At 46.2% G+C, this 144179-nt stretch overlaps 4 protein-coding genes across 9 annotated transcripts in view; 1 reads left to right on the forward strand and 3 right to left on the reverse strand.

Moving 5' to 3' along the window:
* The window catches only part of ATP12A (ATPase H+/K+ transporting non-gastric alpha2 subunit), a gene marked incomplete at both ends in the record, with an annotated part of 17793 nt that extends 12379 nt beyond the window's left edge, over positions 1-5414 (reverse strand). Inside the window, 5 exons of the mRNA XM_082070410.1 lie at positions 18-131; positions 704-907; positions 1792-1851; positions 3306-3452; positions 5406-5414. Of these exons, the coding sequence (XP_081926536.1) occupies positions 18-131; positions 704-907; positions 1792-1851; positions 3306-3452; positions 5406-5414 (534 nt within the window). The remainder of the gene's footprint in view (positions 1-17; positions 132-703; positions 908-1791; positions 1852-3305; positions 3453-5405) is intronic.
* Positions 5415-26739: 21325 nt separating this feature from the next.
* SCN3B (sodium voltage-gated channel beta subunit 3) lies at positions 26740-34604 on the forward strand. Of its 3 annotated transcripts, none has more exons than XM_082070167.1 (8): positions 26740-27075; positions 28639-28802; positions 30234-30459; positions 31306-31444; positions 32017-32113; positions 32329-32964; positions 33047-33196; positions 33861-34604. In XM_082070167.1, the coding sequence occupies exons 1-5, from the start codon at positions 27021-27023 to the stop codon at positions 32078-32080; spliced, it is 648 nt and encodes a 215-aa protein (XP_081926293.1). In that variant the 5' UTR covers positions 26740-27020; the 3' UTR covers positions 32081-32113; positions 32329-32964; positions 33047-33196; positions 33861-34604. The 3 variants fall into 3 exon arrangements, with proteins under 3 accessions (XP_081926293.1, XP_081926295.1, XP_081926294.1); XM_082070169.1 differs by having other exon boundaries at positions 33050-33196; XM_082070168.1 differs by having other exon boundaries at positions 32329-33136.
* A 25-nt stretch (positions 34605-34629) lies between these two features.
* GRAMD1B (GRAM domain containing 1B) lies at positions 34630-91665 on the reverse strand. 4 transcript variants are annotated; one of them, XM_082070164.1, is made up of 20 exons: positions 91545-91665; positions 69357-69567; positions 62159-62179; positions 54848-54932; positions 53876-53979; positions 53624-53719; positions 53411-53491; positions 50906-51021; positions 50272-50428; positions 49453-49642; positions 48927-49070; positions 48597-48715; positions 47291-47433; positions 46787-46890; positions 46191-46394; positions 45919-46009; positions 44176-44283; positions 41092-41209; positions 40296-40414; positions 34630-40206 (listed from the first exon to the last, which is right to left on the reverse strand). In XM_082070164.1, the coding sequence occupies exons 1-19, from the start codon at positions 91565-91567 to the stop codon at positions 40325-40327; spliced, it is 2205 nt and encodes a 734-aa protein (XP_081926290.1). In that variant the 5' UTR covers positions 91568-91665; the 3' UTR covers positions 34630-40206; positions 40296-40324. The 4 variants fall into 4 exon arrangements, with proteins under 4 accessions (XP_081926290.1, XP_081926289.1, XP_081926291.1 ...); XM_082070163.1 differs by having other exon boundaries at positions 34630-40414; XM_082070166.1 differs by lacking the exons at positions 34630-40206; positions 40296-40414; positions 41092-41209 and adding an exon at positions 42480-42523.
* Positions 91666-107725: 16060 nt separating this feature from the next.
* Positions 107726-115761, reverse strand: LOC309448682 (uncharacterized protein; the record flags this gene model as incomplete). Its single annotated transcript, XM_082070411.1, has 3 exons — positions 107726-107780; positions 108377-108454; positions 115400-115761. The coding sequence occupies 3 exons, from the start codon at positions 115759-115761 to the stop codon at positions 107726-107728; spliced, it is 495 nt and encodes a 164-aa protein (XP_081926537.1).
* Between the last annotated feature and the right edge of the window lie 28418 nt (positions 115762-144179).

The following is a 144179-nucleotide window of genomic DNA, read 5'->3' on the forward strand; positions in this document are numbered from 1 at the left end:
GCATTGGTTGTTCTCACCTGTGGAATCATTTTACTGAAGCTGGCCATGATGTTTGTGCTTTTAGCTTCTTGATAGTAAGCGAAGATACCAGTGAGGATGACAACCAGTGCCAGGACTACACCAAGGTAGAGCTAATCAGCAGAAGACATAATACAGTTAATTTAAAACACATGTTCAGCAATTCCCTGCTATAATAAATCATAGTTCTGTTTTGTTTCAGGAGACTCTTAGAATGAGACATTGGTCAGGTTAAAAGACAGCTTAAGAAAAGAACTTTAAAGTTTTGCCTTGCTAATGATCACATAAGGCTTTTTGAGTATGAAAAGGGCTTTTAATAACAAGTTTCCCATCTCTCTAAAAGTTTTTTCTGATACAAACCCGAACAAACTGTATTCATAGCAAAGTGTGACTTACAAGGGATTCGGAGTCAAAGACTCCAGAGTCCTTTGTGGACTTCAGTGTTGCCCTTATGAGTACTCAAGAATTATGATTATGGGCAGTGGTTATAAAACCTTTGGACAGGCACTCTTGGACAGAAGCGGTATGTCAGCTATGTGAACCTTTATCAGAAATGTTCCATAGTAGAGGGAAAGTCTTGGAAGAATAAAAGGCCTCCTTGTAGTTACTGAATAACTGTGAAGTAGTATTTAAATTACTTAGATTGTCAAAGGGTCAAATACCATGTGGTTATGCAAATACTTACATTGTCAAAGGGTGATTCAGCTCCCTGGGCCAACTGAATGCCAAATGAAACCCAGGAGCAGACAGCTCCGATCCATAAGAGGATGGAAAACCCTCCCACCATCTGCTTGAGGAACTTAACGATTTCAGGCGTGGATTTGGGAGGAGTGAGCGCGTTAGGACCATCGCGAGCCAGAATCTCTGCTGCTCTCGCACTGGAGAGACCCTGCAAAAATAAATGATACGTTTAAAATGAGGTCTCAGAAAACAGATTTTTGTCTCAACTCAGAACAAAATTTGCATGCTGCTTTTTTCCTGGAACGTTTGTGTCACAGATCGGCTGCAGTAAGCTACATCTTTGATTTCCAAACTTTCTGCTTTCTGGGTAGCTACTATTAGTTATCTGCTGTGAAGAAACAGATGTTTCTCTACTGGAGCATTGACTTTGGGGCCGTGTCCATTAGGAGTTCTCGTTCTGTCAGTTGTCTGTCAAGTATATCTGCTCTAAGTGTTTGGGAAGCTGGGGAAAAACAGATAGCAGTTCTTTTGCTGCTATTTCTGCATTTCCACCAGGACATGTGTAGTTCATGGGTTCCTTGAAATTCTTGTCTGTACTCTGGCCACGTGTCAGTGCTTTGATATTCGAATGTTAGGTGTCAAAGGGAGTCAAGGGTATAATTTCTCAAATCTAGTGTTTCTTTCAAGATAAAATCATTTCCAGTGCTCTCTTTTGCTACAGATGGTTACAGACACTGCAAGTGAAAAATGAACTGTAGCAAAATCAAAATACCAGATAAAAACTTGAGAAAAAGCTGAGGTCCTGGTGCAGACTTTGAGGTCATGTTTTGTGCAGGGATTTTGATTTCAAAGCAGTACATCAGACTTGAGAGAAACTCTAAATCCAGGTTGGTGCTGCACGTTGATTTACTGGTTTAGGCTTTACTGGGAGTTAGTGCATTGTGCTTTTTCATGCACGCGTACACACATCCATGTATGGATGAGTCTGTTGATTTGGATGTTTTCCTCCTGCTTCTAGGGAGCTTTGGCTAAACCAGAAAAAAGTCAGGCAGCCGATTCAGGCAGTTTCTTAATGATACCCTATGCACTCACTTTGCTGATGTTTGTACCGTACTTTTCCTCCAGGTCTGAAGGGCTGAGTTGATGGTCATCCTGGATTCCAAAAGAAAGAGAAAATGATAGTGAGCAGGATTTCAGACTGTTGGAAATGTTGTTTCAGGATCTGGAGAATATTTAAGCTGCTTGGATCTGGGACCCGTTGCTCGTGTGACATCCCACTTTCATGGATAGACAATATGCAATTGCATATTGATAAGCAAAATATCTTCCGCTGGAAGATGGTATTTTCTTTTGATTTTTAGAGTGCTTTTGTAAATAGCTCCCTCCTCCAGCAAATCTGTCACAAGAACAGGATGGTGTTCTCATGTTAATACTGTTTGCCACAAATGTCTGTGCTTCTTTTAGATAAATAGTTCTTTCCATGCTATGGACTCAAGCATTCAGTACCATAGGCAAGATGCAGACAGAAGAAAGGGTGTGGTGTCAGAATATGTGTGACAACAACCTGCACTTGATTGACAAGGCAGGGTATGTGAAATTATCCACCACAGTCTTGTAGAAAGAAGCAGCAGGTTCAAACCACAGTTTAAAAGGGTGTGGGAGAGGAAATCTCCAAGCTCTTCTCCTTTCTTTCCCTGCAGTGACACCTCTGTGGTATCATTGACCTAATTATGTCTTGTGCCAAACTGAGATTTAGAAGCCAAGAATTTGAGAGACCTCACAGTTGTTTTCACAGAATGATTCATTGGTACTTGGATGAGCCAATTAACTTGTCTCTGCTTTGGTTTCTCTTTAGAAACATGAGAGTAAAGTTACATCCCCTGCTGGCAAAGATGAGATATATCGAGAATTATTTAGCCGGTACTGAGCACAGCTTGGAAACATGATGGGTAAACTGGTGGCTGATTTGGGGGGTTCCTTACCTTTGAAACACCATCTAGCCCATAAGTAGCCCCTCCTTTGAGTTGCTCTCAAAGCAATTCAGAAAAGAGGTCAGTATAATTACCTTCGTTTTTCAGATTGGGAAACTGAAACGTATAGAGAGGAAGCAACTTGTCCAAGATCAGCCAGCAGGTCAGTAGCAAACCAGAAATAAAATACAGGTTTCTCAAGCTTAGTGCGCTGTCCTTGAACTACAGCGCAGGTTAGGGTAAACCCCCTGTGCTTAAAGCTGAGACGTGCCTTTAGATCTACCAGAAATCTCCGGAGCAAAATGTTGTGCTTCCACCTTTCCCTCTGTTTCCTGGCTCACTACGCAAGTGGCAGTTCAGAGGAAATACTGATGACAGTTATTCCATCTGGGGAATAACTCTTCTTTGGGGAGGCAAGCTTCTGTACCGTAAGTGGCATATTCAGACCAGAATCATTCTTCCCTTATAGATAGTAATCCTGCACAACTCTTTCCTGGCACACTTGAGGAGCATGAGGAAGCAAATCCTTCCCTGTGTCAGGATTTGCAGTGCAGCGTGTGTGTTAAACTGGTGCTGCGTTGGCTTTTCAGCCCCTGTCCTGCCAGGTGGAATGGGAGCTTGGTTAGCAACACTCACCAGGTCCAGCTCTTTCTTAAGGTCTTCTGTCTTCTTTTTTTTCTTGTTGCCTTTCAAGTCTTTGTACTTCTCGTCTTTATCTCCAGTGTCTGTTTTTTCTATATCTTTGGTCCCATAGATCTCAACCGAGTAAACATCAGATTTTTTCTGTAAAAGAAACAAGTTTTTGGCATTGCTGTGAAGATCTGCTGGGACTTGAAGGAAGCAGTAAAAATTACCACAAACAGGTTAAACTCTGACAAATCTACTTGCTTAAAACAAGCTACAAATTGCTACTGTGTCTTTCTCCTGGCAACTTAAAGTGCCCGTTCCTGTCTTATCCTGAGATCTCTCCAGCATGTGTTACAGCAGTCATGGTCAGGTCTTCAAAAGATGCACATTATAGTCATTCTTGTAGAGATGTGCAACACTTTTAGGAGTTTATGGTCTAACACACAGTGTAGGAATAGTGCCCCAGGATCTCAGCGCTGCTAGTGAAAACCATTAATTCACTTATCAGCTCCAAGGAACAGATTGGTGTAAAAGCAAAACATATTTTAAAGGGGAGGGAGAAAGTATTCGTTGAGAACTTGCCTGTTCATAGAGCTTTTTAGATATATGACTTAAATGTTTACTTTTCTTTTTTAATGAAAATTAACATTTACACCTTTATATTTACACCTTTACGCTCAATCATGTATCGAGAAATGGAGGCAAACACCATACTGGCAGCCAAGGAGAACAATTCTGTTTCTTTTCAGCTGGAGCTCAGAGCTGATGGGGAGTTAGAAAACTCCCGATTCATTTTTGCCCATCTAGTACCAAGTACAGGAAACTGTTAACCTAGAGAAGCTGCCAAACCTCTGACAATATGGGCTTTTTACTGATAACTTGGGGGGGAAGCTGTTTCCTAACTTCAAGTTAATACTGTAGTCTGAAGGGCAAACTTCCTGTGTTGTTAATTTACCAGCTTCTATAATCACAACGTTCCAGATCCTAATTATCTTGTAAACTACATGCCATGCCTTGGTAGGACTATTGGTTGACCCCATTTCAGAGGCTTCCTGACAGATTAACTGTCAGAGTTTCATGAGAGTCGCACTGGATCTTATCTGATGGTGAGCTTTGCTAGCAAGACAGAGCAGCTTGCAGGCTGCTTGTCTGTCTGTCTGTCTGTCTTAATGAGCCCACATATACTCTGCAGGACATTTGTCAGTGTTTGGACTCCTGCAGAGGTAATATTTCAGATGAGATGAGAGTAGACAGCTTAATTGCATACAGACTAAACCAGAGAGCTCAAGGAATGGAAACAACAAGGAGAAAAAAAGAAAAAGAAAGATTGGGACATCTTAGTACTTAATAATAATCTGAACTCAAAAGTGGCGTCTTATCCTCAGATGCCCTTTAATTAGATGTATATTGACGTCTTGACATTGCATCTTGAGGAAGGGAAAAGCTAAGAGTTCGGGAGTTAAAAGCCTGAAATCATTTTCCTAAAGCACTTGAGTTTGCTTGGCGATAGATATCCCAAATAAAGGGCATGTCTTTTACAAGAAGTTCTGTTTTTTCTGCCTTGCCAGAGATGCACTATTTGATTTATCTGTTGGGATTTTTCCTTTATCTTCCTTCTCCTCCTCTTCTCTTTATCCCACCCAAAAATCTGTTTAGCTTTTCAAATCACCATAAAGTAGAAGGAGCACGACAGAAAGAAAACAGCTACTATTGTGAGAACTTAGCAGACGGAGGAGAATAATAAAGAAAACTAGTGGAGTTAGTAAAATCTATTCATCATTTCTATGCATGGTCTGTGTTTAATCTGCAGATTTTCATAAAATCTCAGATTTTGGCATTTGCAAAAGGGATAGTGTTCATGAAACTATGAAACTAGCCAGTCCTAGAATTCTTCCCTTTCCAATCTGATCTCTTTACTTTTTAGAATGGAAGATACATACCCATCTAGACTGAAAATTGCAGTTGTTACACTGGATCCCCAACAGTATCTAGTATTAGTTCTGTTTTACACTTAGCTCATATTCATAACATATGAAAACTTAAATTAATGCTTGTTCTTAAGAAGCAACACCTATGCAGTAGCAGCAATTCCATGAACAGTGCACTCACCTTTACCATCTTGGTGAGTTTATTCCTTTCCCGATGGAGCGAAACAGCCAAGCTAAAGTCTCTGGATGAAAAGCACAAGCCCAAAGGGAGGATGAAGTGGCTCAGAGCAGTTGTGGCTGTTGGAGTGCAAAAGCTCACAGAGGTTGTGGTTCCCTCTGAGCCGGCAAGCAGTCGTTAGCTGGAATCGCGCTTGCTCCTGGGCATCCTTCAGGCAGAATGGCTTCGAGAAAGAGCACTGTTCGCTAGTGCTTTATAAATCAGCATCTTGTGCTGCCACTCCACCCCTCCCCTTCCAGGTCCAGCCCATCTTCTGTTTCACCTGTAGTAGGTGGAAAAATACCACAGTAATGGGCATGTGGGTTTCAGGTCAGATAGTTTCTAATTATTCCTTTGTAGGGTTTGCTCACAACCAGGGAACAGGTGTATTATTCATCTTGCTAGAAGCAAAGAGTTTCCTTCAGACACTTTCCAGCACCGGACTCCCCTTACGATTTTGAGCTCTACAGTGGGGTAAAGGAGGTCTGTGCACATTTTGTCTTGCCTGTTCACATGATGTTCTGTCTGACTGCCTGGGGTCCCTATAAGTCAGATCCCTGCCCTGTTTAGGTACAATGAGGGGTTCAGTGCAGTGGTGCTCCTTCAAGCTTCTTACCTTGGACTTCACTTCTAATTCTTGCTTTGCATTTGTTGTGTTTTTAACCTACATGCATAGGTGAAAAAAGCATTTCTCAGTGCATTTTCAGCAAGAGCACTTACTTGAATGGCTTATTTAAATTGTTTGTCTTGTGCCAATTACAGGCTTCCATAAAGGATTTATAATGAGATTTATGACACTTGTGATACCTGGCATATCTTATCCCTTAAAAGTAAAGTTAACTTCTTCACCTGTGAAATTTAACTAATGAAAAGCTAAGCCAAATATGGCAAAATATTTTCTGTAACATTGGGGGCAGACTGTCCTTCATCTGTCTGACAGAACTGGGCTCATTGGGCAGCATAGCACTTCAGCAACTGGTCTTTTACATTATATAATTCATCAGCTTCAAATTGCATCATTCGAGATGCTGTGAGGTGCCACGGTGACTCAAGTCGTGGTGAGAGATACAGCACATTAATGGAGATAACTAATATTGGCCATTTCATGCCAAATGTATAAACTGCCAGTGTGGGGAACACGACTAAGAAACACCAATTACTTCCACAGAGGGCTGAATAAATTTGCGTTCAAATCACAGCCAGGTTTCCAGTGATTCGAGTGTCATACCTCCTTAAATGAACCCTACATTGAAAAGCAAAGCTGTTTCCACTTCTCCGTTTATGTGCATTGGTCTTTTTCCATGGCATTCTTTAATCTTAGAATGTTACGCAAGATACAGAAGTGTATCTGGAAAGGTTTCGTGTTTGGTTTCTGCTGTTTGTTGTAGTGAGAACTGGATTGTGTCCCGGGGCTTGAATATAAACCTTTTCATATGTATATAAGTCTTAGAGATTTCACAACGTGTGCTATATGAAAGAGCAGTAATATATTGACTGTACCCCATGAATCTGCTTGTGTCTTGTGTTACCCACCACCTGAGATTGTCTTCCCTATTGCTGGAAAAGATACTAGAGCAAGACTATCAAGAGGTACAGAATGTTTTCTGGGTCATTTGGGCTGGTTTTGCGTTTGCCTTCCATAAATCATGAACGCTTTTGCCTGGGGACAGATGTTTGAATGCAAATTAGAAAAGTGTTTGGCAACAAAGTACCCCGTGCACCCCGGTTGACATGCAATATTTACACTGACACATCTGTCTCCTTAAGGGTATGTTTTCTAACAAATTAATTAAACTAGGAAAGCCTTATAAACAGTACCATAGCTTAATAATATTTACAAAGTATTGAGCCACGTTTGCTGCTGACAGAAGATGTGCATGGAGCTGCCCAGCTCAAAATGCGACATTGATGTTTAAAAGTTCCGTGGCAGAAATGTCATTAATTTTGTCCACTGAAGGGATCGCTTCCCTGTGAGTTACAAAGTAAAAATGAAAAACAGTGTAAAAAGACAATTCTCTTGTTCCCTGTGAACCAGCACACCGGACAGTGTAATAATCCCACTGGTGGTAAGAATTACTCTTATCGATAGTAGTCACTTGGCACTGATGATCTTGTGTTTTGTCATTTGACCCTGCTGAAAAGGCACCAGAACTCGAGTCCACATGAGAAACTGAGCTGCAGCTCTGGACGAGTGTTTGTACACCACAGAATGCTGCCAGCGAGGCACTTGTGCCTTGGTTTGGCAAGACACGGCACATATGGAGAGGAATATCCTTGGGTCTGCGCCAGAGAGCTGTAATCGTCACCTGCGCTTCCAGTGTGGCTCAACATCATACCTGAGCGCTGCTTAGAAGGTAAAAGAAACAGGGATTGTTCTGATTTCTAAATACCAGACTAGAAAAATAATGTGTCCCCTCTAAGTTATTATGCTTCACCAGAATTAAGACATATTTTGATGCTACTTGAAGTTCCTGTGTCTGAATGCAAGTCCTGTAACGACAACCAGGGGAAAGCTTTGCCGTTGTTTAACACACAGAGACCACATTTCTCACTTCATTCAGGTTGTAAAGCAAAGGTGTAAATGTTTGTAAGGGAGTCGTGGAGTAAGGAGAACGTAACACATCTGCCTGCAATTCGCCCATTGGGCTTTGCTGTATTATTTATATGCCTGCTGTCTTGTACGAAGCAGGGCTGGCACTAGCACAAACAGCAGCGCACAGCTTTAGGAATACCTGAAAATGCAGGAATGTGGGTGGTAGATCTACACGTAACTTTGCTTCTCCGAGGCACAGTGCGAGCTCGCTGCCTTTCCGCGGGGAGAGCAGCAGAGGGAGCGCAGCAGCCTCTGTGCTCAGTGCTTTCCTCCAGCATTCAGTGCTTCCTCACCAGCAAAAATAAGATTTCATTGTGTGCTTGTCTTGGTGTCCTAGCACAGGCCTGTCTCCCCTGACACACAAGTGTTTTGTTTTTTCCTTCGAGGCCAAGGGTAAAAGAAAAGCTGGACTTAAGGTGATAGTTTTGTGGTGCTGAAATCATCTCTCAGAGGTGGGGTAGAACAGCTGAGCTAGGCATGTACTAGCAGGTATGTACGTGAGCTGTATGATTTCCTTGTCCTTTAAATCGCCTTTAAAACAAGCCAGCTGTCTCCGGTCGCAGGCAACCTGTTAGTGAAGGCAAGTAGAAGGGGCTGAGAATATATTCTGTGTCCGTGCAGGCTCACAGCCCACAAGTGATGAACCAAGGGCTTGTACAGAGCTCTCAGGAGCCAAATCCAAACAAAAGCTGAGGTGGTATTTTGACACCGGTAATTGAGGCATCGGTTGTAAACCACTCCTTGTGTGAGTGCCCGCAGCATTCATCTGCCTGTGATCAGGGAACTGCACGGTCTGTTTCACATGGTACTGTACAGAGTTCATGCAGAGGTATATTTCTGTGCTTTTTACTCATTTTCCTTTCTTGTAAATCAGGGACGAGTAGGAAATTATGGGGAGTAACAGGCTTAATTCCCAGCTTCTAAGATGGCATTTTAAATGCTGAACTGTAGTGTTCCTCACCATGAATACCATGCTGACTCGATATCCTTAGGGACTTGGCATGGTCACCACAGCTTGAGTCTGTTTCGGTGAAAGTTATGTCTCAATTTTACAAAGAGTTTTGACCTACCCGTACCCTTTTGAAGCTAATATACTGCTGAGGTGAGTTAACAAAGAGTTAACACAGATGAAATGTATTGTTTCGTATATATAATTCAACATATAATTTATTTCTTCACATCATCTGAAGAAGAGCTAGTTAGGCATGGGGAAAGTGAGTGGTCTTTTCATCTCTAGTCCTTGTTTACAGAGTTTCTACTTACATTTCTGCAACAATACAGTCATTTACACTCCGTTATTAATACTGCTCATTCAAAACATTTTCACATTGGTCATCAAGAAGCCATGAACTAAAACTTGCACATTTCTTGTGAAGGGGGATATTACTTAGGAGGAATCTTATCTTGAAATTTTCTGTCTCTGAGGAAGAAACCAGCAGCCACAAGCACGACACGGTATCTAGGACTTTCTTGTTCTTTTTGATACATTATATACCTGCTTCCTGGTGCTACTGATACTCATATTGAATGTGGCATAAAAACATTAAGGAAAATTGATTTTCCTCATTGCAACTTCTGAGGGCCATGCAAAGGTACAGTCAGAACTGGAAGCTGGTGTGGAAACCCAGTATAACGTTTTTCTTTAAATGTGCTGAGATTTCCAACATTCCATTTGCAGTCATAAATGATTTATAGGAATTTGTAAATTCTAGTCTTCCTTTCAAACAACTCCTGTCTTGGTGCTTTCATCATTCTCAGGCAAAACAAAACATTTTTTCCTTTAAAATGTTATCTGATGTGCTGGTTAATGTAGTTTGCAGTCTGAATCTGCTCCTCTGGAACAGCACAGCCGGGCAGGTGCACAGACAAGTTGTCTCTTCAGGATGGAGACACGTTGGAAAAGGGAGTTCAAACAGCAATGCAAGTATGGGCCTCTGTGTAGCTAAAGCTGCAAGGAGAACATGGGTAGTAATGCAGGGGTATATTTACCCCAAAGCACCTATGCCAATGTAGATGAGGGAGCGTTGGGCCAGACTCACTTGTAAAATACATGGCATGTGTGTTTTGAAGTGTGTTTTTCCTTATTTGTCAAAAGTCTTTTTGAATAGGCAAGAATTATTTCCTAATTTCACGGGGAACCAAAGTAAGTGTTATTTGGCAAAGATGCTCCTTTGCTTAGCAAATTTTGGTCTTATGCCTTTTGGGTTGTTTTTTAAATGATGGAAAACGGGTCATTGCACTAATGTGACTGCACGAGTAATTGACAGCTGATACAGCAGGACTAGATGTTGACCAGCAAGATAATTCTCATTGGAAGGTGGCTGATGTGCCACAGCCAGATGTTTACTGTCTGGATGACCTCTATTGGAAAGTGATTAAAAATGAGTCGGTTGGTTGAATGTGGGTCATTCAGCCAGATGATCCTTCTTTCACCCTGCGATGTCCCTGCCTCGCTGCCGTGTCACCCGGGAGCTCGGCGAGCTGCGAGGGGCAGTTTGCGAGCGCAGGAGCGGCGAGTGTTTCAGCTGAGAATGCCAAGATGCTGGCTCACAGCTTGCAACAGCTGCCAGCGCGGCCAGGCGGGATCTCCAGTCACAGCTTGCAAAGCCGAAGGCTGAGACTGACAAAGCGATGGCTCACGGTTTCCAAGAGCTGACAACCATTGCTGTGACACAGATCGACCTCTGCTAGCCCGGCTGGAACACTTCCAGCAGATCTGCAGGAGGGAGGCCAAGTTTAAATGGCCAATAGTTGAAAAGGATATTGAAAACTTGAGTGGCTTAGTGGCAGAGAAGAGTAAACCATGTTTAAAAATGACTGGGTTTAAGCTATTTTTTCATTTTGCCTTTGCACTTTTGCATTCCTAGAGAAGTAGGTGGACTTTGTAGAGCTGCTACCAGAGCAAGCGAGGTTGTAGGCATCTGCTGAAGCATAGAATGCTGTGTCCCCTTCTTTCTTTTTTCTTTACATGTGATATCATTGCAGTAGAATTCTGTTGGGCACTTTAAAGGTGAGGAAGGAGAGCATTCTCTACTCAATTTATCATACCTTTTGAGATATTTCAGATAATCTGTATGTATTTCGTTTTTCATTTGTGTTTCCTTCTGAAACTCTGTCCTCTAGTAATAATGGTCATATTTGTGTTCTTGAGCAAAATGCAGAGAAGGCTTCTGGGGTGAGAGAAAATAGTCTCGAAATAGTTCAGAGTGTTACACAACTGGGATGTTTGAGCCATGATATGAAGTTGCAAACAGCATTTTAGCTGTGGAATTTGAAAATCACATGGGTTTGTACGGAGCCCAGAGCAGTGTGAAATCTTATCCATACAGACATTGCTCTCGACCTTGTACAGAAAATACTTAAGGTCAAGAAAAACTTGTTTCATATTTGTCAAAGCAACACGAAGGGGCTTGGCCTGGTGTCTGTGCCCTTAGCAGAACCTCTGCTTTGGTCCCAGCCTTTGCACTGGTAACTCGGTGTCTCGCTCAGGCTCACACAGCTGGGCTGAGATGAGCAATTTGAAAGGTAAAACGCAGAACTAGAGAAAGTGCTGGTGCTGCAACATAGAGTCTTTGTGTAACGAATTCACAGTGCCGATCCTCACCAGTTTCTAAAAGCCCGGCTCTGCACCGCTGACATGAGTTACACAGAAAATAACGATGAAAAACCACCGCTGCCACGTAGCTCCGCGCAGAGGAGGTTTTACACACTGCAGTCTGTGCGTGCGGAGCGGTGACCGTGAGGGATCAATGGCCGTGAAGAGGAAGGAACCTTTGCACCCTCTTGAGATCCTTCCACGCAGCTGCCACGAGCTTTCTGCCTGCACCGAGGCCGCCACCGCCCCGTCCGCCAGCGCCGAGCGTGTCCCTGGACGTGGGCAGAGTTTCATCCTGAACTGTCAGCCCTGGGACAGTTAATGCTGTAGGAAAGTCCAGCCTTACCTTTGACCTACCTTCCTCTTGGGAAAATGCCCTTGACTTTGATTCACCCTGGATATTGTTTGACTGCTGCTGAGAACCAGTCCAACCACTCATTTGATGCAAATTAGAATAAAGTCAGTTAAGTAAGAAATATAGGAAGATATAGGATTGGGGCTTGGCTAGCAATCAATTCAGTGGTTTTCACAGTCTGTTTGACTTTGGAAATGGCTCAGGATAGCGTGGTTAATGTTTTGAAAAGCTGTTCTATCCACAAACAATGCAAAGTTTTGTTAGATGCAAGATGTACATAAGTGTTTTGTAGGCTTGTTTTAGCGAAGCATTAGTATTTAACTGTTCTGAAATGTTAGCTGGGTTAGAAAATGTCAGCTGAGTTTCGATTTTTCCCTGTAGCTCTTTCCTAAGTTGTGTCTGTGTTATCTGTTTTTATCGTGTTGAGCTTGAGGAAGGTTGCAGAACTGGGCCGTTTTAGTATCACACATAAAGGCATTTGTAAAATGCCTCTCGTTAGTGAGTAGTAACACCTCTGTGTCAAGGTTGGGGTTTTTTCATCAGTAGATGTAATAATAATTGGCAAAGGAGGTCAGGAGCATCATCTCCACTTTACAGATGGAGAAACTGAGTCACAGAGAAGCAGCAACTTGTACAAGAGCAACCAGCAAATGTGGGGTATCGAGCATCGTGTCAGCTTTTCCGACTGCCGCCTCGGGCAATGATGGAACTCGCAGCATTGTTGTGTGAAGCGGTGCAGAGGGGACCACTGTTTGCTGGGGACATCAGGGCTTTACAGCTGCTGCTCCCCACAATCCCGTGTAGCTCATCCGCAGAGCTGCCCGTGCAGCAAAGTGTCGGCGTGCGGAGTGTTGACCCCGAGCTTGGTGCTGCAGAACTCAATCCCGAGGTGTTGTGATACTCGTATTCCGGGCCGGTGCGAGGGAGATGGGGTGTCGTAGCACAACTAAACCCTGCAGCATGGCGGAGGAGCTCGGAAGCAGCATAATCACTTCAGTGTGCTCCTGTTAATAAGCTCTGCTGTATCACGGCGGTAATTGGTACTTGTATAGCACTTTGCAAATAGAAAAGCAAATGATAAATAGGTTGGCTTCCAGCCTGCCTCTGTAGCTTGCCCTCTCAGCTAACTGCACGCTTAGGTACTTCAGATGAATGTAAAATAAAGGATTGAATCAAATACCTATTTTACAGTTTGGTTCTGACCAGGTGGGCTTATTCCTCTTCAAATGTGTAGATGGGCTGTGGAACCATTTGAGCTTAGAAAACTGTTAGTAGAGGAATAGGCAGCATATTGGGATGTTGATTCCACAAGGTGCCCTAAAAGCCATGGGAACAACCATGCTCCTGGTTTGCTTAATTTATTGTGAGCCACTGTGCGATGAATTCACAGCCCTCAGCGCAATAATGCTGACTTGACTTGAGAAGTTTGCATCCTCCTTGGTGTCGCTGTGAATTCACGTTTGGAAATGTGCGTAGCTTAGTTCCTGGCTTAGGGTTTTACTGGACACCGGCCGTGTGCTGTTGAGCCGTAGTAAACTCCGTCTTTCTCTTCTTATGTAATTGTTTTAAATTGTAGTGCGATTTGGGCAGGCAGCACAGTGCACGCAGATAATGCATTCGGCATGACTAGAAAAGTTCCAAAATGTGTCTTATTTCTATCTGCTATGGAAACTGTAATAATGGCAAATTAAAATACATGAGTTAGTATTTTCTTCCTTCGCAGTGAAGTCAGATACTGTGATATTTCACATGCACATAATAATGCTTTCTTTTTAGCTGTTTCAGAACCCTGAACATTTACGGTACTTGGCAAATGAGGCTTTGTACTCACGGCGTGTAGGGGTTTAGGCTGCTGCATCATGTGGAAATAGATTATTACTCTTTAACACGAGGTATTCTAAAATGAATGATTTCAGGAAATTCTGAGCATCCATTGAAGAGAGCAGCTCTTTATCAGGTTATTGCACAAAATAGGCATTGCATTCAAATATTATGTCTTGCATTATCATCCTAAAGTATATTTTTCAGCTGCTGAACTGATACTACCAAATGAGTGTCATTTGATCACAAAGCGAATTCATGTGAACCCAAACATCAGAAAGGAAGAATTATATGCTATGCTAGTAGGAAACAGACTAAAATACAATAATAAAACAGTTTTTCAAAGGCCACCGAAGTTCAGAAAGGGAAAACAGCATCATAAAGAAAATCAGTCTTTATAAATTACCAGTCCTGTGTGAATTGCCTTGTACTCTGAAAAGTTGTTGTGTGTTTTTCTTCTCACTGGGATGATTAATGGACTGATTCTGCCAAAGGTAGCGTGGTTAAGCAAAACGTAAGCACTAAAAATGAAAGCTTAGTATTTTTGCAGCTGCTCGTTGTGAAATTGGTTCTCTAAGGAAGAGGCAGAAATTAGAACACTTGCAAGGAAAGCTGGACCAGTGAAATGAAGCAGCTCAGTATTGATCCATCAGAGGAAACAGATTGCTCGGAATTGCATGTCTGCCTTGGGCATGTGAGCGCTGTGGCCATGCAAAGTCTGTTACATGGACAGAGATCGTTTTGCAGGCGTGGTAAGCATGAATATCTTTTTATGTGCATTTTTCCTTTAAGAAAAAACTGGCTGTAATACCAGCATATTGGGCAGGAGAGGGAGCCTTCACTTTTTAATGTCACAGCATTGGTTGTGATTAATTCCTTTGGTTTCGTGAGAGTGAGGGGTGTCGTTGCATTAGAAAGCGTGTTTATGGAGATAATCCATTTATCAGGCCAGGAGCACATTCTCTCTCTACTAAACAACAAATTAGTTCTTTCCTCACTGAAAGAATAAGGGATCTCCTAACCCAGAGGAACAGGGGATGGCGTGGCATGAAGCTGGCGAGATCAGAAATAGAAGAAGAAGAAGCAGGAGATGAAAAATGCATGTATTGAAGAATGGCTGCAAAATACTGCAGCAGCTCATCCATCAAGGGAATTTGGCCTTGCCTCACTCTAATCTAAATTGAATCTAATTTAGATTCCAAGGAAGGGATGGGAATCCTTTCCTGAACCAAAACAAGCCTTGCCACCTCCTACCTTTTCATTACTCATTGCTTAATTTGTTTGGGTTTGTTATGTAGGACATTCAGGAAGAATAGCTTAAAGCTGTGTGCGCCTGTGCTAAATCAGATGTTCTAATCACTGCTTTACCGTACGTTGGGTTGATTTTTGATGAGGTTACAGCACCCAGAGATGGTAATGCACCTTTGCCCGAGGCCCCCAGAACTGAGGTGTGAAATCTTTCTGTTCTGAATTACTTGCAGTGCTGCTTGGCTTCATCTGGGGGAGCCCACGACAGCCGCGGCCTCCAGCAGTTGCTCTGGTTTTCATTCTAAAAATCAGCTCTGCTCATGCCTACATACATCAATCAAAACCATCCTGGAGGAAGGGACTGGAAGATGGTTGATTTCATTTTTGAGCTCTCATGCTTGCTGGCCTACTTTCTGTTCTTGCATTGTAAGTTAATAAACAGCAAAACTTGGCCTCCTGGTCTGTGCGTGTCCAGGAAGACAGAACAGCATATTCCTTCCCTGAGGCTTGTCAGGACCCCAGAGGTTCAGACTGTATGGCAGCAAACAGCCTTTAGTCAGTACTCATTTGCTGGTATTTTGCCATATTTTTTCTGCGGCTCTTTCCTGAGGAGCGAGAGGAGATGAGATTTGGGCACTGATTCCAGTAGAGGTTTCTGTACCGTGGGGCACGCCAGGACGCTGCCTTGGAGCATGTCCCAAACTATCGCACCACCTCATCATTTTCTAAATCCCTGCCTGATTGATCGGCACGTGCTCCTCAGTATCTCAGCTCCCTCACTCCTGGAAACCCATCCCAGTTCTGGGGTGTTTGCCCCTCCATGAATACTCTGCTGCCTTACAGAAACCTCCTGTGATCCTGCAGGGGTGTGTGCTCTGCTCACTGTCTCAGCGCCATAAATCTTGTCCTGCCTACACATGTCGTTTCCCTACAACTAGTTTGTCTCCTGGTGATTCTGAACAAGCCCAGATCCGAACGGAACGGTGGGTTGAGTAGGTTGTTACGGTTCAAGGGTAAAGAGGTTAGTTCCAAGTTCAGGACATGGACAAAACCTGCCTGCAAGCAGTGAGACAGCACTGCTTTGGGGAACGGGAGAACTGAATGTGATTTGTGCATCTGAAGGCCTAACTGACAGAGGATTTTCTGCTGTCTATCTTAATGCTTATCAGGACTGTGCGGCCTGTTTTAGGATTGTTTGTTGGTCGTACTTGCTGGCCTCCTGATGGAAAGTATTCCAAGCCACGTGAGACAGGTGGGTGATAAAATGCTTAGTAGCAACCAGCTGGTAACGGGAGAAAGGTCTGTGGGAATGCTGCTTCCTTCCCGCTTCCGAGAACGGCACCGAAAAACAAGGACCTCTGTTCCATATGAACTGCTCTCCAGACCGCTCCAGGCAAGGGCTGGGAAGCTTTCTTCTGATTGCGGTAGGAAATTCCAGTCGAAACCAAGGCTGGGTTGGCCTCATTAGAGCAGGACACAGGCAGCAAAACATCTGCTTTCCCAAGATTCCTTTCTTGTTGCTGAGGTGAGTATTGGGCTCTGCTGTTTCGTGCATCCAGCCGCTTTCCTTGATCCGGTCGTTGTGCCGTCTCTGCGCCCTGGTTCGGTGATGCCTTGTGCTCTGAGTTTTCTCTTGCAAGTTTCCTCATGGTTGCTGCTCAGCACTTTGGTGCAGTTTGGCACATACATATCTGATGATACTACCGTGTTATTGCGTTTGGAGCTGAAAAGAATTTGCAGTTTGGTGTCCAGGGAGATTTTTCAGGAAAGTAGAGACACCCCATGAAATAGTTGGTGGAACTGAAACTGATGTTTTTCAAATCCTTATTACATTGGGGGATTCAGTGTAAATTCTTATTATGCTTTTAACATACCATGGGGTTTTTAATAGTTTTTAAATAGCTGAAAATAAGCAATTAACAACTGACAGCCTTAACATGCATCTGATGAGCTTTTCTGCCCGCTTTCCATTGCTAAGCCTGAGTTCTGCTCAGGTAGGCTGGACCAGAGAGGGTTGCTGTCTGAGAGCTGTTTGTATGGGCTCTTCAGACCAAAAGCTCTTTATTTTCTGTGATAGTGTTTCCATGTGACTAGGAGATGCTTAAGCAGATCCCTTTGGTGATAATGCCAATACTCTGATCAAAACTAGAAGAAGTCAAGCTCCTTCTCGCAGCGGGGCATTGTCTGTGTTGCGTTTTCCAAATGCAATCAGAAGACTTCAAGCTTCCAAGCCACTATTTTGGCTTTGAGACTAAAATAACACCCAGGAAAATCTATATACTCTGGAAATGTTCCTGACTGCATTAGATCTTCCTTATCAATCTAAGCCTGCGTTTGGAATTGTGCCGTGGATTCCCAGGCTTGCGTTCAGTGTTGCTCCATTTCATGCCTGTTTTGAGTGTGAGGCTTGGAATTGTCAAGCTGGCTGACGACTGTTTTTACTGGAAAACAGTAAATTAGCAGAACATTGTGTTAGTTTATACAGAACTGTAGCTATTTGCATACTCACTAATTTGCAAAAAGGACCTTATACTGTGCTGCTGCAATGTCTGCCCTAATTGTGAAATTATCTAGGTTAAGAGGATGCTACTACTAGCAGCAGACAAAGGCTTTTAGTACTTTAAAGGACTAAAGCGCTCCCTGTTTGTGTGAAAACCCATGTGTTCCCAGAGCAGGATACAAGATGGGGAAAATAAGAGACTGGAAAGCTTTGCCTAGAAAGGGAAATGAGGTGAGAAGGCTTTGCTGAGCAAGATGCACAAAGGACGGAGGAGCACTGATATATTTGTTGCTGAACAAGCCTGTGTGTGGTCATGGGACAGCAATGAAGGTATGGGGGTCAGTGGTGGGGTGGAGGCTCCGTAACCTGGTCGTTAAAACAGGAAACAGGAAGGTCAGAGCCCTCACCTCAACCCAGATTTAATCTTGGCTGTGAACAAATCCCTTCACCTTGATCTACCTCTGTTTCCACTCTTCCTTGTGGGAGGGAGGATTTGACATCTCATGGGTTCAGATGTTAAGATTTTATTAGTTTATGGAGAGATATGTATCCAGTACCAACTGCAATCAGAAGTAGGTGCAGCATTGACCCTACTTGTCTATATTGTCTTTCAAATTCTACATTTACGGACCCCGCAGTCATTGGGAAAAGAAAATCACACTTAATACTCTCTTACAGTTTAGGAGCACTCTGGCACTTTAGAGAAAGCACATTTCTTTCTAAATTGAAATAGGCTTCCAGCTTTTGTTGGGGATGTGCTCAGAAACAGCCTCGTGCTTATTCCTTCAGTATGTCTTTTATGTCCTTTATTTCTACATTTCTTAGAGAAACAACATGTGTTGATATATATTTATGTGGTGTTGCTTGTGAATGCTGGCAAAGGGTGGCATTGCCTGTGGTATGTGAGAAAGAGACTATTTATAGAACAGCTCGTTTGTTAGGAAGTGTCATTCCTTGTATGATTTACATCAGGATGATGTGGGAGGAGGAAAGACCAGTGTCAAAGAACAGGGAGTTGCCCTCGGGAGTGAGCAGTTCAGCCCCACGAGCACCTTGCACCGTGTCCAGGAGCACAGGGGACTGCACAGAGCAGCCCCAGCCAGGGCATGGGGACAGAACCCTTGCCAGGCAAAGGAAGGACGTGCAGGTGCAGCTGAGAACGTCTGTCAGGGCTCTGGTTTATAGCGCACAGCTTGGGGTTTAATGTAATGAAATTTCTGGCATGATGCTTATGTATTTTACAGAACAAGTTAATTTTGTCTCTCCCCCAAAGGCTTTGTTCAAAAACACTTCGGACAAAAAGCAGACGCCCCATCATCGTTCGCTCACCACGCACTGCTGGTTCGGAGTGCTCTTTGCATTCCTTAGCCTCCCAGCTATCGTTCTGCTAATAATACAGACTTGCCTATAGACAGTCTTGATAATATAAAATGTCTTGGGGTTTTAGAATGAAAACTGTACTTCCAAAAATGTTTTTAATCAAGGATTGTTTACATTGCGTGACAAAAGTATTAACTAGCTGCTGTAATGTCCTGTGAGCATCCCGAGTGCATGAATGATCAGAATTTAGTACCTCATGTACTGTGAGGGGCTGGTGGCCACATGTGGTGCCGCTGGGATGGAAATGATGGTGCCACTGCTCAGTGGGTCACATCAGGAGCCTTTCACCTCATTCTTACCTCATTTGTGACTATGTGGATGGCTTCCTACATAACCACTTCTATATAGAGGGATATATCTGTGTCTCTTTAAGTGGAATATGTGTTTCTTTAAGTGGAGTATATGTGTATAGTGTTTTCTCTCTGATAAAATCAACGTCACTCCTTATCAAATATTAGTTGTCATCACTGGATAATTGTACTTGGACAAGGATCCTATGATGCTGCATGCAAATATGAAAGAACAAGCGATTATTGTCCAAGTGGTTTCCTGTTTTGATTATATAAATGTATTCATAAGAATAACAAAAAGGAAAATGTTATGTAAGTAGTAGATAAACTTAATTCTCTTCAGAACAGCAAGCTTCTCTCTCAAGTATGAGTAATAACAAATAACCCCCCTCCTTTTTTTTAATAGGAAGTGGTACTCCTAATAATGATCTTCTGGAAGCATTGTGCTGACGTTCTGTATTTCTGCATGTGTAAGAGTGATCAGTGTACATCACCAGTGTCCCTTGTCCTTGACTTAAACAGCCTCATCTCCAGCGCTGCAAGGAAACTGTTCCTGTTTGCAAAGTAAGTACCATCCAAAAAGTTGGGTTTGGTTTCGTATTGAGGCTGGGCAGGTAATAATGGCACCTGATCATTAGGACCAAGGACTTTCTTGACTTGATCCTTACTTTGCTGGCAGTTGACGCTAGTTTTTAGTCCTTGCCAGAACGCTGACCTAGTTTCAGCTGACCTTGGAATGAGCCACCTCTGTGACCTTCAAGCAATTACATGACTCAGGTGGCTGGCTGTCCTGTCTGCGGAGCTGAGGGTGCTCTCGTCGTGCTCCATTCAAGGGCTGCTGGTGGAACTGAATTGTTCCCCTTGCCTTCCAGCTCCTCTGATCTCACAGACATTTTTAAAAATTATTTTATTTATCTTAAAGAAGTGGCTGATATCTGCCAGGAACACACTGAGATCTGTACCTGATATCAGCAGTTACAGATTCATTCTTAGAGCACCAGGTTTTTTAATTATAGCCAAAGCCAGCATTTTATATAGTCTGTAATGACTCACTGTAATTGGTTACCTCATGCAATACAGTCTATTTTTGTGTAGTGTCCTTTCTGCTTAATGTAAACCACCTGATCTTTAGAGGCTCCGTGGAGCAAAGAGTAATTTAATTGCCCAGCAGTGAGAGGTGACAAGGGCAGGTAAGGCTTGCAAGTAATGGTACAGGAGTTGGCGAGGCACAAGAAAAGCAGAATGACAGAGAGAGTGAGGATTCCTGTGGGGAAGCAGGAGGAGCGATGGAGAGGAGGAAGGCGAGGAAAGGATGTGGAGCGGAGCAGAGTTGGTGCTGTGTGCCAGGGTTTAGGCTGGAATTTCCGCATCCCTCTTGCTTTTATCCTGTCACAGAAATCTAATTCTGAAGTCATACCAAGATCGTGCATCACTTAAGTCCTTTGTGGCCAAATGCTTTTAGAATTCAACGGGCGCCAACAGAAGAGCTCTTCTGTTGCAGGATTTCATGGCTTTGCTACATCAAGAACTCCAGATGGTTGGGGTGAAAGAGCAGTATTTGCACTTGCATGCAAAATGTTAATTATTGCAGCTGATTCCGTTACCATGTGTGACCTGAATGTAGGTTTGCACCCCCATGGCAAGTGGCTGCAGTGAGAAATACGAGGAGAGCACAGGCGCAGCCACGCGGTTCCGCAGCTCCAGCATGGTGTGTGTTGCCTGAGAAGCGTCTCTGTGCGGAGGAGCTCGGCTTCTCCGGGGCGATGCCGAGGGCACAGCGCTATCTGCCGGGTCTGCGCAACAGTGCCGGCGCTCCCCAGGCTTGCACAGCGCCAGGCGCAGCAACGCACGCTTGCGTACGTACTTGCACATACGTGTTCTCTCTCCCCTGCCCCCCGCTAGAGATTTCTCTGTGTAATCTCTCCTTTCCTGTTCAGTATTTGGCCTCTGGATGGAAACCTGCGATAACTCTGAATTTGTGTGTGTTTGCTTGTGTTTTGTTTTGTTCTTCTGATTGTTTCTTTGTTTAAAGTTAACAAAACAACTACTAAAAGTGAGCAAACTGTAGCAGAATACCAAGCCAGAAGGTGCCTGTTCAGACACTGAAGTGCTAGCAAGGAATTCCTTTTGAAAATGGTGGCTTTGAAGAAGAAGGTGACGTTTTACAGACTCAAAGCTCTGTGTAAATTCCACTATATTACGCAGCCCCTTTGAATTTGACTGGGGTGATGTTCCTCATTGTCAGGAAGACAAAAGACCTTTCAGTTCTGTCATTTTGAATCTGGAAAAGCTGTTTCTCCTTCCTCTTGTGTGAGTCTAATGTATTATATATGTGCTTGATGTTTTAGATGACAGACAATGATGATTGTGCTATGAGGGGAAAGCTAGATGGAAGCTCTAGAACATAGCCAAAGACAAAACGAGTTTCTCTTTCCAGCCGAGGTAAGACAGTAACACTTGCTGAACAAGCTTTTCTTTACAAAAATGCATTCTCTGCATGGTGCTAAAATAATGGATGCGTTTCTGTGTTTTACTAGCAGTAAGAATTCAGAAATTAAGTGAGTAATGTGAATGAGTCTGTGGCAGTATGACACGCTAATGGATTTTCATCCACTGCTAAAGTGAATGAGCTGAGGAGAGGCCTAAAAGCGTACCTGTGAAAGTGCCACCTCGTTAGGCTGCAGATTGGTGAAGCAGCACTGGAGTTACAGCACACACAGGCTTGTCCATGCGCTTGTGCATTATTGGCATTGAGTCCCAGGAATCAATACCCCAAAAGTACCTGGACCAACACCAGGGCTTAGAATTTCCAGGATGTATACAGTGACACACCTCTAAATACGGCCTGTATTAAAGGTCTGAAAAAAAGTGTTTGTTTAGCTGCTGACCACAAAGTCTCACCCGTGTGCAGAATGTAGCTCGGTGCGTTTCTTGGACACAGAGGGGAGAATTTTCAGTGCAACCTTCAGAGCGCACCTGCTGCTCAAAGAGATCCAGGTCCCCTGCGTGTGCGTGGGCTTCGGCTCCTGCCAGCGAGCGAGTCTGACGAGGTGTTGCCGGACAGGGAGCAGTAACGGCTTACAACAGCTCAGGCCGTCTCTTTGCCAGGGCACTTAATTCTTGTTCACAGAGAGGAGGACTCTCTAATATCCAGTCCTCCTCATTCCTGAAAACAAAACAATTCTCAGAGCCGAGGATAAACAGAGGCATGTTGAGCAGCCTGTGTTTTCTCTGGGAGATAAGGATGGCAAGGGGAGTGTCCGTAGTGACAGCAGGAGGGGAGAGCAGCCAGCGTTAAGGGGTCAGAATATTGCCCACGCAGACCGAAGGCCTTGGGAATCAGTTGGCCTCTTCGCAGGCCCGAAGGGAGCTGAGCCAAACTTGGGTAGCAGCAGTAAATCAAGAAATACACAGTCTGTATGTAGTGAAAAGAGGTTCTGCAGCATGGATGTGACAGAAAACAGCAATTATTGAGTGTGGAGCAGAGCTTTCAGGAATCACAGGGTATGTGCAGGGGGCAGTAGATGTGGCAAACAACGATGCAATGCGGCTATTTGTATAGGGGTAGCATGTAAGAACAGTGCAAACTAGTCCCCACCACTGGGAACTGTGCATCAGCTGAAAATGTAGGTTACAGGTGTGAAGAGTATAGCTGGAGTTGGCTGTAGCGCATACGATGGGCTGTTGGCAGGTACATGGAGAATGCATTTTAAACCTTGAGTGTGAAAAAGAAAAAACTGAATGAGCTCTTATAACCCACCATGCACCCTGTAAAGGCAACTAGGAAGTCTTCCCTTGCTACAGATTTCTGTAGAATGGTTTTTAAAGTGTGTGGGAAGGATGCCTGGATCCATTAAATCCAACATTTTTAAATGATGATACATCATCCTGTGTGACATGTCTGCAAAGCGTTACTGGTTTCATACCGGGCAGAGGCTGCTCTTTAAAGCAGCAGTGAGCACGTGTAAAGGCTGCTCTCTCCCTTTTGCTGCCTGTTCTTCCAGCACTTGTGCATTAGGGGGTTGCTCCGCTGTTGTTCGGTTGTTGCACAGCTCTGGTGGCCTTGGGATGGTTGTTGGTCCAGCTGTGGGGCTGCGTGGCTCCTGACAGCCAGGAGGGGCTGTGCAAGGAACAAGCTTTGCTGGTGTTCAGCTGCACGATAGCGGGGACGTTGGTGGTGAAGCGAGCTGATGTGATTGCGGATGGCAGAGGAGGCTGCCACAGGGGGCCAGACACCCAGCTTTTGTGTTCCCACCCCTATCACCCAGCTCGGGGACCATCCAAGTGAGGGATCAGCGGGGGGCAGGGTGCTGACGTTATTTTTATCTCCTCGTCTTGTTGAGCCTGTGCAAAAGTGCCAGCCGTTTTTTCTTTTTTTGCCTTTTTTTTTTTCTGCGAAGCATTAACTGGGTGGGTTGCCATAGCAACCCCCGCATGATAAGTTGGGCTGCTTCTTGCAGCATTCAAGATTTCTCGCTCTCAACATTCAGTTCCCTTCACCGTTTCCCCTGGGGTGCCAAAATGGCCGAGAGCTTTGCAGCGTGGGGCACCCTGCGCCCCAGGGCTTGTGTCTGTCCCGCCACAGGCAGGAGGGCTGGGTCAGGGCGAGAAGGAGCCGCTGTGCATCCGTGCGTTGGATGGGGTTTGATGAAGATGTGCTTTGCATACCAGAGCTGAAATCGAAACAGGCTTCCCATGTGGAATCCTGTTGATGTGCAGATTTTCCTGAACAGGGCTGGGCAGCGTTTGTTGCCTGTTCGAAACAGGCACACAGAGGCACTGGAGTAGTTCCCAGCTAAGCCCAGGTCATAGCAAGAATGAGATTAGCTTTTTATTCTAAAAACATAACAGTTTCTGGCAGTTTAATAAACTGGACTGACTACACTTATTTATTTCAAATCACCTTTGTTTTGTCTGTAGCACATGAAGCATGTCCTAGGTGAAGAGCAAACTTCTCCAGAGCTGGGGGAGAGGGTGTGATCTCCATTTGCTTCCCTGGCCTGTGGCTTTTTGCGTTACAATCCACCCAAATCCAAGCTCAGTTTCACCAGAGATTTTCTTCACCTCTGGATCCAGTTTCCCTTCTTTAAATAGCAGCTAGAAGACTGGTCTAGCATGAAGTGCTTGAGGTCTGTACACGAGCGATTCTGAGGCACGACTCATTACTTTTTTAGGATGTTTGTTTGTCAGTGTAATTTAAATGGGTTGGCAGGGTAGTTCTGGAGTGCCTGGGGTTAGAGGAGAAAAGGGTTTGTTTCTACCAGGGCTGTGCTGGGAAGGGAGTGGGAAGGACGAAGGGTCAGCCAGCAACTGCCAACAGAGGTAGAGCTGCTGCCTCCTCTTAATCCTCTCAGCCCCTCGCTCTCCTCCCTGGCATATTCCCTCCATAATAGATGTAATTAGAGCAGCCGTAGCACAAACAGCGCAGCTCTGCTCATCCGTGCTCTGTGTTCTCTGGCAGCGCGCTTGGCTTCCTGAGAAGAGATGTGATTTCCACTGTTCTTCATTAAACAGGTGGTTGCCAAATGAGAGAGCCAGGGACATTGTCCAGTAATTCCTGTGTCTATAAAAAACCCACCCGCAGCGCTCATCTGCCGTGCACAGGCTGGATTGTTCCAGAAGAGTTAGGAGCAAATCCCGTGGCTTAGCCTGCCCTTCCTTTTGTTGAGTTGTGATTATAGCAAGGGGCAATGAGAAAAGTGCAAAAGGCTTCATGTCCTTCCATCATCTCTGGGTATCGCGGCTGCCATTTTGTCTTCCTGTGGAGAAAAGTCAGATTTTATGATTTGGTTACTGTAATATTTCAGGGCTTCAGAGGTCACAGAGTAATTGTCCAGTCAGTAAAGTGAGGCAGAACAGGGAATTGGGAAGATATCCTTAGCTAGGAATTACTTGGACTTGTCACAGCAGGGGCTGTAAAGGGTGACGTGGAGGGACTTGCTCCGTGTGTGGTTATTGGCAGATGCTGGATGCAGCTCGCTGGTACAAACGGGATCTGATGATGTCTAGGAAAAACGCTGGCTGGCTGTCTCCTGTGCCTGCTTTGCCTAAGCAGCGTGGGGACCAGCCTGCGTGTGAGCGCCCTTAGCAGCGAGCCCGCGGTGCCGGGAGGCTGCAGAGCTGTGGGGGTGACCAGCACTGGCCGTGGGGTGACCAGCACTGGCTGTGGGGTGACCAGCACTGGCTCTGGGGTGACCAGCACCAGCCATGGGGTGCCCAGCACCAGCCATGGGGTGCCCAGCACCAGCCGTGGGGTGCCCAGCACCGGCCATGGGGTGCCCAGCACCAGCCATGGGGTGACCAGCACTGGCCGTGGGGTGCCCAGCACCAGCCATGGGGTGCCCAGCACCGGCCGTGGGGTGCCCAGCACCAGCCATGGGGTGCCCAGCACCAGCCATGGGGTGCCCAGCACCGGCCGTGGGGTGCCCAGCACCGGCCGTGGGGTGACCAGCACCAGCCGTGGGGTGCCCAGCACCGGCCGTGGGGTGCCCAGCACCAGCCATGGGGTGCCCAGCACCAGCCATGGGGTGCCCAGCACCGGCCGTGGGGTGCCCAGCACCGGCCGTGGGGTGACCAGCACCAGCCATGGGGTGACCAGCACTGGCCGTGGGGTAACCAGCGCCAGCCATGGGGTAACCGGCACCAGCCATGGGGTGCCCAGCCGGACGCCGTGTGCAGCCAAAGGGCCAGGAGCTGATGCTTTCGGATGGCTGCGAATTTCCCTGTTTGGGTGGGTCTCGCCGTCTGCGCTCTGAGGTTTGGCATTGCAGGTTGCTCACGTGTTGTTCTCTGATGGGGTTGGTCAGGTTTAATTCAATAGATTGTGCTGTTTATTGAGCTGCCGTCGGAGCAGATGCTTTAAAAAGAGAAAGCGCATTTAACAAGCACTTCATTTCTCCCTCTCTGTCCACTGTGACCTTCAAAGTTGGAGAAGCCCTTCAGGGCACGGTGGCCCCAGTCCAAGAAGAGAAAGCCCAGCCTGCTGCTGGCATTAAACTCCCGGGAATCAGACTGAACATGAGAGAGGATTTCCCAGTATTTCCAGCTGTGACCTTCAGAGCTGTGCAAATGGGAGTATTAAACTCATTAGAGGTGGAGGCCTGTCTGTGACCTCGCACGGATAACTCCCCCCTGCTCTCCCCCCTGGGCTTCATTTTGCAGGCTGGACGGACGGTGCTCACACCCCTCTCCGGCTCCGCCAGGTCCGTGCGGCCGGGAATGCCCGAGGGCTGACCCGAAGGAGCCGGGACAGCCGAGCCCCGACCCCTTGGCGGCTGCCGGGAGGAGCCCGGGGGAGGGCGCAGGGAGGCGGCCGCGCATGCCCGCCGTGGGCCGGGCCCCCCGCCCGGGCTGGGCCGGGCTCCGCGCACCCGGGAAGCTGCGCCCCCGCGCAGCGATGCGCGCTCCCCCCGGCCGGGCCGGAGAACAAAGGGCCGCCGGCTGCCGCCCCCCAGCCCCGGGCTGAGCCACCTGCTGCTCCGCGCCCGGTGCCCGGCGGAGCCGGCGGCCGCGCCCGGGGGAGCGCGGAGCGGAGCGGGCGCTGTCCGGGCCCTGTCCGTGGTGCTGCCGCCCTCCCCGCAGCCCAGCCCAGCCCTTGTGGATCCCGGGCACCGTCCGCTCCCACCCAGCCCCGGCTGCCGCCCACCCTCGGCTCCTTCTCGCCGGCAGATCCAGCCCAGCGAGCGCGGAGCAGCCCGAGGCATCCTGTTGCGCCGGGTCCACGCAGCGAGGAGGGGAGCAGCAGCGTCTTCCGAAAAAGCCGCTTTCTAGGTTGGGATTCGCTCCTGGCTCAGAACAATGGCTGCACTGCCAAGGCTGGTTTGCGTGTCTTCAGTCGTGTTGGTGGTCTGGGGTAGGTGCTTCCATTCCGTGTTGTCTCCGGTCAGGTTCTCAGCCAAATCTGGTGCTTGCCTCTTGTAGGAGAGGTGCTTCTGTAAAGCACCGCTTTCCCTTAACACTGCCATGAAGACCAGCCTTTGAAGTGGCTTTTTTGTTCACAAGAAGAGAAAGGAAATGACATGCATGCAGAGTTAGTATGAATGTAATGGAGTTAATATGGGCAGAGAAAATACATTACGGCTAAGTAGACTTAAGGCACAAAGCATGTGCTTTAAAATATGCACACAAGTTCTTTACTGTTTCCTGTTTGCTATTGTTTTGAAATTTGCAATGTAATTTAACGTTTGGTTGCCTCAGGGAGGATGTGCAAACCGTTCAGCAGTGCATGTTAGTGCCAGTTTTACGTGGAGTCTGTACAAAGTGAAGTAAATCATTTTATTGCGATTATTACAGGTTTTGTTCTGCAACTAAGAAATGGTCAGTTAGTTTTTCCAATACAGCTACCTTCGATCTGCATGTATACCTACAGCTCTGTGTGTGGGTGCAAATCTGCATGTACATATCTAGTTTAACTGGAATAAAGCGTGATACAGTAGCTTCTTCCTTATTTCTCCCAGAAAGCTGATGTTACCCATGGAGCTGGTAGTACGGGAGGGTTGGAATCTGACTATTTCCAGGATAGGTCCCAGGATAATACAGTGCTTGAGAGAATGGGTTAATGGTATTTCAGATGCTGGGGAGGAGGGAGCAGCCAGCGAAGTCAGCATCTTCAGTGAGCTGAACTCTAGGCTTTGGAGACCGGTTTGGACAGACAGAACCCAGTATTGTTTAGCCCAGGGGACAAGTGTCAGCAGGGATTTAGTCTGAGATATCGTGCTGAAGCATTCCTTTTTTTATCAAGTATGTCGCTTCACAGCAAATGATTTTTGTCTTGTTTGGGAGAGCAAAATTTTATAGTTGGCAGTGTTGGCACAGATTGAGTCAGAAGCGTTTTGAACGGGAATTCATGTAAAATGAATAACTCCTCCTGCTGATAATTTACTCGAGTCCAAGCCCCTTGCTTCCCAGTACTGCTTATGAAACCTAGAAACAGGAAGGGTGGTGAATCCTCCCCGTCGGGATTGAACACGTTGCCACATGAAAACATCCAGGCCTTTGAACTTAGCACAAGCGCGAGCTGTCCCTGCACGCCTCAGTCTGGGCTCCTCTCCACCCGCCTGGAATTGCTGCTGGAAGAGGAGCATGCTCAGCATGCACGGGAGAGGAGCAACAATGCCTCTGAAGTGGCATTAATTAGACGGGGAAAAATTAACGTTGTGGCAAAGCAGATGCTGTAGAGGTGAATCTGCATGAAGTGATCACCCTCTGTTAATTATTATGAATTATTTATGTCTCAGTGAAGGAAGCTTGGTAAAACGTAACATTTGAGGCTTATCTGTTGTCAGAGGGTGCTACTAATGAACCAATGATTTTCCATTGGGGATGGTGTGATCATAAATGCTGAGATGTGGATAACTGATGTCTCTCTGATTTCGTCTTGCACTTCTCTGTCTTCTCTGCTGCTCCTTCTCCCCAGCTGGTTTTTGTTGTGCGGTATGTGTTGAAGTTCCATCCGAGACAGAGGCTGTCCAAGGCAAGTCCATGAAGCTACTCTGCATCTCCTGCATGAAGAGGGAAGAGGTGACAGCCAGCACAATGGTGGAATGGTTCTACAGGCCAGAGGGCGGAAAAGATGAACCTGTATGTATGTTTGGTAGCTGAGCCCTTGTTTTCGTAGGTCTTACTGTGAAACACGGTCCAGTGAACCCACGTGGGAGAAACCAGAAGGTACCTAGGAGAGTGTAAGGTTGTCACACAGCGGGATCCCAAAAAAGACTGTGTAAGGGAAGGAGAGTTTGGCTCTAAGTTGCAGATCTTCATGATTTTGTAGCATTTTCACCCAGAGGTTCCACAGCACCAATTCTGAGCAGTAGTTAAAGTGTCGTTTCCTTGCTTAGCTGATTTCCACACATGAACCGGTGGCAGGAAAAGCTAGAATGTACTGTCGAGTTCAAACATTTGGGGTTGTACGTACATGAATGTCAGTTCCCAGTTCCATTCCTTGAATACAGGAAGTCTAGAATGGAAGGGAAACAGAAGTATGGAGTGACACCTGGTACCCTTGACTAAGTCTCCCTTCTTTTGACATTTCGAAATCCCAGAGCTGTGTTTTGGAGGTTAAATTGGGCTCTGATAAATCTGCAGGACAGGATTTACTTCTTTTAGCCTCAGGGAAAGCAGCGGTGTGTCCTGACTGTGAGTTGGTTTGGATACCTGTCAGGAAAAGGTAAAATTCATTTTCAGACTGAATCAAAACAAGAATCATACAGATGAGGGACAACTGGACTTCAGGAAAGAATGGTAAAATGGGGAATAAGGTAACAGCTGAGTGCACGTTTCTTTTTGGCTGTTTTACATGGGTGTGAGGCATTAGATCAGTGGTTGCATTTCTTCGCAATTGAGCAGGGCCAGGCAAGATGACAAATATTCTCCTACTGTCTGAAAACTGAAGGGACGGGGCTAAGGAGTGAGCTGGGAATTCACTTTCAGTGACACGGGTGATACATTTGCCAGTGGCAGCCAAAGAATGTTAACGGAACTGAGCTGGGGTGGCAGTTCAATGTTGGGGACTGTGGTCAGCCAGCAGTCTGCAAGAGATCAGGTCTGTGAAAGCCACCCAAGCTCTGTTCTGACGTACCATATTCGCACTGACATATTTATCCTGCAACACTTCCCTTCCAGCTGAATATCCCAATACTGAAAACCACTGTTTGTCTTCGCTCTATTTATTCTGTGGTTCCTTGTTAAGATGATTTTCGTGCAGTGACCGACGGGCAGGCAGACTGACTGCGGGATCCTGGCTTTCAGTTCCACTGCTGATCTTTCATGTCATCATCCACGTGTCTCTGTTATTCTGTGCTTTAGTTTTTCTATGTCTGTGATGGAGATAATTCCGTTTTCTGTCTTTCGTATAGTAGTCTGAGGTTTTGAGGTAAAGGATGATAGACTATGAGTAGCTGCTGTTACTAAGGAAGCCATAGCCCAGAACATACATGAGTGTAGCCAGGGGATGATGTTGTCTGAGATATGTATCGGTGATTAATCAGAATGCCCCTTCACATTTCCTCACAGATCTACGAGTACAGGAAAACGAACCATGAATTTCAAAGCCGCTTCAGCGGTCGGATACAGTGGAATGGGAGTAAAGACATGCAGGATGTATCCATCACTGTGTTAAACGTGACCTTGAACGATTCGGGTATCTACACCTGTAACATCACCCGGGAGTTTGAGTTCGAGATCCACCGACCGCTCTTCACAAGCTCCAGACGGATCCACCTCACGGTGGTGGAGGAGGGTACGAGGACCGGCAGAAAGTGTGTTGTGCTTTTTAGGCGCAGAGTGGTTGTGTGAATGTTGGAGGGTGTGATGAGCTTGGCAGGCTGCAACAACAGCTGGGAGCAGCTGGGCACGCACCAGAATCAGAGGTTTCCAGTTTCTCTGCTCAGAATGCTCACTTCTCCCCTGGCGACTCTGGGTGCTGCAGCACAGCCTTTGCCAGGGTTGCCACAGCTTCTGCTTCCACCCCCTCCCTCTCATTCTCCATTTTGGTATCAGTCTCGTGCTTCCACCCTCTCCCAATCCGTCCTTCCCTTTGCAGTGCTCCCAAGTCGTTCTGCTCCTCTTGCTTTTGCTCAGTTCAGTGCTGAAATCCTGGCTTGTTAGAAATCAGGGGGAATTGTGCTGTTCTCTTTGGAGAGGGACAAGAGCTTTTAGCCCTCATCTTTTTCTGCTGTCTTCCCTTCTCCACAAGCATCTCTGTGTTTTGGTCTCTGTCAAATCACTGGTGGCATAATACAGTCGAGTAAAACCAGCGAGTAGGATGCACAAAGGAAACAGTGAGGATGAGTTAGGCTAACGGTGAGCAATCTGTGTGAATGTGTGGGCGGCAGAGAACACAAGACACATGCAAGACTGAGCATGTTTGATCCCGCTGGAAACACGCAGTGGGATCGCTCCTGGCATCTTCTGTTGGCAGCCTCACCTGTTCATCTTTTCCCCCGTTACAGTGTAGTGGCACTGGGTATCTCTGGCAAGGTGGATTAGGAAGGGTGACATGAGGGTGGAAAGTGTCAGTGGAGCTGCTCTGCTCCCATAGCTGCGTGTTGTAAATGATCAGAGATTATATCATTTTTCTTAACAGCTGGAGAAGACTTCACCTCAGTCATCTCTGAAATTATGATGTATATTCTGCTGGTCTTCCTCACCTTGTGGCTGCTGATAGAAATGGTCTATTGCTACAGGAAAGTCTCTAAGGCAGAGGAGGCTGCACAGGAAAATGCGTAAGTGTGAAATCTCTCCAGATGCAAGTTGTTCTCCATGGGTTCTTCAGATATTTCAGTCCAGATCAGACTGCAAGAAGGCTGAGCTTTGCTATTGCACGTTTCTTGTGATGTTTGGTATATCTGGAAACATCCTGACGTTTAGGAGCACAAAAGAGACAGTGCACTTGCCAGGTAGGGAGGGTGGCTGCAGTGCGTGGGGTTCCAAAGCGGCCCAGTTGGAACTGGGCAGAGCTGAAGGGCTGTTTCTAGAAGTGCAGCTGACGCAGCAGAGATGTTCCCATTTCTATACTGGCCCACTCCTATCTTTGTACGTACTTGGCTTGGATAAGGGTGCTTTTTGCACATGATGAGAGGGCTGTACGCGTAGGATTGTACAGTAGGGAAGACTCAGTGTCTGCTTCTGACTACGCCAAGGAGCATTTCCTACTGCGAGCGTCTTCTACAGGTGATATTTGTCACCTTAGAGCTACTGACAGGCATTCAGCATCTCTGTAAAGGTGAATGGACCCAAACTGTTTTCTTCACTGTAGCACTTGAGGTCATGGTTTCCTCCTTCCCTCCAACTACAGGACAGACTATCTTGCGATTCCATCAGAAAACAAGGAAAACTGTGCCGTGCCTGTGGAGGAATAACAGAGAGGAGTCAGCGCAACGAACGGCACCAAGGTAGGTGACGAGGCAACCCTCGATCACGGCTTTCTTGTGCCAGCCTTTCAGCCTTCCTGCAGTGGGCCACGCCTGCTAGGAAGGACTTTGTGCAGAAGACCAAAATCTAGATATTTTGAAGTCTTGTTCACGTCCTGTCAGTTATCATGCTCATGAATTCTCACTTCGGTAAGGTCAGATGGCTTGCGGTCCAAGAGGAATTCTCTCACTTGCAGGGGCTCTGAAGACAGGACTGTGTCTCGCCAGCCGGGTTTGAGGGGGAGCTCTGCGCCGTCAGGAGGAAATATGGGAAATGTAAATTCTCTTCTGTTTGCCTTGGACTCTGTACAGCCTTGACTTTGGCCTCATGACTCCATTGTGAGCCGCCAGCCCGTTTGCTGAAGGACTCTTCTTTTGAAGCACGCGGAGCAAAGGGCGCAGGGGTGTGGGCAGCACGGCTCCTTCCCAGGTGTCAGTCCCACCACCACATTAATGGCTTTGTAAATGTTAAGTGTCATTTCTTAGCTGCTGTCACTGCCACCTTTATTTGCTAAATACGCTACTTCTCCATTGCAGAGGTAAAGGGTGTGTATGTCATGGTTCTCCAACCTGCAGGACCAAGAATGAGGTCATCTTACGATGATGTACCACCATGTGTTACAGCCCAAGCAATCTTATCAGTGTTAAAACAGGAAGAATTTAATTAATTACTTGTTGCTCTGGACTTTGCACTGCCTATGCACAGGCAGAGTAGGATAAGGGCTGTAATGCATTAGAATGATTGATAATATATGGTAGGATGAGCCCCTGTGCCATGTTCGCGCTTGTTTCTGAAGGAGGGAACTCAGAATATAGATCCTGAGCAGTATGATGTGAGTATAAGAATCCCCTGGACTCATCCCTTTCCTTTAGCAAGTGTCAAAACTCTTAGTTCCTTCCGTTTGCCTTGCATAGCAGGTTCACTCCTCACGTAGACAGAGACACAGTGATAGGAATAACCTGCGGAGCCACGTTCTGCGACAACAGGCGAGCCAGTGGGACAAGGTATGCGGCTCACCTATTTCTGGGGAAACCCCAAAAGGAAGGGCAGGCAAAATAAACAGGGTGCGTATCCCTCCCAGGAGGGACAGCTTTGTAAAATGGTTGTACTTCTCCTAACGGTGATTGTCTTGTCATGCTATAGTGTGGCACCACCTAGAGGAACACACAGAAAAAGCTCACTTTTGCCTACTTAATCATAATTGTTTCTTGTGATAATTAGTCAGTGGTTTGAACAGTTAGCACTCGTCGTAAATGATCCACTGCTGCACAAGAATCACACTGTAAATTCAGTGTTTCCTACCCAAACTTACCTTTTCAATCTTAGTGCATTAAGCAAAGTAAAAACAATTCTCTGGCCTCAAATACAGATCAGTTGAGCTCAACTAGGATTGCAAGGAGAAAGAAGGGCAGAAACATTGGCCGGGGTGGAACTGTATCTTAAGACAAAATGGGGAAAGGTTTGGCTTTCTTCATACAGCAGACGTGGTTGCATCCTTACTGCAATGGAGCCTGCACTGCTTGCGAGAGTTGACAGATTTTGCTACACTGACCGCTTCTAAATAGTTACCAAGTGCTTGTGTATCAAGGCATGCTTCCCACCGGTGGAATTCCCTCTGCTTTGTTCTGCTGCTTTTTATGTGTTGCTAAAATCATAGATATTACTCCATTTGTAAGTCAGGCCCAGGCCAGATTTCTAACTGGCAGTTGTTCAAAATCCCTTTTTTAGAGTGGGTGTCCCTGCACTAAACCACGACAATGCAGCCTCCTCGGCAGGATCGCGCTCGAGTCCAGAGCCAAGTTTGGCAACTCGAGCGGATTTTCCAGATGAAGCAGATTTGTAATCTGGGCACCGGTTCCTTAAAACTTCCCAAACAGGGAAAAAGCAGCTCCTCTTTTAATTCAACTGGGTGTCTTTGCTTTCCCGAGGCCAACTTGCCCGGCCTCGGTGCAATTTTGTGCATAATCCTAAATCTAAACCCACAGCAACAGTGGAGGGACTAATTGTAACTCCAGATTTTCTGTCACTGACCATGGCATTGACACCCACAGTGATTTTCAGGTGAGGTCACATAACCTCTCTCCCACTCTGACTCTGCCCCTCGGTCCCTATGAAGCGTTGATAACCCTCTGGTGTCGTGATGTTAAGTCAGAAAAAGGAGTAAACTAAGAACTTCTGGAGAGCTACCTCAGGTGGTAGAGAAGGGCCATCCTCTAGTCCCGCACCTTCCGCTATCTGACTCGCATCTCTTCGAGATGCTTTTTTTTGGACCTATCTTTCACCTTTCCGGTTCCTGCAGATGTGAGTATTGCCCTGTGTTGGTCTAGGCAGGAGAAATGGTTTGGATGGTGTTAAAGGCAGGTTGTGTCCTGGAAGAGATGGTTCTGGTTGGTCTCTGAAAAGACTCTGTATTTGGAAACGGACAGAAGAGACTTTAGAATAGGCAGGATAATAAAAAGAACAAAGCACTCACGAGTCGCGCTGTCTGTTTGATAGATTTTCTTTTTTTAATTTATACCGTACTTCCATTGTACTAGCTACTTTACATTACGTTTCGGCTGCATAGCCTTTACAATTCCTAGGTTCTAGCAGGTAAGTCTCATTATCATTTAATCACATTTTGCGCACAGCGCAAAGTTGATGACAGTTAGACAACTCCTAAAACAAAAGCACAGTTCCTCCCCCTCCCCATCGTCCCAGAGTTCACGTCTGCGCCTTGGCCAGCAGCCCCGGCCGCCCGGGCTCGGGGTGACGGCCCCAAGGGAGCGCTCGCCTGCGGGTGATTGTACAACCCACTCCCGTTCCTCGCCGACGTGAGGAGATCCGCGTTAATCCGCAGTTACGCACAGCAGTTGGGGTTGGAGGCTCCAGGGCCTCGGGTGGGGAGAAGACGCTCCAGGTTTTTAGCAGCTTTATCCAGCCCTGGAGCCGCGTGACGGGAGATGAACGGCGTGAGGATGGAAACGTCCCCGAGGTGCCACAGCCACGTCGTGACGTGAACGGATCTGCTGCTCCTCCCTCCCTGCTGAGCTCGTCCAGGAGCCAGGTTAGTGCTTCCGAATCTGCTAAGGGCTATTGCAAGGGTGGTGGGCTTGCGAAAACGGGAACACCGTGCGTGTGGCACAGGTAACAGCCGCTCTCCCAAATCCCAGTGCCGCCGGGGCAGTTTGGGCCAAAACTGAGACACCAGGCTCTGGAACCTGAGCTGCACGTTGGTTTTATTCCCTAACTGTTCTTGGAGTTTGGGTAGGGGAAGGTGGCCATTTAACATTAGCAATGGAATTGGCCTAAATGAGTGAGGTAACAGAAACGGCCAGAGGAGTTCACCTCCCCGAGCCATGTGCAAATATAACTCCTTCAGCAGAAGGAAGTCCTTTTCCCTACTGAAAAAAAATAAAACCACATTCACTTAAAGAGCATACAGACTGCGGCAAGGAAAGGCAAGCAGGGCAGCACCAGGTCAGTCCGTCCACGACAAAGGGAATGATTGTCTGGCAGCAAAGGTGTGAGCGGGAGGGAAAAGCCACAGCAAGCACTGCAGAACACGGGGGAGAGGGGGCACGGCCCAGCGTGGACCCGCGCTCGGAGATAAGCCCATGCTGTCTGGCTAGATCGGGAAATAATCGGCAGTCGATCAAGACACTAGATTATTTGGCCAGTGTGCACATCTAGAAAAATAAAGGTATTATGGCACAGAGAGACCGGTGCTGTGGAGACTGCAAAGCACAGAGATCAGAGCATGCCAGGCAGGGGAGCGGGCAGGGATCGGCACAGCCGCCTCTCGGAAACTACACCGACACAGATCTTCTGGGAGCCACTTACCTCGGGTGCTTTGGTTTAAGAGTCTCTATTTTGAGTATTGTTTTTAGCAAGCCCCTGCTGTATAGTGTAACTAGTGCTGAGACTGTCTGAAAAGACTAAGCCGGGCTCCATGTGACTGCGCCGTGGAACGTCCCCGCACAGCAAACCTGGAGAGATCCAGGCAGACACATCTCTCTGGAGTTTGGCAGGTAGTGCAGAAAGCGGGTCTGTCGAGAGGGGGGACGGTGGCAGCCGCCTTGACAAACGTGACAGAATTGCCTCCCCTGAGCCGGGCACTATTGTGTTGAAGCGTTTGTTACTGACTCTGCTTTTCTGCGTGCTGCCCCACCGCTGAACTAGGAAGTGGTGTAAATGAAGCCGAGGGAAAGAGGAGTCCCAAATGTTTTCTCCCTCCTGGTAGCACAGAAAGACCTCACTGGCCAGGACTGAACTGCTGCTCCACTAATCCCTGTTGTGCAGCTGATTCCACAGTGCTGGACTTTTTAGGGTTGATCTCCAGCACTGTGTCCGCCGAGCGCTGGGTGGTGTGAAAGGTGCAGGCTGCCCTCTCTGTCTGTCTCCTCTAGTTACGGGCTGTAGGATCCCCAAAAAATGATGTCTGAGATGGCAAAGCTACCAGGAAAGGGACAGGGATGGTCTATGTCAGCTGCATAATTGAAATGCATTTGGAGAGATCAAAGTGGTGTGAATTTTTTCTCTTCTCCCAAAGTCAGGGAGACAGAATGGATTTATACAGAAGTTAGTAGCACTTAATTAATATCAGTTTTCTGACTGAAGCGTGCCTTGGATTATCGCTTAATTACTGAGCACCCAGAAAGCACGGCTGTCTGCTTAATTCATAGCTAAGCTCCTATTCTTCCCATTGCAGGTACCTTTGTTAAGTGGAATGAAATAACCTGTGTCTTTTTGGTCCTTTGCAGACTTTACGCGCAGGTGCTGCTCTAGATACGCTTGGTATCTACTTTATGAACGCATGATTGCACAGCAGTTATCCAGGTCTCAGACTCCCTTTGAGCTCAGCCCAGATGCCACAGCCCAAATGCCTCTCTTAGGGTAAGCATTAGCAGACAACGTATTTGTCAGAAGCCAGTTGGTATCAAGCTGGGATTAATGAGGATGTTGTTCTCCCCTGTGAACAGGTGAGACACACAGACTGGTAAATCAGAGCCTTCCGTCCCTTCTCCCAATAGGAAGCATCTTACTTGGCAAGAATTAGGCTACAGCTGTTGGCATTAGTTTGCACAGACCAAGGTTTTGTTTCAGCCCTCACCGTTAGTGCCATTGGGGGTTTTGCCTTAAGGCCTTGCCTTTTTCACTTTTAGTAATGCTGTGATATATTAGGAGGCGATGAAAGACTGTGAATCCTATCCAAAGAAAGTAAATAACTAGGAATCTGAGAAAAGAAAGCTCAGGCCTCAAGGAGAAACGTTCCGCTGCCTGAAGGGCACTGCATGGACAAGGTTCTGTATGGTGACCACCACCCTTCGGCTCTTTATCGAGGGATTTAACGTAGCTGTGTGTCAGTATGTACGTCAAACACGTTAAACCCAATTTAAAGTAATGTGTGGGCAGAACGAATATTCGTGTTTGTGATTGTTCTAGCTGCCTCTGCGTTGCTTCACATTAATTTAACTAAGCTTGCGCAATTCTGTCTCTAGGGCCAAGCCCAAGGAAGCCGCGTCAGTGGGAGCATCTCGAATCTAACGCGACGGCGGTCGGGAGGAACGCTGCAGAGAAAAGACTGATGCACGGATGAGCTATTGGATTTCTTGTCTCCGGAACTAGCAAGAGAATGTGAAATTGGTAAGAACCCAGCTCTGAACACCACCATTTCTTTTTGACCCTCCTGGACAGCTGCGTTTCTCTGCATTTCGATGGGTTGCATTTTTCTATGTACAAAATCCTCCTGGCAAGGAGGCTGAGACCCCACATTGCAGGTTTCCCTCTCCAGATGTAGCCTTTTTGTTTTCTAGCACGGCCAAGGTGGCAAGCACAGGGATTCCTCTCTGTCATCTTTCTTGGTGCTTCGATTTAAATTCTAGAAAAGGGGAAGATGGGCAGCAGGAGATTTTGATGTGCTTAGTAACTGTGCAAGTGGCTGATGGGGAAATAAGACTCTTGGCCAGTGGGACAAGTCCCAGTTGGGGAATAGATGTATATCTATATATAGAGAGATATATATATGTATAGATATAGATATGGGGCCCTCCTGTCCCAAGAGGAGCCGCAGAATTGCCCTTCCCAGGCATAAGCACCTCAGTGTCATTGTACAGTAGCTATTTCAGCAGCCTCCCTGGAAACAAGTCAGGGAGCAGTACAGTAGTCAGCAGCATTAAATTAAATAAATAATCATAAATACTCACACTCTGTAGTTGCCAAGGTGTGTTTTTTCCCAATTTTACCTTGCTTTCACATTCTTAAATGTCTTTTTGATAACCTGCCTTCATCCACACTCCTTCACATGCGAGACATGTTGCATTTAGCACTTGGTCACAAAAATTTGCAGGCAGGTTGGGACAAATCAGCGGGTTACTTCTACGTATGCCACTTTTTCCTAATTGGAATGCACACATGGGAGCTTGGGAGGGTTTTCCTTAGACTCCGCTGTGTCACCCAGCTGTGCAGAGGAGGGTCTCTGGTACGGAGATACTAAGCCCAGTTACTCACCCTCCTGTCCCGTTTTTCAGTGCCTAAGGAGTTAAGAGACAACGGACGAGCTGCAACTGCACCGTGTGCGCAAGGGGATGTGCAGCTGGCTCCCTCCCGCTGTTCAGAAGGTGGAAAAGGTGGCGCTGAACAACGTGGAGACTGAAGGCCTCACATCACCTAATCTGCCTGGCGGGGTAAGATGAAAAAGCATTTATTAAACTTTGAAATGAGCACCCTGTGTCCCGGGCAGTCGCAGTGGTGTTTGGTACACGGCACAGTGCAGCCTCCCTGCCCCTCTCTGTCACTTGGCTGTTAATGGGAGTCTGGAATTCTCCCCAGAACAAGTAAAAATGCATATTTTATTTTTAATGCAGCTCTACCACTTGCCTTGCTTACCAAGCAATTATTTCACTATCAAACCTATGAGGATAGCAGGCAGAGGCCTCACACGGTGGCCACCCCTCCAGGTGTAGCCTACCACCCACTGACAGGCCCTTTCTTCTTTTCTTTTTTGGTCCCCATGGCCCTTCTTAACCTCTCCTGGGTTTCTGGAGGCCTTGTTGCTATACGGATGCAGTCATGTTAGCCCAGGGAAGGAATTTGTTTCTTTCTCCCTAATGTTTTCCCACAGATTGAGACAGGTAAGGGCTCGGTGGTACGAGCAAAATGGTCTCGCAGACCAGGGGCAGGAGGGAAATGTTTTTAGCATAGTAGTGGGAGCAGTTGCTAATCAATACTAATTTGGGTTTCCTTTTAATTGGAGTACTCCCTCTCTAGTGGGAAGTAGCGCAGGTAGTAGCCCTTTTCAGCACCGATGCAGATCGTCAGCACAAGGATGGCTTAATGGCAGGGGCCCAAGCACACAGAAGCAGAGGAGTACAGAAAGTGTAAAGGGGACACTGTCAAAGGATGGAAAGGCGCTTCCTGCAGCGTGGCTCTCCTCCAGCCATGCACCTTGTAGGCAGATACTCCCCTCCCCACCATCTCCTTGGCTATTAATGCAGTATCAATAACAGGAGGTGGCGAAGTAGTGTTTGGAGAAAGCGTTTCAGCTCATTCACGTTCTGTGCTGTGCCCTCTGTGCCCAGTCTGGCCGGCACGGCACCAAATGGTATTTCTGCTCCAAGAAGTCCAGGAGGTGAGTGCCAGTGAGAGCTGCTCTCTGCAGACCTACGGCAATCCTTCCGGAGGCCTCCTCTGCAGATGCGGGATAGTTCTGTACGGGATTGACGGCCATCGCCAAAACCTCTCAGCCCTGAAGCCAGCAAGGTAAGCGAGTTGACAGTGTCCCCTTTGAATGTGTAGATAAATAGAGTCAATCAGGGACCTTCATGCGCAGGGGGGGGTGGGCACTCACTGTGATGCTTCCCTTTGAAACAACAAAAACTAAACAGACAGACAGACAAACAGCCAGGAATATTACAGAAGAGTGGTGCACGGGCCCAGGGGAGCACACTCAGCCCCTGGGCGCACCTCAGCGCCGGGAGAGCACAGCCCTCCCGCTCACGCACACACCGCGCTGCCACCGGGACGCTCCATTCCAGCCAGTGTTGGAGGTCACTCCTTCCTCTCAATACGTAGGCTTTTTTTTTCCTCTTAAAATCTGTATATAATATATATATTTAGATTCTGTATATATATATATATTCTGTATATATATATTTATATATCCTATTTACACATATTGCACACCGTCCTCTGGCCTCCTGCATTCCTGCCTGTTAGTGGAAACGTTTCCGTTTCTCCTCTGGATCTGACCCGAAGTCCCGGGACCCGATGCCATTCTGAAGATTTATTAGTGAATCCTTCATCTGCAAGACAAGAAATTTCTCCGCTGTGATGCCACCGAGAGGTGAGAGCGCTTCGGGACTTCCTGCCCCATACTGCCTCCTCTTCCCATGGGAAGTATCAATACCATAACCATCTGTTTTTCGGGAGCAGTGCGTCAGGGCTGGGATGCACAAAGGGGGGCTGAGCAGACAGGAGCCCGTGTGAGACTGTTGTCCAAGATAACAGAGGAGGGGTGAGCAGCTCCCTCTGTAGGGGAGCGCAGCTTTCATTTATGAACTCTCTTCTAATTAGCTGGTGTACACCCGGCTCTTTAGGCAGTGGATATCAAAATCCCTTGCTTTGTGCTGTTAAGGAGCCACGTGAGCTACATACGAATCTAGGGTTGAGGTAAAATGTCAGTTTTCCAGACTGGGATGCCAGAGACTAGATATAAGGTGTGCTAATATAATGGTTTGGGCCCTGCAGAATTCTCTCCTTGATATGCGTGGAGCCCTAAGAGGTGACAGAGAAGCTGCAGTATCCAGAACACAGCCCTGGGGACCTGCTGCCCACTGCTGCGTCAGAAGATGGATCTACAGGGACGCAGCGCCGGGGACACACCTGCCGACTACAGAGGAACCAGGTAAGGGTTGCGAGCGGGCGGCTGGAGGACACGGTGACCCTCCGGTCACAGAACTCACTGGCCGTGCGGTCTCACCTGGTCTAGAAGCATCACCGAGGATTTGATGATCTCACGCCATTTTTGTAGCTCTGAGTCATGATACTTCTGCTGAGATTCTAGTAACTGGGCCCATTCTGTCTGAGACTGGGGTAACCTGTCAGGCAGAACACGAGCAAGAGTCAATCCAGACAAAGTGGATTGTGGGGGGGGCATGTAGATTGTATCAGTTTATGTCTAATCTTTTCATTTGGGGGGAGGGGGGGGGCAGGTTTTCTTGAGCAAAAGTGCATTGAAAGGCACTTATTGTTTCCCTAAATGTTACTTTGTCTTAACAACAGTAATTAATTAATAGCAAAGATGTGCCTTTTGCATAAGTTGTTGCGATGTGGGTGGAGCCAAAAGGCCAGAGGGGAACGTGTGGACAGAGGGCCGTGCACTCTCAGTGCTTGGGAGACGTGTTTGTTGAAAGATGGCACCATGGCATTGATGGGGAATAATGTCACGCAATGTAATGTTGGGGACAGGCAGCCATGGACAGTTTCTTTATTACGACTAATAGCAGCACTTTCTTTGTATTTACAGGTATCAAGCCCCTCCCTTCAGGCCCAATTAGTCCTCCAGAACAGGAGCTGAGTGGAGCAGAATCAGGGCCGATGGAAGCACTAAAGGCACTAACCAGAGGATCACCAGGACTGGCTGCCGGAGCTGCCCCCCAGGGCCTCGGGCAGCGGCCCCTGGGGAGCCTGGTGCTTGGTGGTGCTTGGCTGGGCCGGGCCAGGGACAAATCCCAGTCCAGAAAAGCGACATCAGGAGCGCAGCGACGAGGATGGATGAGGCAGTTAGCACGGCAGCCCACGCTGCCTGCTTCTCCTGAGAGGTGTGAGTCTTTTCTACTTCTTTAGACTCTGCTACTTTCTAAGTTATCTAGATGTCTTTAATAGTTTCTAAGACAACTAAAAGTCTTTACCACTTTGTCTTCTGCTTACCTCTTTGGGCTCTTCTGGTTTCTAAGTTAGCTCAGTATCTTCAATAGTTTCCAACATAGCTAAACGTCTTTACTAATTTATTTTGTCTTCTTACTTCTTTGGGTTCTTCTGGTTTCTAACACAGCTCAATCCCTCCTCTCAGGCTACAGTAAGGACTTTCAAAGTCTCCCTTCTTAGGTAAGTTTCTTCCTGGTAATGTACTAAGTAGTCTTAACTTGTTCCCCTCTTACCTCTCAGGAGAAACGGCCAGAGTGGGCTGCCATGCTCTCTGCCGTGCTAACTGCCCTGTGGATGCTCTTATCGCTGCGCTCCTGATGTCGCTTTTCCTGACTGGGATTTGTCCCTGGCTGGCCCAGCCAAGCACCACCAAGCACCAGGCTCCCCCGGGGCCGCTGCCCGAGGCCCTGGGTGGCAGCTCCAGCAGCCAGTCCCGTGATCCTCCCGTTAGTGCTTCCACCTGCCTTGCTCAGCTGCCTCCAGACCTGGCCATGAAACACAGACATGTTCATTAAGCATGACAGTAAAAATACCAACAGTTTTAAAACACTGCCCCACTTCCCCATGGTTAATCATCTTAGTCTCTAATAAAAAACACTCTATTACTAATAAAGATTGCTTTCCTTGTCTAAGTGAACTACACACAGAGCCCATCAGTCTCAGTAGAACCGCATCTAATAATAAATGCCTTTGCCCCCTCACCCAGCAGATGGTCCATTCTATGTCCACAGCAATCAGGGCTGCAATGCAATTAAGTTACCTGCACGGGAGGGGGTCGTGTGATAAAGCCACCCATGTAATTATTTCCTATACTTAAAAGACTACATTGTAGTGGTTCAAATAAATAAGAGTGCCAAAGGAAAATAAAGCAGGCAAAAACACTTAATGTATCTATCAATGGGAAAGCAGCAGGGTTATTAGGGGAAAAATAATAATTTCCTTCCCTAATGAAGAGAAATGTTAATGCCCATAACATGAGACACATGCAAAACAAATCATCACGGCAGTAGCGTATTTCTAATATTTCTATGAATGCTCACAAGTCAAACCTAACTCAGCAAGGGAACAACTGTGACTGCACAACGTTACAGCCAGAAAAGGGACAAAAACCAGCAAAGTGGACATGCAGTGTTCTCAACCTCTGAAAATGGAGGAGACACTATTCAGGCAGGATACCCAACACTGACGTACGTAAAGCGTTCACCTAAAAATGCCAGGAGGAGTTCGAAACACAAAGTTTCTGGCTAGCATTATAAACAACTTGGGACATCAGGTAAGCACTGTAAAAGTGGATCGATCTATCTATATCTATCTATCTATCTATCTATCTATCTATCTATCTATCTATCTATCTATCTATCTCTACCAAAGGCACTCACAAGTTCTGCCTGTGACCCCAGACAAGGTCGGGGAGTCCAGATAATAAACGACAATAAATTCAATCTGGTTTGATGCTGTCCGTGTGCTTTCTGCAAAAAAGGGAAATGCTGCCATACAACCCAGAGCGCTACGTGTCTCAGCACCTACCAGGTGGGCACTCTACTGAAATCAGATATCCAAAAAGCCTTGGACAAGGTTCCACACTACCAATTATTCAAGAAACAAAGTCAATCTGCAATTACACTTCACTGCTTACCATCTGATACTGCCAGGGAGTGCTTAGGTCGTTAAGCAGCACCCTGTGTGATCCTAGTGACCTCTCTCTTCCTCCCACACTCTTAACGAGGTGCTGATTTCTGGACTGACACCTTTCAAAACACTTACCTAACAGCTCATGTGTGCCCCAATTCTCCTCTGAGGACAAAGGGTTTGTTCTTAGACACTGCTTTTCATACAGTTATCACAGGAGAGGTGACAACCTTGGCCCAAGACTGGGAAACACTAGTTTGTCCAGCATCCTCCATCACACGGGGTGCTGGGAAGCAGCAGAGGGTGCCTCAACTCGCTGTCTCCTGTTGCAGCTGTTAGTGGTTTCAGATCTGGAAATGCTGATGACCCCACAGCTGCAGCTCCCTGCGCTTCACGTATTTTACACAAAAAGGAAGCAACCTACAATCCCGCCCAGGGCTTCGCTGTTCTGAGAAAGGCTGTAGCATCCATAGGAAACGTGCATAAAGACAAAGCAATGCGACAGTACCTCTCCTGTAGCCGCAAGCCCTGCCACGCCGTGAGCGTCTGCGTCGTGTATTCCAACATCCAGAGTTTGTAGAACAGCATCATATTGAGAATGACCAGCAGCACCAGACTGGAAATAAAGACAACAGTCCCTGTACAAGGAGGACTTCACAGCCCACAGTGCCAGGCACGGCTGGGAAAGGCCGAGGCTTTGGGGACTGGGCCCAGGTCCACGCTCTGCGTGAGCGGCAAGTTAATCTGAGTAAGAAAAACCCAAAACTTCACCTCATGGGCAAAATGTGTGAGCACGGAGGGCGGACAGACAGAAAGACAGGGATGACAGATCAGACAGAACAGGATGGATGAGGGGATGTGCTGAATGCAGAGAAAGGGAGGGAAACAGGAGTGTAAAGAGGTAAAAGGAGAGACAGTACCTGAAACAGATCCTAATGGGAGCAGGGAAGAGAAAAGACGGAGCAGCTGCAGGTTAGAAACAGACTGACACAGAGCAGGAGAGAGCACAGGAGGCTCATAGTGCAGAAGATATATGGGGGCAGGAGGGACGTAAAGAACAGCGGGAAGAGAGGCGAGGAGGACAGACAATAACCGTGTGCCTGCATTAGCGGAGAAATCCGCTCAGCAGAAGATGAGCCGTGTGTGGCTCCTGTGGACAAGCCCAAAGCGCCCGTGCGGGGCCCCACCTGCCGGACACGTAACCGCACGTTACAGGCCGCGCGCATCCACGCCACGCGTGGGCGTTTCTGCTCCTGCGTCAGCCGCACGGGAACAGATCCCAAAATAACCTGCTCGTGCCTGTCTCTGAACAGCGCAGCTGCTCTGCTGGAAGAATGGCCCACTATCACCCAGCGCAGGCAGGCAGACGGCAACCGGCCAGAAGAGCGTCCTGAAAGCATTATGGAGGGCTCTGACCACTCTAAGCTAACCTACCAGCCTGTCCTACAGCTTTTTTGTGCCTTCCTACACAAAGTTTAAATCAGCTCTCGCCTGTCTAGATGCAGAAGATAACACAAGGCCGTCTTCTCATCATTCCACTGCTTCCCATTTCCGAATCACTGCAGCGACTGGCTGGGCTGCTGCTGCAAACCGCTGCAGCCTTCACCCCCACTGGCAAAAGGAAACGCAGAAAGGAGCTGAATTTGAAAAGCAACCTCATTCTACAAATCTCAGCGTCTTTCCAGCTCACTGAAAGGTAACCAGCAGACTCCTCCCATACACTGAGCGCTGTTGCGATAGCACAGTAACTCCTAGAGAGCTCTGCATGGTCATCTTTCATGACAACTAGTTTATCAGCAGATTACATTAATTGACTTATTTTAAATTAAATTTAAAAAAAACAGTTTCCAGATGTCACTGAAAATCTCTAAATGGAGTTGCTGAAATAAAGAAGATTCTTTCTACCTGTTGTTTTCTGTGTAAGTATTTAGTCCCCTTCCCTGCTTGCTACTATCAATGTTGCCTGTGTCCCAGACAGTGCAGCTGGCCTGATAAGATCCAGAACCTACAGAGACAGACAGTGGCCAGCCAAGTACTGGCACAATGTGGGACCAAGCCAGGCAAAACAGCTGATGGGGCGTTTCGGGGAAGTTTTAATTCATTCTTTTCTGCCTGTCATTGCTCTTCTCTGTGCTTGTGCAAAGTTTGAGTCCAGAGGGGAATATGAGAGAGAAAAACGCGGCACAGGGGAGAGCACAGAACTCGAGAGACACCAAAGGATCGAAGTGAAGGGAAGCAAAAAATCACTTACACAAAACTGATGACAAGGAGCAGCTTGGAGACGCTCTGCAGGTGGAAGCCGCCGGGGCTCTCCTCAGGGACGTGCCGTGTCTGAGTGGAACCTGAGGAAACAGCTGCATTTAGGCTAAGAAATGCCGTCCCTTTTCCGTCTGCCCACCCCTCCATCTCACACCACCATAGCGCATCCTCCCGCACCAGCAGGCCCTGGCCCCTCGTCCCGTCCCACAAGTAAAGCTCGTTTTCCTCGGCAGGTACCCGGCGCGGGGCTCTGCAGTTCCTCACCGGCCACGTGCTTGATTCGATGCGCAACCTCCTCATCCGTGGGGGTGGTGACGGGGCTCAGCACCTCCTCCAAGTGCGGCACCCGCAGATGGGCATGGGCCCGTTTCCTCCGGCGCACGGTCGATTGCTTGCTCACCTTCTCTTTGGGAGATTGTCTGTGGACCTCAGCCAGGTACGTACTCTCGGTTTTGGTCAGTTCACTCTCTGCAGGGACAGTGAGGGAAAGCCAGCAATGCAGTGGCCTTGCTGAGACTGGAGCTCTCTAACGGCCCAGCTGCTGGGCCCGAGACGTGGGCAGGGTCTGAGAGGCCCACGCCAGGGAACACACTACACATCCCTTACACGTTTTGCCCAACTCTGCCCCCACACTGCCCGTGTTCCCGCCAGAGAGCAGGATTTGATGACTGCATTAATTCCAGGGAGTGCTCCCACCCTGTGGAAATCAGTCTGGCTGGCCCCTTGTGTTACACAAGCCGCTCCAGGTCTGATCCGCAGCAGGAATCGCGCTGCCCTGCTCGCAGGGAGCCAAGTGTGAGCGGCAGAAGCTGCCCCTGCTTGTGGGTCGTTACCGCAGCTCCAGTCACTGCCACTCTTACCCAAATGACGGAAATAATCTTCTAGGCCACTCCAAAAATTCTTCTCGATGAAGGATTTCACCAGCCCCCAAGGCTGCTTCCTGTAACGTAACTCTGTGGAAACCCTACATGAAGAAAGGAAAGTCATTCTCCCAATTTTGCTTCCTGGAGGTGAGGTCAGTTCACAACCCTTGGTCAATGTAAATACGAAAAATAATCACACGCACTGTTATTTCTGGAACGGTCTCAACCCTTCGCGTTTCTCGAGGAAAAGCATTGCACGAAAAGTCCTTCCAAAGGCCACGGCAGGAAGGTCTCATGGGAGGACTCCTGAGACCTTCAGCCATGTGGCAGGTGGACATTCCCATTACTTATCCCAGTCTAACACAGAAGCCTATAGCTTCACCTGGTACCAAATCCTTCCGCAATCCTCCCCAACCCCTTCTAACACACAAACCAGCAGAACTCCCACCCAAAGATGACTTCTGGTCATCAGTAAAGCTCTTTACCCCGCAAGACGTGTACCTGAGTCGGCTTTTGTTTCTGGCAACGCGAGTCAACGTGTAGCGGTTAATGGTGTAGAAATAGTCATGGTAGGGGACGTCGTGAGTTAGCACCTCTGCATCTATGACATAGCACTCGCTTTCTTGGCTGGCTTTGTACATTGTCTGCATAAAAGACACCATGCAAGGCACCTATTAGTCTGGTTAGAACACGGCTTTGATAGATTGGCACCTTCCTAGAGCACTTCACAAAACCAGCTCTGCCACAAACAAGAGACCCATCTCTGCAATTTTAATGTGAACAGCTCACATTTACGGGAAGGGACGCTCAAGGAAACCAAGTGTTTCACTCAGATGTTCCCTAAGGACATCTATCAAAAGGGGCATTCAGTTCGAGCAGCTCAGCCTCCAACATTTGGTATCAGCGGCACAGTTACGTACGCTGCCATGTGAGGAGCAGCTCCTTAGGCCCTCTGCAAGTCCCACCTCTTCTCACTAAACTGGTGTCCGGCTTGTCAGGGAGCAACGTGATCTAAAACCAGAGGTGGCTCTGCTTTGAGCAGAGGTCCTTTATAGCGTAAACTATTCTGCGATTCTAAACACCATAAAAACATGTCCATCACTTCTTTTAAGTGCTTCTGCTCTGCTTCTTTCTTTGCCCCAGAACAAACCTCACAAAGGGGACACTCCCTGAAATGCGATGCTCAGACACCCCCTTTTCCAGGCTCCCTCTCAGGATTTCCTCAGGCTCGCTCTCAGTGTTTTACCTTTGGCCACTTGAACTTATCTCTGGACACGAAAGGAGCTGTTTTCTGCCTCTCCAGCCGCAGCCACGATCAGACACAGCCAGTCCGGCTCTTCCCAGTGCACTGCAGGTGCTCCCCCCTTTTTTACCTTTCCAAACAGATCATCTAATTGTCCTCACCAGTAATAAAAAAGCCTGGACAGCCCTGGGTAGAGCCGTGAGAAGGACTCACCGGACCGTATCTTGTGCCCTGCTCTAGAACAACATCTGCTGGGCTGACTGCAGCTCGAAAAACACCAGTATGGGTGACAAAAGACTTGTTAAAATGTGCTGGCTTGCTTACACACTCATCTGCTTCTGCTGGAAAATGTATGGTCCTTTCCTTGCAAGGCAATCCAGTGCGAGTGCAAGGTTAGCTATTCACACTTGCAGTGATACTGGGCAGCAAGTTAATACAAGAAAAACGTGTAAAGGCAAATGGATCTGGAGAATGAAAACATGCAAAGCAGCACGGCCAAGATGAGAAAACAAACCACAGATCTATTTCTACAAAGCATTACACCCCTCCTCCCCTTTCACATACCTGCGTCTCAGTGACGGTGGCAGTTTTGGGGGCCAGAGGGTTAGTGAGGGTAATGGTATACAAGATCACTCTGGTCTGATTGCCATTTTCTTCCTTCTTCCAGGGATGAAAAATAATATCTGAGAGGACAAAACAATATTCCATTCAAGTAAGTGGAGAGGGATGTCGGGTCAGTTCCCCAGGGAAAGGCGCAGCCGTCTCGCCAAGCGCAGGACAGCGTTTCCCTCCCCGTGGAGAGCGCGGCTGCGGCAGCGCCGGCGCCCGGCCGCGTGTGAACGCTCTGCCGCACTAACTGCGCGCTCTCCCCAGGCTCCGCCAGCAGCAGCTCACCAGAGAACCGGCGCTGCTCCATGAAGTCCCTCTGGAACTGGGAGTCCGTGAAAAGCAAGTCGTACAGCTTGTCCACGCTGAAGTTGAACACTTCGTTCACGTACTGACGGCCGTTCAGATCCTCGTAAAAGGCCTGGACTTCCCCTGCGAGGACAGAGGCCCGCAAGCCCCGGTCACGATCCTCCGCGCCAATGTCAGAGGCTGCGCTTTCACAGTACCACGACCTTAATATTTTACTTTGTGAAGAAGGAACCCAAAGAAGATACCTCTAACCCTTTTCCTCCACTGATCCCAGGACAATAGTTGAAACATCCAAAGGGGTAATGAACTACATGGGTTATTTTAGGGACATCCTTCCAAACACCCGCCACATTCACCTTCTGCAGCCCAGGATGGGAATTCTTCGCATCTTCTGAACTCTTAGGGTCCGGAAAAGGAATTGTGTATTTGTCACTCCAGCCCCTCGCTGGAAAGGACAGGAGAAGGCTGGAAACAACACTGACAAGAACAACCCTTCCCCACGCACCTTCATCATGGGTCTCTGACGAGTCACTGAGCTCAGTGGGGATGTCTTCGTTGTCATTGAAGTCTAGGGAAGGGGAGTTCACGGGGCCGATGATCTCAATCTTCTCTCCCATTATATTTGCAATGCCAAGGTCTTTTTCCACAGGACTCTCCGCCACTGCTTCCTCCTCTTCTGGTAGAACTCCATCAAACTGCAGCCAGGAGAGAGCGCAATGAGGGCAGAACAGCACCTGGACATTAAGGGTTATTTCTGAAAACTCTACGTCTGCAGGCTCATCTTCCTATCTTTGAACATTTGGCCTCAACATGTCTGGAAACGTATTCTTTAAATACTGGAGAGAGAAGGAGGGTTTCCACCTCCTCTCAAAGAACCACACACAGTTCAAGCTCGGGACATCCACAAGGCTTTTTGTTTGTTCAGACAAGCACACAAACACTGGTTTTGCCCCCAAGCAAGCCCAACCCAGCTAGGAAAATGTGAGGTGATATCTAAACAAGGTCTGCGGGCACGCACTGTTTCCTAGGGAATAACTGAGGGCAGAGGAGAAATTACAACCCTTTTATCTCCAAAACTTTTCCTCTGAGGGTACAGAGAAGTAAATGCTCTTGCTGCTGAGAGGCCCAGCTTACCGGCTCTCAGGCCAGGCACGCTTTGCTCACTTGTCCTTGGCCAAATGCCACGCTCACAGATATCACTGACCTGTGTCAGCTGCGCTGGAAGAGGAGCCGCAGGGTGAAGTTACCTGGTACGTTCGAGGGGTCCCGGCTGGATCCCAGGAACAGGGTCACTGCTCCCCAGCAGGGGAGGAAGAACACTCACCGAGGCCGGCGCTTCGCTGCTCCCCGTGGACGTCAGGGTGCTGGCCGTGACGGATTTCTTGGGCAGCTGAGGGCTGGCGTCCGGCTTGGCCTCCATGCTGCTCTTGGAGGAGCTGTCGTTGACTTCGTTCTCTTCCACGGGGATTTCTTCACAGTAGCTGAGACGCCACAGAGAACACAGGTTTTTAGGTTTACCCCTCTCAGTACAGCTACAACTGGACACACAGAGCAAGTCAGAATACTTGTACGAAGTCTCCAGTCTGAGCGGAAGCACAAGGGGCTCAGTGCAGGGAAGGTCAAGCCCAAACTTTTCCATTTTTTATCCACAGACTCACAAGCATCTGCACTTTCTGACCATGTAACACACTGACTGGCCTTGTGACCACGGTGCTTTGGCATTTACAGAACTGGTCATCTAGCTAAGCAAGTAGACAGGCAGGCATTTCAATCCCTCCCGAGCTCCGTGAGGAAATGCTGTGCTTTCAGCTTTTTAGCCATCACACATTTAAGGACAAACATTCGGCCAGAGCCCAGAATCTCTCACCAGGGACAAAGAGCAGTTTGAGGTATGTGATATATCAGGACTCCTGCTCTCTATTCTTCATCACAGGCAGATTTTACTCCTCCTCACTCACCCCATAGTGTTGAAGTCATCATCGGGAGGCACGTAGTCTTCATCATCGCTAGTCAGACCCAGCTCGTTCCCGTAACACTGGTGGACAAAGTGCCAGAGCTCCTTTGGACACAGAGGCTAGAAGAGGGAAGAGAGAATAGCACACATTTTCACCTGAGAATACCAAAATACAATGAATTTGGGAACTATCCCTGTCAGCTGCCTTCGAGATTGTTTTATGGAGTAAAACAACTAGTTTTGCATATATTTTACTTACTCTTTTAAAGAGACATATTTGATTTTGTAAGGAAAGCACACAGTAGGGAGGTTTCTGGGGAAAAAAATGCTTCCATTGAACTTCGAACATTAAGAAACTTAAGTTTCAGTCCATGTCAAAAAACTATGGTATATTTTTTTCCCATAGCAAGATAAAGAAATCTAATTTTAATGTGCTTAATTTCAAGAAGGTCTAAACTCATAACTTCGTTTTGAAGAAAACTGGTTGAGGTTTTAAAGCCTCATTTTTAGACTCCAAGCAACAGATTAAAGGAGATTTGAAATATGAAGATTGGTCAAAATGGACAATGCAACTGTGAGAATGAATTGTATTTACTTACAAAAGAAACAGACAAACAAAATGTGTAAGTTCTAGAATTAACAAGTTCTAGAATTAACAAGTTCTAGAATTAACAAGTTCTAGCAGTACGATGCCCTTTGGCCACAGAAGCCTTTGCTGTCAGCCCAGGTTCTGCCCTAAAATCTCACTTGTTATTTCTCCATGCCACAATCTCATGTTATTTATGACTATTAGAAAGCCAACATGAGGCTACACATAGAGCAGGACACAAAATGAGATTTCCTGCTCCAACGCTGTGCAAGTACTAATATAAGCAGTAAATCTGCATTTCCCTTCACACGTGTTTTCCCGGCCTCTTCTGCTGTGCCTCCATTTACTGTCTCCTACTACACCAAATCCCAACGCCTTAGGAGGTTTTTTCCCCTCCAAGTTTGTTTAAATTAAAGCTGCCTAAAGAATTACAGCTGCGGGGAAAATGATCTAAAACAGCAACAGAGAAAAACATTTCCTGTTGCAGTTTAAAAATCAAAAGGAGTTTGTCTCACCAGAAACTGTTGTGAAAAGCTTGTATACACTCCCAGCTAGTAAGAGAAAATCAATTATCAAGGCTGTTCACAAAAGCCTGGGTTTTCAGGGATGCAGGTCAGTTGATCACCGTATGACTGCGTTCTGAGGTTCATAAGAAATGGGGCAGGAGAGCCTGTGATTTAAATATGTGGTACAGGGATGAACGGGGATTGATTTTACCCCTAACAAATTTATGACCACTGACAAAGATTTATTGGTAATGAGGGAAAACAAATCTAGCGAATGTTTTCTGAGTTGCTGGTTTGAATTTCTTCCCATAGTCACTGCATGGGATAAGGCAGGAAAGTTTTAATCCAGCTCCCCAGAGCAGCCATCAGAAGTGTGGGGAATAAAAGCTCTAATGAGAAACTTTTATCCAGAAAAATGTCTAATTCTGTTACACCTTCTTCCCACAAGCACTTTAATTCACATATCAGGAAAACCGGGCCAGGCTTTCTCCCTCTCTCCTGCCAAGCATGGATCCTACATTCGGAACAGGAGCTCTGGAAGGGTTTCCTGCCTTTATCACTGCACGTCTCACTTCCCATCTGCTTTGACCTTGAAACCAAAGGCACTGAATTTTGTCAGGAGCTTCAAAAGGCTGATCAAATTACAGCATATGGTAGCAACACAAGCTGCCCAATGCAAAGCGATCCTTTTACATACTAAATACTACCCTGAGCTTCAGGACGGGGTATTCTGGGTGCTCCATTACTTAAGCCTTCCAGTACGGTATGAACTCAAGCCAGAACATCTCGAAATGCCAGTGGCACTGTAAGATCAGTCCATGAGTCCCAGTCCCTCAGTGGGGCCAGAAATACTCAATGGGCTGTGGAACAGATACTCAGATCAAATAGAAGATATATGGGGCCTCTGCCATAGCAGGTGCATGTTGCTGCTTCATTTTAAAATCCAATGCACTGAGCCCCTACCCAGTGCACCCCACACTCACCATTGGTCTCGTTCGGTTTCGGGATGCCCGGAGCATCTATTATATACGCTCTTTTGCTGCCCTGTCTTGAACTCTACGCTTCTGAAGCACAGACTTGCTAAGAGCTCTGCCTGTGCAGTGAGCTATTTCTGTTGCATTCTTCTGGGCGATTTCACTTGAATTATGGACCTCGAAAACACACCTTCCTGAGACAAACACTTCCACACCTCAGCAGAGGCAAAGCAGCATCTACTGTGTGTGCAGGACACAGACAGAACTCTGTGCAAAAAGAGAGAATTGCACCTGCGGTTACACACCTGCTCTGCCTGAACACGTGTGCTCACAGTGCCCGCATCTTTTTGTGCACACGCATTAGTCACAGGTGTTACGCTTCTGTATACTCATCACCCCCCTTCCGTCCCACCCCAAGAGGGAGGCGCTGGTCTCTGTACCTTGTCCAGGAGAGCATTCTGCCAGAGTCTGAACATCATCATGTACGTCCTGTCTCGAGCCCCAAAGGAAGTAAAAAAGTGCTAAATGGGAAGAGACAGATAGAGAGAAAAATCAGTTCAGAAAAAGGGCAAAAATCTTGCAACACACTTATGTTCCCCTGCCCCTTACAGCCATAATGAGTGACCCCAGAGGCGGAGGCTTCAAGGCTGTACCTTTTCAGTGTCAGTGCAAACTTGGATGGCATTAGGAATGAGCCGTGCTGTTTTTTCCTTGGTCATGGAGCAGATATCCTTCAAGCGAACTGTCAGCTACAGTCAGAGCCATGCAGAAAGGGGGAGGGGAGAAAGAACACAGGTAAAGAGAGACACTGATGAGAAAGACCATGGAAAGAGTGCTCTTAAAGCAATGTCAGCAAATATGCTGACACAAAACACATGCTCAATGCAGCAGTGTGACAGCCTTACCAGTGTCTCCCAACGGAAGATGTTGCTGTAAAAGCAGATCCAGTTTTCAGAGAGGTAGAGGCGGCCCTGCAGGAGAATGTCTCTTTGTAGCGCACATGAGTAATCTGTGGGTGGACAACAGATGGTAATTTAGGAGCACAGAAACCAGAGGACAGGACAACCTAAACGTGAGGATAGGAAGCAGCATGGAGACAAAGCTACTTGACACAGCCCTGCAGAAAGCCCAAGGCAGAGCCAAAGGAACTGAGCTGCACTGCTGCGCTGTCCACTCGGTCATGAGTCCTCCCTCGGGCCAGCCACAGACAACTCCCTACCCACTGATGATCTTGCCCTACCAGCTGGTCATTCTGTAGCATCCTATGAACTATATCCAGATTCTATTCTGCCTCTTCCTTTTCACCTTGTAGTGTAATTGTTCACGTCTCTCTCAGTTTACGCATCCTAAATAATTTCTATTCCTCTGCTAAGATGTGCATTTTTCAGCAGTATGAGATCACCAGTTACATAAGGTAGAAGAGCAGATGCCATGCGCTAGGCAGGCACTAATCAGCTGCAAGGCCAGAGCATAAATGGGTATGGGAAGGGCAGCCATGCGTGACCAGCAAGCACTGAGCATGTTAGAAAAAGGGAAGTTCAGCGGTACATACGTTGAGAAATGCAACTCTGACCAAACGAGGAAAGAGCTCAAACACTAACAGGCTGTCAGGTTTGGGGGAGCACTGTGGAAGAAAACATGCTCCTCAAACGATGAGGGAACACGGCTGTAGCTGATACACATCAGCATTACTCTCACTGAAGCAAAATGAATGAAACCCATTAGAAATGGTAAGGAGGGGTTCCAACTATGCACAAGAAAGACACAATGGGCTTGGTGGCAATATCTTCAAAGAAGATCAAGCTGTATGTTGGGGGATTTCCTCCCCAAACCATGGGCCAGCACAAGAGAGCAGCGCAGCAAGGGGCTGACCTTACCTACGATGAGGCGCTCCGTGTCAGGAAGCTGCTTGAAGAGTTTCCTGAAATCTTCATTCCGTTGTTTGTATGTTGGACTCAACACCTGCAAATAACAGAGTGCCTGTTAAAGAGAGGGCGGGCATGAGAGCGGAGAAATGAGTGGGGAAACAGGAATACCTCCATAAGGAGAAGGGGGATCAGATGCACTAACAAAGCATGAGGCTAGGAGCTCCCATCACAGCAGACACACAGACGGGAGGATTGGGGATTTAGTGCATTAAGTGAGAAGAAGAGGAGAACCCGATTTGGAAGAGCAAGTACAGAGCAGAAGGGCTACACCCACATCTGCTAGGGAGCAAAACGGAACTATGGCTGCGGGAGAAACCCCTTCCTGCAATCCCAGACTGCACACGGTGTGACACGCGCTCTGTTCGCAATGCATCAGTCCGCTGCCAGCCCCCGGCGCTCGCTGCGACCGTGCAGCAACAGCAGAATACAGGCGGCAGCCCGGCCGAGGAACGCGGATGGTCGCTGCCACCAGGAGCTCGGGAGCGGAGCAGTCAGCCCCTTCCTCCGGCACTCCTGGAGCACACAGCTATGCGCTGGAGCCCTGAGAACACCTCTGAGGGGCTCAGAACAGGCTCAACCATGTTCTGCCCTTACTCTGCAGACACCAGGTCTCACGGAAGTGTCAGAGAAAACGCTGCTCTTGGCTGGAGAGAGACCAGAAGATACATAAGGTGACTCTGTCCATGTCAGAGCAGCTCCTCTGCACCATGCGGACAGCCGCTCACCACAGCCAGAACACCTTTTGAAGGCAGAGTTGACCGAAATAGAGGGAGATACAAATTCAGGAGGGCTGTATCTCACATCTATCTATCGTGTTCTTTCTCCCATAAATGCAGGAAGGTAAAGCAACCACAGGTACAAACTCTTCCCTCCTTATCTCCATTTTCTCTCAACAGCCCTCTCCTATCTCTTCCAACTGTGCACTGTAGATGTCCCAAAGCACAAACGCGCACACCGCAGGGCCTTCCAGCAAGGGCCCCAAAAACCAAACTGATTACAGACAGTAGCTTCTGTTTGAGAAGTGGTGATGGTGGGGTTGCAGGGGTGGGAGGAATATGAAGATTACTTAGCATTAGCCTTACAAAATTGTCAAATGCTGTCAAATCAAAGAAGGACACACAGACACCATCACCTCTTCAAAAGCATTCTCTCTTCCTCACACCAATTCAATGAACTAGAAACAACATTTTTTAACATCAACTCACATACTTGCTCCAGTCCTGTGGGCCCAAAGGAAAGTATCTTACTTCTAAATAAAACGTGCTAACCAGCAGATGACAGAAGTATGAATTTTACTTACCAAAGTTCTAGCCTGAACATCTGACAAAGATTTTGGCCAGAGATGGGCTCCAGCAGAGCCCAACCCCAGTATTTCCTGGGACAAGCAGACAGGATGGGAAAGGAGGGGGGAAGAGAGATCACAGTCAGCTCTGAGCTTTGGGTTCAATGCATCACAGCAACCCAGCTGAGCCCTGCAATCCTCACGTGGAGAGCTGCTCCCCTCCCTTCCCGCAGTAAGGGGTGTTCTGACCTGTCTAAAACCTGCACTACAAGAGACGCTTCTGCTTAGCACCAGAACTTCTGTGACAGGGACAAACTGTCCAGTATAGAGACACTCACAGCTGGAATTTCATCTGATCCACAGCTGACATTTCCTTGCGATAAGTCGAGAAGCCCCTCCAGGTCCCACAGCAGACATGGCAGCTCTTGATCCAGCACCAGATCCCAGAGAGCCCCGCACTCCAGCAAGGAATCCATAGCGCTCCCCCAGCACCTGCACGGCTCCCCGGGATCTCGATCAAACTCTGCTTTTCCTGGTCCTGCTGTCACCGCTTCTTGTTTAGATTCAAAGCCGAAAGAGACACAGCAGCTTGGCAGAAGTTTACATGCCTTTCCCTACTTTCCTGCTCACATTCAGTTCATCTGCCCCGGTGGACTCTGTAGATCTGAGAGAGGATTTGTCATCCAAAGGACTTTGAAAAAGTGGCTCATTAGGGGGAGCGTGCTGGTGGGCAACCTTCGTGCTCTTCGGCTCCAGTCTCACCAGCTTCTTGCTGTGGGCACCAGCCCTTGAAGCAGCACAGCAGAAGTGCCCACAGCCTGAGCAGCCCCAGACAGGTCTGTGCAAAGTGTGTGCAAAGTATGTGCAACTCCCGAGCGAGGCCAATGCCCAGCACGGCCAGACCAGCAACCCAAACAGCTCCGACCGCCAGGACCCCGCCGGATCAGCTGGAATTCACAGATCTAGCCGCGCTTCCCAGGACGGTAAACAGCTCAGACTCCAGCTGCTTTTTTTTTCCCCTCTGAAACCAGAAAAGCAGTTATTTCTTCAGTGCCTGCCCCAGGCTCTCCTCTCTAGCCCCTCTCTGCTTTGAAAGGCAGCTTCGGTCTCTGTTAACGTTCCTCATGGAAGGAGCAGGCGGGGAAGATACCAAAATGACTCGCACAAGCTTTAAGTTACGGAGCCGGGTAATTCTGCCGGCCAATGCCCTGCAGTAACCCGGGCTCAGCCCTGCCTCCCAGCAGATGTTTCCTGTAATGGAAAGTTGCTGGACAGAGTGTGTTGGGGGAGGCGCGAGGGGAGTAAGGAGAGACCAATCTAAAGAATACAGCTAGGAGAAATCAGCCGTGCAAAACCCATACAGCTAGAAACCTTAAGGGCTCTGCTACTCCTGTGTGTATCTCTGAGCCCCCCTCAAAAGCACTGGGCTTTCTAGGTTTCATTCATTACTCGTGTCACTTGGAAATGAAGGGCAAGGGCTCCTGCAAATGAACTCCCTGCACAGATGCACCCCACAAGCCCTGTTAGAAGGAAGCGGTACATCCACCTGCCACCCCGACGCAAGGGGACAATAAACAAGATTTATTGAGCCTGGGAAGCGCCAAGAATTAGGATTACACACCTGCAAGGTACCTGCATTGCTTTACTGAATGGCCCTCTTTGCTGGAAACTGCTTATGGGATTAATTAAAAAAAGGCAGACAAACAAACAAAAATCAGCAGGATGCTTCCGTCTACAGCCGCCACCTCCCTTTGCAGGACAGATAGAAGAGCTGACCTGGAGGTGGAGACAGCAAATATTAACTCTACTGCAAACACGGGGAGCCGGGACGGGATGGCACTGCAAAGGGTGGGGAGAACGGGGACAAAGGGGTGACTCCCCGAGGTTCAGATCTCCCTGTTAATTCACAAACAAGTCCTCTGACAGGAAACGTAAAGCAACTGTTGCTGGGGGGTGGGACAGGACATGGATGTCTGACAAGACCAGAACTGAGAACGGTATAGTCTTGTACACCACACGGCACAGAAAACGCGTGAGAAGAGATTGCAAGAGGCAGAGAGAGAAGGGAAAATCTCATCCAATTTGCACGACTGATGGACTTGCTCGTAACTCTTTAGGAAAGATTTACGCTGCTTCTGGATACAACAGGAAAACTACTGGAAAAGAACAGAATACATTCCCTGCTTGTGTGAGAGAGTTTAGAGCCCACTGACAGCAGGACTGCTATGCTGATTAATGCCAAGACAAAACTGGCCACCTGTCCCGCAGCATTTCTTCCAAATCCAGTCTGGTCTCCCAGGTTTTCTTCTTTATTTTTTCTCCTTTTAAAAGTGAACAAACAGCAGGAGTAGCAGCTTCAAAGTAATCACTGGCCATTTGGGGTAGAAAGCGGATTTGAGTTCATTATCACACGAGCTTGCACCAAAAGGTCACTTTAATGTAGTGCCTCTTCACCACAGTGCCTGGGCCAGACCTGGTAACGCACGCACCTAAAACCATGGAAAACCTGAAGGGAATTGCCTATGAAAAATACAAGGTCTACAAGACTGGCAGAATAAAACAGGCTCGTTTCTTATGGTGCTCAGTCGCTTGACATCGTTCTTAAGAAGCTGCAAGCGCTGAGCAGCATCCCAGCCCAGCACGGACCCTCCGCCACCTCCCGGCTCCTGGAACACAGGCTGCAGCTTCCCCAGAGGAAAACCCAGGGCTACCTACTTGTGTTTAAATGGATTGACTTTGAGACCAGGCTGAAAGCTGCCCCGTGTGCACAGCGTCTGTTTGCAGAACCGCAGGTGCAGGGCTCCTGTCCCGCTCCGCGTAATCCGCAGGGCAGACTTTGCTCTCCCAAAGATAAGTGGGTACAACTGTGCTCCTGATTATCTTTTCAGCTTAGTAGGATGCCAAATGTTTCTCGTAGTATTTAAGAACACCTGAAAGAGACAATTAGTGCCTTTTCACTGTGATTTTTCCCCACTAACCGCTCTGGGGCTATCCTGTACAGAAGGGAAGAGGGGTGGCTCACATAGTTATAGAAGAAATTCAAGCACAGTTGCAAAAGAGAAGACAGGTGCAAAGAATCTGTGCAGATACAAACCTCACCTCTTCCCTGTGTCAACTGTACTTGTTCTAACTTTACAAGATCATCTTGTATTCTTTTCTGGGAGTATGTTCTGCAGATTTGCCTGGTGTCCACCAGCACAGGGACTACAGGAGGCGATTTACAGAAGCAAGCCTTGCTATGGAGTGGCAGCTGCGGAAAATCGGAGATGTAGAACCTAATGTAGGAACGGTCAGGGAAGCATAAGGGTCAATGGTGCAACTGAGAAAGGAACAGGCAGAAAACCATGGCAGAGTTGGGAGGCTCCGAGCCCCAGGTGTACACTGACCTCCAGACACAACAACCGCGAGCTCCTCCGTGCTCGGAAACGGGGCCCTTCACCCAAAGCCCAGAGGACAAAGGAGGGAGCTGTCACCCTTGGCAGCAAAATATCTCCAGTTCGTCTCAATTTTAATGACGTCTGCTGGGTGACAAATTCCTTCTACCAACTTGTGGAGTTCGTGCCGCTCCCTCAGCAAATGCGACCTTGTCCTTCGCGTCATCGGGGAAGCGAAACACAAATTTCCTACCTCTCTAAGCACATCAGGTCTAGAGAGTAAGTCACATCTGCTTCAGTAAATAAAATTACAGAGAAGATTTGTTTCTGAGGTCTATTCTTTAAAAAAAATAATCAATTAATAATTTCAAGACGCAGGCACACAACTGGAAAGCGGACACATACTAACTGCATCGCGATGTCTAAGCATAGACGGGTGGGGCCTAAACCACAGCAGATGGACAAACTGAGTTTCACGCCATAACATTCATTCTAAACCAGAGTCTCCATGTCTGCAGTTCCTTGCTAAAGACATGAGAAACACCTCCAGGACTCGGGCAGCCCCGTGATGATCTGCTCTTCCACCACGAGGACGTGAACAAAGAGCGAACCCTCGAAGGTTGGGTATATTTATTCTCAAACCGGTGTTCTTTTCTAAATCTCACGGTGCACCCGGACCACTTTGCATTTGTCCTCCGGAAAGCAAAGCAGAATAAGAACACCAAGACCAAGCAAGGGCAGGTCTGCCAAACCGATCCGTGACCTTGGTTCACCCCTTTTCTCCCACTTCTCAATCTGCTGGGGATGTCAATCCCAAAAAGCACTGGTAGGGGTCAAAAGGAAAACACACAAGGCAAGCGAAGTTGGTAGCATCTTAAGGAAAAAGTAGAGAAAAAGGAATCCGGGAGAGGGAAAAAGAAGGATTCCAACTGGCAAAGAGGGATACAGTGCTACAAGGACAAAAAGACCAGTTAAAAGCAGCAAAACCTGAAGCAATCTGAAGTTAGTGACATTTTGACCAGTGATGCTCTAGGGATCTTTGAGGACCGTATGGTCTTTGAGGCAAGGGCTGCATTTTTGGTTTGTGTTTGTACAGTGCCTGGCACCCGGGGCTGCCAAACAGACACAAAGAACAATGTGGAGGGTGTTTGCTCTAAGCACAGTGAAGCTTACGCAAAATGAAAGTGGGGAAAGTGAGTAAATGGTAGGGGTGGAGACGGAGCCTCCACAGACTCATTTCTACAGCTGCTCTCAGTGGGGAAAGAAATAGAAGAATCAGAATGGTCCAAATCCTGCCTGGAAGGAGTTGGCAAAGAAGGGAAACTATTATCAAGGAGATGCGTTAGCAAATTTTTAATGGTAGCAGTAGTGCCACGTAGGATTGACCGCCTTCCTGGAGTCTGCGGCCCAGCTCTATTTCCACGTTGCTGCTTTTATCTGGCCAGAATGTCTCTACTAACTTGAACACGGTTTTGTTTTGCTCTCTAAAGGAAAAAATGGGGGGGGGGGAAACCACAAAAAATGCAGCCAGTGCTTACTCTCCGGATGTACTGTCTCTCATGCTGAAAATATATGAAGGAAAAACAAGAGAACAGAAAGATAAGATAGAAAGGACATGAAAACACGAGAGACCCACAGAAGCAGACCACGGCAAAGCATCATGCAGCAGGGTATGGATCTCAGCAGCTACGGGCAGAAGCAGCTCTTGTGTAATAGCAAAAGTCACCTATAGCCGTGGCCAAAGATTTCATTTCTGCAGCAGCCTGGCTGAGTCTGTGCATCTGCCCAAACCGCCTCACCCCACGTTCCCTTATCTGCCGCTTCTCCGCCAGTTTGGCCTGTCACGGTTTATACTTCGTTCTTAACGCCATTGCCTCTGCTTCTCTCTGGTTCTGAGATCATGCCTTTGCTGTCCTTGCTACTATCCTGGTGCTGATTATACACAGCAAGTAAATAAGTCTGTGTCTAGTGACTTTGCCAAATCTGACCGCACTGTATCAGCCAAAATCACTGGTTCTAATGTCTTGGGCTGCGGGAAGCTGGGAACTGTTGCTGGACACGGAACGGCTGCTGCGTTTGCCTACACAAGCATCGTATGCTGTTATCTATGACACTTCAGAGCGCTCGAGGGGTGGGGGTTCAACCGTGCAAAGGTGACACCAGTTGTGGGAATTCGCACACCGCCAGCCTTGTACCCAAAACACCGCCACTCGTGCTTGCAGAACGAAAACAGGATTGGGGCAGAAGCAAAAGGTGATTTGTGTTTCTGTGAGGTCGACAGAAAACGATTCCTCTCCTGCCCCACACCACCCGCAGAGATGCAAAGGGTTTGCACAGCGGCAGCTCTGCCTGTCACCACATCCAGACCAGCTCTGCTGGGAAACGGGAAGGTGCGGGATGTGGAGGTCACCAGCGGACAAAGCTGTGCGCTCTGGCGTCCTTCCCCTCAGGTGTCAGTCCTCCTTTGCCAGGTCCCAGCCATTTCCATCTCCTCTTTTCGGAAATGGTCGGTCCGCCCCAGTGCCACTGCAAAGCCCCCTGCACCTTCCCCCCACCCAGGCACCCACCCAGGCACCCAGGGACAAGAGAAACAGCAGTACTTACATTATACCAACTCTGGCTTTTCTGTAAGGACAAAATAAAAGAGAAGCATTAGTTAGCACAGAGATCTTAGGATCAAAAAGCAAGCTGGACAGAGAAACGAGGCCCAATCTGGTTTGTATAATTAGTGAAGTGAAAGTGGGATTAAACAGAAGATTTCAATGTATTTCATAGCGTGGTCTGACACAGTTATTTCCAGGTACAGGAACAAAGAATAAATCCAGAAGCACGAGTCCGTAACAGGAAACGATTCAGGCTAACGTGTGCATGTCCACATGCACGCACACACGCACACACGCGCATGCTGTAATCGTTTTTGCAGAACAGCAGCGCCTGCCAGCAACGGAGGAGCTGATCGCAATCACTGCCAGCCATTCCCTGCAGAGGCTCCACTCTTCACGTCTGCTGGGTAGGCTGCAAAAATCACATCGTGTTGAATGGGCACTGCGCAAATAAGCCCTCGAAGAACCACCGGGAGGCAGGGACACGATTTTACTCACAAATGCCATCAGGCAAAACTTGCGAGTGTTTGAAATTTTAAAAGGGAGACACATACAGAGACGGGAAAACTGCTGAAGAAAATCAGAATTTCGCATCATCTGCGCATGTGATTTTTTTGTCCTGATCACGGCGTTTCAGATGGTTTGAGAGGACAGGCCGCACGTCACGCTGGAGCATGTGAAAAAGCCAGCTCAGCTTGGAAAGTCACCCGTGGCAATTTCCAGCGGGAGGCGAGATTTACCCGCACAGAGAGAGGAAGAAATAACCTCCGCTCTCCCGCTCCGGTCAGACGGGCTTTCCAATGTCAGCACGCTGAGCAGATCTGACGGAACGCCCAGGTATCCCCCGGTTCAGGGGGATTTACCGCAGGGCAATGGAGGCGGGGGACACTGTAGCCCTTCCCCACTAAGGGGGGTTGGCTACAGGGCATGTTGCCAGGCCCGTGTGTGTCAGCAGCCGCACAACCATGCCTGTTCCTGTCTCCCACCAGCAACAGCATGTCGACATGACACTCGGGGGAGTCTAACGACAAGGACAAGGAGCAATATGTCACTGCATTTCTTTCATGGAAGTCATCTTGCTTCTGACCTTGGACTGGGAGTATTTTTCACAGCTTTGTAGCCACTCTGGAACATGAAGAACAACATACTGTTCTCTGACTTGGAACAGAGCCTGCGGAAGTGTCACTCGCAGAGTTAAGTTCATATGCACAGCAACGCAGAAACTACCTGCCCTGGGATAGCCCACGACAGGACCCACCATGTACAGGATGTTTACCATAGGAAAGTAAGTGCAAAATGTTAATGAGATCAGATTGGACCAGAGATTTCTGTGAAGACATGGGGTTGCTTACACTGTTCTTCCCCTAGACCTCCTTGCTTGCAGGTTCCTACGTTCCCTATATACTACACCAGTAAACAACCTTACTGGAATCTGCACCTCATTTATGGAGCAAACCTTCCTGAAGGGTCCCTTGCAACTTTGGGCATTTCTGCCAGTTTCGCTGCACTGGTCCCTGATCAAAAAACCCATAGTAACACAGTATATGCCACAGGCCAAAGTACCAAAGTTTGACATTAAAAAGAGGAGCATCCCTAAGGCTTTCCCCAAGTCTTGGGGAAATTATATGAACCGAAGAACTGAATACATAGTATGGCTCATCAGCTAAGCAGAGGAATTTCCTCTTACTTCCTACACTTTTCCATACTTGGCCATATCCTCCATTCATAAAGCGTCTGGTTGAAGTCACCCTTCTCTGCAAGTAGGACACGGAAAAGGCCTTATGCAATTCAGCCTATACTAAAAAAAAATCGTGGGACTTAATCTTAATCCACGTACACACCACCTTGTCCTCAGGAGCACAGCGTCTAAGATGGAGTGATTTTCCTGCAGATTTGTTTTGCCACCTGTCTGCCTTAATGAGCAAAAGGCACAACTCGGAAATTCCTGGGGAAAAAAATCATAATCAAACTATAATTGGCATAGATGAAACAGAGGCACTCCTGTCGCTGTGTCTAATAAATCAGGGTGCACGTGTTGTGCTGTCAGTACGCTGCAACAGCAGTCCAGTCCATTCCATTCCATTCCATTCCATTCCATTCCATTCCATTCCATTCCATTCCATTCCCTTCCCCTGTGCTGCGTTAATTGCAGTAACTCTTTTTCCGCCTCACACTTGAATTGCTGCAAACCGCGGCTCCTCTGTGCGGGGGCTCCGCAGCCCGTAAGCTCTTCCACACAATTACACTGACATCCAAGCCTCATCATTTGCCTCGACCAAGTGTTCTAAATATGAGGAGATTCATTCCCCGTGACCCTTGTTTTGCACGTAGAACAGACTAGAGGAATTCCAAAGAGAAGGCAGACTCAGTCCTTAAATCTATCTGCAATTCTATTTACCTTTTTTAACTCGCTGAGAGTTAGAATAGAGGGGGATGTGAATTGTGAAAATCAAGAGACAGTATAATAGAGGGGAAAAAGAAAGAAAACATAAAAACATATTCTTACTTTGAGCAGGTTAAGTCTGTCATACTGGAAAAAGAAACCATAAGCATTAGAACTGAAAAGAGAGAATAAATAGGTAACAGAGGAAGGGAGTTGCACACAGAGTGGAAAAGATGCCACTGATTTGCAGAGACGATGCTAGAGGAGCAGATACCAGAGTTCATAGTTACATGGTGGCTGTAACCAGGAAGAACTTAGGAGAACTTGAGGAAGACAAAAAATGGTGTATTTTCTCTGAGCCTTTAATTAATACAGTGTTGCCTCTAAATCTTGATGGGTCAATGATCTCATTTTTGCATATCCTGCTATGGAAGATTACAGCTTGACAGTGCAGATGGGAAGCGGTGGATCACACGTAAGTTCAGCCTGCGAACTTGATGCCAACAGAAGTTGCCACCTTTTAGCATCACTGGGAGCAGGATCACAACTCACTCCTACATACGGCTGCTTCGAGGGGAACAGAAGCGCTTTTACCAAGTGAATTACATGCCACAGAGCTCTAGAAGTTTACCCATGTCCATTTTACAACTGGGGAAACAGAGGCACAGAACCAAGGTGAGGGCAGAGCTCAGAATGGATTCCAGAGCCCTTTCTCCTGACCTGTGTACTTTCAAAAGCTGTGATATTCACCTGGCTTCTGTATGTCCATGGCCAAATAACTCAAAGAAATCCCTCACCCCAGTCCAAAATGACCAGGATTTCATGACCTACTACCTGAAGGGGGGGTTACACCACTCAACGGAGGGTAAATGAGAAGACACAGCCAAACTCTTCTCATAATCGCACACTGAAAGGACAAGGTGCAACAGTCAGAAGCTGCAGTAAGGGAAATTCTATTTGGATAGAAGGAAAAAGCCTGTTCACAACAAGAGTGGTTAAGCACTGGAGCAGGGCCCTGCCAGGGCTGGGGGATCTCCGGTCTTGGAGGTTTGCAAATTGTGACTGGCCAAGACTTTAGAGCAGCCTGACCTAAGCACATCAGTCCTGCTTTGAGCACGGGCTTGGACTAGAGACCTTCTGAGATCTCTTCCAACTTAAGCTGTTCTACAGTCTCCAGGGCCTACATCAAAATCAATGTTCTACCCTAACCTGGTATTTATCTTCAGCATTCATTATTAGCTACAAACATTGGGAAGACTCTGAAGGATTTGCAATGGAGAGGAAATTACTTTTATCCTTGGGCAAGAGCAAAAGAGTTACAAATATGTATTTCCTTGTTGCCTGAGAGCAAAACGTGGGGTTTTGCTGAGTTCAGAAAGCTGTTCCAGAAGCAGCTGTGTTTGCCAGTAAAAGCCTAAGGCTGATGCAGGCCTGTAGGGGGTTTGGTCCATGCCACAGTGCTGGACAGCGTGGAAAAGCAAGCTCCAGAAAAGATCTCCTACAGATGTCACCCAGTGCTTAAAAACTCCTCGTGAAGCGCTCCCTCTGATGGCAACACTGCAGCACGACAACACAACAGACAAAAGAGGGCAAGGGACTCCAAGCAGATCTGTCAGCAATTGTACAGACACAGCATCAAACTCATGGGCTCAAGCTGTTTCATTTCATTAGTGAGACAGGTCAGAAAAATCTGGCCATTCTTCTTGCAGAAGGCAAGTGGGGAGAGGAGAAGAGGCTGGGAAAGGAGACTTAGATTTTTAAGTTCTTTGTTCCTAACCTCTGTCTTGAATTCATACCATCATCATCTGCGTGGGGAGAACCAGGGGGCTTATCATGCCTGAGATTCCTCACGTGTACCAGGGAAAGCCACCCTGTGGAGCACAGCAAAGAGACGGAGCGTCACACTGCTTGCAGCTCAGCCCGTGCACAGCCCGTGGGCTCTGGCACAGGCTGGCAGGTGTGCCCGCCATCCCCTTCCCTCTGCGCATCAGCTCCCTCGCACCGGAACGCGAGTCTGCTTCCCTCGTTCCTCTAACTGTCTTGAAATTGTTGCTTTTTTCTCTCAGAAATGCAAGGGGCTGGCTGCAAGCACATCGCAGTCCCGCTCTGAACGCAGTTTACGTGCATCGCTCTCTGCCGGTGCTCCTCTCCATCGCTCGGGCAAAGCGCCTCCAGCCTCCCACAGCCTATCGCAACCTGTCTGACCCACGCACCTCCATCACCAGCAATCCTTTCAGACTCTCTGCTACTCCAGACCGGCATTTTCCATAGAACTTCTTTCACACCTCACCTGAGACTTCAGTCCCACAGCCCTTCTTTCTAGTTATCCAGGCTACGGTCACCAAGCACAAGACAATCTGTCTCAAACAAACACATAGGGAAGCTTCCAGCAGACAGCAGCAATCGTGGAAGGTCCGGCTGGTTACAAGAGGCATTATGACCGTAGACGTAACTGCTCTCTGAGAACTTGCCTGGAAGGAAATCTAAGACATCAGCTGGGGAAAGGCCAAGGCGTTGACTTCGTGGATTATGAAGCCATCCAAGCCATTCTGGTTTTAACTTTACTAGTATACATGTGGAAATGCCAACAGCCTGGCACTTTGTCCAATAAGCATCCCATCTGCATTTCTGATTTTTACACTCTTCTCGGGGGAGCACAGAGATGGGAGATGGAACCTCCGAGGAGTTTATCTCCAATCCAAGCACCCACAGAGGGATCTTCTACTTAGTACCTTTCAGAGCGAGCCCATGAATTCTCACAATTCATTTGGGACAGGTCTGTTCTAATAAGTTCAAGCTGGGTTCATTTGAAATCACTGATCTTTAATATTTACATCACACAGGAAAGCGTGCAGGGGCAGTAGCTGAGATCACTGGCCACAAAACTATTATTCATCATCAAAAGCAGGGACGACATGAAGGAGACCAACTCTTGCTTCTGAAAGGCATACAGTAAGAGGAGAGGAGAGAGAAGGGATTATGGTATTGTTCAGCCTACCAAAGCCAGCAGATGTCTGGCAAAGACAGCAGCTCACTCCAAGGGAGAGGGAAAGCAAACCTTAAAACAAAGGCTAAAATTAGTTGGCAGTAATTGAAGGAGTGTGATGAACAGCCCAGTTCTCACACCATGTGAGCAAATATTAATAAGATCCCAGTGATATAAGTGAAACCAGCTTCTCAGCTACAGGCATTGGGCTGAGCTCTCGCTGGCATTCTCGCAGGCGCACCAGGAGAATGCCTTGCTGGGGGCACCGCTCAGCGCCACGGGGAGGGTTTCTGAGCGATGAGACAACGCTACAGTGGGGACAGGAGAGAAAAAAGAAGGCTTACTTTGGAGAGGCGCTTGTGTGACTTAATCGGAGAGAAAGCATGCAGGAATGAAAAGAGAGAAATTAAGGAAAGAAGAAAAATCACCTCGCAAATCAAGAGAAGGAAAACCCACAAACCCAATAGAAAGCATTATATCCCCCCTTTTCTTATGAAAAGCACCATGAATTAAAGTCAAGCTTTAGCAGTCACTGTGTTGGTAAAAATCGCGCTCCCGTGGCCTTAAATCACAGTGCTTTACGGGCCAGGGCAGGGCGACTCATCTCTGTAATTCCCCCTTACCAAGGATGCTGTTCCCCTGACGGTGTCCCCAGTGTGGCTATGAACAGTGTGCCCGTGGCTCTCTTTTGGGGTGTTTGTAGGTTACTGTGTGCACAGGAAGCACATCTGACCTCAAGGGCAACCTCAGAACTGACGGGTCTCAAATGATTCATCTGGAAAAAACCCTTCGCCCTCTCTTTAGAACTCACATACACCATCCCCCTTGATGGCGAGATAGCAGTTCAGCCCAGTGACCGTGGGCCAGTGAGCCCTGTTTCCTCCACTGACAGTGATGACAAGGGGAGAGGATGAAGACTTCTTGTATGCATGACACAATCCAGCGGTAAGTCAAACAAAGATCTAACAACTCATTTCGCACAAGCCATCAGAGTTATGCCTGTGACACTGTGAAGTTATTCTGGCTGAAATATTTCACTTCAAAAATCTGGAAACACACAAGTGCTCCAGACAGCTAATTGTCATATAATGTGCCAGTGACATCAGGGTTATAATCAAAGGTTATGTTTGGCTCCCAAGGCCCTTGTGTCTGTTTCACCAGGTCCCACTGCTCACAGAAAATCAAGATTCCCCAAACCTGAAACCCTCTTCAGTACAGCAAAGGCCAATAGTGTTTCTAATACAATCAAAAGACACAATACCTTTCTAGGGAAAGTATCATCTACCCTGGCCAAGGTTTGCAATGAATTTGCCAGACAGTCATAATACTGCACTGACAGGAGGTATTTTGAAGAGCATTAGCAAACTGATCCTGTGGCAACCTGAAGCTCACCTCAATGCAGGGCTCGGACAGGACCGGAGGACTGCACGGGCCCCTCACCGCCCGTCTCCTTTGTTCCAAGACCCTTTAGGATCCAGATGATAAGAAGTATTTGCACCTCCTGCCTTTCAAGGTCTTTCTCAAAACCACAGAGCCCCCCAGGGAAACAGGGGGGCAAACAAACTGCAAACATAAATCATCACGGAACTGCACTACAAGCCATCAGCAACCCATGGACGTGGGTGATGGAGAAGGTAACAGAGATGTGCAGAAGGCTGACCCAGGCAAATGGCTCCCAGTTAGGAGAATTTTCAGAAGTATGATGGGGGAAGAAGGCAGAAAGTTAGCCAGAGGAAAAAAAGTGCAAGGCAAAGCCAGTGCACTGCATTAGAGAGTTCAGAACTGAGGACGTGTGCACATCTTGACCAAAGTCATTTGCTCGCTCCTCACCTTGGAATTCTTGGCCCCGCTGCGGCCTGACTGAGAGGAACAGCTACGCTGTACACCCTGCTCCGGCGTGGAAGGGGATTTGTCCGACGAGTGGTCTGAGCCTTTTTCCACCATGGCGTCTCCCTGGGAGTCCTGCGGTGTCGGGGAGCGGGAGCGTTTGCGCAGGATCGGGGAGCAGGCAGGCGTGCTGCGGTTGGAGTTACTGGCAGTACTGCAGAAAGGAGGAAAGAGTGGGGTTAATCATCTTCAGCTCAAACAGAAAACAACTGCACCCATGCCCTGAGGTGGAGCATTACCCGCAGATTTCTCCACTAGCACAGCAGACAAATCTGGCTTCCTGAAGCAACGCACCCGCTGTCACACTTGGGACTTAGGTCCCCAGTAAAATGAGGCTGTAAACAGTTATCACTTTCCAGCGGCAGAGGTGACTACAACAGCCTGCCAGTGCCTTTCCCCACCCACTCTTCAATTCAGCTGACCACAGACGAACGCCTGCAAGAATGAACTCATTCTCTCCTGTAGGCTCTGAGACTTTAAAATGATGAGCTGAGCTTAGAAAACCTGAACGTGCCCTCAAGAATGAGGGAGCTGTCAGTACGTTCTCGATACAGTCCCACCGTGTCCCTCCTTTATTTTATTTCAGCAAGTGTAACTATTCTCAGCAGGATGCACAAAAAGGGAATCGTGTCTTTATGAAACACTCCATTAAAGAACATCAAAAAGGATGGGGCATGGGGAGGGGACTCGCGATGACAGACAATGCAGTCATGATTTCCTGCATCAAATCATCCTTTCCCACAGCAGCTAGAGCTGGGCATGAAGATGTTTTGCTAGAACATAAAAGCTTTCATGATTTCTTTTTTTAAAGTTTCATAATGGGAAAAAGCAAGACCTTTCAGAGTTCTACAGAAATTATGAAACATTTAGGGGAAGGGAACTTCTCATCTCAAACCTTCAGCAAATGCCCTAACACCTTAAACCAGAAAACCATTTACATACATATTTACGCAGAACAGGAAAACTCAGATTTCCTCACTGTTCCTTCTCTTTTGATGCCTCTTCTTCCTGCCAGACTCCAAAATACCACACACTACATCCATTTTTCCCTACGTAACTCATTTCCTTCTGCAGTCAAACCTATTTATGACCAGCACAAACATCTTTGGGGCCTTCCCAGCCAGTTCAAGTCTGGAAGCTGGGCTGATCCCAGGACTAACTGTGCCAACTCTGCCATGCTGAGCCGTTACGGTGCCCTATAGAAAACAGACCACATCTGAGCACCAGCAGAGCGGGCAATAGAAAAAAGGTGAGGGAATTACAACTGTAAGGGATTGAATTAAAGAAGCTGGTACAATCAAACTCTTAAGGGTTATAATTTAAGCCCAATTACATATAAACTGAAGTTTGTTTCTCACAATGTGACGTACAGCGAGGAAGTTAAAATGGATCATTTCCTTTCTGAAAATCTAGAAAAGCTGAATATATGTCTGAGGTTTCATTAATTCTCAGATAAAAATCATATCCACCCCTTATCTCTGAAGATATCAGAAGCATTTTACAGATGTTAGTTAGTGGGTATGGGTAGATAATCTAATACACTCCTCCAGTAGTTACCAGGTTTAGTTTGGTTTAGTGCTGGCTGAACTGCTCTCATAAATTATCATCTATTTGCTCACTGCTTGTGTTAATGCACAAATGATGACACTTTACCTAAACAATTTGCACAAAGTTGCTTATGCAAACAATAACAGAATCACATTTCATACTCATACACACTTGCGATTGGCAAGTAACACGGCACTTGGCAGAAAACCCTTTTAGAAGATATTTTCAATAATATAGTGTGGAAATTCATACGGGTAACAAGCAGGCTAGAGCAAATGGGTCTGCAAAATGTTCTGTATACAAGAAGAAAGATGGATTAAATTACAGGCTCCACTCTGTTCCGTATTTCTACTTAATAGACTGAGAACCATATAGATAGAGAATAAGAAAATGCTGCTTGTTCAAGTGCCACCCAAGTCAGCTCCCGTGCATCAGCAATGCTTCCAGAGATGGAAATGGGCTGAACTGCCATTCCTCTGGTTACGAACTCTCAATTCTGGGGCTGTATGGCTCCGGCAATGTTATTTGTTATCTGGCATTACATCAAATTTCCTAAATCTTGCCCCCGAGCAGGCTTGATTCAACACAACCTGGTTTATTTGAGAGGTCCCCAGAAATACAAGGCAAGAATTTGAAGCGAATGTTCCTGAATCACATACCAATACACTAAACTTGTCTGAACAGATGTACTAATTTTTCTTCTACTGCTCTACGAAACCGGAGTTTATCAGGCACAACCTCCTCCTCATTTTCTGTTCGTATGAGTTCATACTCACGAGTTTCACCCTGAGTTTCAGCTTCAAGCAACTCTATAAAGACCAAGTCAAATTCAGCCAAGGTTCTGCCCGCTTTCAGGTTACAGTTAGGAAGGAGCACGGAGTTTTTACTGCTTCTAATGTAAAGCACGAAATAACCAGTTCAAAACCAGGGTACAGCTGCACCATTTTTCAGATGAAACTTGCTAAGAAGTTCAGCAGAGAGCTGATCAAAATCAGGAGGTCTGAACCCACCTCATACTACCTGATGGCTGGGCAATACTGACTATTTCTCACACGAAAGACTCCAGAGGTGTGCAAGCAATGAAGGACACGAGGAGTCTGTACATTCAGCCTTTCACGTCCAGCACAGCACGATGGGCACAAACCCCACCGGCCGCAGCTCCGTCCCGCTCGCCTCCCCCTGCCCTGAGCGCCTCCAAACTCCTCAAGTTTGAACCCGACCCAAGGCACAGCCATGACGAACGCTCTCTGCAGTTGCCATAGCGACCGAGGCCTGCAATTGAACCGGGAATCAACGCCTGAAATGCCAAAACGGCTTGACCCACTTTGAAAAAAAATAATAGTAATAAATAATGCTTTAGAGACCTAATTGACCAGAGCACATTCAGGGCCTCACACAGCCCTGCAGTGTGGCCTTTAGCAGTTACAACAGATGAACACAGGGACAGAACACAAACAAGCCCACCTAAGCAGCAGCCCCTCGCTCCCAGGTGAAACGCTGCACCGATATGTGAAAGCACACAAGGCATAGCATGTCTTCTTGGTTTATGTTCCTCCTGTGCCTAAGAGAAACACCTCGTCTTATGATTGGAACTGTGGTAAAAATAACACGGCTAGGAAGAGGCCAAACTCTGCTCAGGACAGGCCTCGATACCTGCAGCAGCATGGAGAAGAACTGAGCTTTTCTTTAGGTGATGGAAAAATGCACAGCCTGCTCCCACCCTGCCCCGGACACTCCACAAAGCAGGGACACAAGGCAAGATGCACAAAGGCCAAACTTCCTCTTCCGACGGAGTATTTCCTCTAAAGATCTGGACCAGCCGGTGAACTGAGACCTCAGCAAGCAGTACCTTCTGGGGAAGGTGACAGTCTGTACCCCACCAGCTAAGCCTGCAACTCTCACAGCTATAAAGGAACCCTGAGGACTCCATGCAATGGAGAACTCAACAAGAAGCCTGATTTTGCTCAAGTCTGTTAAATAAACTCTGCATGAATGACATTCAGGCAGTCCTGAATTGACAGGAGAGGCTGTCCATCCTACGAGATCTTCTGAAACAACCACTCCGCCAGCCACTACAACACAGCCATCCCCGGGCTTCAGACGAGCACCCTGCAACAGTTCTTTCTCAAACCACACGTGCCCTAGCAGCCAGCAGCCATCCTGCACTGTCACAGCACCGTCACAGCACCGTCACAGCACCCGCGGCCACACTGCACAGCAGCGGCTTGTTCCCCGCGTGGCTAGTGACATGCACAGATTAAGAATACACACAGTAAATCCATTTGAATCTGCCGGTTGCAGGATATGAACTAGAATTTAGCCAGAGTAATCACTATGTTACCAAGAGTACCAAAGGATCTGTAACAAGCAGACAAGCTCATCTAAACAAGCGGCAATTTCAGGCACAGGATGCTCCCTACCTTGGTGGTGATCACCAGCTTCTCAGCAGAAACACAGCAATGACACCATTTCCTGCAGTGTATTTCTAAACCCTTTGGACTTTCTCAAGGAAGTCCTGATCTGGAAAGCTAACGGGCAGCCTCCACGTGCACCAGAGTTCTCACAGGAACTCTTTACAAGGATGTATCTGCTAAGTTGCTCACATCTCCCTGCAGCCTGTAGCACCCACCTGATAGTGAGCTCTTCAAGGCCCAGAACTGGGGTTACCAACAGCATTGAAATGCTGGGCTAAATTCTGAGAAGTGCTGAGCACTATGTCCCCAAACCAGCAAAGAGCTTAAGCAGATATTTAACTCTGTCTATAGACCCACTGAAGTCTATGGGCTGTGCAAACAAAGTCAAGCCCGTGCTGACACACTTTTCTAAACAAAAATGGAGGAGATCCTCAAGCATTAAACAAAACTCTTCTGATAAAGTCCTCAAAAGAGCAAAGAAAGCTACAAGGTCAAGAAGGCACCTCAAGCCTGGCTGGAGAACAAGAAGAGTTAATTCTCATCAGAAACAGCTAGTAATGGGGCTAATTAGACACCTGCAAAGATACTTTTCTGTGATACAGTCTGACATCAGTGGAAAAAGCTGAGATTCAGAAACCCATTATGCAGTCTACCAAACGGCAGGCAGATGGTAACAACTTTTGGTCATCACCAACCTACACCCACTTCAGATTGATAATCCAAGAATGAAAACCTCCACATATTGTCGAGCAATTGCCTGGGCCTGCCATTGCTCTACAGGCAATAACAAAATATTGGACTTCTATTGAATCACCCAGTAATAGAGACAAAAAAGAAAGCACTGAATTAAAAAGCAATGACACCTGCAGAGCTGTACAGAAAGCGAGCAATGTTTCATGACAATTGTTTGAAAAAGACTAACAAGAATAATACACTTTCTGCATGTTTTTTTAAATAACTAGTTTTTACCAGAAAAGTCCATCCTTGTCAAAGATTGCTCTGACTATTTTGACATTTCGCAGAATGGCATCCTCCTCCTATGACATTCAATAGCATGCTTACATATGCATGAGATAAAATTAATGCAATTATTATGCTTCAGGGGATTAGCAAATCAGTGCAAGCGTTAGGAAGGAATTCGCCTTCTGCCCACATACAGCACTGCAAGGTTGGTGAAATGTATTATTAACAATGTCATTGTCTTTCTCTGAATCATCTGATACTGGTTACCACTAGAGACAGACTATCAACTCTGATGGACAAATGGTCTGATTATCTTACAGGACCCCCCCCTGCGCCGCGTTTGAACCGATCCCTCCACCGCTCCCTTCCCACTTGGAGTTAGTGCAAAAATCCCAAGAAAAAGTTGGAAAATGTTTTCAAAATACAAGACAGATCTCAGTAATACTGTCCAATAACGCAACGGCCGTAATTTAGAAAGAATCGTTACTCTGCAGAGAACCAACACGTGCTATAAATCATACACTAAAGCACTCCATCACTAACTAATATAATTCCATTTGCTCTGAAGGAAGACAAAGCACACGGAACAAAGTGTGATGGGTAACACAAAGAAATCTGGAAAGCAATAAAGGGGAAATAATGCAAAATAAGAATTTCACATCCCTCTGAAGCTGAGGCCACATCTGCTTCAGCCCCAGCACGGTCACCTGCAGGACTCGGCCTATGGCTGCGCTTCCAAGGACCAACAGATACGGGCTTTCTTTTCTCTCCTCCTCACCACACTGTCAATGGCTTTTTAATAGCAAGAATTGCAACATCTGACACTGTCTTCAAAACCTCAGAGCCAGGAACTTGAGACAGAACAGAGCTTGGAAGTCTTGTTTAAAAAATAAATAGAACAATGGACACCGTTAAGCCATCTCTGATGTGAAGTCTGGAAACCTGACAGCTCAAAGAATAAAAACTAAAATGAAAATAAATCCGAGCATCTTTACTTTAAACCTCGTTATTTCCAAGCTAACATCAAAATCTTACAATGGTCTGGAGACACAATGTTGCTGTCATACGTCTAACCCATGTGCATCATGTCAAGGGAGAGGGAGAAAAATGCAATCTAGCACTAAATAGCTAGTGATAAAGGTCTGTGCCCATGCTGGGATGCAGACATAGGTGTGACACAACTAGATTACGTGGAGGAGAGCACACGCATTCTTCCTGCCCATCTCCTGCTCTACCTTCAGCAAGGCTACGAGCAGGCCAGGACTTTACCCCCAGCACAGGTCGCATCCCCCTGAACGCATCCCGAGGTTTTAGAAACCACAGATTAAACGCCGAGATTAAACACCACATCTTATCAGCGGCAAAGCGGGGGTTGGACAGGGATATTGTGCATCTCAGGAGCAGAAGACAAAGCCAGAGCTTTACATCTTCCCACTCACTCCTGCTGCTCACCAGCATCAGCTTTCAGAAGTTAATGGAAGATGCTGAGATCTTCAAAGCTGGGATTCACATCAATTTCTTTTGCTCACCTCTTGATATTCCATCCCTTTACCATTCTGAACACAATAACGCAATGATTTCACGTCCCCTCACCCTGATATCCTCCAGGCAATCTCTCTCCTTGGCTCTGACCATGCAGTGCACTGTCCAGATCAAAGTTAAAAATAGAGAGGGCTGAGGGCTGCAGCTGACAGTGGGGAGAGCCAGACACCCTCAGTGCACCCGTCACACACAGTTCTTTGTCCCGAGGACCTGGGTCAGGCTTGTCCCCTCCCATGGCACATTGTCTCTGGCCTTACCCCGTTTCCAGTGGCACGGGCAGCTGGGGGCGCCCCTTGGCAGAACACTGGGCACCCACAGTTATTGCACTGATGTAAAACACGACTCTGAGATTCAGCTTGAAGTTTCCTTCCATCCTATGGAGCCAAAGTCACAAGCTCCATCCTAAATTTTCAGAGTTCTCCTGCAGATGCGTGTGACTTAATGAAGCAAGGAAACAGGAATAAACCCTCTTTACTGGACCGGGGATTTCCGTGATGGACAGGACAATGCTAGTCACCGGTAATCTAAGAAAAAGCAATTTTTTAGTAAATGGAGATTCAGCAGATTCTCATTGCCTATGAAAACGCAGGGTGCAAGGAGCCCTCATTTTCTCCTGCTCTCCCCTGCCGAAAAAACCCTGCATGCATAGACTCTGGAGGAGAGCCTGAAAAATAAAGAGGCACAAACCCAATTCCGCCTCTCCCCATCACTGCAAATATATAAAAATATACGAACACAGAGAGGAACGCAAAGCACAACCAAGACATCAGTGTGCACGCTCCAAGCCTTTCGAAGAGCGAGGGAGCACATGGGCAAACAAATACACCATATTTCTGCAGCAGCTCCAGCTGCCCCCTGTGACGCATCGCCAGTTCATCAAACTTCAACCCCGCTCCGACTCGCTCGTGTACCCAGATGTTACACAGCAATAACTGCCCCTTCGGGGCTGGGGGATGGGGGAGACAGCAGGCGTAAAGGGAAAAGGAGGAGGGGTGAGGGGAAGGACAGCTGAAAAAAACAATCAGATTTGCTCATCGGTTGTTTCGAACAATTGAAAAGGCTGCTTTAGCAATTCCTCTGCAGGAGAGGTTGGGCGCGTGCATGGGGGAGAACAAGGCAAAAAGGAATCGGGCTGGGGAAGGGAAAAGAAACGAAGCATCTCTGCAACATGATGTCACGCTGTCTGCTTTCAAGTCCCCCAAACAGAAAGGAGCAGCAGCAGCAGCAACCAACATGGACTCCAGATTTAATCTGCCTTGAAAGCGTGTGTCTCAGGCGGTAGTTTGCTCGTCAAACCTGAGCTGGGCACAGCACACACAGCCCTTTGGCTCCGTCGTTCACATGCACAGATGCATACATGCACGCATTCGGAGACTGCACATAGACACACCGAGGGGAGAGGAGGAGATCTGCAGAAGGAACAGGAGAGTAACACTAACCTGGTAGCCATTAGGGACCGGAGTGCAGCACGGAGCGGCTAGGAATTCATTCATTCATGCACTTGTGTGTGGTGGGGGAGAGCGAGGGTGGGCCAGCGGTGAGGTGGGAGGGTACTCACCTCCTGCACCATCTCAGAGCCCTGGGGCTCCCCAGGGGCACCCAGAGCCCCTGTCTCAGCTGCCTCGCATGCTGCTGGGGCTCCTGCCGCGGCTCAGCCTCTGCGCTCCCCCCGCCCGCTCTGTGTGGTTCCGATGGAGCGGCGGCTCCCCCGGCTGCGGGGCTCCAGCCACACGCGCACACGGGCACACGCGTGCGCAGGCAGGCGGCCCGTGGGCTGCGCTTTACATAACGCAACCCCTAATGCCTTCGGGATCCGCCGCTGCGGGGGAGCAGGGGGAGGGGGAGCCCCTGCCGTTTTTCCCAAGGTCCCCCGATTACGTCTGTCACTTTGACATGAAGTTGGGCAGAGGCTGCAAGTTAAGATCCTACAGGTTGGAAAAATCATACTCGTCCTCCCTGTGTACACACCAGACCGTTCACACAGGTGGGAGAAAGTTTAGAAACCTGTGAGTGTGTCAATGCATGAACAGTCAGGAAAATGAAACCCTAATTAACTGGTAAAGTGGATTATCTAAACTGAATTAAACACTGTGCGAACACACTCATTCAGAATTAAGGTGACCTCAGCTCAATTTAGCTTACTTCATCTAGCAAGCTAATTTGTTGCCATTTTTCATGTCTATCCGTGTGTAAACGGGCCTGGGATTTTTAAAGAAATGTGATCAAGCAAAGTTTACAACTCTACCGTGTATTAGTACAGGGTGTTTCTGTATCCCTACATGCCCACTCACGGACATCTTGATGCCAGAATGAGAGGGGTTTCAGACCCTCTCAAAGGCCACAGTACAATATAAATAACACAGGCTGAAGGATGAAAAAGAAATGAGCAAAAGAATCAACTCGCTTGCATTTTTCCTTCCAGGATATGAAATCAAACCTTGTCTGTACAAGGAAATAGTGTAGAACCAATCTGGCCCCGTCTCCTGCACTAACACGCTTGATTTGAAGCACAAGTGCTGGCGATCTACAAAGAGTACCGAACAAAATGGATCCATTACACAATCACAAGGGCTGACAACAGTATTTGTCACTTCACCCAGTAACATCTGACTTTGTGCTTTCAGCCTGCAAGTCCCCATAAGGATGGAGCTTTCTGCCTATGTGGAAACACACTGTTTCCAACAGAAGTTGGAAAGCTCAGTAACAACTGGCAATGAAGAGTTAGGGCCGAATCCCACACCATCCTGTCCTTACACACGCTGACCTTCTGCCAACGCAGAATACACTATGAATTTTGCAATGCCTTCTTCTCAAGACTTTAATCTTCAATGCGTTGCACCATGTTTCAGTGTCTATGGGTAAACCCGTTGTGTTTTACAACTGCAGTAGTCTTGTGGTCCTCACCAAAAGCACCGAAGCATTTCTCCAACACAAACCTAAGCATGAAAAAGAATACAGCACAATCTCATTCTCCAGTCAGCAAAACCAAGGTGAGAGCAGAGCCACTATAATTTGCACCTTGACTTTTCATTTTCACATATGACCATAGAATGTTCAAATGCTTACAGAAGTTCATGAAGAGGTGAATTTACAGCGCATTTAAAGCTAATGGCACAAAACATACAAACTCTCCTACTCCCTGTCTCCAGTGCAATGGTCCTTTGGTGCTTTTTTCTTATGGCTTTCAAAGATTTATGAAAATAGGCAGAAGCGTGACTCTCAGCCTCTACACATTTTGGTATGTTTTGTCTGAATGACTATTCAGGTTTGAACAAGGTATTATTGTGCAACAGTCAGGAAAGTCACACAGAGCCAAAGGCTCTGATGAAATTCAGTAGAAGGGGTACTTCACATCTGGAAACATGGAGAACACGCAAATGCTCAAAGCAGGTCATAAAGTGGTAGGATAGATTCAATATATGAGACCCAAGCACTCTTCTGACTGTCAGGAGAGAAGATGAATCAAACCAAAGCTCTGCTTCCAACAGCACTATAAAAGTAGCAGTAAAAATGGAAGGCTGAGAGAAAAGCTTCTTAGGCTGTATGGGAGGGAGTGCGGAAGGCAAAGCTACAGGCAATTTGAAAAATCAGGCAACACCTCAAACGCTTTACAAACTTTATCAGATCTTCAAAATTCAACCCAGAACTCTCAGAAGGACAAATACTCTTCTTAGATTTCAGGGTCTCTGGAGCACCATTCATGTCACTATGAAGACAGCTTGTTTCATGGTGATAATAGTGCACTGAGGATTCTTCAGGGGTCTTCAATGAATGTAGAGCTACCAGGTTCCTGTTGTGTTCCAGAGCTGCAGAACGCATTCTGCGTCGACTGGGTTTACCTGCAGAAATGTCTCTCAGCCCTTGGCCAGGTGCCGGTTTTAAAGAATCAAGACAAGCGCCAGGGCGTTGTTTCCTGTGTGAAGAACAGCTTCGGGAGGGCTTGGCCGCTGGGCTACGGGTGACATGACATGGTCACGCACCACAGCCCGAACCCCAGAGCGCCTGCAGGAGTGACGGGCAAGGCTGGTTCTGCTCTGCTGCCTAGAGCCAGGTAACACAAGCATGCTCAGACCTATGGCACCTCCAAACGACGCACTGTCCAAGTAATTAAAAGCCCAGGGCTGACGACAGACACCCACAAGAAAGTCCAGTGCCTGAATGTCAAGGCCAACACAGCAATAAGTGAGATAAACTCTGTATTCAGCTACAGCAACCTTACCCTCTCTGTGAACCACATGAGCGATATGGAAACAAACAGCAGTCTTTAAAAGTCTGTCTGCAAAATGTCTGGGAACAATGGATGTCTGCATCAGAACACGTGTTAATGTTTCTCACGTCCCCTTTCCCAATAATTCCTCGTCCGCTTTTAATATGATCTATTTTGAAAAGTTAAAGCCATTGAGACAGTCTTTGCATGCCACCTCTACTTTTCAGCTGAGTTCAGAACAGAACCAGGAGACACACTTTAACAGAATTTCTGGCCCTGTCTTCCAAAAGACATATTAGAAATGTCAGGAAGGCACGTCCTCAGGGAAAACTCAGTGTAATGCTACAACCTCAAGATCTGCAAGTACGATTAGCGGTAGCAGGTAACTGGCACATCTGGGTAGAAATTAATATGTTGCACCTGTTTAATTTTTTGGCTCGTGCCACTGTTGGAGCACGGAAGCTGCGCTTCTCCTAGATACCCTGTGACCGTATGGACTCTGCTTCTGAACGCACAGCACCATACAGGCTGAATTCTCCAGCCGGGACTTGTGGTGCTGTTTGCCAGCTCCTGCTCAGGCCATGGAACACCCTTCCAGCCTCCCGCGTACAAAACGGGTGCTACTCCTCAAACCCCCCAGTATTCTCACCCTATCAAGCAATAAGGAGCATTGCCAAAACTCTCCCTTCTCCCTTGCAGAAAACGGGCTCCTAGACAGGTATCAGATTAAGCAAAAGTCTTTTAGAGTCCTCTGAACTGACAATGGCATTTCCACCGTATTCCTGCAGCGGTGGGGGATGGAGGAGGAAGGCAATCATGTGCTCCAAGGCATGGGGAGGAAGAGGGGGAGGAGGAGAACAAGGAGAGAGAGAACAAAGTGTCAACATCTTAACTGGGACACACAAAGAGCCAGTTCTTAGTAAGAACTTAATCCAGGATTAACAAGAGGTCAGCTACCTCTGCAAGGAGACTGCACTAAAAGGAGCTAATTAGCTCTCCTTAATTGCACAAAGGAACCCACACAGAACTAAAGACATTCACCAGAAGGAGATCCCACCTCACCTAGGAAACTGAGCCCTACCTGTTGTCCTCAACACCACATGAAAGCCAAAAGCAGGAAAGGTGAGCTGACGGTAGGGAAGAGGCTGCGGGGAGTCAGGCTCAGCATCGACAAGGGGTTGAGTGAGAGCGGGAGGCTACATCCCATACAACGAGAATTTTTAGCATGGTCAATGTCTTCCTAGACAGCTTCTTCAGCAACCACTGCCATCACATATGGAACTGCCCAAGATCTCTGCGGTAACTACAGCTATCACGTTCATAAATATCCACGAGGATATTTACTGCAGTTTTAGCCGTCTTTAATTCAGTGCGATCTCCGACAACGAGGAGGAAGGATAGCACAAGGGGAACCAGTGTAGGCTCAGCTCTGCACTGCAGGCTGAGATGGACAGAATCACATCCCAACATGAGTAGGCACTGCATCCTGGTCAGGACAGAGAGCGCAGAGCAGATGCATCATGGACCACGGGCAGGTAATAGCTCCGGCCTGGTACCCACCGGCTCAGGACGCAGTGGAAAAGCTGGCTGAGCGGACCTCCCACAAATTCTCTGTCTTGAACTTCTAATCATATATTACAAAGACACTTACATATCCTTAAGTCCCCTACTAACTTCCACTTGATACTAAATTCATCTCTTTTTTCCTCTGAAACCAGTATATGTTCTGTTCTGCTGCACTGATGATAAGCTGATGCATCTTTTACCCCAGAAGCACTTGCACTGCACTGACAGGTACAGCATACAGCAGGCAGTGTGCTCGACAATGAAGATTAACGGCATATCAATAACGCTAACAAACATCTCCGAGATCGAGCACTAATAACAGTAACTCCTGTATTTATGTGCTTTATAGCACCGCGCTGCGGGCTGGGCAGACAGGCAGGGCCCTCACCCTGAGCAGCGTACAGTGCGAGACGTCAGCTGGGCAGCGGAAGGCACAAAAACGAGCGGCTGCACTGATTTTAAACCCTCCGGCAATGAAGGGAGTCACCGCCGAGCAGCCAGGTCCCAGCGCATCCCAGCTGCAAGGTCAGTGCCCAGTTTTAGAGAGGATGAAGAGAAAAGCAAAACAGCAGGCTGATGGGGGAAGGCAATCACACGCACACAAAGAACACAACAGGAACAGATCATCGATGAATTAGAGGTCCCTGTGGAATCATTACAACTACTGTCTCCACTATCTACGCGGCCTTTTCTTATCCCTTCAGGACAGAGTTAAACATCATGCCATTAGATTCATCCCCATTCTCACTGATGGACTTTCTTAACCTTGCTTGACCTTTTCTTCCAGAATGCTCTCAGATTCCTGTAATTTGCTGTTGTAGGCACCAGAAAGTCACTAAGAAAACCGAACAGCTACTCGGTGGAGCCCCCACTCCCATGAAAACAGAACATTGCTCCATAAGAGTCCTGCTCAGCTTCTCCCCCCACTCCTCCGGCCTTTCCACCCCAACTTGATTTCCCAGTCAAAGCCCCTGGGGTCCCCAGCCCGCCCTGCAGTGCACCAGGGCATCCTTGTTCCTGAGGAACCGCCGGACCTCACAGCACACGCACGAACACAAAGGAACCTGCATCCGCAGGAAGGCGTCCTCCTGCCTGCCTGGGAGACGAGAAACGAAGAGCTGAACGATCGCATGGCCACCTGTTCCCACATCGCATTTCCTGGGGCGCAGCTGCGTGTCTTCCCTGCTCCTCTGCTCTCCGATTCTGAAACCACCATTTAAACTGCAGACAGAAGCAATTCTGCTGGGGGAGAAATCATTAAACCGTTCAAGAATCTTACTGCTCCGATGCATTTTATGCTCTCAAAATCAGTTGACAAAAAGATTCCCCGCTCTGATAGCAGCTTGGCATGGCTGAAACAAAGCCTTCTTTGCAACTTGCTACCCAGCTCTGGCATCTGAACTGGCTGCTGCCCACTAGAAAGAAAAGCACCCACTGTCTCTTTAAGAATGCCCTGGAGCCCACATCGCTGGCGCTCGGTTAACCCTGGCTGCTCCTCACCGGTCACTGATGACAGCTATGAGATTTCACCATGACTTCTCCTACCCTTCCCTGCTTGTTCTGCTGCCCTGGTACAGCTTCTCCACGTCGTTGCACATCCCTGGCATCCCAAACATATTTGCAGGGGCACTTTAGCCGAGCTTTATTAAATATCCCTGTTCTCCCTGCTGTAAAAACCACCAGGGAGTATTTCTGCGACAACAAAGGACCAGAGCAGCATGGACCTAAGCATCCCCGTTATCTCTAACCGCAACGCACTCCCACAACGCACCCTCTGCCTCGGTCATTTCTACAGACACACTGGCTCTTCATCTTGCCGAGCGAGAGGGACTACGCGCCCTCTCTAAACCTTATCAGACACAACACAAACCATCTACTTCCCTGGTACAACAGCAGGCGACGCAGCCAGCAACAGGAGAAATATTGGCCTCCAACACATGGGTTATTTCCAAATATAAACTCTATGAAAGGCCACCTTCTACAGAGAGGTTATAAAACGCAGAAGGTGACAATGTGACTCATTCAAAGCGTACACAAACACACATACAAAAACCCGCCTTACAGGAAAAATAAACACACTGTGACTGATTCTCTTCTGGGCAAAGCATGAAGCATACCTGCCACCGGCCTTGGGTTGGTACCTACTCCAAACACGTATAACAGAGGTGACAAAGTTATGTCCAGCGATTCAAAGAACTGAGAAAGGAAAAAGGCAGCACGGCTCAATGGGACACATGGTAAGAGCATAAAGCAAATTAGACATGTTCTTATAGGAGAAGGAAGGACTACAGTGATTCAGAGCCACAGAGTCTGATCAATCGTATCTCATGGAAGCTGATTAAATATTTCCTCCGCATGATCAATCTCTTCTTCTATAGCTGCTTTACTTCTATTCCTACAGGGTCAGAAATATACCAAAATTACAGCTCTAACTTTCCACCAGCTTTCTAAAATGCCTCTGTCTCCAGTGCAAACCCTTCAATCCACAGCACTTCATGTGTCACCGCCACACGGGGAAGGGATGAGACCTTGGCAAATGATTTCTCTGGAATCCTCAAATCTTGCTGGTCTATTCCTCCAGTCATTTAAACACAGGCTTGTTTGATCAGTATTTCATTAAAGGAATTATTCTAGTTAAAGAGAGCTGTTCTTACACTAAAAATAAACAAGTCACCCTTCCTTCTCCCTCCACAGCTGATTTGTTACTTTATATTATACGCACATATGAATATTTTTTCTGTTACCAAATTCTTTGAATATATACCTCCTTCTTTCCCTCCTAAGTCTTCTTCATTCAATTCACTTTCTCCTCCATTTTCCTTCTTCCAGTTCCAAGGCCTGAAATGAGGTGTGGTCAAGCCACGCTCTGCCAAACCTGGTATTCCAAGTGGTTTGAAAATGGTTCCAAATATGTACCTCAAATATATATCTCCACTCCCACCCCCCTACAAAAATTTAAAACATTAAAAATCCATCCTTCTCTGCTCCTTTGCCACATGCATAGAGCAGCTGTGACATTGTCAAATGGGAATGGCAGCATTTTACATCTTGTTTTAGCTGAAAAAAAGCAGAGCATCTGCCCCCAGGTCACTTGGCTGTGACCGCGGAGCGCCACAGAGAGCATTCTGTCCAGGAAAAACGGCTACGGAGGAGAAACCACTGGAAAATAGAAAGTATAATCAACAGCACCGATCTAAAGCTGGGCAAACGGAAAACTTGAGCAAAGGAGAAGCTCAGAAAACATTCCACCACCCTGTATTCAGCATGCGCCCCTGCAAAAGCACGCACAAGTTACAGCAAAGAAAATCTACCGATTTATTTACAGCATTTGTTTGGGTGTCTCCATTTCCTGAACTTATTTTATACTTGGACACTATTATTGCTATTATACCTCAATTTATATAGTTTACTTACACCAGATTCAAAATACTGAAATTTACAGTTATCAATTATAATAACAATGGCAGCCTGCCATTAAGATGCGCTTTCTACCCAGGACTGAAATCAGAGGCATGCAAGGGAAGATTCAAGCATAAACACAGCAGCTGTTCCATCGGCTAAAGGAATAACCACTAACTAGTTTAGAACAGAGAACAAAGAAAAATCCTGTTCCCAAGGGGAATTTCAGTTAGCAAATGTGATGAAGCAAAAGAGATCTTGACCAGGATAGAACGACTCTCGCACAACGTGTCACGAGAGCTTTGATGGCAACGTTTGGCTCTTTCAGACCTTGACCATGGCCCCTTGCTGAGAATAGCCCCGATCAAGTAGAAATTTTAAGTATGTGAGTGTTTCCACTTAGTTCGATAGAACCGTTAACACGTGCGGGGTGAGTCACATGCTCACAAACTGCGGAACGCTGTTGAACGTCCATCTAGCACCATCACATTAAATACCAAACTGCTTCAGGAAGAGGGAGCACAAGGGGAGAAGGAAGAGAGGAATAGTGTGGCCTCTTCTGCAGACAGGGAAACCAAGGCAGGAGCAAGATCACCATACAATGACAAATCCAGGCACAAAACTGCCCTCTCGTGACTTACAGCTCCAACAGCCAGGCGCTTCCTCCTCATTTGAAGGGACCAAGCAGTTAAACAGCAGACAACAGTCTCAGCTCCACACTTGAACTTCAAGGGAAAGAAACAGTATCTGCTACATTCTATCTACAGCCTCTTCTCGACTGAATTCCCCTCCTTCCATGCTCTTTCCTGCTGTGTGCATGAAGAATCTCTGGAGAAGCCTCACTGCAGCCTCATTCATCTCAAGTGAAGGCCCTTAGCAAAGAAATGGCTGTAGAATTCCAGACCAGTCCCAGTGGGTTTGCCCTTCACTTGACATTTGTGAGGCTGCTGAAGGACTACGAAGAGAACAAAACGATGTTACCATCTGATAAGCAGAAAAAGCAATTTTAGAGCAAAACAAATGATTAGGATTCAATTAGCCAATATAACCTACAGCCCAAGGAGAGATGTGAAGGAGAGATTCTGGGTGTTGGCAGCAACCTCTGCCGAGCGCAGCATCAGCATCTTCGTGCCCCAAGCCAAAGAATTCTTCTGTCTGCTTACCCTCAGAATAAAATGATGGATGTTTATCCAGTTTTAAATCAAAAATTGATGCCAAAAGCACACCGCATAACAAACAAAAAAGACTAAAGTGGTAATTTGGCCAGTCTGTCATCAAACAGAGGTACAGCAAACCAAATGTCAGATCAAGGGCTTCATCATGACTCAGTTTTTTGTCAAACAGTCTCCTTCCACTGTAATTTCTTGCTTTTTTTAAACTAAAATAGTCACTTCACTTGTACTTTGTACCATATTACCACTGAAGGTATTAATTCAGTGTAGGAGTGTGCAGTCCAGGACAAGAACCGGTAATCATCTTGGTTCTATTTCTGGCTCGGTTGGTGCCTACGAGCACTGTTGGGCCAAGTGAACTGGGTCCAAGTTTCTTCCTTGACATTAGTCCACGTGGATTAGGCTCCTAACTACTCGCTATCACTTCCCGCTACTGAAAAGCCCAGATCAATCAGCACGAAAGCTGCTGCTAACCATTTCAGTGCACCACCAAACATTTACAAACTAAAACTACCCATACTGTTCAGAGCTGTTCTTCAGGTCACCTCACACAACATGATAACATTTCTTTCTGTTGAGAAAGGATAGAAATGTACTTTATGGACAGAAGGACATTCAAATTCTTCAGAATATTCTGGATACAGGGAGAGACGAGTGGCCTATTAATATAATTTCCTTTTCCTACCGCATCGGCAGCAAACAGGAACGTTCTGATTCCTAAGATCCATTTGCAGAATTTATAAGGAGTGAAAGCCTCTTCTTTCCAAAATGCTAGAGCCCTATTTGTATGTATGTGGGTCATCTTTGATGCTTTTTAGTGGAGGATTATCAGCACCTATTTCTTCCTTTTGAATAAAAAGCACAAAGATGTAGATGCAGAAGAATTGATGAAGGCAGAGGAGGAAAGAACACTGAGACATAACATTTTAACCCAGAACGTGAAGGTCGAACAGCACAACATGCACAGCAGCACAATTATGTAACTTCAGCAGAACAATTTTGCCAGCCCTCTCCAAAAAACTGAGGAAGAATTGAGTTGGAAATTCATCTTTCATTTACAACGCAATAGAACCAAGTGCATTTTCAGTGCACACGGTAGCTCTTTAAGGCTCTGCAGTATGGATATGAAACTGAAAGCGATTTAAACGGCATCATTGTTTCCCTATGTAATTAAGGAAGCAAGAATCCCAAACACATTGTCACCTTTCTGTATCACAGCAAGTAAAACGCTACCTAACTGAAGGCAGAATACATTCCTCCTGTCTCTTTTTCACTGATCTGTTATTTTAGCCTCCAAAGAAGTTGTGATACTCGACTGCAAGGCCAGAGCTGTGCAGGGCTGGTGTGACAGCTACGAACACCCTCCACCCCCCTACATACGTGTGGCCTTGAGACACCGACACATCAATGGAAAGAGCAAATATCCTTAGCCTGGTCCAAACACGGAGCGCTGGAGTCGCAGCCTTACAGCACGCGGAACTCAAACTGCCTCATGTTAATCTGCGCTGCTCCCTGCCATCAAACGACTTCTAATTTTAGCTTTGCTGTTCTGTAACCCTACCTAGTTCCCATCCCACCCCCACAACTATATAATAGATTCTTCCTTCAGATAAGTAGGGTGTTGGAACATGGAGAGGTTTTTTCTCACCCACGGGCACTAGCAGAAAAATGAATTACAGATTTATTTTTAGGTAGAGCCTTTGGCCCTTGTTTTCTCTGTAGGTTACATATAGTAGGTTCTGTGGCTCAGTCAACAAAGCAGCACAAGCAATGCAGAAAGAGAATCACATAAACAGTGTTTTGTTCAGTATCCCATTTATGAGATATCAAGTTCAGCTACCAGCTTGCTTTTGTCCCTCTTCAGTCCTTTCGCTGTCATTTTTCATAACGGATCCAAATTAGTATCCATCTATGCTGGACGATGGGCTCCCCAAACCTCCTAAGGAAGAAGACTGCTCCCCCGAGGGCCTCATCATAGTCCCCAAGGATCTATGAGATAACGCTGATGTAAGACGGGAAGCAAAAGTTCTCTCTCGCGATACCACCTCACAACATAAAGACGTATGCAGTTGATATTAAAATATTACACTGTGACATGAAGATGACCTATCAAACCAAGATAGCAGGCCCTAACAAAACAAATGTATGTTGCCATATGATAATAACACATCCGAGGACTGCAGTACCATTTCTGATAGCACGATGTTGCACCATAACGCAACGATGCTGCGATGGTACATCAGGACCTTGCATCACAGTCTAATTCAGTCATGTTCTGATGTCACGAAGCTGTGAGGGTTACACATCAGGACTCGCTGTGCTGCAGCGTACTGTGGCCAGATAACGACTCCAGGGTGTGCAGCTACGCCACGATATCATACCAGATGGTGATGAGATCATTTGGGGCAGAATTAGGTGATGTACTGTGAAAACGCACGGCATCGTATTAGACATCAGCACAGTGTCTTGTCCCAAAACAAGCCAGCACTGAGACTCAGAGACGACCACAAGTTCCCCGATAAAATGCGTTATGTTATTTTGTACAGTCAAACAGTGTAACATGAACGGTGGTCTAAAAACAGGCAAGAGCAAGTCCTCTTCCTAACGGCCAGAGAGCTGCTCCTGCTGACAGCATTCTGCTTCTGTCCCTGTGCTACTGCCCTTCCTGGTACAGAAAGAAATCATGTGTTTTGCTGAGAACACTCCATAAGGAAATGTGCGTTAACCCCAGCAGTGCCACCTAGAACCGGGATCACCACTTCTACAGCAAGGACCGAAAGATGTGTTTGTATGCCGTGCATCTGACACGGTTTTTTCTTTAGACAGATACTAACCCTGTAAAGCCATTTCACTGCAAATATTGGAGGCTGTACAGCCCACATTAAAGCACCCAAACCAAGTTCGACAGACAGCAAAGAACAGGGAACTCTGTGTTCTATACTTAGATCCATATTCCTCTAGAACCATATCGATCAGGCCAGTAGAGACAAACATATACTTAGGTGAAATGGGGCTTGAAATAACATCCTTAACTCACCCTCCTGTACCTGGATATTTCAGCACAATCAAATAAATAAAACTGCCTATGGTGAGATCTGAATCACTGCTGCAAAGATCCAAAATACCCTATACTTTTATTAAACAAGGCAAGCAATCAGAATATTTGACTCGTTTCTCTTTGGGATTCAGAGGAAGATGAAGGGGGGTGCTGAAGAGGCAGCTCCAGGAGGGCTTGCTTAGCACCCTGCCAGTGTTTCCAGGAGAGGGGACCCTCCCTGCACCCCCAGGCAGGACCGCACCGCGTCCCCAGGTCCCTGCCAGGAGCCTGCGACGGCGAAAACTCAGAGGGAAGAGCGTCACCTACTGAAACACCGCTAGTGTGTCACCCAGCACATGACTAATCTTCTTATGTCCCCATCCGGCTCCTGAGTCCAGCCTCGCTTGCTTAGCTCTCAAGTCTGACAAAATTAACAGCGGCTTCGATTTTAACTGTTACAAAGGCTGTGATAGAGCTGGCCACGCAGAATCAATCCCACTGCGCGATCAACAAAACCGTCCAGTGTTGTTCGTGGATAAGGACAGAAACGAATGCAGTAGGGTGCCATGTTATTGCAGATCCACATGATCCCGGCATTTCTAACCCATGCTTTGCTCTCCCGGTAGTACGCTAAGCTATTATGCAACTCATCAGCCCAAGTGCATACCACGTCAAGCAGCAAATCAGTGCAAGGGCCGGGCTTTTCTTTAAAAAAAAAAAGAGAAACAAAAATCATTTAAGATTTCAAACGCTAATGGCTGTATCATTTGTACAGTCTATGTTACACGTGCCCATATACACATAGGAAGATTTCAAAGGCTCTCAGTATAATGAAAGAAAAGACAAAATTATAGAAATTAGAAAAAGAGATGACCTATTGAGTCATCCCTGGCTCCAGCACGTCCCCTGGGGCCCAGTACGAGATGCTTCCTAATGCCATGCTGTGGTGCTTTTATTTTTTACACAGAAAAAAAACCAATGAAAATAATGACAATAAATAAAACAGCAAATGAAAAATAACTTCACTGTTTTCTCACACTTCGCAGGCAAGAATCTCAGAGCACTAAATTCAAACGGGTGCAAAACAGCACACTTGAGAGGGAGGTTGTTATTTCTACGATTACTTCCTTTCTCATTACAGAAGAAAAAACGATTAAGAAAAAGAAACAAGCCTTCCCATTGCTCTTATCCAAATCACAAAGTCACATTTCACTACTAACTATGGAATTATTCCTATCTAACAAAGTTCTGATTAAATCAATTTCACCACAATAATTCAAAAACTATTAATTCTAACGAAGTAGTTTTGACATACTAAAGATTTAAAACCGTTTTGATGGACTCGAGATTTTCTATAAATCTTTGCTAGCCAAGTTTATACTAGGTGCATTATGCATATAATTGCCTCCATGTATATTACATCCCTATTTACTTACCCACCCCTATAAAATACAAACTTAACCAACAAAAATATTTACATGCAAACATTCTAGATCCACAAACAGCTTTTTTGATTGACTTTCACTCGCATAACGTTTTCTTTCCCTGCCCACTTGCCCAAACCTAGAGAGTTTTCCCCAAAGAACACCCCAGGAACAATCAAAACGTTAATGAGCACTTTGGTACCTTCAGGAAGCTGTTCGTTCCCTGGACTCCAAGCTCTAATACGTTATTACACAAACACGCCGATAAGGTGCATCCCCAAAAGCAGCTATTTAAAGGACAAGCTAAGCAGGAGCCATTCCACGCACATAAGATTCAAAACATTTTCTCCACCAAAAAATTGCACGTACTTATTTTCTCCGTACACAAACAGTCACTGAGTCCAGGCGCCCAGGTGTGCGGATGTTATGTGCGTGCACACACAGATGCAAATTCACGCACAACCATAGCGAAAGCCGGGAAGAGGAGGAGGAGGGGTGGCGGCAGCAGGGAGGAAGATGCAGCCAGACCAGAGGGAGGCTCACGGCATCGCAGTCCTGATGCAGAGATGCCCGGACAGGAACGGCCCGTCACCGCATCTCATCCCGACGGCTTCCCCGGCGGTTCCCCCCAGCCGCAGCCCGCACAGCTGTCCCCTCGGCGGTGCTGCAGTGGCCGGCGCTTTGCAGCGCAGGCACCGGCTAACTTAGCGGAGCGGAGCGCATCCCTTCCCTGCGCCGGCCCCGCCGCCCCCCCGCCGGCAGCGCTGCGCCCGCTGCTGCGGCGGCAGCGGGGCTGGCAAGGACGGAGATTTCGGGAAACAGAGATCGCGTCGCCCCCTTTCCCCAGCGCTCCGCTTACCAGGCGAGCTTGAACCCTTTCATTAGTACAGTCACGATAATCCGATGCCCGCGTCCTTGTCTGCCCACTGACAGCTCCAGAGGTCCCAGGACATATTGGAGGAGACCCGGCCGGCGAGCGTCCCCCGGGGAGCGCCGAGCCCCATGCACAGAGCCCCCCGCGGCGGGGTGCGGCCGCCGCCCGCCCGCGGCGCCCCCCCAGACCCCCGCCGAGAGGCACAGGGCTCCCCGCACTAGCAGCGCCAGGGGCTGAGCCGGCCCGCTCTCTGCTGAGCATGTGCAGCAGCGGCAGGCCGGCGCGCCGCGCAGCATGCCATGGAGCCGGCCCGCCCGCCGGCCCGCGGGGCGGCCCCGGCCCCGGCCCCCGCCCGCCGCCGCAGCGATGCTCGGGCCGGGCCGCCGGCTGCCTTCGGCGCGGAGCCGCGGCCGGGGGACGGCGCCCTCCTCTCCCCTCCTCTCCTCTGGTCCCAGCCCGCCCCGCTTCACATGTTCGGGCAGTCAGAGTCGCCCCCCCACCCCCAGGGCTCCCTCTAGGTCTTTGCATGGGGAATTCATTAACCCAGCGCGCCGAGTGCAGAGCATCATTAACGCTGATTAACAACTGCTACAGAAAGTGACGGAAGTGCTTAATTGAAACTGAAATTTTCAGAGGCAGGAGGCAAGTTTCTGCACGGGAACTGAAGTAGAGAATATTTTATTCTTATGACACCCACCGCCAGTATTTGCATAAACACTACAGGAGAGGCAGCCATATAGCATTATTTATCACATTACAATCATGACTTCTTACCCCTTACACCGTATAATAAAGATCTCCTGCATCAAAGCTCTCAGAGAGCTGGACCTTGGGCACAGCCCACCCAAACTGGGAAAGAAGCGCTAGTTAGTGCATCACAACCCCCCACGCTGTTCCTGGGAACGCTCCTATTTATCTTAAAAGATCTAAATACACAAGAAACATGGCAGAATTTTTCACATCACTCGTAGTTTAATTATTTCTTCATAAAAGATCATCTGAAGTACTTCGGGAAGCTTGGGAATGGGCACAGGTGAACACACACACACTGAATACAGAGAGCACTGAACAGCTTTGGGCTGGGGACAGTCTTGCTTATCAATCCTATGAGGGATTCAACCCCCCCACTCTAAGGCAGTGCAATCTGTTATTCTTTTGCTCCCACACATCAAGGTTGATGTATATTCACTCACCACCCTCTGGCCATGTCTCTGTGTGGAATGACACAAAACATGTAAAGTCACCAACTCCATTCTATTCCTTTCCCAGTGGTCAAGTCTGTTCTGGTTGACAGAGCTTCTTGTGAAACTTATCCTCACTACCGAAGGAAACAGTGAGATTGTGATGCCCACGTCACCTTTGGAAAGTAATAAAACGTGCTTTTCTTTCATATTTTGCTTAATAAAGGTACCAGATGTTTTCTTCTTATTCTCCCAAATTCTGAACAGATGGACAAGGGCAAAATTTCAGTTCTGTATTGAGCAGGAAATCACTTCTGTTGGGCTTTGGTCATTCCAGGGCAGGTGAAAGGAAACGGGATCTCTGCAGTGGGGCTGAAGTCCCAGAAACTGCACAAGTAACAACCCAAATGTCTTTCTGGGGAGCTGAGTCACAAAGGGAAATCTGAGCACAGCGCTAACTCATTCCAAATAGCTTCCCAAACACTTGTGACATGGAGCACCCTCTGCTTCATTGTTAAATACCATCATGCTCGAGTGCCTGCTGCAGAAGGCAATGGTATAAAACTGCATCTTGTGTAGAACTGTCTTCACTCCATTTCTGTAGGAAAGCAATGGCCAATACCCTGCAGGAGTGCCCCACGGTAGGCAGAGAGACTTGAAACACCCGCTTTGAGAACTGTTTCCAACATGAACTTTGCAACATACCTTCTTGTTTATTCCTAGACAAAAAGCACCAACTGCCATAAAGCTGGGCACACGCATTGCCACATAACGCACTCTATGGGAAAGCCACATTCAAATCTCACTTCACATAATCCCAGATTCAGCCCTCATTAGGTCCAACCAATACTGGATGCCTGGCTTGGGCTCAACTTTTCTCCATGAGGCGCTTTGCAATCTGTGGCCTGCAGGTTGTCAAGGAGGGAAGCAAATCACAAGGCTGTAAAATGGGTCAGGAGACCTGCAAGCTTGGCAAATCTGGGACAAACTAATGCTGCAGAGTCACATGTTTAGAAATCAAAGCTCAGGCAAGAAAGGTATTAAGAGATAAGCAGTCATGTACTTTTTCTAAATAATTTGAGGGGGTTAGGAAATTATCAAAGGAGACAGAACACTGGGAAGAAGCCAGTGTCTGTGTGAGCATCCAGCCGGTGGGCACAGCCACCTCTGCCACAATTCACCTGCGATCTGCTCTCCGAAACCCTTGGTGCAGGGACTGCGGGTCACCCCAGGCTTCAGTGCACCCCGAGCAGGTGACCCCACTGTCACTGCTATTTACAGCCTCAATTCCACATTCACCGGACCGGCCCATCTGTGTCAGCTAATGGACAAGCCCTTTCCTTTTTCTCCGTCCTCTGCACATAGTGACTCGAGGCAGGAGGGAAAAAAATGTATATTAAAATTTAAATAAGGTAACAAAAGAGCATATGTAGATATCAAGAGACAGGCTATGCACCGCCACCCTGTCCACCTCCGCAGTGCTAAGAATACTTAGAAGTCACATGCAAGTTGAATTCCGGATAAATTATCTACCTACTCCATCCTGAGCGTCCATCCCACAAAACTGGAAAATGGGAAAGCAGGAAGAGCACAGCTCGAACTGCGGCTTGTGAGATCCAAACCCATCCTGACTCTGCTACCGACCTCTGCTTTGAAAATGGGTAAAGTCCTAGAATCTACATCTTTTCACCCACCCATGGAACCACCTGTTGTAAGGAGACACTACATGGTTGTAACAGGCATCAATGACAGATCATTTTCAATTGTAAAAATGTCAATGTAAGTGAAATTTTCTTTGATCATGTCTTGCATGCAACAGAGCTTTCTCACTCCATTGTTATTCTGGTAAAAAGTCTTTCCATACCAATCTCCTTTGTACTCTTGTATTTGACCTATTTACAGAGCCATATGTATATTTTCACCAACGACTGCCCTTTATGCAGAGTGTTAGATCAGATGTTCATCATTTTCCCTTTCTAGCCATAAAAATCTAAGTCAAAGAATTTGCTTGTTGCAATAGAGTTGTGTTTGGGAAATAGGTCTCCTTTTTTAATATGAGGTGCATCATTTGCTAAGCATAAACAATAAGTAACGACAAGCTTACATGGTGCCTGTTGTCCGTCCTCACCCCCTGTCTCTCCCCACCAAGCAAAACTCCCATAAACTACAGAAAGGATTACACAAGATGGTTTGGATCCTGGCCCACTGCCAGTAGCGTTTTCAGTACTTGCGCTCCAGAGCAAGAGCACCATGAACACAGCCTCCCTGGTGGCTTCTGGAGCCTTCCATCACCAGCCAGGATGAGGAAGAGGAGCAGCACACACACACACTAAAAACAGCAACAAAGCAAAAGCCGCGCAGAACTTTCTCAAACTCAAGACAGACCATTGAGTAGCAGAAAAAAAAGAGTTAGAAAAAAGACCGGATGTTTTCCTGACCTGTGACTATAAACTGTCAAGGCCACATGAGCTAAAAAGAGTCAGGGCTGTAATACACAAAATCAGAGTTGTTTGGGGATTTTTTCTTTCCCGACTTTCAACTTGCATGTCCCCTGCACCGGCAAGAACATCTGCACAAGGTGGCAGCCAGCGCTGAATTGGGCCTTGGTGTTCTCTGGTCAGACCGCAAGAAACAGGCAAATCAGCTGCAGCACTTTGCCACCTTCCTCATCAGGGCCTGGGTGCAAACTGGAAGCACAGAGGCAATTACACAAGTGTCATACAACAGTATTTAATATTTAACCTTATTTCACTCACATACCAGCTATTTTGCCTTAATTTCTTGTCCTTTTCCCCTTAAACATACTTCTCCAAGCAATCCCAGCCTGAGCAAGCGCTATTTAATAAAAGCCAAGGAAATAATCTCCAAGAAAAAGCTCTATGGTACATAAATAAGCATATTTTCTGGCTTCGCTCATCATTCCCATTAAAGCTCATAAGAGGAACACATGTCCTTCAAAATGGAACTAATAAATCAGGTGCTTAAATATCTGTCCCCCGCACCCTAAAAGATCTGAGAACTTTCCACGTACGTACTTGCAGTACAGAGAACAAGAACCTTTCAGTGTCTGGGGAATGAGAGGCAGCTCACTGATTGATGGTCCTTATTTCCACCAGCTGGTTACCTGGAAAGTGATCCCCGCTTTCCCAGGACACGTTCTAGCTTCACATTGGTGTGATGGTGCTTTTTGGCTCTTTAACAGGTTAACTGCACAGCGTCACATCCCACAGCAAGGTGCCCCATAGCGTACAAGGGACAAGCAGTTGTCTAATTCCACCAACAGTTCTGAAAAGCCTCAAGATGAAAATTAATGACTGTTTACCCTGGGATTAAAAACACAGGCTCCAGAACAGGAAAAGCTGCGCACCCCTCTGTTTTCAGTGTGCTAAATATGGAACCATTCTTTGGCATCTCAGGAAATGCCAGTTCTTGAGATACCCTAAAAGGTGCCCCAGCAGCAAAGGAAGCAACAGCGCAACACAATGGAGAGCAGCGTGGAATTAACATCCTGATATGACATTCCATGTCCGCTTTTGGCATCATCTCAAGAAAATAAAGCTGTTAAACCTTCTCAGAGGTTTGTTGCCAGCCCAGGGCCCAGGCCAACCCCGCCAGAAATGAAGCAAAATGAACAGCGACCCTTGGAGGCTCCAAATCGGCCATACAGGGGTAACTGACTCAAACTCAATGGAAAAACATTTGGGTTTCAAAAAAGAATAGGGGGCTAAACATCGGCACTTGTCACGATCCAAGTCCAAATAAACCTGCGTACATTCCAGCAGTATTTACATCATAACTCACTTCCAAGATGGATCTGGTTTAGAAGGTTCAAACTAGACTCAGTTTTTCACTCACGATGCATTTTCCTGGAAAGATAATTAGGTCTTGAGCACATCTGCACTAAGATGGTGCTTTAACATTGTAGGTCATTCAAAGCAAGAAGCCATAAAAAAAAACTGGTACAGACAAAACAAATTTTCAAGTGACTTCACTGGTTTTGTCTGAAAATGTCTGGTTTTCAACACAGAAAAGCCAGAGTTCCCCAAAGGGCCACAACAGTTATAACTGGAGTGTAATATTCAACTGGCTCCCATGCTGCTGGACCCTCAATTCTCAGTGGTCATTTTTTTCAAGCACCACCGTTCTAGGTGGCTTTGTAGTACCAAGCGGTTGAAGCTTGAGCAAACATGATAGTGAGGATGATTTCACCTTGACAAAGCAACATTTATTCAGAAGTACTTAATACCATTTTTTGTCAGGCATTCAAAACTCAAAACCTGCACTGACATGCAACTCAGTCCCAGGGCAGAACAGGGCAGCTGTTCACCAGCATCACCCAGGCTTCCGGGAAACGGAACTCGAAAGTATAGAGTAGTTAGCAAAAACGTACGTGAAAAATGAGAACTCAAACTCAACTTGAATTCTAGCTGAGGCATAAGAACGAGACCCACAACCTTTCAATTGCACCACAAGTGTTTTTTAAACCCTGGACTCGTACCCGCGGGTAGAACAGCGACTTGCCGGCGCACAGCACACCGTGTCGCCGTGCTGCAGCACCCGGTGCAGTGCAAGCTCAGAAGCACAGCTTTCATAACTACTAATGCCATTTCCTGCTCTTCCCAAGCTATGGCTCATTTCAACCATGCTTAATTTCAGACCCTGCTGAGATAGCAGCACAAGATACATTTTGCAGACACATTGCTTGCACTTCAACCTTGTTCTGATGCCAATGGAGGTCACGCCAGTGGCAGGTTCATGCTGGAAAACAAACCATTTGCTGTGAAGGCATCACCAGTGGTCCCTGCCATGAGGCACAGCCACCCCGTGGGGAGACAGCCCTGTGCTTCCCAGGTGCCACGGAACCATGCTGAAGCCATGCACTGTATACATTCCCATTTCTACCTCACAAGCCTGTCTCCATCCATCCAGTTCCATTCTCACCCATTTCCGAGTCCGCCAGCCCACAGGAAAGCAGAACCTACAGCCTGGGAACAGCGAGCAGCACGGGCAACAGAGCAGCCTCACAGCAAAGGGCGGATGCATCTACAAGCTAGAATTACTTTCACTCGGCACTCCCCGAGATCCCTTCCAAAAAAAAAGAAATAACGCTGCCAAAAGGCATTTCTACTCACACAGCAGTGCCCGGGGTGGGAAAGCTGCCCCTAAAGCACCCTCTAGTGTCATTTTCTCATACAGCAAAGCAGGCTTCGGTCAGCATCCCAGCTCCATGAACACACCGCCACCACCAGCAATGCACTCATTCCTCTACCAGCCACCTCACACCTTTGCCTAGAGCATCAGCATGTCAAGATTTGCTCAGATCTTAAAAGAAAAGCAACATGTAGAGACTGTGTCCACAATGTTACTTCCTCCCAGAACCTGACCCCCATCATCAACCCCAGCACTACTACCAACTCCCAGCGCCAGGGAAAAGGGTCGGGAGAAAGTAAAAAGGGCAAGAGAGAAAGTAAGAAGTTGCCAAGCGAAACCACTTACGCACAATGAGGCCGGCAGCATTTCCATCCTACCTTTGCTGTCGCCATATCAGACGTCTCCATGTTTTCTGCTTGGCCTATCAGTAAACAAGAGCATTGGAGAAGGGAGGGGAGAGAAAGGGAAAGTCAAGAGGATGAACAAGAGAAGACCAACAACTCGACAGAAGGATGAGAAATCACTTATAAACTAGTGCCAGGTTTTCCCTCCTGCCCCATAGATGAGCAGAAAAAGCATCTCAGGCAGATGGTCCCAATTTAGTCACTTGACTATAGCCTATCACAAGACCTTAGACCCAGCTCCTCCCCAGCCACCACCCAACGGTCTAGCAGGATGCTGAGGAACAGAAAGAACCCTCCTCCCAGCTTCCTTTTCAAGTCTGAGCTTCTGCAGGGAGCAGGCAAGCAAACCACCTTCTGGACATGCTGCTCGTTCTCCCTTCCCCCTAGAGCAAGAGTGGCACAACCAACCCCCCGATAGGTGCTTTAGGAATCAGGAGGAAGGAAGAAATCAAGTGGGTTCTGGGCAGTGCACAGGTAGAGGGATCAGACATGAGGAGGATGGAGGTAGGAAAGGAAGAGGCAGCTTCTAAAAGAAAAGAGTGAAAGGGCTCAGCCAGGCAAGCTGAAAAGCAATGGTGCAAAATAAACATACTGCAGACAGACCATTTAAAAGGAGATTCACACGTGCAGAGAAAAATGCAAGGTGGGGGCTATTCATCTGCACCCTGCCGAGAACACTCACCTCCGAGTAACACTCAAATGACTGGGCCTAAACTAGGAACTATTTGGTGCACACTCTCAGCTCAGACTGAAAATATCAAATCATCATCTAAGGTAAAATTTGTCCCGGCATCAAGAGGCACCCGTAGCTGCTGCAGCGCTGATTGGCGGAGCAGCGTGACTTCACACCGCCCCATTCATCACCCCGCATCGCCCTCCCCGCTCCTGCCGGCTCCTCCTGCCCTACTTTACTACAGTAAATCAGTCGGGAGCCTATTAGCTGGCCAGCCCGGAACCGCCGTCCGCAGCTCCTCAGAGCGCTCTGGCACTGGCGAACCAGCCAGACATGAGCAATCCTGGCTGGGAGGGAGGTAGAGAAAACACTGCAGGGCTCAGCCGAATTAAGAGCCTCTGAGGGCTAGAAACATCAGTGCTTGAAAGTGCTTATTCATGCCGAGCGCAGCGCACGGTGCCGAGGCGCACAGCAGGCACCGCAGCGGAGCACACGAGACGGGGGCGCCAGCAAATGATTTACAACACACTGAACAGTTTACACACGTTGAAGGGCAGCTACGTAGCCTCTGCAAAAACCACACTGCTACTATTCCCTTACATACAGGCACACACAGTCCCATAGAGCAGACCAACTGGGTTTTATTAGAGCAAGTATTTTGCAGTGCTGCTATTAGTATGCACTGGAATAGACCAGATGTCACTATCGTGCAGATGTGTGATGTAAACAGTAAAGAGGGCCCAGCAGTCCACAGACAGACAAGCATTCAAGTCACCTCTAAAAAGGGCCAGCAGTATACAATATACTGTATATATTGTATAAAGAGAACAGCCCTGCCAAGTCCTGTCCTGGCACACAGGAAAATGTACGTTGCTGGTACCTATTTGTCGTGATGCAGTCATGCAGGCTCCTGCTTATAGAAATCAAAGCTGCCACACTTTACCTTTTTACTCAGCATATTCAAATACACCAATCTCAAGCTTATCAAGGACATAAAGTCCATCTTATCAACACATATGCATTGTTCCATCTCAAGCATTGATGTGAATATCACATACTCAATCCAACACCGCACAGGAACAATACCACTACACCACCCGAGTTAGCTACACTAAGGTAAGAACTGTCATCCTTGCTGCACACGAGATGAGTTTCCAAATGCCTCCTTTGCTATAACATGGATAACAGTAGCCTGAAAAGCAACAATAAGACATCCAGTGCAGACACAAAGCTATGCAAACAGCAACTGCACCACTGTGGACAATCTACTCCCCAAGCCCTTTTTTCTGGAGCCACTGAAATCCCTTCACAGCAGTTTACTGAGTTGTGTCCATTTTACTACAAGTGTTCACAGCAGAGTAGGGAAAAAACCCACAGCATCATGAAGGACCTTCAGTAAATCCTAAGCCAGAGAACCAGTAAAGCCTTGACTTTGCAATTTTTAAAAAGTGGAACTTTTACACTGCAGTCCCATTAGAGCAGAGGTTATCGGGCGTTCCAGCAGGGAGCAATAGCGCATGAACTTAAAAGCTAACAAGAAACTTCTTCTGAGGAAGTCCAGTTCTCAGAAGGGAACAATTCCCTATGACACACTTGAGGTCTGGGTAACAATTCAAAGCCCTATAAATAGCTACAGCAATACTTACATTAGCTTGGGGTTTTAGCTTGTAATTGCCTCCAAAAAGATGTATTACAAATTAGAGGACACTGCTTGTTATAAGCACTACCTGCAAGTGTCAGTGACCCTTCAGATAGTCACACACTGTCCCAACTCACAGCCATTGGAGCATCCTCTGTGTAGATATATCATTGTGGCTTTACTGCTGCCCATCATTACAGTTCAAGCTTCACACTAACCAGAGTGGACTCGCTTCTGAAAGATGCATGGTAACCAAAAAAATTGCTTATTCACATACCCACACGGTGGAAACAGACTTGGGCGGCTCAGATGAGTTCACTAGAAAAGGTGTGTGACCTGCAGGCACAGAATGCAACACGCTACCACCGCAGCTTCGGTTTGATCCTCCCGTATGACAACACATCCTGCAGGAGTCTGTGAAGCAGTAAAAAACCCCATAACACGCATGCAAAACAAAACCTGTTAGTAACAGAACTACTGGGAGGGAAAACTAGAAGCAAATCAAGCAGCGTTATGGGGAGAGAAACAGAATTTGTACAAAGAATGCCAGAATGTAAGGGGAACAGATCGTTTAACTGTTATGCACCTTAGTGTACAGGTGTACGGATCCCCAGGAAAAGGTGCCGGCTGGATAAGCTCCTGAATCTTTCCTGAAGTCAGTGTTCTGCAGCTCTGCAGCCTCTGCTGTCAGAGAACCGCATGCAATCGCAGCATCTGCAAGCGAGGGCACACCTCCCTTCACCCGGGGAAAAAGAACGCAGAAGGAACTCCCTCTTTGCTGCAGCAGCTGGGAAGTCACGTGAGACTTCATTTCCAGAAAGAAAATATGCATTTCACACTCTTGGCATCATGGGAGCTGTAGTCACAGCGTATATGGAACAGAAAGTGCCTGCAAGCCATTTCTTTCCGAGCTATGTGAATGCACAGGTCTTGGAAGGGAGAGCGAAAACGTTTAGGTCAAGATATTCTGAAATAACTCACGGTGTCAAGTCAGCCACGTCACGTCATAGCCCAATACACCAACTAGATTTTTTACTCGGGATAATGCTGAACATCCGCTCTCTCAAAATCAGAGCACTTTAAAGTGCCTGACAGCCAAGACGCTTTGGATCCTTTGTAACTTAAAATATTTCAAGTACATTGAGCTAAATCTTTACCTGGAAGAATCCAACCACCTTCAGTCTTTGAGCTGGCACTTGCTAAAGGACAATCTATAGACACACATAGGTAGCACACCAGAGAAACAAAGCTTTCTGTACTCATCTGGACCCAGGGGGTGTCTAACGCAACACCCTAGATCCTGAGCAAAAAATCCTAACCTCCTACATTGCATGTAAACGGTGATAACCTTGTAGCAAGAACATGCACCACAATATTCTGGCTTTAAGAATAAAACCCCTAGAAGAATGACTGCAAACTCATGAGAGGAAGAAAAAGGTCCTGGATCCTTCATTTCTGAAACCTGAGACTAAAGTCGCTAAAGCACAGGCTCAAAACCCAGGTCTTAAACACGAGCTTCCAGTTTGCAGACAGAGCCATTTCAAACCAGCAGCAGAAGCCTCTCAGCTCCATCACTCACTACCTCTTGCGTGTTTGAGGCATCTTCCAGTCCAAGCGGCATCAATGACAGAACAGAACCAAGGGCGGCAGGCTGCGAGCATGCCTGCTGTCCCACAGTGTCACCGACAAAGCCACACTCCATTGGGAACCCGGAATAAAGATTGCTGGTTTCTGAGTGCGCTGACGCACAGCAGGTGCTGCACAACGCAACAGCAACAGCCATGCGGCAACAGCAACAGCCTGCTCAAGCACGTACAGGTCAGAATACTCACACGCCTGAGCCTGAAGCAAAGATTCTTCTCCAGAACAGAGATAACAAAATCTTACAATGCTGGAAACTGTCACACCCATCTCCTTCAGGCAGGCCCATATCGCCAGCCATTTAAACAAGAGAAATGGGTTAAGATAAAGCACTTAACAGAGCATCTTACAAAGACAGACTTGGGACAGGACTTCAGAGGGAAGGGAAAAGCAGCAGAGAGGGGTTAAGGTTAAACTTGCAGGAGAAAAAAAGCAGAGGGACTCAAGGACAGAGCTTGGCTAGTACCATTACAGCACCTGACCTTGTTACAATGCACGGGGTGGTGGGGAGACACATGCTGCCATCTGATCACCGAAATGCACAACAAATACCCCGCAAAGGCCGAGAAAGAAATGGATAGGGAAAAAAAACCAACACGACAACAAGGAAACAGAAGGAAAAGAAGAAATGCAGAGGTCAGCACTCACACGGTTACAGTCATCTGCAGCAATGGGGAAGGCTGTCCAAGAGAAACGTGCACCCCAGCAATCTGAGGAAGCGTCACTTCAGCAGCACTGTGGAATTAAGAGAGGACAGAATCCCAGCTTGTTTACACACGCATAGTAGTTTTGGGGGAAAAGCAGCACAAAGCAGTGAGCTCAGGATCCACGGTGGACAGATGTAACGCCACCACTGACACGGTTCTTTCAGTGATGTTAGTGTAGGCACCGCAGTTTGGCCCCAGAGAGCGCGAGCAGTGACTGGGCTGCTGAGAGGGCAAAGCTATGGAGAGATCTCCAAAGGGCTCGATCTGCACAAGAGACACTGGTCTCCCCTGCTCTCAGATTTCTTCCATCACAGGCAATGCAATTTTAAAGGCACAGCTGCCTTTAAGTCTCTGCCAGATATGCTGCTGCTATGGGATAAGATGCAAAAATCCAAGAAAATTCAGAATTCTCTATTGAAACAAAAAGAATGAGGTTAATAACTACCAGAACTGAATTCTCAAGGCCACAATTAACCAACTACCATTTCTCTTCAACTAGACAGTCCATTACCAGGCAGAAGCTAACACGGCTTTTCCCAAGCCTCCTGAAACAGGGAGAAAAACTGGACTCCACCTAGTTAGTTGAGCACTTATCTTCTTTTCTATGGCCACTGCATGTCAAACAAGCCACTATAAACTAGGAGATTTTGCTCAACCTCATCTCCAGGATCATTAGGTAAAGCTTGAAAGCTTTGAGCTCTTATTAACAACTGAGGCAGATTAAAGCTGCAGAGTGGTTACTATTAAAACCTTGAGGGACCCTTCTGACTCCAACACTTGGAATTGCAAACCCCTGTACTAAGGATGGTAAGAAAGATGCTACGCACTCCTTATGGACATCAGGATCAGCGGTTCCATCTGCCAACTTGACTTTTCAACAGCAGCACAAGCTGTATGGTCCCCTCTTCAGCTGGGATGTCTGTCTGACATCACATTTTAGTCTTTTATCGTTATTAAGTGGATACACAGGCCTCATTTCCACCTTCCAGGAAGTATTCTGAAGAGGGAAATAGCCCTTTCAAACTGGCTTTTTTGGCTCCAAAGGCCACAGAGAAGCTAAAAGACAAGTTCCACTATGTGCATTCTCCTGTATGATTTGTCTGTCAACTGACTGTTGGCTGAGAGTTACAGTTTGAGTTCTGTGCAGCTACGGTCACTTTTGCTTCCACTTTAATAGCGTAACAGGTCCCAGACTATGGCCAGGGATCCCAGGCACTGCTATATGAAAAGAATGAATACTAATAAAAGATTTCAGTAACACAAACTAGATTTGCAGCTATTCTGTCTGGGGCAGGAGGAGCAAATGGCTCAGAAAAATAAGACACTTAAAGACTGAAAAAGTAACACAAAACTCCAGAAGGATATTTTGCGATGTACTTCTCGGGTGTTTGCTCAGCTGTTTCCCCAAACATCCCCTTCACTTCACAAGGGAGATTAGAAAAAGGGGACCTGAAGAGCTGTGCACCATCCCATCCCATTTTAACACCACCTTTGTTTTACTGACCGTACTGATCAGTCACACCACCTAAGATGGAAGCGAGGAACAATGTACTTTCAGAGCTTTTCTTCCCCGAGGCCACGCACATTCATGACATGACTCACAGGTACATCTCGGTTTTTGATGACTTCTCCATTAAAATGTTCCCAGCATGAAGAAAGGTGGGTTTCTCTGACAGGGAGACAAAGAGGTATTGCCTACACAGTTCCTTTACTGAGGAATCCCCACACTGATTTCTAGCATCAGTTCGTTTCTGAAGTGTTATCAAGAAGAACAACGATCACTAGTACAGTTAAACTCTCACACCCTTACAGGTTTGGGCACATGCAATAGAATTGGAAGGACAGTTACAGCCCCTAGATGCACTCCAGGCCACACCTCAGCTTAAAAAGGCATCCCCACCAAAAGAGATGCGTTGTATACCTCAGGATTTAATTTAGAAGCCTGCAATATACATTCTATAGCAGTCACTCCCTGCATGATCTCTCAAACTCCCAGTCACTTCTCTCCCTTCCATTCCCCTGTAGCCTACTGCTTGTCATGTTAATTAAAAGCCACTCAGCATCCTAAACCTGATGGGTGTCCCAGTGTCAGGACAAAGAACGAGTCCTTGGACCAAGCAGAACAGGCTCATGGACTTGGACTTAACCTAGATAAAAGCTCACGTTAATTCATACGTAACCTTGTCTTGTTACAGTGGTTATGGAGTCTGTGTGCGCACATCCCACCCAAGCCTCTGGCTGTCTCCATCCCAACCGTACCCACTCTTGAAATTACTTTAAGTCAAGCTGCTATCGCAAGCACAGTTATTCAGACACTAAGTAACTCAGCACGCTATCTTTCTGCGTTTACAATTGTGGTGTTTCAGCATCTGAGCAGCTCAGACTTAATGCTCCACTCTTTTCTTTCTTTCCTGCGAGGTAAAACTTATTTCATAAACAGCAATATGAAATGGCTCAAGCAAACTCATGCAAGGAACTGAGCTTTCAGTTTATACAAAACCTGACTCTTTCTAGCCTGTTCCATTAACTTCTCCCTTCTGTGTCTCTAAAAATACCCAGAACACATATAGTTACCCCAAGACAAAAATAAAATCTGTATAGGCTCCCTTCCCAGCATAAAGAACCAGGCACAGCCACACGACAACTTACATGACTTTGCGGAAGGAAAGCGTTTTCCGCAGAGAAGACACGCGCAGCTGGCAGAGCTGCCTCACTGTGCTGCAGGACTCCTTCTCAGGGCGCGGGTTCTGGACCATGGCAGTACTTGACAATGCTCACACCCCAAGAGAAATAACTGCCAGAGAGCGCTGAATTCACCTGCCAGCGGTGGGGCAGAATTCTCAGGCTTCTCTGAAAAGACCAGAGGGTTGGAGCGTGGTCCTTGACAAGCCACCACTGAAGTTAACTCCGCTAGCAGCACCCCCTGCTACCATCTTCTCCTGTTAAATCTTGGCTATGCCTAGTCCACATTTCAGCCATCCTCTGCTACATATTCATCTCTTTTTTTCATCCCACAGTCAACTTAGCAACTCAGCATCCCTTTCAGCACTTTCCCAAATGTGCCGAGGTGGGTAAGATCCTGGCTCGCTCTCTGCCCGGGAGATGAGAGGCAGCGTGCCAAGAGAAGGTGCACCTTTCGGTACATACCACATGATTTCTGCTCTCCTCTCTCCTGCCCTACTCCGTCCAGCTTTTGTCACAACTCCCAGGATTGCTGAAACCCTGTGTGGCTGTAGTTTTGTTTGGCTTTCTTTTCTTAAGAGCTGTTGTACAATAGTCAATTGATCGAGTGAACAGAACTGCCTGTAAGTCTTTTTAAGAGAAGCAGAGAGCTCCAAACCTATGGGTGGAGGACCCTTTTTAGTGCTCAAATATACCACCATAAGAGCAGCAAGAAAGACCCTCTTAATTCAATTTTCAAGAGCCTAGCAGATCCAAGATGTCTCAGAAACAACCTTCAGCTTCATTAATAGAAATAGTAAACAGCAAAATCTCAAAGGCTTTGTTAGCCTTCTCACTAATTCATGTCCGGCTTCACATCTTACATGAAACTCAAAATATATTGGAGTTGCTTTTTTGTTAAGTCCCATAAGCACAAGCCACTGGTATCCAAAGGAAGATTATACCAGTGGAGCCTGACGCAATTACGCTAGCAAAGGAGGAAACAAAAACAGCGGCAAAGCCCTTGTATGGATCATTTTAGGATCACTATCCTCCCCAAAAACACAGGTTACTTATCATTAAATCTAGGCAGCAGGCATGTTGTAGGTTCCAAATAAGAGACATTAGTAGGCTCAACATCACCTTGGCTTTGCATAAATAGGTCTGAGATCTGCTCGCGCTGCACCTAAACACGACCCTTCGGCCAGGACGATATTCTTGGCACCGTCTGAAGGCGTCAGCTTAGTCTACACCTGAAACGGGCAGCGCTTCCAAGCCATTCCCTTCTTGCTATGCCAGAAATAGCCCATCTGAATATTAATGAAGCCCAACCCTATTTAACCTACAAAATCCCAAATCAAATGGTATAACAGCACCCACTACATAGAGGGAGCACAGTTATGACCTAAGCACCCATCTGCTTTGCTGTCAGAGTCTTTATTTCCCGGTTGCAAACACCACTCCTCACTAGTCAATTATGCCAGGCTCTGCAGCACCAGAGAGACTGGTAATTGGAGTGAAACATATGGAGGAAAAGGTTAGCTACGACTACCAAGTGCTAATTCCAAGCCAAACTCTGTTGGGATGTTAATTAGCTCTTCAGGGTCAGGATGTTCTCTCAAGTGAGTCAATTCCTCAGATAACGTACTCAGTTCTTACTCAATCCAGTGGCTTTTGACACCATAGTGGGGAGCGTGAGTTTGCTGAGTGTTTGCCACACCACACAGTTATTAGGAAGAGTTCAGAGGCAGTTTATGTGAAATAACTGAGACAGAGACCTGAGACAACGCTCTTCTGAGGGACCATGCCCAGATACAAGCACACGGAGTGGATGATGCCACATTCAGATGCCTCTTGTAATCCACTACACAGTAGCACAAAGGAAGCTGTTCCAAGCTCAGAATATGCCCTTCTGCGTGCTCACTATAACCCCCAGTCACAGGATCTGCTAAGTACAAAGCAACATAACTCCACTGTGCAATGCAGTAACAAAATCATGGGAATTCCAGAAAACCGAAGCCCAGATGTAATGCTGGACCCGAGGATGTTAGTAGGGAAACGGGCTTGTGGGAGCAGACCTGGGATAGAAAGGCGGTAGTAGCTCAGGGCTCATAGTTCATGCACAGAAGAAGAAAATGAAGCAGATTCAGGCTCAAAAGATAAACTACAAGACACAGCAAAACTCTTTATCATGTGGCTCTGAGCAAAGCAACGATAATAAATCATGCACAAAAATAAGTATTCATTTTTCAGCAGCTTTAGTGCCAACGCTGCAGTTTGAAGCAGTCATTAATCAACCTGAAGTGTAAGAAACTGAAGTTTCTTCTGGAACTTCACAGCAGTTCTCACCCAGCTGCTACACATGAGCTCTAGATACATCAGGACTGTCAGACCACATCAAAAGCCAACTACAACCCAGTTCATTGTTGTCTTTGCCGAGGACAAGAACCACATACAAAAATTCCCTTGTGTATTTTCAAGGATCAGAGCTGCTTATCCTGAACACACAGCAAGTTGATGAAGCTTTCTACACCAACTACAGTTCTGAGAAAGGAGTCTCAAAAGAAAATGCAGGCTGCTTCAGTAGCTGGATGCATCTGTCCCACAAGCCCTACCTTTAAGTAGATTAAAACCAATGTATATCACACATTAAGCAACTCTGAGAAATACAGGAAAAATAAATAAGGAGCTCAACCATCCCAGCCCACGTAATTTCACCAAGTCGTTCCAGGCGCTCCCCCAATTTAGCCACAAACTTACCTGTCCTCACGCATATGAGGGCTCAGGAATCGGGAGGAGTCGTCATCGTGGCTGCTCTGCTGGCTGCTCTGCTGACTGCTGCAATGAGACGGGAAAACACAGGCAGTGAGACAGGTTTGTTTAAGTCCCTACGAAACACTCTGGTTTAAAGCCAGACCAAGAAAAATGCAAGGGTCATGCTTCGTATTTAGGGGGGCAAATGGAGAACAACAGAAGACACTAAGTTCATATTTGATTTACAACAGGAATGATCGGTTTGAAGCTACTTTGTGAGTTTTTCGTAGCAACTCTCTGAAATACAGAAGTGACCTTACAGTGTTTCATCATGCAATCCCAGAACAGCTCATTACAGCTTAACATTCCAACACCAAACTGCTGCATGTTGATACACCCCAACTTCCAGGCAGCAGGACACAGCAGCAGTTCAAACAAAATCTTACTAAGGATGAAGTGGCCAGCACTGAATTTCTGGTGAGAGTTGCGTGCTGAGCCCACAAGATGTCACTCTCCTCCTTTAAAAAGGTGGTTTGGGGCAAGGTTTTTTCGTACACATCTATTGTATGAAGTTCGCCTTAGTTCCAGCAGCCTCCGCCTGCTCCAGACACTCAGTTTCTGCTCCTCATATCCATAGCTGCTTTTATTTGCAAAAGCTTTCGTCCTGAACAGTACATTCATCTGGTTCTACCTGCAGGTAACAGATTGCAGCACAAAGAGCGTCAATTCCCAGGCTAGATTTCATCTGCTTCACCTGGGCACCACTGGCTACGGAGTCGTGGCAACACAGCTTCAGCACAAACCGCACAGTCCCACCAGGGACACGGGAACAGTCGCCTGAGCACACCGGCTGTGCCAAAACTGCTGCGGCTTCGCTGCCGGTACAACCCGAACCCTTCCCATCAAGCCAGTATACATACACATTCTTGCTTCTACCGTACTGTACACAGACCTGCACATCACGTTGCCCAAAGGCACGGAAATACAAATACAATACCAAAACCACCCAAATCACAAATCCTGGAAAAGGTTTAGAAGTTGATCTAGAATCTTGTCTTCATACTTGCAAGGAATGACAAAATACAGCCAAACAGGCAGGGCAGAACTAGAACCACCGAGTAGCTCTGTGACCAGAGACACACCTGGCACTGTCTGCTATTTTTTGCTACTTGTCCAGAACATGGGGCAGAAAACTGGTCCTTATTTTAAGAAAACAGAAAGGAAAGCAGGCTGAAGCTTGCAGAAGAAAGTGATCAGAGTTTATAAAATCCTCAAACAAATAAAACAGAAATTAGCCTTTGAGGTTGGACACGCAAAACCACAAAACTCACAGTATATGGGACTTTCAGCTACAGATTAAGTATATGCTTGCACAGAAATCACAGGCATGCCTCTTGTGTGGGCACGTACAGTTCCACAGAGCGTACTTTGCACACTATAGAGTTCTACCAGCAGAGCCAAGACAGGTAAACACTTTTACAAAAGCCTCTCAGCAAGGGGACATTTAATTTTCGGCTCCCACACCCACACAGTTAGTCACTCTTTTCTGAAGTGTCTCACTGTACAAAGAATCACCAGAGAATAAAAATTCCATATGGCTTCAAGCTATAAATCAACAGCGGGGTAAGAACAATTTACTCCAAAAGCAAGTAAACATCTTCCTGCACTTCTGAGCCTAATTATGGCCCAGTGAACTGGTTTGGAAAGAGCGCAAAAGAAGCCACACCATCCCTCCTAATTCAAAGAAATTATCACCCTTTTGATAGGAGAAATCATAGCAGGGACTGTTTTTAATAACTACTTGTTTCTTCATAAAAAGCCTCCCACAAGACTTTGCCATTTCAATTCACATCAAGCAGGTAGAACACGACTTACCCAAGGAGAATTCCCGATATACCGCAGCCCAACAACAGCACCAGCAATGCTGGTAACGCATGCGACAGTTCACTTCTGGACAGCTATACAAGATGAACCTTAGACCTTTTCATACTCACCCACCCATCATTAAATTTCTCTTTCAGAAAGTCCATCCAATGAGGGTTTAAAATTTAATGGAAGTCGGATGTTGCAACACCCCACCTTACCCACTCGTCATCAGGGAACCCACGGTTACAAGAAACTAAAACACAGACCAGGAGAGTGAAATTCGGTTTTACCCACTTGTCTATTTGATCGTATTCAACATGAGCTACGTTGCACTACAACAGAGTTGAGCATGGACGCTTTGCGAAAGCTTGTGGGCTTTTCACACAAAGAAAGTCATTCCAGCAATCTGAACAGCAGACAGTGCAGCTGTTCAGTTCCCTAAAATGTACAGAGTGGTTGAAATGCACAGCGGACTGGTTTACTCTGCTTTTCAGTCCGTTGTAGGCTGAGTTGCTTGTAAGATGACAGCATTCCTTTGAGATGGCACAACAACAAGTTACTGTTATATTGGAGATAATACAAGGATACAGGAAAGGTATGATTTGTACTGAAGAGTAATATAGGGGGAAGCTTTTAGATACAGTTTTGTATCCAGAGAAGGCTGATAGCTGGTTAAAAATCGAAGGAAATCAGCAAAGCAAGCTTATCTTACTCTAAAGTACAACAACTATATAGTTGGACAAAGTTAAATCTCTGGGTACACAGTGTGCCCCTTTCTCTCTTATAACTCCAGAGGCACTGAACATCACTTTAAGGCTTGTACCCTGCAGTTTGCCCTCAAATCTCATGCAGACTCCTAACATGACTTATTACTTTGGAAGCTGATGAAGCGTTTTCAGTACAGATTAACCCTGCTTTTGAACCATTACATCTTGGAAGAGCCAACTTCCACCACTCCTCCACCTCACTGCTCCCAAACAATCTACCCAGGTACCCCAAGCACTAAATCAACATTTTTCTGCTGACTGAACAACAGGCATTCTGATCACACCCCCCCACTTACTGTGGAGATAAACCCCACCGTTTTGCACTATTTGAAAGGCTTCTGCATACTGAAGAAAAATTTGTTTTCTTAAAAACCTCAATTAACCAACTCCAGCTGCAAGTAAAACATGACAAATTGCAACCCATTTGCCTCTTCCATCATGAAATCACTGTGGAGCTGTTGGTATCTCAACACAAATGAGATTTGAATAAGATTTTTATCCCAACTTGAAAAAGCAAAAATGGCTTTACAATCCCAGTACGCACAGATCACCACTTGCTGCAGCTGCTTCTTGTATTTCTAAGGAGAAGCCCCATTTCCTCTCCTCTGACCTAAAACTCAAACATAGTTTATGAGAGCCAGAGTAACTGAGAACCATCACATTTACAGAGTTACTCATCTGGCAGCTTCATGGAACTGTATGGCATGAAATGAACCAAACCTCGGTCCTCCAAGCCTTCCGAGTTCTCTCCTTCATCACAATCAGCACAGCACTGGAACAGTTTTCTCTTCATCAAGTACTTCTTCTGTTAGTAAATACTGCCACTGGTATTATCTGAAGACCATAGTTGTCTTTGGTTACATTTCCATTATGCGAGAGGCTCTATAGCCTTTTCTATGTACAGAATACATTCATTTTTAGCAATGTCAACAACTATAGGACCGTCTTATTCCCCGTTGATCCAACAAAATGAACAAATTTTACATTACTAACTAGTCTGGTGCTGTGACTGATCCAATTTAACTTCTGGACGAGCTCTTAGAAAACAAAACAGGTGAACCTGGAGAGCTGGGGGCAAAGGGAGCTCTGGGAGGGACTGCAGGCATCGGGACACAACAGCTGCCAGGACCCCCTGCAAGGGCAAACTCAACAGGGAATAACAACGGGGAAAAGATGATTCAAACCTTTTACCATCCTTGGCATTCTGGCTTATTTCTTCCCACAGTAGGGGAGCATGTTCAGATCACCACTAGTACAATCTCTGCTCAGCATGAGCACCTCACAGGAAACTGTTGAAAAACAAAATATTTACTATAGCTCAACTATTACTTACATACTGTTCTTGAGCATTCACATGAACCTAAATCAGGCAGTGATAGCACAAGGCCCCCCTATTTACTCTCAGCTTCTGCCAGTGCAAGGGTGGAAGCACAGGATCTCATTCCGACACTGATTTTAGGCTGAAATGAGAGCAGTCCTTTCAGCCCAAGTGATTTTTGCCTTACACATCAAGAATCACACGCAGTTGCAGAGATTACTAGTGAGGGTGGCTTTAAGTAGTGAATAATAAATTAAAGCAGATACAGTCTCACATCCCCACATCAATAATGCATGTTCATTACATGCATAGCAAAATGCTGACAGATTGCATCTCCTGACCTGTGTGGAAAGGCACATCATCACATCTTAATGAAAAAATTTGTGCACAGTTCATACTTGGGAAAGCTGTATGCAGGTAAATAACTTCTATCATTGCGTGGGTGGTAAATGATGGATGAGGAATACAGATTATCAAATCATCCTACTTATCATCAGTATAGGCCTCTAGAGTGCTGAACTTGTAGTTCGGATCATCAAGCTTTTGAACACGGACAAGTTACAGGTAAAGTCCTACCCCTGGGAAATGGTTTCATCCTGCTCTTTCACCTTGAACAAAACCGTGTCATAGGCCAGCAAGGCTCTTCCATGCCATCTCACAAACAGTCTGTCTTCTGCTCTAACAGTCACCTAACAGCTCTTAGAGAACCAGCAGGTAAACAAACCTTAAAATTATCCAGGCTAACAACTAAGCAGTGCTACAGAATGTTTTACAGGCTGGAGTCTCTGGATGAAAAAAGCAGCCAGCCTTCACCAGACCTTGAGCATTACAGGCAGCCTTGGAGTCCTAAAAGCATTTGTTTATTCACTTGGATGCTTACTGTATGCTAATGGTCACGGAGCTCTTGCTGTTGCTCAGGGGCATGCAAGGCACACATGCATCGCTGGGAGAAGGCAGCTGGTGCAGTTTGCTCTCACTAGCAGCTCTCCTGGGAAATCCAGCCTGCAAACACACAGATGGTTGGCTAGGAATGGGGTAAAGGTTATGGACTCAAAAAAACCCCAATTTGTTCCTTGATAACAGTTTAACTAGAAACAGGGAGTGACTGGAAGCAAACTGCATTCATTTCCCTGGGGTGACCACAGGCTGCTGGCTGCCCCCTTTACCTAGTGAAATTTGGGAAGCTTAGCGGTAAACAGCGTACCGGCACTCCTAGCCGATGTGTGGCACGCTGACCACATCGAGAATGCCTGTTAATAGTGTCACAGTTCACCAGCTGGACAGTTCAAGCTCCATCATCCTGAGACAGGGCTTGGTGGAAAATACGCTGGATGAAGTGCTTCAGCCTTCGCTCTAGTACAGTGGTTCCTGCTGCCCTTAAATGAGCAGTACGGTAAATGACATCTCCAGCATCTGTCACAAACAGGAACATCATAATACAACGGCAGCAAGAAAGAACCAGTGCTCCAGATGACCAAGTCTAAAGTAGGGGAAGACAGGCAGCATTTATTCACTTTACAGAAAGCCAGCTTCCTGCCCTGCTATTTTAGAACAGGCGTTCTTATGTAACAGCCTCGGGGCACAGCAATGTTTGCCCCACAGTGCTGGCTGCTAGTCCTTCAAATTAACGCCACAAAACCTTTAGGGTTCATCACTCTTTGACTCCCCACAGATTCTGCTTTCTCTGTGTTGTTTCCAAGCCTTCTGAGTTTTGAAAGCCCAGTGATCATCTCCACACCACCAGCCCAGAGGCTCAGCACAAAGTGATGGGCAAACTGCTTTTTCTTTTTGCTCCAGACTAGAACAGGACAAGATCAATTTGAAAATATCCTGTTTCCCACTGCATACGGGATAGATTTGGAGCCTTCTACACAAGAAAGGAGGTGCCATGCTGACTTTGGTATGCTAATACCTCCTAATCCATCAACCACTTCAGCTCATTTCCAGTCACTGCTCTACAAACATAACCAGGGCTAAGGCAGAAATGTCTTAATGATCCACTTTATTGGAGTGGACATCAGAAGAAGAAAAATCTGTCCTATAAACACTGAAGCAACACTGCAGCCAGTAAGTCAACTTAGTACTTTGGGTGCAGAGAGAATACGAGAGGAGGTGTTGTATGGAAGTGCAGTACATACTTTCAGGCATAAACCCAACATAAGCTGCATGGGAGCTGCAGAGCACCAAAAGAAAAACTGGCCCACATTAAGCTCGTATAAGGATTTATAATACACTCATTTCTTGGAGCAACTTCACAAGTATCTTGTGTATTTCTGGCCTTCAGGAAGGGTAGGTTGTTCCACTCTGACATGCGCGTTGTAGACCCTGATTGCATCTGCAGAGGGTTATAGAAGGTATAGCTTGTTCTTTGTATGGCCACATAATAACTTCCTAGGGATTCATTTTCCTGTGTTGACAAGCTCTTGGAGGTCTTTATGAACAATGAGTCCCCTTTTGAGCTGAAGGACTGAGTGACTTTCAAGTCTGTAAAGCAGCCAAGAGCTGAACCCAGACATCTTGACACGGAAACCCACCTACTAGACACAAGGCTCCTTTGTTTCTCTCTCCTGTCTTCACATTCTCCCGGTATCAGCTACTGGACTGAGAATGTCTCAGCATTAGGAATGAACATCACCAAAAAATGCTGATAAAGGTTTGTCATCATCACTTTCTCTGCTGGTAATCCCAACTGAGAGGTCACCTCCTCTCTCTCAAGAGTCTCCGCAGGACACCTTAATGAAGTTAAGTCTCATCACTGATACTTTCAGGACAGGCTCCCTCAGAAGTTCTTTTCACTGGCTGTGTGTTACCTGTAGAAGGGACGCAGAGGACCATGCACAAGGACAGATCCTAGCACTACCATTTCTAACATACCTGCTGCTGGCACATAAGGATTATGCCATTTGGTCTGTCATCGGCATGTCTGGTTACAACTACGTTACCCATTCCAGTCACTAGTTGAGGACATGGTCCCAACGAGAAGTACGCAAAGATCTCTAGGGGAACAACAGACCCTCCCTGCCTGTTGCAGACAGGCTCTTCTTGGAAGCACGGAAGGGAAAGTGGCCAAAAACATACCTGCTCTCACTGTATTCCTTCTTCTCTCTCACACGCAGCCACTTCCGAAGGAGGAAGCGCTTGCGCCGCGGGGAGGCACTGGGTGTGGAGCAGTTGGACCAGGGGGTGTCCTCGTCACTGGAGGGGGTGATCTCAATGGATGGGAGCTGCAGGTATTCCTTGCTGGAGGAAGGAGTCTCCTGGTACCTGTCGGCCTCCAGGCTCTGCTCCTGCACGTTCTTCATCCGCCTCATCTTGAAGCGCCTCCTGCGCAGGGTTGGGGTGGACGAGCTGGACCAGGCAGGGCCGCCCTCCAGCACCTGCTGCTCCGGGACTTGCAGTGCTGGGAGCTGCAGGGTTTCTGTCATATTGGCAGCTGGCATCAGATGCCCTTTCTCTTTTGCTCCCACCCACAGGCACACTAGCTCTGATCTCGGTGTAAACCACACCACAAAACTACAACTCGCCTTCCTCCTCCCTCACCCAGTCCAGTACTGCCCTCCCTCTCAAGCAGGAAACCTCATGTTCTTCACGTGCTTTCATTTAACAAACAGCAGGGTAGGGAGGGGACGTTCAGGACACAGAGATGCCACAAAGGAAGCCAAGTTTCAAGTTTCTTTTCTCCTTCTCTGCTCTACAAAACAGAGTCCGTCCCCTGCCGGGTCTCTCTCTCAAAGCAGTGGGTTTAGCACCGAGACACGGGTTGCCAGCAACGGCTTGGCTCACTTTCGGCTTCCCACCCACCCCCCCGCCTTTGCCTTCTGTCCTCTTTGCCTAATGTTGGCTCGGGAAAGCAAATCTCCTGGGGCTGCGCTAGGAAACTCAGCTGTGGTCTTCTCAAGAGCCGAAGCAAGCATGGAGTGGAGCGGCGTGGAGCTGCGAGGAGGTCAGAGAGAGAAACAAAGAGAGGGAGGGAAGCAACAATACTAGATAAAAATCAGGAGGAAGAGTAGGAGGAGCAGCCTGTTCTTTTTCTGTAGTGGGTAAAATATAGGCAGGCAGCTGTTGCAAGTGTAACTGCGCTCTTAATCCCAAGAGACGGGGTTTAAATTACCAAATATGCTGCTGCTGCAAACCAACCAAATGAAAAAGCGGCAGAAGGGATAACAGCCCTCTGTGGAAACCAATTGGACGGGCTTTCCGCCTGTCCCACCTCCTGCTCAGACAGCCCACCCTGCGGAGAAGCTCAGACTTTCAGGTTTCTTTCACAACTAGGGGGTTTATCCCATTGACTGCTCACCTAAAAGACAAAGGAGAGGGACTGAGGCACAGCTACAAAGGCAGCAGCAGCCGCAGCATCAGAACTGGAAGGCTGTTTGATTTTTTAGCTCAGGTTCACACGAGTGAAAGCTGATCAAAGTTCTTGGAGAGCAATGCTGCTTCCAAAATGACAGTGGATGACGGATGGGTTCAGGTCCAGGAACCAAAGACACCACATAAAGACAATTAGACACACAAAACAGATTTTAGACCAGGGGAAAGACACATACTACGTGGAAGATTCCCAGCCATTTATTATGCTAAGGAAACTAATAAGGGTCAAGCACTGGGAGGAACAGCAGCCTAAGGACAAGCCTTGCAAAATTCTGGTAAGGAGACCAAGTCAGGAAAAACAGTGTGACATTGTCCATCGAGATCCCCAACTTTTACTGAATGCTCCTAAATTAAGTGGTATCATCAAGTGGGAAGACTGACATAGAACTTCTCTAAGGGAGTGACTAGAATTCAGCTGTGTACATTTCAAGCATGCTGTCAGAGAAAAAGCATCTCTAAATCAACCTGCCACAGTTTTAGTTTTCATTGTTCAACTGCCTGAACCTTTAAAAATATTACTTTCAAGTTAGAAAATATTTGTAAACCCAAATCAAAATAGTTGTTCTTGCATGGACTGCCTCAGTTTTGTTTGAAAACAAACTTCACAGGAACTTTGAACACCAAACCTGCCATCTAGGACACAGAGAACTCTCTGTGGCAGAAAAGGAAGATTTATAACAGGAGGAACAAGGGGGAATGAAACATCTCAATAATATGTTTTGGTTAGTTTTGGGTTTTTAATCCTCAATGGCAAGATTCTACTTTGTTGTGCCGTCCTTTTCACTCTGCTCATCCTGTAACCTAATAGCTACAGTAACTCTTCAATTTCCAGAGCTCCTGTCACCTTGGTATCTATGCAGCAAGTACACACACGATCAGAACGCCTCCTACAAACACCCCCTTCAACAGAGGAGCCAAGTGCAATAACAGGTTTTTTCAAGTCCAAGAAACAAAACCCTACAGATTACACAGAACACCACTATTCCAAATGTGAAGACTTGCAGGAGGAGCTGTGCATCCTCCCTGCCTTTCAAAGGCAGAGACCTTCTCTTCCTCCCCTGCAACACAGAGAAATCTGATGACTTCAGCCACCTGTTGCCATGATTTCTTTCATGTGATCGCACATTCAGAAGTCACTTGCACATAATATATTACCAGCTACCCACTAACACAGAGAATTAGCTTTCATCTTCTTCCCATAGCATCTGGAAATCAAAACCCCACAATATCATTCCTAAATTTTAACAAAGTATGTGCAACTTTGCAGAAGGGCTCAGTAGCCCTTTGGAGACTATCTAAACAAGTTTTGCTCCAGGTATTAACAACCTTAATCTCATGTGAAATCTTTTATCAGCTATGCAAGATTCTCCTTTATTTGCCGAAGTGCAAATAAGGGTCACAGTTTGCACTTCTCCGTGATTTCTTCAGCAATAAACAGTAGACATTGCAAACCCTCAAAGTCCTCACAGACTTTACCTAATTAATGAATAAGAGACTCGCACTACTTTGGCCTGGGCAATAGCAGCATTTGGTAATCACTTGTTTCAGCAAGGAAAAACTGGCCCTTTCGCCAGCCTGCTCTTTGTTGCCGGTACCAATTCTTCACCCTCAGCCTCTCTGAACACCAGTGGAATTCAACAATACAGGGGATCCTTCCCCTGAACACCATTCTCAGGCTGTGCTATGATGGTCCTTCCACTGAGGACAGGGTACACATGCACGAGGACTATCCCTTTAATTCCAAGTACTTCGCTGATTAGTAAGCACCACTTATTTGCACTCCAACATTCCCAGCGTATTTCTATTTTAGCGAGAGGATGCTGGCCACCTGTCTGATGTTCTTCACAGAAAGAGAAGCTATGTAATGAGAGACAGCTCCAACACCGGACCCACAGAGCGAAAAATACTAAGCACGATCAACCTCTATTTCTGTACAAATCACAACAGCACATTTTCTTTCCAGGAGAGCCTGTGTGTTGCTAAATCCTTGTTTAATAACTATTCCTGTAGTTTAACGATCTAACAACAGTTAACTTATTCAGGTAGTACTTTTCCTCAAAGATAGCAAGCAAAACAAGTTAAATCAGTGTCATGACTTCGTAACAGTAATTTATCAGAAGATGGCAACAGGACAAAGGTTCCACGACCTTGTCCTCAGTTTGAGTTTTCTTTACAACTTCGAACTGAAGTGAATTATGTGGCCCTGCCTATTAACACTGCTCAAGACCTCTCGCTTGAGCATCCGAAAGGGAAACTTATTTATTCTCGTAACTTTATGGATGGGGATCTAAGGCAGATCAAATCAATTCAGTCCCTCACAAAACAGAGCAACTCCTTAGAATGAATTTTTCTAGGAGCTTGGCATTTGGTTTGTACTATACACATCATATAGAAGGGAAGCAAGAGGACTCTGTCCAAATTTCTCTACCTGCACAGCACCTACCTAATGGGTCACAGCTCACAGCACACACCATTAACCACAGCGGAACAAGCCTCTGAGTACAAAAGGTCTCTGAACAGTTCATTCTTCCCTCTCCAGCTAAAATACCTGTTGCACTAGCTCAGGTCAGTCAAGTTTGCCACATTTAACGCAGACCTGCACACCCGCTCAAGGAACCCAAGCACACTAGAAAACACTTCACTCAACTATTTGTCAAGAGCAATCCCATTGCCCACACAGGTGTGACAACCTCTCCCAGTTCTCATTAAAAAGTTGAATACGCCTGAGTGCACAGGTGTGAAACAGCTGATAAACGCCCCTGCAATACACTAAGGAATGCAGCAGATCCTTTGTGTCTCGGCAGCAGTCGTTACAGCTACTGCCCAAACGTGACACACCAACGCTCCCAGTTACCTCTTGCCAGCAGCAACCTGTTACTGCTTTTTTATGTGCTAAGGCTAATGTTGCCTTTGCTGCAGAGTATGTTACACTGCTAATACACACTGCTAAATATACACACAATTTCAAGGGCCACGCAGCCTCTCACTGACCTAGTTCCAAAGATTTGCAGAGGATCAGCCTAATGGTCATCTTTTAAGGAAATAGCTCAGAACTGTCCGGTTACATTGAGATTGCTAGAGAGCTGCTTCCCGTATTTCCCCTCCAAATTATCATTACGACACTCTTGTGAGACTTCTGGGGAAAGCAGGATCAAACCCCGCACTCAACGTAGGTCAGGGTCAAGGGCTTTGGGGGGAAACTTAAACCCGCCCAGACTGCACTCTAGTTCCTCTACCCCCACAGCTACAAACACCAGTAATGACCATAAACTAAAAAGTTTCCTTTGGTTTGTTTCCTTTTTAATATAAAAGCAGCCACAGAAGTAACTAGCTGATACGTCTTCAGCTGTTTGGGTTTTTATGTAATGTTGAATACTATTTCCCATTTCTATGTACCAAGACTTTTCCCCAGCAGGCCCGTTAGGTTTGAGTAGCACTCAGAGGTTTCAGCTGTGATCTCGGTGGGCACGGTTTGCATGACACATCACCCTTCCCACCCTGTGAACAGTCTCTGAGCAATTCGCACAGCATTGCAACCAGTGTAACAGTCCTCTCGAAAGGCTTTACCTCTCCTTCAAGCCAGGGACATGAGGCATGAGCGAGATTATTGCTGAGACTGGTTATCAGGGTTCCTGGGATGCAATCTGACTTCTCTGTCCTTCAGGGAAAGCCATTTCACATCTTGTCTCAATTTCCTTGCAGATAAAATTGAGATTAAGATAGCTGCCTAATGCGTTAGCACCGTGTAAGTTTAATTAAAGAAAGTACATAACTCACACAGCAATCTTCAAAAGACAAAATGTACAGCCCTGCAGACGTGAAGAGTGCATCTGAGCTAACGGAGCTGAAAATTCCACGTCCTGTCACCAAGAAGAGTACAGACAAAGCATCCATTTCAAGGTGGTGAATAGAAAATTAGGTAGTTTATTCTTTCTCCTTCATTAGAGCTGAAGTGTGCATTCAGTCTGACCGCTTGTGAACCAGAAAGCAGGGCTTTTTTTGTCACCTATTTTAGAAAAAATAGCATCTTAAATTCACATTACAAAGTCCGTTTGTCTCACCACCTGACCTGTGATTTAAGTGAAGCATCCACAACGGAGCACTTGTTCAACCTGAGGTTTTTGGACATGTCTCTACAGTAAGATGAGCTTTATGCTTGGTGGGGCTTTCTGAAGTTCACAGACCCCCCGAAATCCCAGCATGGCAGAAGCAGCAGCTGCTGGGGGAGCCCTCACCCCAGGAGCCTGCTGCTCCCTAGTGCCGAGGAGCCACAGGCTTGTGCTGCACACTCAGTTTGCTTTTAAGTTGTTTCTTGCCTCTAAGATGCTGTTAAATACAGGTACACAGTTTCCTATTGATCCTATTCACCTGCTTGATCCTATTCACTTAAAATATTAACCACCGCCAATCTGAAGTGTGTATAAAGTAGGAGGGATCGAGAACATCGGGGAGGTGTGTGGATGTGCGTGTGGAAATAGTGTGATTTCAAGGCATCTCTAATTTCAACTGTTTGTCTTTAAACATGGTTTTTGTTTTGTTGTACATTTTAAAGACTGAACTAATAATTTACAAGCAGAACAACATCTTATTCTCAGGGTCAAATTCCAGCTGCCGTGAGGGCTCAGGGGTAAAAGGCAGTTCCAGCAAATGATGTCCCTACACTTGGAACATAACCAGAAAACAGGCAGAGATGAAATCTTTGAACTGTTAATTTAGTTTCCAAAGTTCTGACTCTGTTACCAAATTATTCAGCCCCGACTCAGCATGAGTCAATAACCTCTGCAGGAATGAATCTTTAATTCCTCACAGAATCTTTTCATTAGTTATAAATATATCTGCCATTCATTCTTGCCTGCATGCAATTTTACTCCCACTTCTTCCCAGCCAACCTGTATTAGATCCAAGCAAACAATGACACTTAGATTATTTTTGTTAATTATATTTCTGGGCTTCTCATCAATTTGCCTATGGCTAAACTGCACAATGACACCTTTATAAAGCTGTAATAAAAAGAAGCCAGATGAAACAGAAAAGAAAAAGCCCCAAAAAAGCCCCAGTAAGCAGAAGCCCAGTGAGGCATGAGATAAATGTCTGTCTTTATTATACTGGAATCTGGCGATCACCTACTTCGGATAAATTGGTGTCCCTGTGAATAACATCCGTAATTAAATCTATGGCACAGAGCTTATTTAAGAAGTTAATTTGAATCTAAAATAACCAATGGGCTTTAAAATTATGCATTGCTAAAAAGGCATCGATAGCACTAGAACAACTGCCAATTGCCCAACGCCATTCCTGAAGGCTGAGAACGCAGCAAACCTGTTGCCATCTTTTTGGGACAGAGCCAGGGGACCTGTTGATCTTTCTTCTCTTCCAGTACAACTTGGTCTGCCCCCCAAAAGAATGATCCTGTATTTCATCCCCAAGATCGGACCTGTTGCATCTCAGATATTTATACAAAGATGTGTCGTCTCCAAAGTCGTATCAGTGCGGTTTAAGTCATCCCTTGTTTTAAGCATGTTGGAAAGCAGCTCACAAATTTTAAGCATTTGCTTCGACCACTATATAGAATTACCATTTGAATCCCACTGAAAGTCTGCAGATAGCAAATTAAACTTTAATCTCCAGTACAGCACAGGTAATTAATACTTCTGCCAGCTTTTCCCTAAAAAAGACCATAAGGCTTAGAGGGGAAGAGATTTGTTCATACTCATATTTTTGTTCTGCATAGTCACAGCTCAATAGGATTCAGATAATCCTTGAATCTTATAGGAATTTCACCAGCTTTCAGTGAAATTCATACTCCCATGCTGAGCAGGTTTTTTGGATAAGAATAATTGCTAATGAACCTTTTACAAGGTACTTGTGCTCAGTGAAATAAATTGCTGTGCAGACATCGTCACCCCTTTTTTCCTAATTTAGATGGACAGACAAATCAGGTATAAAAATACCTACGCAAAGAGCTGCATGTCCAAGACTACAAAATTAAAACTCCTAACACGTCAGATCAAAATAATCTGCCCATTTAGTCTAAAATATAGCACTTAATAACAAGGCAGAAGCCCAGACAGATGGATGAGCAGGCTGAGTCTCTCCCCCTCAAGAAGCGAGGATCCAACAGCATCTGCTCAAGACATCCAGAAGGTTTCTGTCACACAAATAAACATAATCATCATCTGTCAGTCCCCAACCACTTCAGCAAACTCGCATCCGTGAAGAATTGAGATTCTTAGCTCTAGGAAAACCAGCCCTACTCCAGGAGAACTACACCCAGCTTGTGAACACACAAGTCAGCGCTGCCTGGCAGCAGAGAATCTGCATTTCCCACACAAAACTCAATCCGCTGCAGGAATTAGATATTTACTTAAGATCACATAGTACAAACACTTTCAGCAGGTGCTTACACAAACCATTTTCTCATATGAAGCTAGGGCAAAATATTAAGACTGCAACAAGGGAAAACCACAAATGACTTGTCTAAGGACTTAAAAAATAAACAAAACCAAAAGCACAACAACCACACACACTCTTGCTACAGGAATCAAAAGAAAGAAGAAATCAAGCAAGATGTAAAATTAGAGCACCATGTTGCAGTGTTCCCTTTCCCTAGAACAAAACGCCCCAAGACAGCACCGCAGCTGTTTCTAGGTTAACACGAGCTGAGTCAGCGTATCTCAGGCTCCTTCCCCCTGGCCTCGTGCTGCCAAGAGGCCTGGGAGCAGCACAGGCTCCATTTCAGACACTTGTTAACTGTGACAGCAGCGGATGTGACACTCATCTGCCTCACTTACTGTGCAGAATTTGGATACCACTAATCTAAGTCTGTTATTAAGGTGGGATGCTCAGTGCTGCCAATACGAATTGCAGGAAGACGGTGGACACCCAACACCGACTGCAGCAGTAAAAACCATCAGCAAGATGTGCCGAGAGGCCCTTGTTGCACCCCAGGGAAGACGTGAGCATTTCCTGCCAAAGCTGCATGCAAGTGTTCCACACAGCATCCTAAACTGTTAACAATCGGGAAAGTGAATTCTCTTTAGCCATCATTCTACTGACGAACATGTCATCACTCTCGTTTCAAGAGCATACAATAGTTCCCATTTGGTTAAATATTCTTTGGTCCCCACCTCCCTCCAAAACAACAATTCAAGAGAAAGCAGAACACATTCAGCTACATTTTTAATGTGTGTTATCATAAGCTTCTCCAAGACACAAAACCCGCTTATTGCTTGTGTTCTAGCCACATACAGATAGCAAACTTCCCTCAGAGCATTTAAAGATGTGCATTTACTGGAGTGTGAACGTGTCCACCCACCTCAGATTTTACAAAGTTATCAAGTAGAACAGTTCAAGAGATCAGCAGATTTCAAACAAACATCAACTATTAAGACCAAACCCAAATTGAAGCAGTTACCCAGCCCTCTCGGAATCAGTTTACAAAGGCATTTTATGTTTTTAACACTGAAGATTGAGCCAGCTGGCCACACAATATTTAGAAAACATAAGCATAATACAAATTATTCATTTAGTGTTGCTTATGTACTTTACAAATCAGACCAATTACTTCAGAATGCTGACCATATATGTCAACATACACTATAAGATAACTCCATGTCCCTGTGGAACAGAGTAGTATATTCAACTGAAAACCGTGTGCAGGCCTAGTTTTTATAAACATACAGCAGCATTTTCTTCAGTAGCTATTTTACAGTGCATTTGCATTACTGCAGCCCACAACAACTACTTCTTAGGTGCCAGATAACACCCATAAATACTGTCGTATGGATTTCAAGGTATGTTAAGTCATTTCACCTGTATATCGCTGGTCAAGAATCCCCATTTTGCAAAGCTGACCGACATAACATCATAATGCTTTCTCTGTATAGCACTTTGACACTTCAATTCCACGAGCAGACTCCTCCGCACTCATTACAGTTTCCTTCAAAAAGATAAAGGAAGCTGTTCTGTACAGCCTCACATGAAAAAACAAGCTACAATCAACAAGCCTGTTGCACATCCTCTGCTCACACTTTCCTCCTTTCTGGTAGCTGATAGTTGTTTGAGCTGAAATGACTAAGTTGAAGTAGTTACATGCTCAGTAAGTAGATTATACATTTTAAAGAGGCAGTATGAAACGCACATGGTAGTGCAGCACTTACGGGGTTAAACCGACAGCAGGGAGCACAGGCGTCTTCTGAGGCTGTCTGCAGCAGGGACACCTCTAAGGCACAGCACTGCGTTCATTTCACACCTCTGGGAGCTGCAGGGGTGCTGGAGGAAAGGCACACTCCATATGGATTTGTGTGCGGACAGAAAAGAGGGAGTGGGGGAAGTGGAATAGGGAGGATCGCCAGATCATAGGAAATCCTGCTGAGTAAAGTATGAGAATCAGGCAGGATCTTCCTTGGCTCTCCGACCGTCCCTTCCCACCACTATCCTAAGAGCGGTTCAAAGCCAGAGGCAGGACACAACGGGACTATGACTAACAAAGTTCACATTTATAACACTGGCCCTAATCTGTCTGAAAAGGCAGTAAATTAACAGCTTGCTCTGGCATTCCAGCAAGCGCAAAAAGCAACTGCAAGCAGCAACTGCTACTAGAGCAGCTGCCACAAGGACCAGGAGGAGACTGAGCAGCTGCCAGGTGGGCACACACTGAGGAGGAGAAGCCCCTCACACTGGGCTTCCTCTAAGCAGCAGCTGGTCTGCTGCATCTGTTTTTAGGACAGAAGGCAGCGACAGATGTGAGGGGAGATGGTCTTACAAAGAAAGCACTGAAGACAACTTTTCAGAAGTGACTAGTGATTCCACACATCCTTTTTCGCTCTAGAAAGGGTCAGCAGTCTGGACGTGTAAAAACTGGGATATGCCTGAAGGAGTTTCTTCGCTCCTCCCAAGAATTATCAGTTGGACTGCAGCAGGAATTGGGCTTCCATGCAAGTTGCTTCACTTTCAGGTGCTGCTTATGAAAATACACACACAACAAGAGCAGAAAGGGAACTGAAGCTCCGCATGTGAAACAACAGCTGTCAGTAACCCAAGGAGCAAAGACACACATGAATATAAACTGATCCCTTACTAGGACACGCTCCATATTAGTCACTTTCAATTCAAGAAAAGGCAAGTGACAAGGATACAAAGAGCTACAGTTTCCTAACAGAAGACTCAAGGCACGCATTTCCCAAGGTTCACATCATTTTTCTGCAGGCATTTCTTTAATATAATAGTTGATAATCCACCCCCTGACACTCAAGCACTTCAGCCCAACTCACAAAATTTGCCACCATCTACTGTCTTATTTGTGAGTCACTAGCAAAGCCTTTCCATATTCCTCTCAGGTAATATCACTGAAATGCAACTTCTAGTCACTGAACTGACATACATACCCAGGGCTAAGTTCCTTAGGAGAGTTTCTGGCACCCTTTCCTTCTGTAGGATTCTTCAAAGGATCTTTAAAGATTAAAGCCGTAGGATGTGATCCAGAAATCACTACAAGCAGCAAAACCTCTCATCAACTCCAGCAGAAGTAAAACACCTCTAGAAGTGGATGCACCCATATGAAGGACGTGCTGTTCTTGACTACTTAAGTGACACTAATATCAGATCAGTAAATATTGTTAACTAAACTAGGTTCTTTTCACCTCCAATCAGTTCCAATTCAAATAGCTGGCTGGGGCCAGGGGCAGTGCAGGACAGAATGTGGCACAGCTGTCTTTCAGGTAGCTTAAGACCTGCCTTCGTCTTTTCCCCTAAAATGTCTCGTATCCTTTTCTAACCAGCTCCCGTCCAGATTCTTTGTATGAACCCCACAGATCCGACTCTGCTGTTTCACCTGCAGCCATTTCCTACCTCTGCTCTGGTTCCAACACAAATGAGCTCTGCTTCCCCACACTCCTGAAACTGCACAATCCTGTTGGTGTTGGCCTTCACAGAATTTAGAGTGAGTATTTTACTTCCTTCCTCCCCCCAACACCGCAAGTTCAAAAGAAAAAGCTTTTTCCTCTAGATATACAGTTTATTTTTAAATAATTTTTATTATTTACAACCTCTATAAATATTAAAAACAAAAGCTGATGATTTACAGGACTTATTACTATCTTTCTACAAGACTGACGTTGAACGAAGTTACATTACACCACTCACTTCTGATCTCCAATGTCTTAACTGTGTCAATGCTGTGTAGAGCTGTAAAGTTTAACTGTTCAAAATTCCTTTTTTTAACTGTAACTTCCAGAGTTTGAGCTTTATTAAGTCAGGCAGTCCCTCAGGCTTTTTTCCACAATATTTGACATAGCTAGAAAACTAATAGGGCCATGAACACTGCCATCCTGTGTGTGATGAGCATCCAACCATACATGGGGCTTCCCAAGAATCAGGTCTTACTTGTTTCAGGTATCATGGGATCTTCCCTCCTCAGATGTTGCCATAGAAACCTCAAATTATGTCTATAGGGGAGCACGAAAAAGGTTTCCTAAGGTATGGATGAAATAGCTCCATGGAAACAAGCCCTGACTGTCAGAGGAGATGAAGGGAAGGAGTTTGTGTGGGAAGACACCAAGATGATCATCATCATCTAAATGTGTGAAACAAGAGCCATGCAAACCAGACAAGCTGTTATTCAAGTATCTGCCTACTTCACGACCAGCACTGAGAGCTAATGGTGTAAGAACTCCTGGTGTATTTAAGATTAGTTGTTGGCCAGTGATTCCTGTGCCCACAGGCACTGGGGGTGTACCAGTATCTGTCTGTATGGCTATAATACACCATGCCACAACTAAACCTAGGAGCCAGTCCAGGGCAACCTGGCAAAACTAAGTATGACACAAGATACAAAAGGTTAGAAGGGGTCCATAAGTTCACGTAAACACAAGTATTCTCCACCTTACAAAAATCTGAACACCTGCTCTGGAAAAAAAAATATGAAGAGATTTCTGGTAAATTTACATCCTGCTCATCTACAAATATCACCAGATCAGCCTCTTTTGAAAGAGATGGTATTTATTCTTTGAGGTGATGTGGAAGTGCACGCTCTGAACAGGCACCATCCAATGTAAGAATCAGCAAGAAACCTTCGAGAAATTCCCATTTTCTCCAGAAGACAAGATTAAACCATGGCAATGTGTATCATAGTGGATTGTGCTCTTGTCACTGAGACTGAGTCAGCAGCCCTAAACATCTCAGCCTGTTACCCTGAGCTCCCTCTATAGCTCTCTGAGGTAAACATATGCTGTTATCTCATGGAGAAATAAGCTTTTAAATGCATCAGAAGCCTAGAGCAAATCAGTCAGATATGATCCTTAATCAGCACATGCTAGTCCACTAACCTCAGTCAAATTATTTAATGCTGTTTATTTGAACCTATCTGAGCAGCTGATTATCTGCACCTCCATAGCTGTAAAACAGGAACGTTATCTCAGCCAATAAACGATTCATTCATAAAGTACTGATACGGGTAAGTAAAGTGCAGGAAACAAACAGATAGGGCAGCGTGCCAGAGACGTCCAGGGAGGGGAAAAAAATCAACATCACCAAAACACACACAAAACCAACACAAAAAACTCAAACAAAAAAACCCAACAACAGCTTTCACAGCATCCGGCTGCTTTGTCAGCGATTTAAGCAGCATTCTATGCAGTTACAAAATGTACATAGTAAGAGAGACAGAGTTACAGTCTCAGCCTTTCTCTCACCTTGGTTTGTGTTTGTTTTGTTTTACTCTGTTTCCCTTACCCATTCTCTCTCTCGGATTATATTTACCTGGAAAGAGCTTTGTATTCAAACACTGTTTTTGGAAACTCACGTTAATCCACCCAGCTGTAGTTCACAACCCTGAGCCTGTGAAACACCGTGAAACCACACACAATCAACTCATCCTTATTTTTCATGAAGTCAATCCAAGGCAAGACCTCTCCAATAAGACCAGAATTGAACTCTGGTCACACTCAATATCCTGCCTGCCCCAGCTTTCCAAATTAATCTCACGGTTTTTGCCATCTTACACCATAACTCTCTGATTTTCTCCTGCCCTGCTTCATTTCACATTCCCCCATTGTCACCAGTTCAGAACTACAAGCAGTGGGACACTGTCCACAGGTTTGTAGTAACTTAATCAAAATTCCAACCAAAAAAGCTGCCACCCTTCTGAGATGCGTTTCTAACAGATTTTCTACTACCGCTGAACAGAATTACCTTGAAAGACTACTCCAGTATTTATTTGTCCTGCTTTTAAGCAATCTTCTCCAAACTGCCTACATTATCTTCTTTCATTCCTCAAACCACTTCATTACTTCCATTTCTGTCCCATATCGATGCATTAACTTGCATCTTCTGTTACTCATCATATAGAAGCTGCATTCTCTACTTTTTAGCATGGGCCTTTTTGTTTTTTTAATGGAATCACTCCTTAATCCAAACCACTCAAGTAGGTGTAGGAATTCCTGACTTCATTTCCTCCTCAGAGTTCCAGTAAAGCCAAATAATCAGCTGAATTAACCCTCTAAAAAATATATCTTGGGAATTCTGCTTACAATCCAAGGGCGTTAAAGAAAGGAACAACATACAGTAACGATTAGCAAGTTATTCAGAGCTTTACTAGAAAACACACAGATGGCACACAGACATTCAAATGCTACACATACATTTTATGACATTTTGGAAGCAGCACATTTGGATTCGAATACGCCAAGCTGTTACTCAGAGCAGCTTACTTGCCATCAAAACTCTACCCCATTTATTTTCATATTTAAACACACATGCAGCATATATCTTTAAGCACGGTCATAGTAAAACTATTAACATGGATTTGCTATGTTGCTGTGATTAGTTTTCTTCTCCCTCTTGAATCTGGAGGGAGCTAAAAGCCAATGCAAAGAGAAAAGCAATATGTAAACCCATGGAATGGTACCTAAAGGAACAGACCCCTTCAGAAAACTTCCTTACTCCCAGTTTATGGCAACAGTGAATCAAGTGACCGTTATAGCTGACTCTGCCAACTTGTCAAAGTCCTTATGGAAACGAGCTCAAGACTCTTGTATTTCCTCTACCCACCACAGAAGCTGAAGATGAGCTGCTGTTGGTTGCCATTCTCATGCTTACCAACCCATGTAGCAGATCAAGATGACCAGTTTCCATCTTTAAATGATTCAAATCCTCCGACAGTTTTGAGGCCAGCTGCACTACTACAGCAGAATTCTGCTCCATTGCACTGATACACCATAAGATTAATGAGTACTGTTACACAGGGTACTAAAATACACTTGTTAAGTGAAAGGTATTCCACATGTTTTGTAAATAGTGGGGTATTTTACAACGGAGGAAGCAGAGCTGCTAGTCTGAGAGCAGCAAAGGATAGTACACCAACATCTGAATTCATGAATTGTTTCAAGCAATCTAGTGTTGCAAAATCTCCAAAAGCACCTGCTCTAAACCCATAGTGCAGAATCACACAGCCAATGCCCATCATCTGAAGGGCATAACCCAGGAGATGCTGGCCCCCCAATGGCTGCTGCAAACCCTAGACCACACTGAGCTAATCCCAGCCCTCCTTCAGGCTTACGCCAGAGATGAGAGAGACTCAGTTACTCCTGGTAGTCCGTTGATCATAAATTAGATACTCAAAGTTCCACTGCAAAGGGGGCAAGAGAAAATGCTTTCTTGTGGACAGAGCTTACAGGTTGAGATGGCCTCAATTGTGTCCACCCTTCAGGATGAAGAGATGTGTCCAGAGAGTGAAAGGCACTAGTAAGAATTTCATCTCAGCAATAATTACTCTTGACATTTAAATTACAGCCCAAAATAATTTCATTTAGGCCTTCGCTAAGTAACAGGGAGAAAAAAAGGAAACACATACACACCAAAAAACCACCACATACACCACCAAACCACATCACAGAACAACGACAGAGCAGCTTTAAATTCCTTAGATTCCTACAATTTGTCCAAGACTCATGAATGAGGGGAAGGGCAGATACAAAACAAGCCTAAAGCCCCTGCTCGCAGAACTCAATTGTCTCTTAAAAACAAGCAGATCTCATAGTAACAAGTGTGTAAAAACTAAACTGCATTTCGAAATAAACAGAGCAACAGTCACTGTGCCCCGTTTGGTTTAACTGGTTTTCAAGGGCCTGGAATTCGAGCCACAGCCCTTAATGACATCAGGTTTAGGAAAAGGGTCTTTATAACTGGTTCAAACATCTTAAAGATTTCTTTTGTTGCCAATATAGTGCTCAGATCCACAGCCACTCAAACCCATTCTACCACCCAGTGTTTAAACTCAGAGCACTCAACAGTGTTTAAATAGAGGGAGCTCAAGCCATCTCCCTTTTCACATTCAAATTTAAGAAGCTTTGCTTGTTATTAATTGTCACAAGTCAAGCCAGAGGAGATAACCGAGCTGGGAACAGCACTAGACCTGTTAAAAGAGCTGCCTTAAATGGCAATGCCTGCAGAAAGCAAAACAAAAGCACTTTTTCCTTCTCTGGAAGGCTCTTAAATGCATTTGTCCTTCACACCCATGAATCGCTGTCAGTGATACCACCCGGTCTACCCTGCTCAGCCTCAATATTTGCAATTATCAGTCAAAGGAGACAATGAATGAAAAGATATGGCCACATAAAAGCACAGACTTACAGAGCCCTGCAGGACCACATTAAAAAGCCAATCACTGCAGGCAAAAGTTCTTAGCTGGCATAAAGTACAACAGCTCCATTGATTTCAAGAGAGCTGCACCAGGTAGTACTGAGCAGTGGGAGCTTGGCTTTATGTCCCCCAGTTGCAATCCATATCATCGGTGCTCTGGCACCAAGCATACTCTGCTAGAAAAAGCCATTTCAGCATATAAACCACTATCGAGGTTAAAAAAACCTCATTCTTATTTCCTGCTCCAGTGAAATTTCCTGTTCCCCTGAAAATTCCTCACATGCATCTCCCCCATCATACAGAAAGGGATAATAACTACACAAAAACAACGCTATTAATGGTATAGCATTAGAGCCAAGGAGCTCTTGTAAATGATAGAGGACCATGTCTTCAAATTTTAACTACTCATGAAAGAAAAACATTTCACTGATTTGGTAACTGATTCTGCAGTTAAAAAAACATAACAGGAAACCGGCCAACTTTGCCACCAAGTAATTTGGCTACAAAAATCCCCTTGGCCTGAGGAATTTGTGCTTCCAGTCTCCTGATTTTATCTTGCCAACCACTCCTAAGACTTCAAAAACCAAAGTGTGAAATACCAGTTAATTTCTGGGTACCCTAAAGGCAGGAAAAGCTAAATATTTGAAGGGAAAAGAAAACTGGTAGAATAAAGAAAAAACAGGAATAAGTAAAGGAGAAATTGATAAATTAGGGTAGAATAAAGAAGTTTCTATGTGTACATGTTGGCTGGATGACAGCTGCAGTGACTCATATGATAAAGCACCACACAGCCAGAGTTCTTAAAGAAGCCTCCGGAGTGCGAGGCAAGGAATAATGGGATCAAAATGAACCAAGACAATTATGTGGAAGTTTTTCAGTCAACACAGTTCAACTTGAGTGAAAAGATAGGCAAGGGGTGTTGGTTGAAGCATAAATAAGGATTAAGGCCATTTTGTAAAACTTGCATCCAGATACAGTTTGTGATTCCCAGCCTGGTGATCAGAAACACATTATTCTGTAACCATTTCCCAGCACAAAGGGTGGAACTGATTACATAAATAAACCATCTTTCCCACGTCTTTCATTAGGGCTGGACTAGTCATAACCATGGAAAACATCACAGCAAACAGTCACAAAGGCATAATGAGCAAACTGCTGATCTTCTCCATCCTCCTGAGCACTTTTCCAGGTGTCCCGTTTCTAGAGCAATTTCTAGCACAGGGTCTCTAAGTCCTAAGCATGATCACTGACCTTGCATGGTCAAGAAACCAAGTCTTAAAAACTTCTCCACAGCAAGACTGCTGGTCAACTGCCTGCTGTGGCTTGAGGTTTTGGGCACACCAGCACCAAACTCTTCCTTTTTATCTCCACTAATTCAACCAACCTGGTGCTCTTCACTCAAGAACACAGCTCTGGACACAGCTAGGAGATACGAGTCATTTACAAGCAACGGTCATAAAGTTTAATCAACAACGGGAGAATCCCCGAGTTGTATTTGTAACTCCACCTTTAAACGTGTCTGACATTACACTAATTACTTCCTCTCTCTCTTTCTCCACTAGTTTTCTGACCTGTAGAAGAGGGAAAGCATCAAAAGCATTGAGGCCATAAGGTGTAAGTGCCAGGGCAAAGCATCATCACTAAGAGGCAAGAACTGATCCAGACCAAGCCTGGAGCTCATTTCTCTCCCTGGAATTTAAGGTTGCAAGACTAAAACTAGTAACACAAAAGGGTTCACATCTAGCAGGCAAATACAGACCAAACACATTCAAAGTGTGACAAAAGGTGTGTTTGCCTTCAAAGAAAGGACAGCTGAAGGGACAGGAACTAAAACCGAGCAAAGGAAGGGAACAGTCAGCAGACAGACAGGGGCCAGGTGATAAAAATAGCTTTGCTTGGTTTCTCATTCTGTTTGCCATAAATACATTACTTAGTCTCTGCACAGGAAGAAGAAATCTGCATGAAGCTTGCCTTCCTTGGATGAATGTGTCAGTATTTCTTATTCCCTTACAGCTGCATTCAACAAAATAAGTTTTCAGAGCAACCTAGGAATCAAGTCCGATTGTTTCTCTGCTTGCAGCATTTACTGGGCACAGACCTCTTATTTTTAGCATCAGAGATACCCTGTGCATCCCACACAGACTCCACAGTGCCAGGTCTTAGCCTGCCTAAGCTCTACCAAAAAACACACTAGCATCCTTTCGAGTCTCCCAGTCACTGCTCCATCCTCCCAGCCCTTTGGCATGCTAGATGGCATTATGTGGCCTGTTTCGTGCACGGTCTACATGACACTTTCTTCCTCTTTGCACTTACACTCTCCCTTGCAATAGTTAGCTGTACTGGAGTAGTTTCTAGAAACTACAATCCAAGGTCACAGTGGGTGCTTTGCATGTAGATAATTGCAGGTATAGACATAACTGCTCCAAGGAACCCAAGATGGAGTAAGTATACTTCACTCATTTCCCTTTCCGGCACTTAAAATACTCTGCCAACAAATAGTACCAGTTGAAAGATCATGAATCATTTGGGTAAAAAAAATATATTAACCCAACAGTGCTCTCTGCTGAGACTCAGGCCCCAGCCAAGTAGCAGAAGTCATGAGCTGAACTCTGCAGCTTTACCTCTATCACAGCAGTGCATCAGAGATTAATCTTTTATTTCAACACAGACAATCTGTTAATATTTGAGGTTATTTGTCCTCTTTCCCTGCCACGGAGTTAATTAAAAACATAACAAAGAGTAACAGTTCCAAGAGTGAAGTTTTCCTGTGGTATTATCAAATAACCTAATATATAGATTGGAACCTGCACGCATGCTGATTCTGTTCTTCCTGACCCCCCCACTGCAGATTTTCACATAAGAGCTGCTTTAAATAAACACCTTATTCATTAAGTAGGAATTGGAATAGAGAAAACGTGTGGCTCTATTGCAATCAGGCCTGCCAGCTAGGCACGGTTACTGTAAATGACCTAGTTAGAAATGGAAATGCGCGAGAGAAAGCTGCAGAGATCTCAGACTCCATCAGCACTCCAGCCTAGACCAGCGCACTGAGCCTTCAGCATTCATTTCCCTACCCAGCTGTGCTCTGTCCTACCAAAAGCAAACATCCCTCCGAACGGCACAAACAGTTTTGGGTTCTGAGCAATCCGGTTAGTTTAGCATTAGACCAGCAAGGCACAAGCCAAGATGCATCTTCCTTCCCTGTGTATGCTCTGTTCCGCATTGTATACAATTAACTTGAAAAGCAAGCCTGTCAGATCAGGTAATCTGTTCCTTTTTGATGGGTTCCCTCCTTGCTTCGGGGGGCAGGAGGGCAGGAAGGTTCTACAGCTCGTGGGTCTCTGTCCTTTCCACTGCATCAAGTGTCACAGTGATGAGTGTCACACCACAGGCAGAGACAACAGCTTGTTCTTTCATATTAGCTTCTCTTAGGAGACACAAGGGCTGAAGATCATCATAATTAACCCCAAACAGCATTTCCAATCCCTCTCCCTCCCAATGTAGTATGCATAGGACACAAGTAGCGCTGTATGATTCATTTGTCTCACGAGGAAGAGGTGGCGGAAAAAAATACTGGACAAGCTTTCGGAATTTGGGCATGTCATGGAAAAGCCGAACACACCACAGCACCGACCATGGCAGCTACAAGCCCAGGACATGGCCTGGTCTGTCTCATCTACTGCTCCTGCTTCAGCTGTCAACAGCGCAAGATATTCTACAGCTACACCTGAAACACCACCTTTTGTTCTTCAAAAAATAATACAGGCTACGAAAGCTTGTGAAAATATTGCTGTATTCCTTAGACTGGGTAAGACTAAGCTTTGCCCCTTGTCTTCTACAGTGCTTTTTACCGTCACCTTTTCACATCACTGCTCATCCCAAATAATTTGAAGATTCTTCCTTAACCGAGAACCCAGAACTCCAGCACTTCATCCTTTATGGTATAGATCAAATTTGGTTCCACAGAAAAGCTTGGCTTTAGAAGCCTGAAAATAAAAAAAACAACCAAAAACCCAATGGAGTGTGAATAATCAAGTAAGACATTTAAGTTATTCATGTAATTAAAGAGGGGAGGCTTTAGAAATAGTAGTTCTATGTAGAACTGAACAAGTTCTCCAACTCTGCTTAAATTCACCTCTGATAAAAACACATTACATTCCAGCTACAAGCATAGTATTTCCAGACAACAGCCTACTATAAATTCTTTGTATTATTTATAAATGGAACATCATAGAAAGTTTGGCCAAACAGACAATAAGATCATTTCCTGTCAGATACTGCACTTCACTTGGTTTATTATCTTCCTGGGGATTACACAGTCTCCTCCAAGATTCGGAACTTTTTCAAGATGCAAGGTAATCAGCATCATGCATTTTCTGCCCTTTGGCAGCACGCACAGCCTTTCCATAAATAACTCTTTACTCTAGAAATCACTTGTTAGTTATACATGGTACACTTTCCAGCTTGTACTGATCAGCCAGGTCAAAATGCTTCTCAAATGAATAAGAATCCTTTTTCCTTTGTGAAATTTAGGTGAAAAAAACATACTTCAAGCCAACAGTAAGGCACAGTGTTTGAAGGGGTGTGTGGGTGTGTGACTTAAAGCCCATATATTCCCCACCTCTCTTCAAGGTTCTTCTCCCCACCGTTACCACATACTCATTTTAACACCATTGCACAGGTCTCCCATTTCCTCCTATGGCTAACAAGGGGATCGTCCCTTCTCCATAGCAATGACCGTCTCAAAACTGGAGAAATTGGGTCATTCTAAGATTGCCAGAGAACATTAACTAGAGCAATATTTTGTACTGAAGTAGCGCACATTCTCAGCTGCTGGTCAGTAAATAAAAGCCAGGAACTCCTGCTCTAATAGACACTCCAGCCACACGGTGCTACCCCGAGGTGTTAGATTTTTGCACACATCCTCTGAGGAACCTCAACACCACAGGAGCCTCAAGAGATGATGCTCTAACCGTGCTCCCTCCCTCCCAACATTCTTTTGTCTAGGAGCCCTGACCTCTGACTTCCTAGCAAGGAATTGATGAACTGCCAGATGAATTTTCATGATATACATGAACAAGAAAAATGATGCTATGAAATGCTGACCATATTCTTTCCAGGACAGGCTAAACCCACAAGTATTCACTCCCTGCTTCCATACTCAGGGAACAAAAAGGCAATAGGAGCTGCAAGCCTCAAACATTTGGTTTTCCAAGACCTAAGCTCCAGTCTGGTCATTTGTATTCACTGAATACCACTTGCAAAGGCGAAGAAACACGAACCATTCAGAACTCATCTAATCCAGATAAGCAAAATCCATACTTGAATACATGAAAATTCATACAACTCTGTAACAAAGCTCTTTAACATTTACCCAATTGTTTCAGGCTTCTTATGTGGGAAAGGTCAGAAGCGGGCAATGGTAACAGCACCTGATCTCTCCATATTTACCTTAATTTTTTTCCTCCTGTTTGCTTCAGCCTGTTTTAATGAAATACGCACACAGGCACAATGGATTATGTATCACATGGTGCAACATTTTGTTGTTTGAAAATGCAAGGCAAGCACATCCACTCCAGTCACAAACCACAGTATTCTTTCATTCCACTTTACATGCTTGCAATTGCTATCAGGAACAGGACACTAAGTAGCTGTGGAAAAGACTAAGCAAAAAAAAAGAGAGAATGCTCCCTAGACTTTAAGTCAAGCTTTGACCTGCTTTTTTTCCTTCAGAGTTTGACATTTCTACCGGAATTCTACTCGCTTATGAAGTTTGCGATTTCTCCACTCTATGCATGTAAACATATAGGGCTAATATTTGATAAATATTCTTTGTCAAACATTCAGAGGATCACAGCCAGCTAACAACCAAGATTCAGTGCCATCTTTTAATTAAGGCCTAACACCTGCTTCTGAGAAGGATCACTATTAAGATTAGATGGGTATACATTTTATGAGCCAAGTGCCTTCACAGAATAACCAATGTGTGGTCAAAATCCTTGTCTAGCTCAGACCACACTCCAGCCAAGTATTTTTGGCAATTCTCTTCATTTACTGCACTGTGTGTCCTGTTACACATAGATGTATATATGTTTGAATTATGTAAGATATTCAGGAGCCTTGTTTAAGTTCATCTAAAAGCACACAGAAAACTAGCTATGAAAAGTGCAGTCAGACTGATATTAATTTGTTGCAATTGCCTTTTTGCAACTCAAACAAGAAAGCTAGACTAACCTGCTATGTTCAGTAGCCTGCTAACTCCCATTTAGCATGCCATTTCCAAGGCAATCACTTAAATGTGCCAGCTAGGAATACATGTTGACAGAGCTAAAAGCTCTTAAAAACCCAAACAACTAAAAAATTATTCTTACATGGTGTGTAGTAGTTTCATACTGTGACTCAAAGATCTGCTTCAAAGACATTTAAATCTTGTGAAATGAACCAAGAGTAACACAATTTCTTATCTCTCCAAAAATACAAGTCGATCTTTCCCATCACAGCCTTTTTAACAGTCCATGTTAATAGCTTTACTATTGACTTGCAGTAACTTCAGTGCTTCAAATAGGGAACGTAGCTGGTAAGACAATGCAAGCCCCCCTCACAAACACCTCCAGAGGGGACAGTATGATGGTGTCTCCAAAGATCTGTACTTCTTATTCCATGCTGAGACCAGCATTGCCACATATCTGCCTGGGCTCCCACAGACCATGAAAACCCAGTGCCTATGGTACTGCCCCTGACTCCCAGCTGGAATGGACACAGTAGGGCTGCCTTACCTGGCTCTGCTCGGAGGGGCACTCATGCATCAGCCAGCTCCTCACAGCAGCGCCCGGTCAGCCGCCACCGTGCCAGGAGGGGAAGATCCCATTCCGGAGAAGCAGGATGCAGGGTTGGGAGGCGGGGATCCTTCAGTCCGAGCCAGACACCAGCTCTGGAGACGCAGGGTTAGTCTGACAGCCGGCAAACTGAACAGAGCTGCTCCACTCCTCGCATACTGTAGCACATCTCTCACTGCCAAGTGCACACGCTGCCTGCACAGGAGCTGTGTGCCTTATTAACCCTCTTCTGGCTGGAGGACAGAAAGCAGGAGCTCTCTTTTCTTAAGGGATCTTCCTTTCCGATACATCCTCTCGCAGCCACACCTGGAGAAACCCTTCTTCCACATCAGGGGGGATTGTGCAATGTAATCTAAAAGAGAGAGAGTTAAAGGAACAACAAGAGGCTGCCAAACCATTAAAAAACAAAAAAGCTGCAGATGTGGAACACACAAACAAAACATTATCAGCGGAACAAGGGTCTGCTATGGAATGAGGGTGCCTAGACCAAATCCCACACTGTTACCAAACACAGGAGTGGAGGTGGAAAGAAAGTAGCTTGAATCTCACAGTGGAGTAGTCAGTATATTTATAATTCCTTCATTTACAGAGGGATTTAGATAAGGTCAGAAGTTTTGTGCATCTATCCCCACCACCTGCAGTAAGAATGCTGTTATTTGGGAGTTTATATATTTATTTGTTCCCAGAATCAGGAAGGTTAGGTCATTAGGATTATATATACCTAAAAAAAACAACAACCAGAAGACACAGATAGTGAGCTAAGACCAGGTCAATGGGTCATCAGGTTTGTTCTAGCATTCGATCACTTCTGAGAAGAGCACACCACTCCTCTCTGCCAAAACAATCTCACAGCTTTGATGTGATCCTCTTTTCCTGATCACCATTACTTTGCTTTTGCACATTGTCTTAATTCAGTGATCACAGCCTAAATTCTCCTTCCTTAAAAACATGCCTTAGGGATTTGGACACCAAGTTCTCATTAAGTGTAATCAAGTCAAAATCCATTGTGTAGCCTGCAGCTCAGACACCTGAGCCTACTTTTTACCACAGTTCAGTGTAGCACTTAAGAGCTCCAGTTCTGACAAACACCAGAACCCATTCAGTGGTTGACAAGTCTCAGGGGACAGACTGACTTTACAATGCACGTCAGAGAAAGCTGGTGGACTTTTTTAATAGGTGGACGTGCTCTACCATAATCAGAGAAAAAACTAGATTAAGAAAAGCAGCACATTTCATCAAAACCAAACACATACCACAAACAGACCATGATCAGAGAGATGAAGTGGAGCTTCAAGCACATGGTAGAGACAGCAGATTAACAAAAAACCTTCACAAAACAAAACCCAACCATCTCCAGCACCCTTTCCCTCCCAGACAGCCTAATTCAGGGCTTCTATACTGTCTGTTCTCAAAGCAAACCTCAGTCTTCCTATCACAGTTTTAAGTCAGACATTGGCAAACTCCAGTGTTTGTTCTTTAATACCTGTGAGGACACGTGATGTGGTACAATCACACGTTTTTTTAGGTTGTGAACAGGCTGCAGGCAAAGAGCAAGTAGTCTTCTAGAGACAGACCTTACCTAGCAAAAGGAGTATTGCAGCAGCCAGACGAAAGTGCAGAGACAAAAGCCTTGTCTACACTGCAGTACAGACACCAAGTTATCTTGGCTAGCAGATGAAACGTCAATGGAGAGAGCAGCAGGGTGCATTAGCCTGCTCAGCACGACCCACGCTGTGCAGCTAGGCTGCTTGGCTCACCTACACAACAGCACGCATAGAGGAAGGAAAAACTGACATTTCCCACTTCCTGCAAGTGGAAAAGGCAGTCTCTCCCCAATTCCCAGTATAAAAGCCCCCGTTCATAAAGAGTAACAATTAGACATTGTTCTGATCTAATACAGAACAGCAGCATTATACATGTTAAGATGCATCACTGCTGTGACTGCCACTGGGTTATAGCAACATTAGATATTATACAAGATAGCAGGTAACAAGCAACACAACCACCTCCCAACAGCTTCCCAACTGCTTTTCTGCAGGTGTTAGCCAAGAAAATTTGCTCCAGAAACTTTTTCCTGCTGGTTTGCCTTCGCTTGGGGGAAGAGTCAATATTTAAACCCATCACAGCATCTAGTGGTTCACAAAATATAGCCTCTTTACCTTTTACTGAGGAAACTGCTTTGCCTATACTCCTTACTGGATACAAACACGCATAGAACCAAAGCCACTGCTCCTCAGCTGACTGGGCTGTGTTCTGTGGGCTGACAGCACAAGCAAAATGTCTACAAGAGACCATCCAGACATACTGCAAGCTTCACATTGTATTCAGTATCTTGTCTTAGTCTATCCCAACTTGAAAATAAACCCTGTGCTCAGAAGCCAAAAATTCATCAGGCATACAGCTATTACTCAAATACGGCCCTTACTCAAACAAGTTATGTTAAGGTTATCTTCATCTCTCTTGAGTGCTCATCTATAAAAAGCAAAGCCAACCCCTTCCAGAAGCCTACTCCTTCATGCATCACCTGATCACTCAGAAAAGCATCCTTGAAAACAGATTGTCAATGCAGAGCTTAAAATATTCTTAGTACGACAAACTTACACAAGGATTTCCATAGGAGCCAAGATGGTGACTTTTAAAAGGTAAAAAAAGATGGTAATATTACCAAAAAGCATGCTTCCTGTGCTTACAGCAATTATGCAATTAGACATCAGGTTTACACCTGCCTATTTTCAGACCTAAATCTGTTCCCTTGGGAAGAGAAAACATTTGTGCCCCTACAGCCAGCTCTACCATTTTACCTCCCACAGGCTCTAATCTCCCTTCTGCAAGCAGGGAGTCAGGACAAAGCTAATCCAGTGCTTCTGAGAATGGAATTTGACCCCAAAGACTTATGTGGATATTGATAAGCTGCAAAAGAAAAACAGTTTTAGAAGAAATAAAACATTTTAAATAGCCCACCTAGACCTGAGATTAAGTCTAATTGCACAATAGGTTCCTATTTATTACCCTCAAATATGAAATTTTGTGCTAACGCTTTACTCAAGGGTAAAACCAGCATTTTGGTTTTGGTAAACACTCCGTTTCCGACACAACAATCAGTCACATGCTGCTTGATTACTACACATACGCAGCATTTTTTCTATGAGCAGACAGACTGGACCTTTCTCCTACAGAAATAAACCACAGAACCAGACTTCACACTTACGTAGTCCTCCCTGCTTTCAAAAATGTCTCAGTAGTACCCCATCAAGGCAATACACCATCCCATGAAGAGAAAGAAGAGACCGCCAGAGATGGGTTTAGAATTTAGGACCAAAACTCTGTCCACACCAGAGAACTCTTTCAGTAATTCTATTGCTTGTATTTTTCGCAGACATTAGGTTCATTTCTATCCCAAACCAAGCAGAGAAAGCAGCTGGAAGCTCAGCACTGCACGCACAACTCCTAAATCACTCACAATTCCAATTGGCTCCATCCAGCTAGAAACCGCTGTGACTAGCTTTTACTTTTTCAGCTGCCAATTAGAAAGAAAAGCCAAAAAAAGACCTCATTCTTCATTTGAAAGTCCTTAGGGGAGACCTGAAGGTAAGCAAAATTTGGCCCTTCCATTCCAACAGAAAACAGAGCAGTGGAATTTATTCCTTCTCCCACCACCCATAAATTAGAATGCAAACCAGTTCGGAGTGAACTGGAGCAGGGAGAACGGAAAGCAGACTACTTAAACATCGGAAATTCACAAAGAAATCGAGCAGCTTATGCTGTTGCGTTAGGCAGCTGGAGCATGGGATCTGAGCGGCTTCATAAGATTTAAGAGGTCACTAGACATCCATTCAGTCCCCTCGGGCATTCTGCAGGATTGCTCCCCACTGGAGATTGATACAACATGTAATCCCGTGTTCAGGAGAGTCTAATGTGAAATGACACAACCAAAGATGGATTCACCATCTCTCTGGGAAATGACAGTGCATTCGGGTACCTCTCCTAGGAAAGCTTTCAAAAAGCCTACTGTTCACCAGCCACTCTGTAAGTTTAAACCCGTAACATGAAAAAAGATTGGCGTGCTGATCACAAGGTTGAACTGGCAATTTGTCAGCTACTAAATACTATAGCAAAAATAAAAGGAGTCAGGAAATGGGTCCTAAGTTCTCACCTAATTTCCTTCCATATATTTTCTATATATCCAGTATAGTTTCAAGTTAAAGCATCAGGTAATTGAGAAGATAAAAGCCATCTTACTACTTGTCAGTACTGAAGAAGAGAAGTTAAAGCAGAGGAAGATGGCAGAGAATTTGAAACCAGCAATATTAGTTACTCTCTGAACCCTTTCCATGAAGACTTCTTGGTCTACAAGCTACTCACACCAGAAGAACTGGCCATTCCTCAAGTCACCGAGCTCAGGCCACATTTGAAAAATACTTGTAACAGATGTATCTCTTCTCCAATTAAATGCTCTTCATAGAAATGCTCAACTGTCAGTACTGAATTTCTTCAGTGAACCATTGCATCCTACTCATGTTTACTTCAAAATACCCACATAAAATAACAAGAAAGCACAGATGAGTAATTGAATGCAAAAAGTACAGTCTTCAAAGGCCTTAGCACTCTACCAACAGGGGTAGGCAAAACAGACCTGGCAATGAATGTGATAGCTTTGAGCTTCCTCTTCTCAGGAGATAAACTTATTATCTACGTTTTGCATGCTATACAATGACTCCCTTTGACTTGGCAGACTCCCAGAACTGCACACCGGTGAAACTTTTCAACTCTTGAGGAGCCTTTTCACTCTCGCCCATTTCCTGAGATACTGGGCTACACTAGATTTAAAGATGAAGCACAGTGTGTAATACAGCCAGAGCCCTGCAACACCTACAGCAATAAAAAGATGGCAACCAGTACGCCTCAGGGAAAAAAGGCCTCATCTCCCAGAGGTTAAGCTATCAGGAGCAATCCAAGCAGATGATAAAAGCCCATCCACCAACAATACCACTTGCAAACACACATCAGAACTTTGGCAGGTTTAAAACTCCAACTCCAACCTTGCAGCTTGGAATTTTATCTTTTAACAAAAGGCAAATCTGAACCAATTTCCACACAAATAAAAGCCTTATGCAGGTTCAGATACAAAGTCAATGCTCAAACTCAGAATAAAAAGTTTGTTCTACTTAGAAAAGCTCACAGGGCTTTGGTGGGGAATGTATAAAAACCTGGGGCTAACCATAGGGCGAGAATCCCACTCATTTGCCAGAATAACAGCCACAGTTAGAATTTGGTTTTAAAAACCAGAAGCCAGGCACAGAAAAGAGCCACAACATCTTCACTATACTCCTTTCCCCCCCGTTCCAGTGGTCATTGCCATCAAGGCCAAGACAAGCATACAGCTGATACACCAGAGGCAGACAGGGAGCAGGAGACAATAAATACCAGAGATATAAAAGTTCATCAGGAAAACTGTGGCCTCAAGGCTTTTTCCAAGGACAGGGTGTTTAATAATAAATGCAAGATTAATACAGCTCTCAAGCACCAGGGCAGGCCTTCGGGGAAAAAGACAGGGCTTGAGTCTGTTTTATGAGAGTCATTTAGCATATTCACAATGTTTGCTCCATACCGAAACCACTCCGCACAAACAGATGCATTGTCCAAATTTAGCTCTAGCATTTCCACACACAAAACATTCGTCAAAAAGATCTTTAAAGCAGCAAAGAGAACAAAGCCTGTGAAAAATCACCAGTATATCAAGGGCATCGTTTCTGCTAAACAGTAAAACAGTTTCTCTTCAAAACAATCTAATGAGAAAGCTTCCAATGTGATGCCAGAGAAGAAATTGCGCTGAGCATATGGGGAGATCATCTGCCTTCAAAGCCCAAACTCCCCTGTGTTTCTAAAATCTAAGTAACTACAATAAACATGCCCCAGTCTGACCTCGGGATCGTAGAATAATATTGACTGTCACCAGCTTACACACAGATGCCAAACCCCAAACAACCACACTTCAACTCATTATGTCCGAAACT

Source organism: Streptopelia decaocto, assembly GCF_964273445.1.
Source record: "Streptopelia decaocto genome assembly, chromosome: 21".
NCBI lineage: Eukaryota > Metazoa > Chordata > Aves > Columbiformes > Columbidae > Streptopelia > Streptopelia decaocto.

Excerpts from the sequence above, each read along its gene's own strand:
- SCN3B (XM_082070168.1), top strand. The coding sequence starts at position 27,021 with ATGGCTGCACTGCCAAGGCTGGTTTGCGTGTCTTCAGTCGTGTTGGTG. Across the intron at positions 30,460-31,305 it reads CCTCACGGTGGTGGAGGAGG|CTGGAGAAGACTTCACCTCA; the intron begins GTACGAGGACCG and ends TTTTCTTAACAG. Across the intron at positions 31,445-32,016 it reads GAGGCTGCACAGGAAAATGC|GACAGACTATCTTGCGATTC; the intron begins GTAAGTGTGAAA and ends CTCCAACTACAG.
- GRAMD1B (XM_082070164.1), bottom strand. The coding sequence starts at position 91,567 with ATGAAAGGGTTCAAGCTCGCCTG. Across the intron at positions 49,643-50,271 it reads GCAGCGAAGCGCCGGCCTCG|TTTGATGGAGTTCTACCAGA; the intron begins GTGAGTGTTCTT and ends TCCTGGCTGCAG. Across the intron at positions 46,010-46,190 it reads TCGAATCAAGCACGTGGCCG|GTTCCACTCAGACACGGCAC; the intron begins GTGAGGAACTGC and ends CTGTTTCCTCAG.